Source organism: Balearica regulorum, chromosome 5 (genome assembly GCF_011004875.1).
Source record: "Balearica regulorum gibbericeps isolate bBalReg1 chromosome 5, bBalReg1.pri, whole genome shotgun sequence".
In the NCBI taxonomy this organism is placed as follows: Eukaryota; Metazoa; Chordata; class Aves; order Gruiformes; family Gruidae; genus Balearica; species Balearica regulorum.
In genome coordinates, this window is record NC_046188.1 from 31,822,099 (window position 1) to 31,966,277 (window position 144,179).

A 144,179-nucleotide genomic window follows, 5' to 3' on the forward strand; every position below is an offset into this window, starting at 1 on the left:
GTGCCTGTGTGTGTTCTGGAAATCTTTATTCACTGCTGGATAGCTACCAAAAATTAGAGGTTTGAAGGAGACAATGTCTTGCTGAATATCAGTGTTTGGGAGAATCAAATAGTTGATGTTTTCAGTCAGGAAACAAAATCTGATTATTTACAACTTTTTATGGAATTTCGTAGCATCCATTCTTTTTATTATTATTTATGGATTCTTTCTAATCTATTCTAATGAAGCAGATGTGAAGTATTGAAAAGAAAGCTACAAATAGGTATCAGGCACCAGAGATATTTGGGATTATTAAACAAAATGCATATGTGTGTTTTTTACACATATGTGTGTAAAAGAGAGAGCAGAAATAGATATTTACCATTTCTTTGTTGCATTTATCTCTCCAACTGTGTAAGCAATTCTCTGAGGAGGTTGCTGCATGAAAAGTCTGCTTCTGATTTCGTTATGTTGCTGTAACAGCAGAGGTAAAGATCTAGCAGAAATCTACTAATGTTCAAAATTATCAGACAATATTTTTTATATTTTAACACTCCCGTGTGATCAATTAATATCTTATTTAAAATCTGAGTGTGCCGGTTAATGACTGAGTCTTTGAACATTAGCGTTAACACTGCTATCCTAAACCACTACCATTAGCCTGCAATGCAGCAAATTGTTGACAGCTATAACAAAGCATCGCATCTTGCTGCCTTGTAAGCTCAGGGTTCTGAAATGCTCTCTGTTTCTGCATAGTTGAGCAAATACTATTTCTTTTTAATACTGCCACTCAAAACAATCAGAACAATCAGCTGGTCACCTGGAACTGATTTTCTCAATTTGCTTTCTTAATCAATACCTATGAAGTCTGCTTACCTGCCAAATATTTGAAGCTGTTTGTATTTAATTGGAGTCTATGATCCATGAATGTGTGAAAAAGTAGGTGATTTCTTTGCCATGTAAGTGATCTTTTGTCATGGGGTAGCAAATACTGCTAGATGACATGTTGCTGCATCCTTACCTCGTTTCAACTGCTGTTTCACATCATTGTACAGACAAAATGCAATAGTTGCTGTATATCTGCTGATTTTCAGCTCTAAATTAATGTAATCTGCAGTGCAGCATTCATTCTATGAATCCAAGGTGGCACACTCAACTGACTGGTTTTCCAACAAGAGGCTGGTTTGTTTGAGTCTTCCCTGTTTATAGCTACATAAAGTGAATCTCAGTCTTATGTGGAAGCATCACTGCTTGAAAAGTTATAACCAGTGCAGATCAAAATAGTGATTCACTCCTGCACAGCTAGTTTTCATGTCTAACAGCTACACCTGTGCAGTGGCCTGCAAAATTATTCAAATATCACATTAATACCTTTAAAAAATAGGACACTTCATTTTCCACAACATTCAATGACAGGAGATGCTAAAAGCTAGGAACAAGGCCATAAAGATTGTTGGTCCAAACTGATGGAGCACTGTCAGTTTACTTAGCTTTTTTTGTATTGGTCTAGACTTTTTTTATTGCTCCCCTCTTGTAAATACTGACCCCACCTTTGTTTTCATTAATAAACTTTGTTGTTCATTTCAGGAAAGCAGAACATCTGGCTAATACTTAATAAGTATTCATAAATAAAGGTGCATACTGTAGTCCTTTCTCAGGGAACATCAGAATTAATCAAGAGCAGAACATGAAGATTTGGTTTTGATGAAAAGAATGCAAATATGAAACACCTCAAGCTGCAGTTTCAAGTACACTGTCAGCTAGCACTGCTGCCTTAAGCAGCAGTCCTGACCTCCTTCTCTACCTGACAGCTTATTCTCACCCCGCTTTGCTTCCTCCCTTGGGCTAGCAGAAATGTTTGCACTGCTGCTCATTGAACTAGATCAGGCAGCCAATCAGCGGTAAAACTGCCTTTTTTTTTTCCCCGATTAATTTTAACTCAGATCAGATTCTCAATTTGGTTCACCACAGGATTGCGTGAGCAGGAAAGGGCTGTTGGCCTGTGGGAAAGGAAGGGTGAAATGTCAATTCATCTGGCATAAGTATTATCTTAAGCTAGAGTTCCAGAGTCATGAGGAATTTGCCTCATTCTTGCTGTTCACATACACAGAAATTTGAAACCTTCTGTTTGAACCCAACTCCTTAACTTTTGATTAGGTAAGGGGATTTTTTTGTGGTGGTTTTTCTTTTTTTTTTTTTTTTTTTTTTTGAGAATAGCCAGTGAACCTCCCCAACTATCCATGCCATCTTAACTCAACAGGTATACCTGTAAACTGCATGATTCACAGTAAAGATATAGTATAAGACACAGAGAAAGTGTGTTTAGTCTCATGACACGAGCAAGTACTTTATAAACATCCTCTCAGAAACCTAATGAGCTCCATTTTAAAAATATTTGATTTTTCTCAGCTCTTATTGCATCTTTGCTAGAGAACCTCTCTGCTCTGATGAAAGCCTTCTCCTATCTCTATGCATAAAATTATTCTATGCATTAAAAAAACATTATAGCTTGGATTTTAACCCAGGCCTTTGCAGAAATTGCTAACATTGTCTTACAGAAAAACCTGGGAAACATGTAAAGCTGAGATACCAGTATTCCTTGAGAGTGTTAAGCAACTTAAAATTGTTTCAAATTATGGTAGTGTGTTTGGTTTACGTGCCAAAATTTTGGTAGCATGGGGGCTGCAGAGGTGGGCTCTGTGAGAAGAGACTAGGGATTGTCGCTTTTTTGGGCAAAGCCAGTTCCAGCTGGCTCCAAAATGGACCCACTGCTTGCCAAAGCTGAGCCCAAGCAGAGATGCTGGTGGTGCCTCTGTGATAGCATGTGTAGGACAGGGTAAAAAGCAGCTGTGAGAGAGGGGAGAGAGAAAAAAGTGATAGAAACAAATCTGTGGACACCAAAGTCAGTGAAGAAGGAGGGGGAAGAGGTTCTCCAGGCACCGGAGCAGAGATTGCCCTGCAGCCCATGGATGAGATCACGGTGAAACAAGTTGTCCCCCCGCAGCCCATGGGGGACCACATTGGAGCAAATATCCACACTGCAACCTGTGAAGGACCTGCTGTAGCAGGTGGCTATGCCTGAAGGACGCTGCAGCACATGGAGAAGAGTCCACACAAGAGCATGTTTTCTGGCAGGAACTGTGGCCCAGGGGGGACCCATGCTAGAGCAGTCTGTTCCTGAAGGACTGTAGTCCATGGAAAGGACCCACACTGGAGCAGGGGAAAATTGTGAGGAGGAAAGAGCAGTAGGGTTGAAGTGTTCTGAACTGACCACAACCCCCATTCCCCATCTGTGATGAAATCCCTGATTTTCAAATTCTGATTTTTTCCAGAGCATTTGTCAATGATCATAGGTAAAAAACAGGCTAGCTCTCGTATGTCATCTGTTCTTGAAGGATGTATGTTCTCTGGGAAACAAATTTCATAAAAAGAGCTGCCTTTGTAAGTGTTCGGCTAAACTTTTCAATGCTTGAAACCAATTCAGGGAAAAAACTGCCCCACAAGCAGACACAAAACCAAAACCCCAGAACACCACCATCACAGGAATTTGCTTTGAATTTTAGTTGAATGTATTGAATTTGAGCATATCTCAGATAACTTTGATTTGAAACTCAGAGGTTCAAATAGTTCATATTAAAATTTTCTCTGCGGTCCATCCCTGCTTTCAGTATAATTTACCTAGTAGAAATGAGGGTCAAGGCCCTAACGACAAATTAATACAACAGGGATTAATGACCAGCAGATGTTACGAACATTATGTCTGTCATCCAGAAGTTCTAATTGGGAAAAGAGTACATTTATATCCTTTCCTTAGAATAAGCACCTTTTATAAGAGCAATCCAACTACATCATAGTGAAATTTCACCTTGAGTTTGATAAAGTCCGTATAATTTTTAATTTGGTTTGAAATTTGTAGTTCATTTAAAAGGTGTTTCATGAATATCTGAATACAAACTCAGTAATGGAAATATTTTAATAAATAAAATATTTAAGATTTTTGGAATGCTTCTGATTGATACTTCTGGGGTTTATGTCCTCAAAGGCTGGTGAAAAGACTACCCTGGAGATTTTAGTTATTTTCAAGAAGTGGAATACAATTTTGTTGTTTTGTTGTAGTGGTTTGTTTGTTTTAGAAAGAATTCATGCCTCCCAGTTCATGTCTGGGTTGCAACCTTTTCATGTTACCTCCTTGAGGCGAACTGTTGATGATAAAGCTATGATCCAAAGCCATTGCCCTTGGCTTGCCTGGATGGAACCTTTAGCTAGGAATATGTAGGGAATGAGGTGATTAGCTTTTTTTCTGTCCATTTTTATCAATATGCAATGAAATACCTGATGACAGCTTTATGAAAGTGTTAATAAATCTTGCAGCTTGAGCAGTCAGTGTATGTCATACAAACAAGGATTAAAATTAACACCCCTTGTGAAGTGAATGTGAGGAATGTTTTGTGGTGAGCTCATGAGTTGTTTTTAATAAACATCAGATTTAAATATCTAACTTCAGAGAGGGGTCCTTCTTAATTTTTGAAAATTTGGTTTTACTACTAAAACCACTTTAATTAATATAGTAATGCATGTTTTAAAAATAATAAAAAAGTCCACCATGTATTCAATTTCAAAATTGGTTACATCAGGTACAATGTATTCTTAACTACCAAAAAATCTTAACTTTTAAAAGTATGTGATTAGTGCTACTGCTAATCAGCTAAACAAGTAAGAAAAAGGTGTTATTGACTTCTCAGGGACTAATAAACTTACTTCTGTGTTCTGATAAATAGAGCCCTCATAGTTTGAATGGACTGGAGAGTAATTCAAACACAGTAAAACACTTTCTTCTCAATTTAGAGGATGAGAACAGAGCTGAAACACTAATATATTAACTCATCATCATAGATAAGACAGAGCATAGCTCTTAAGCAAAAGCTAATTCTCAATGCCCTTCATATTAGGTAGAAAAAGAAATGGTAATGTTCACACATCTTTCAGTTCTGCAAAGAAGGTGCTTATAGTCAGAACAAAAGGAACTAATCTTTTCAGTCCAGTTTAGGCTGGCAGAGTTTGAAAGGACTTAGGACTCATTCTCTGAAGTTTGAAGAAACATCTGAATAGTGAGGTAACTAGCAAAATAAGGATAAACTTCAGAGAAATTAGAACTGGGAAGAGTGGTTGTTAAATGCATGATATAGAGTATGTATTTGAAAATATACAAACAATTGTTCTTTAACCCTCAGATCATCTTATTAGTTTAACTAGTTTTGCCTTATTTTTTCATATTTGCTAATTGACATGTTTTTCCTACGAAATATTAATTTGTATTATAATATTTTATATATAGAATACATTTTACCATTCATTATATTGCAAAACACTTAATAAATATTGTTGACCCAAACTTCTTATTTGTAAATATTGGTAAAAGTTCACAGTAAAACTGAAAATTGCATGCACAGGGAATGTAATATATTTTGATTTTAAAACATCTCTTAACAAGCTAGCATTGATTTCTTTTGGATTCATGAAACCTGAAATACAGTGAAACAGTGGCATTGAAGTTTTATCCAAGACCAAGGTATTAAGACTGTTCTGCCTTAGTGAGTTTTAATGTTTTTTTTCATTATGAACTTTAATGGAATCTTTCAACTTAAATATCCTTTTGTTTTCAATAGTTCTTAATTGTCCCACTTTTAACAAACCACTTCTACATTATAATATCTGACAGATGTTTACAAGAGGGTGCTGTCCACTGTAATAGCAAGGGAGGCAGGATCTTCTCGAAAGAATTGCTAGAGGATGACTACAGACTGATGACATGAGGTGCCTTTTTGAAAACTCGAGGGAGATTAACATTTGGATGAGTTAAGAATCCTGATTGTAGATGCTGCTATTCTTCAGTGCTTCTCAGTGCATTTTTACTTTTCATAATCTTGAAAATGATCATTCTGAATAAGAGGTATGCTCACTCATTATGAATGTGTCTTTTCAATAAGTGGAATGTGTCACTGCTTCTTTTTGAGCTTCCCTTTCTCTTTTGTAGTCTTCAAGTTTGCTCACGTTCATCTGTAGGAACATCTTTGTGGTAAGACTGTATGAGACTTCTTCTCAGTTACCTCAATTTAAAGTGTTTTCCTCATGTTTATTGATATTAATATGGTGAATCTTATGAGGTGATTTCAGGATATCCTCTAAGGTTTATGTGGGCCTTCAGATATTCATTTGTAACAGCATGGGTGACTGGTTTCTGATCTCTGGAATTTATATATTAATGACATCCCTGAGTCCATGTAGATGAGTTATTTTTAGGATGTTTTCACCACTTGAAAGATTGGTATGAGTTATATGGTTATATCAGTAGAAAACTAGTCTGAGAAGGGCAATGTTAATTAAATTGCTTCAATTATTTCAATGTCTGCTGACTGTGCAGAGACCAAGATGTGGACTTATAGAAGACATACCTGTTACACAGGCTCTTGGGTCCACACTGGATCCCTTGTTCACAACAAATATTATTAAGCAGGCCTAAAAGTACAAGATCATTTTGGAAGCATGAAATATTCCATAAATATTCACTACTGGAAGAGTAAACTCATGAGCCATTTTCAAGCCCTTTTCTATTAGTTAGGATAGGAGGATAACTATAGGTAGGAATATAAGGCTAGTCTGGGCAGGTTAAGCTGTGTAGGTATAATATTTCAGCCAATAGTTAATACAGCAGTTAAGGCTGACCAAATACACTGGGGACTTGACTTTTTAAATTTATAATTTAAAAAAAAAATAAAAAATAATCTGTAACCCATCTACCAGCCTAATTTATCACATTTAAATTTTCTTTCAAAAAAGGAAGACTTCAAAATTCTCTAAAAGCCCTGAAGGAAAATATTCAAGCTCATTCCTTCAGAAGTTAGCTTTTATGATTTCTCATGCAGCAAAAAGTAAGCCTACAAGCAGTCATCCCAGTATCAGTTCTTTTCTGCATATTGTGAGCTCCTTTCTTGGGGTAATGGTGACCTCTACGCTCATCTATAAAAGGATTCTATAAGTCTTATTCACAGGTGACTGCCATAATAAGATTAAAACCAAAATAAATATATAACATAGGTTTTTATTCTCCTGTCTGTTTTTCTTGTCCAAAGGAGAGGTAATTAAAGTGACAAGTGTGCTTTTGGTTTGTAGCCTAATCTGAATGCTGAAATTAGGAGAAAGGATATATTCAGCTTTGAATGAAAACTGGTACATAACTCTTTCCATGCTGTTTACTAATAAATAAATATTCTTTCAGGGTGCAAAAGCAGACTTATTAATATCCTGCTTCACTAGAGTAATCCAGCAGAATATTTGGAAGTCACTGAAGAATTACTTGAGAAACTCTCACCTCTGTGCAACGTCATGGATCAGATCCTCCTGGAAACTATTCCAAGGCACATGGAAAATAAAGAAGTGATTGGTGAGACCCAACATGGCTACACTAAAGGCAAATCATGCCTGAAAAGTTTGATGGCCTTCTATGATGGGGTTATAATGCTGGTGGATAAAGAAAGAGCAACTGATGACATCAACCTGGATTTGTACAAAGCATTCAATACTGTCCCACACAAAAATCTTGTCTCTAACTTGGAGAGGTGTGGATCTGATAGATGGACCACTTGGTGGATAAGGAATTGGTTGGATGGTTGCACTCAAAGAATTGCAGTCAATGACTTTTGATGTCATTGGAGACCAATGACAAGTGGTGTTCCTCAGGGGTTGGTATTGGGACCGGCACTGTTTAACATCTTTGTCGGTGACATGGACAATGGGATTGAGTGCACCCTCAGCAAGTTTGCCAATGACACCAAGCTGTGTGGTGTGGTTGACACGCTGGAGGGAAGGGATGCCATCCAGAGGGACCTTGACAGGCTGGAGAGGTGGGCCCGTGCGAACCACATGAAGATCAACAAGGCCAAGTGTAAGGTCCTGCACGTGGGTCGGCGCAATCCCAAGCATAGCTACAGGCTGGGTGGAGAATGGATCAAGAGCAGCCCTGAGGAAAAGGACTTGGGGATGTTGGTGGACAAGAAGCTCAACATGGCCCAGCAGTGTGCGCTTGCAGCCCAGAAAGCCAACCGTGTCCTGGGCTGCATCAAAAGAGGTGTGACCAGCAGGTCGAGGGAGGTGATCCTGCCCCTCTACTCCACTCTCGTGACACCCCACCTGGAGTACTGTGTCCAGCTCTGGGGGCCCCAACATAAGAAGGACATGAACCTGTTGGAGTGAGTCCAGAGGAGGGCCACGAAGCTGATCAGAGGGCTGGAGCACCTCTCCTATGAGGACAGGCTGAGAGAGTTGGGATTGTTCAGCCTGGAGAAGAGAAGGCTCCAGGGAGACCTTATTGTGGCCTTCCAGTACCTAAAGGGGCCTACAGGAAAGCTGGAGAGGGACTTTTGACAGGGGCAGGTAGTGACAGGACAAGGGGAAATGGCCTTAAGCTGAAGGAGGGTTGATTCAGATTAGATATTAGGAAAAAATCTTTACTGTGAGGGTGGTGAGACACTGGAAGAGGTTGCCCAGAGAGGTTGTGGATGCCCCATCCCTGGAAGTGTTTAAGGCCAGGTTGGATGGGGCTTTGGGCAACGTGGTCTAGTGGAGGGTGTCCCTACCCATGGGCAGAGAGGTTGGAACTAGATGATCTTTAAGGTCTTTTCCAACCCAAACCATTTATGATTCTATGATTCTATGAAACTTTTGATGAATGTAAATGAAAAAGAGGACAACATGACGTATTTGTTTATTACAGAAATCTTGCTTATTTCTATACAAAATTCCAAAGAGCAAAACCAGCAGAAACTAGAAAAGAATCTAAAACAACACTGGAGAGATGATAAGTGCATAGTGAGTATTTCAAAACTGAGGAGCAGGTGAATGAATAGGGAGCTGATTGGTTTTGAAATGAGAAGCTCAGATGACATGGCTACAAATTACAAGGTATATAAAATGGAGTGCAGCTTTAAGTGTGCTGAAGACAAACATGGTAATAGCATGGAGTAAGGAATTTTGAAAGCAAATGGTAAGATTTAGCTTTCTTTGTTCTATTGCAAGAGTACAGAACAACTATTTTCAGGTGCAATAGTACAGCAAAAGCTGCCCTCTCTTCTGGCATTGTTCTACAAAATACATGGAATAGACATTTTTCTTCTTTTTGTTTTAAATACGTACAATTTTCAATTTTTATCTTTAAAAAATAAAGACAAAAGGGCACTGCTGATGTTACTAAATTTATTGTGTTCATTTTATAGACATTCTTTTTAACTCTGGGAATTTTCTGATCTTTTGGATAAAACTTATAAAATGAGTTTGCAGTCCAGGTCTGGAAATATAGAAGTTTGTAGACTGAAACAGCAACAGATAAAGTGTTACTGAAACCTTGCTTTCCAAGTGGCTATCAGACAGGTTCTGGTAATGTAGAGACAACTTAAAATAGTACTTATTTTTGGTGTATCTGTCAGCAGGATAAAGAAAAGACCTTATTTTTAAATAAAAATAATTTGTAGTTAATAAAGACAATATAAAGTAAGAGTTACTGCAAAGACCCCTTTGCCCATGAACCTACTTTTCTTCTTGCTTTGACTGGCTGATTTTTCCATGGATAGTATTTGTTCAATTTGTGTGTTCTTAGCTGTAAGTTATGGTCGGTTTAGGAGAGTAACTGCACTAGATGAAACTCTCTCAAAAGAGTTGGAGCTGCTTCTTTCCCTGGGGCCCAGCTGAGCACCCCAGAGGGTTCCAAAGACTGCAGGATCGGAGATGCAAATCTGCCTTGCAAAGACTCCATGGCTAGGAGGATATTGCTTTACATATACTTTTTGTTTTGTTTTCTTTGGTCTAGCTACTTAAAGTTTTCTCTAGTTGGTGGGTTCAGCTCTAATAAACTACTATATTTTAATTTGCTTTTTTATTTTTAAAAGACCATCTTTTCACTAGATGGAAAAGTTCTTCCACTGCAAAGATCTACAAAACTGAAGGTTTGTTCAGAAGTCTGTAACATATGCCAAAATGAAAAAAAATCTCATTTTTAAAAACATATCCTTCATACTGGTATGTCTACATGTAGAGTACAATTGCAAGATATGAAAGGCAATCCTACCACTTGGCTTAACATTGTTATGTTTGTCTTAGTTGAATTCTGCATCCATTTTTCATCCCTGTACATCAAGCAAAATTTGAATCACTGAGTTGTTTAAAAAGAGAAACAGCAGTGATTAAAGGCTTGGAAGTTTTTTAAAGAACTCTCTAGAGAAGAGTTTTGTAAAGAATGACATAGAGATAGGATAGATATTGGAGAAATGGGAGGTACTAGTTGAAGTCTGTCATCATAAAATAACTTATGCCATGACATACCACAGCTGATGTTATAAAAAAATAGGAGTATGCATACCACACGAAAAGTTATCTTTAACTAGTCAAAAATATTCAGCTCTTGCTGCATAAAAATCCTTCCCCCCACTCCTGTTTAGTGTAATTCCTTTAATATATATGAAGATCCTCCCAACCGAGAGGTTAATAAAGTCTTCACAACCTTGTCTGGACCCTCTAACATTTACAGAGATGTGGCTTATAATGTTGAAACATACAAATTGACTACTGGGTTCTGATAGTAATAATGGAAAATAATAATTAAAAAACATTTATAAAATATTAGGCCTGTCCCCGTAAAATCATAAAGTTTCCAAATTCAGTTTGCATCCTGGCTACTAAACTGGCAACATCGGTTAATGAGGTGTACCTGTTTGAATATGGTATGAGATGAAAATAGCTATGGTTTGATCTTCTTTTTAGGCCAAAGACATTAATCAATCTCTCAAACACACCTTTTAATCTCTAAACAAGTATCCTGAACTTGACAAGAGCAAATCTAGGTCTGAATTACCAAAAACATGTTAGACATAATTGTTGAGCATCTCATTGTCTAACTACACACATACATACATAAGTAGATGAGAACAGTAATATATATGCTACAGTAATATATATATGTGCATGTAAATAAATAGTATTCTTTCCAAAATGTTAGCATTTAAAATAAGATCATATAAAACTGATGAGTTTAGAATAAAAGAAAGAGGAAGATAAGAATGCAGTAGCTCTATAAAAGTATACAAGAGTCATGAAGCAGTAGACATTTAAAAATATCGGGAAGCTATGAATGATCACATAGGTGAAAGTTAGGGAAAAAATAAATTATTGTGGGAATGTGAAAGAGGCAGTAGGTGAAATGGAGGTAAATATAGAGTAAAATAGAGGTATAGAATATAGAGGTAAAAAATGGAGATAGAAAATTTGAAATCACAAAATAAAAAATATGTAATGGAAACATCATAAGTGGTTTCAGCACCATGTCCAGTATCTGCAAATCCAGAGTCCTAGTATGCCTTTCTACTACAAATGAAGTGTGATGTTCTTCAGTTATTTGCCTTATTTTGGTAGACCCACTTATATGAAGTAAGAACCTTAATTTTTTAGTAAAAATGTTTTAGGTGAGGACAATATGTTTTCTACAGTTTCACTTTTTTTCGGTGTGTGTGTGTTTGTTTGTTTTTAAACGGACTATGAAACCAATCAGGGGTTATTTCAGATACTTACAACTAAGGACATGGATTTGATCACAGCCTGTCGCCAACTTAGAGCATAATTAAACTGGTTTAGCTCTCTCACTTTTTGCCTTAGTCTCTACTGGTTATGATCACAAAACCACTCCAACTATTTTTACAGAAAAGCATGGCTCTCATTTTCCTTGGAGAAGTTTAAAGATCAACCTAACTGCCAAATCGCAGCTATTATGTCTTGAAAAAAAAATCTTCCATGGTGTTACTTTGAGTTTTATCTTATTCAGTCTAATTTAATGTTTAAATGTAATCAATATGTTATAGTAAGATTTTTTAGGCCTATAAGTAAAAAAAATAAACTGTTTCTCTGTCAAATCACATAAGTCTTAACATTGAATTGAATATTATTTGTTAGAAACAAAATAAAATGGCTGTTTCTCTAACTATTCTATGTCCTGAAAAATGTCCAGATCATTTTAACTCCCACTTGTAAACTAATTTTTGTATGTATACTATGTATAAATTGAATAATTTATTGATTATGATAATGTATAAATTGAAAAATTTATTATTATGAAATATTGAATAAAGGGTGATTTAAATAAAAGAAAACACTAATTTGAAAATTAGTGTGAATACAATTTTATTTCTTACCTATTGTGATTTCTTAATTTTGGGGGTGGAAAGGTTTAATTTTTTTTTGCTTTTCTGTAAATTTATCTGTGGTCCATGGTTAATAACAGAAAGTGTTATACTGATATGAATGAGTGCTTCTTCTTTCTAAAAGAACATAATTTTGCTGTCATCTTTCCATGTCTTTTCCAGTCCCCCTCTCTTAGCTGTAGCTTTTTTTGCTTCTTGATATTATTCCTCACTTGCTATATTCCACCTGCTGCTTGGCTATTTCCACTGCAGCAGCATGGTCCTTTGCGTCATCCTCCAATAGTCATCCTCCATTCAGCTGGCAGCCAGGCAAATTTTCTGATGGTGATGTTTGCAGACACTTGTGTGAAATTGGAGTGAAGCTCCAATGAATGAATGAATGAGTCAGCACTGCACCCTTGTAGCAAAAAATTATTTACCATGTTAATAACTAAGTATTGGAATAGATTACCCATAGAAGTGGTGGAATCTGCCTCACTAGATATCCTCAAGATTTGACTTGACAGGGACCTGGAGAACTTTATCAAAGGCCCTGCTTTCAAAACCAGATTGGACCAGATGGTCTTCTGGAGGTCCCTTTTAGTCTAGATTTTTCAGTGACTCTATAATATGAAACAGAGTAAAGGAACACCACCTTTCCCTCTGAAAATGTTAAAACGAAAATATAAAAGAATAGTTTCTTCCTGGTAAATACACCTTTTCCATTTGCACTTCTGCAGTAGTCAGTCATCCACTTAATGGTGTAAAGGATCAAGAATGTCCTTGATGATGTTTATCTGCCATCAAATGCATCATGTCATGTACAAATAGGTTTATAATTTCTTCTTAGGATATTGCATCTTCTTATTAGTGAGAAGTTTTCAGTTAATTTACCATCAGCAATTTCACTGAAAGAAGAGAAAAGCTAGGTGACCTATTCAGAAGGAAATGATTCTTTTTTTTTAACTCAGGTGTACACATAAACAGTGTATGATTTCCTACATTTTTTTGGAGGGGAGGAAGGGAGAAGCTAGCTCCTTCCTACTTTAAATCCCACTATCTTACAGGGTAAGTGTTAAAGATAGAAGGCGAGAAGCATCCAGAGAGCTGCTCATTACGCACTTAGGAGGAGGACAGGGCTCAAGGTGAATCTGTGATTGTCAGTACTAAAAAGTTCAACTAATTTATTACAGAGAAGAACCTTATATCAAAGACAAAGATCTTTAATAATGCTTTTTAGCAGCAACAAATTAAACATGCAAATACAGAAACAATCTCATATTATTTTGCCTACTGTACATTTTGAAATTGTCTTCATGGATCACTAGGTTATTTAATGGCCTTTCACCCCTGAGGCCACGCTTCAAATTAAAATTGTGTAAGCTTTGAGAAGTAACCAATATCAAATTATGTTTTGAATTTGTATTAAAATTGTATAACCTTGGAGATCTCCCTCTATGAGCTCAACAAGCTTGCAAAATGTTTAGATAAGACAACAAAGCTTTCACATGAGACCTTCTTTCCTTATTAGTACAGGCTATTCCCTATAGCAAATAAAGGATTATTCCAACAGAAACGTGAGAAATACCCCATAATATTATACTGCAAAGAATACTGGGAAAGGGGGGTGGACGGTGGGAACAGGAGCTGTGTTTTGTTAGTTAGGTCTACCTGAGAAGTCTTATTCTACTACACCATTGGAAAGAAACATGAAATGAGTTTCTGCTGCTATTTGGTAGGATTCTTTTATGCGCACAAGAAGAAACGGAGAAGCAAAACTATGTTCACTGTTTTCATCAGAATAATTTTCAAATGCACAACATTTCTCTGAGATAGTTTGCTCATCTGACAGAGTGGATTATTTCCATTTAACAACATATTTTTCCTTGACAGTGATCTATCTGAAAACCATATTTTGTTATCCAGAAATAGGAGCTTTAGAATGAAAAAAAACAAACATACTTACAAACATATACACCACTCTGTATTCTGCAGAGGGCGTGTGTTCCATTTTCTCATTCAATTGTGCTTGTTCACTGTGTCCCGTGTTGTTGTCTCTCTTTTACAATCTTACATGTAGGTGACTGAGAGCAGCCCTATGCTAGAATAGCTTTTGCTTCCAGGAAGAAAGTGGCTAAGGCTCCCTCATGATGTTTTTATAACATGAGGATTTACCATGAGATGCAATGCATCATCTCTATGTCATATCACATTACTAAACAGAACTGCAGTGGAGCTCATAAATATGCTCTGTCAGATAAATATTGCTCTGGGCAGCAATCCAGCTCCTTATTGGGAAGTTTCACTAAATATGGGTCCTTCTTTTGGCTTTCCATACCATTTAGATATTGCTCCTTGAGGTTTTCTATTCAAGGACAGGATGAGATGACAACATGCGGTGAGCATTGCCTGAAGAGCACGCCCAATGGTGCAAATAGGGCAGTAATCCCAGCTGGGCACAGCGCAAGGAGAATGGGAGGGACTGCCCTATACAGGATCTGTGAGATGTCATGAACACATCCTACTCCAGCATTCTCTCTGTGGTCACTATAAATAATAAAAAACCTGCTGATGGTGGTCATTATTAAGGCCTTGTGATTGATATTTCCTAAATAGTTCAGTGGGAGTTTTTGTTTGGTTTTGTTTTTTCTTTATTTTTTTTTTTTTTCCTGATGGCTTTCACTAGGCTACATAACTTCCTTATTAAAAAAAATTAAATAAAGTAAACCCAGCACAAAAATCACTCACTGATGATTCTTTCCTATAGTCCCAATCACATTTCTAAAATAAAATAGTAAAATGTAGCAGACAAAAACATGCAGAAAACAAAAGAGGTGAGAAGGTTGAAGAAAAAAAGTCACAGAAACAGGAAAAAAAATATAGGGCTAGAACATTAACAGCTGCAGAGGGTTTTTTTTGGAGGTTTTTTTTTTGTTGTTTTGGGTTGTTTTTTCATTAGAATAAGCATAGGCTTTCTTAATCAACTTTAAAAACTATTTAACATTCATTTTGAGAAGTCTTCTTTTCACTGGGTGTCTCCATTAACTATTTTTGCGCGCTATGTTCGCATGCCTTTCTGATGCTTTATAGTTCTTTCTTCCTAGTACAGCCTTGTTACTCAGGCTTTCTAGGGTTGTGAAAACAAACACAACCCAACAATGACTATAGATAATAAGTGTATCATTTGCAATGCTTTCCAAATTAGAGAGCACTGCTTTCACAAGTGCTTTCAAAACCAGGTTTTCTCACAGGTACCCTGTGTGTGCCTGGATATTTTTCAAAGCCAAAATCTAACTTAGATTTTAAACCCTCAACAACTAGCAATAATACAAGCGACACAAAGGCGTCAAAAGAGATAAACAAATAAGGTAAAGGTATAGATGGTGTTATTGAATCTAAGGATCCCTCCCACCACTCCAAAAAGGACAAAATTGTGGGTGAACACCAGAGAGACTAAAGACAAGAATATTTTTGCTGTAGGCTGTGGGTGATCTGATCTGTTAATCCAGCCACTGTTAATATGTGCATGTTGTGCTAATTACCTATGTAAATTATTTCATGGTTACATTAACTTTGTGACTTCTTTTATTCCGAGCTTTGACTTTCGGTATGATAAGAAAATAGCAAACTTAAAGGACTTTTCTGATTTAAAGGGCTTTGATCATGAAAGTCTCAAACACAACAGAAATGTTCTGGTCAAATACATGGAAGTTCTGCCACAACTCCAATCTCTTCTGTGGGTATAATGAACAGATGACATTCATTTTCTACACTTACATTGCTTTTTACTGCAAAAGTGCAACTTTAAATACTTTAAAATTTAGAGGCATAATTCAAGGAGTACTTTCAGCAAATGTGATTTTCATTGCCCCATTTTCTTTGGAGAAACTCAAGGCTTGAATATTAACACTACCAAAGTAATGGCAAAAATGGTTGTGATGGGAAATATTATAAGTAAACAAGAGCTGCATGTGAAAAATATTGTCATTAAAAACTATGTAGTAGTTAATTGAGTCTGATATGAAATTTGGTACTGGAAAGTTAATGACTAATGCAGCTATTTCACAGAGCTTGGTTACTGCAGGCTCTATAATGATCTCCTTTGCTTCATAGCAACAATGAAATTAACCTCGCTTTTGTCCTGCAGGTGTTGTGTTCTGATAATGCATATCCTTTACAAGTATGAGCAAATTATTTGCTTTGCATACAGATTGAGCATAAACTGAATCCATATGGAAAAGAAAATGAACACTTCTTATATTTTTGAAATAAAGAATACACACGTATATGTAAATAAAAATTCAAGAAGTTGGCAGCTTGGCTGACTTAAAATAACATTGGTACAGGTAGGAATTTAGATGATAATTATTTTCCTAGGTTTCTATCTCTATTATTCAATTGCCTTAAAACCTTACTGGACATAAACCCACCAGTTAGCAAAGCTCCTCTCTCACTTCAGCCTATGAATCAAATCCCAAAGGACACAGAATGTTAAGAAGGGTGGTCTAGAAAGCAGGGGTTTTGTGGGGGGAGGTAAAAGGAACATTTTTAACTTTTGACAATCAGGTTGTCTACTGGGTTCAAGAACACAGAAATGCATTTATAATATGGAGTGGAGGACACAAAATGGAATGGTGGAGGCTCCTGACATGGTGCAATCACCATCCTTGAAGTAACTAAAATATAAGTTAATAATCAAAAGAAAAATAAGGAAAACACAGTGGAATGAAATTAGGAATGAAATAATAGAAAATAAAACCAGTATGGGTGGAATAGGTAAGGTGTGCATCCACTGTACTCAAATAAAGATAGTTTTGATTTTGTTCATTCTAGTGATGAAATTGCTTATGCACATCTTATTGGCTGCATTACCAAGAGATATATTTGCAATAGAAATTATGAAATTTGATTATGGCTTCACTGTGAGTATGAAAGGTCAAGAAAAGTTTGAGGATGCTCCCTCTCTTCTCTGTTCCAGATTTATGGGATTCTAAAGCAATGTGACAGGGGAGATGACTGTTTAACAGGAGATTAATTGATAGATTTTGATTGTTGTAGTACTGTCCTTAATGTAGACTATTTTAACTAGTTTCTTCATCCTAACGTGAGGAGCAGTCATGAGGACAAGGTGGGAAGTGCTTACTATCATCTCCAGAACAATGATGACTCTGCAGCTGACTTAACACCAACCACTGCTACCAATTAGACTGTATAGACTGATTCAGTTTGCACATTTAGAAACTACATCAGAAAGTCAAAAGCAGCCTAATAACAATAATTTTCAGAAAGTGGCATGCTTGACTTATTTCAAGCTCAGTCTAAGCACTCAGTTTCTGCATATGCCATAAAAGTGATGCATAAACTTGGGCATAAACAAATATTGATTTTTTTTTTTTTTTTTTTTTTTTGATGGGACATAATTATCCAGGAATGACATTTTCAAAGACTAGCTTAGAGTTAGAAAATGAGTGGGAAACCATTCCTTTGTATAAGCCACCAGTTTAATAGGACAGTAATGTATATTTCTGTATGTCAGTCAGTGATATATGACTGAGGAGGAAATTAGATGTTGGGTTAAGAAGCATGCAATACTAGGAGTCTCAATCAAATTTTCTTTATTCTGAACACTGATATTTTTTTTCCCCCAGACACTTAGTAGTAAAAACTCTTACAGGAAACAATTGAACAGTTGTGCTAAAACTGTTGGTGTTGGTTTAATTTCCCAAAAATAATATGAAGGAAGTATTTGATAATAGACCTAGTAAGAATTTTAAGTCTGAAAATTGGTGGAGGAAGGAACAGGATAAAGGTAGAAAGTCAGAAAATACTTCAAAAGGAAAATGTTGAAAAGCATTTATTTTACAATGCTAATTTTTTTTTTTTTTTTTTTTTTGGAAAAATTAAAATTCTTATTTGGAGGAATACCTCCCAGCTCTCATACTCTGGTACACATGTAGGAAACCAAAATCTTGGGGCCTGCAGTTTAGTGCATACTATATCACAGTTATGTCTATTTGTCAAAACCAGGGGTTCATGAAAAGTGAAACCAAAAAAGATTACTAAAACTCACAGTAACCTTAAAAGTGCCTCAAAATTTTCAGTGATCGTATGATAGGCCTGGTTGTATAAAGAGAGAAAGTAAAATGTATCTGTGTGCATCTGTGTACCAAGGAATAAGAGAAAGAAAGAGAACATCTATGAGGCAAGTGTCCATATCTTGTTTTAATAATTCATAGATAAATTTTAATATCTGAACTATTTCACTACCTAATAACTAAGCTTTATGCAAAGCTGCATGTCAAACATCTGCTCACAGTTTTGTTAGTATACATCAGTAATGCAACAGCCTCCTCTTTTTTTTTTTTTCATCATAGAATCAGAGAATCATTAAGGTTGGAAGGGACGTCCAAAGGTCATCTTGTCCAATCCCACTGCTCAAAGGAAGATTAACTAGAGTAGATTGCTCAGGAATATGTCCAGTCGGGCTTTGACTGTCTCCAAGGATGGAGACTCCACAGCCCTCCAGGCAAGCTGTTTGAGTGTTCAATCACCTTACAGCTTTGAGCAACCTGATCTAGTAAAAGATGTCCCTGCCCATGGCAGGGGAGGTTGACTAGATGGTCTTTAAAAGGTCCCTTCCAACCCAAACTGTTCTATGAATCTACAGCAATTACACCTTTTCTTGTGTTTAAATGGAATTTTCTGTATTTCAATTTGTGCCTGCTGCCTCTTGTCTTTTTGTTCGGTACCACTGAGAAGAGTCTGGCTCCTACATCTTTATTCCCTCCCATCAAATATTGGTACATATTGATAAGATCCCCCCTGACCCTTCTCTTCTCCAGGCAAAAAGTCCCAGCTCTCTCAGTCTCTGCTAGTTCAACAGGCTCTCCAAACCTTGAATCGTCTTACTGGTCCCTCACCGGGCTTTCTTCAATACGTTCATGCCTCTTGTACTATGGAGCCCAGCACTGGGAACAGTGCTCCAGATGTGTCTCACCAGTGCTGAGTAGAGGGGAAGGATCAACTACCTAGACCTGCTTGCTGGTGGTGCTCTTCCTAATGCAGTCCAGGATGCTGTTGGCGAGGGTGCCTTGCTGGCTCTTGTTGCAGATTGTGAGAAACAAAGGGGCAGACTTAGTTTTGTAGTCTGTAAATCTGGGTCCTGATTGAGTAGTCTGATGTCTTTCTTTATTTTAAAGTCAGCAAAACGCATCAAAGTATTGATATTTAAAATGTATGCTTTATTTCTTATTCAGATTTCTAAATGCCACAACCAGCCTTTGGACACTTTATTATTATATTTTTCCCCCTTACTGAGCCATCTCCTTTTCACCCATCTGGAGTTCTAGCAGTTATGGCGTGTTTGGTTTGGTTGCTTTCAAATTTGTCATTGTGTGGCTTGAATTGTGCAATACAGAAGACACAGCAGTCCAGTGCCATATACAGATACTATATAACCTCCCTTACCCCATTTAGTGTATCCTTGTTCATATGTTCAAGCATCCAAAGATAACTCTATTGGCTGAAGTTGTTAATAGTCATTAATTAATTTAGCTTTCTTTAAATTTCCTATTGAATCTTGCATCAGTATTTCTGCTATTTAATCTGTGAAAATGGTCAAACTGAAAAAAAACTATGGTTACTTAGGCCATTGTTTTTACCCTATTAAACCAGATGCACAGTGGCAGTTTCCTATCAGTCTTTTGGAACTTCCAGAGTTGTTGAAATTGAATATTAATGGGCCAGAGGCTTAATCAGCAGAGCCTTTTCCAATTATTGTTTGTAAATTATCCATGGCTTCTGACTTGAAATGTGCAACTTTCTTAGTTGCTGTCTAAATCTTGCTTAATAGCTGCTGGGATGAAAAGCATTTTCCCTTCCATCATCACCTACTTATTTCCCAAACTTGGAACAGTAATTACGGAAACACTTGAGTCTTCTATGTTTGAACTTTTATTATTTACATCAAATAGTAATACCTAAGAAGGGACCTAAGATTCATTGACCCCTGAATTGTCCAGATGGATTTCAAGGCATTCCAAAAAGATGACAAGGGAGGAAAAGCACTTGTCAGAAGAAAGCGTATACATTTTATCTAAAAGGTGCAGGGAAGGGCATAACATACCCATAAGTAAATTTTGCAATTGTTAGGGAGGTAAGAGAACTATTTGGAAAATTAGCCTAAAAAGTCAGTTTAGAGATGTGGTAGATTTGATCTTAGACGAGGACGTGTTAATAACTGCTACCTTCTCTTTGTTTTCTGTCTGGAGTAGCAAATTGTTCTGGTCTTCAAGGCACAGCTTCTTGACCATGGATAGTGACAACGACAATTCCCTCTCCTCCACGCTTTGTGGGAGGGAGGCTACAGAGGTACAGAGGCCACTGCGGTTGGGATAGCTGGCAGGAAAGCAGCAGGAGGCAGACAACAGTACAGGGACAAACCAACACTTTCTAATCCACTTTATGTTCCAGAGCAAGCTGAGTCCCACAGGCCAGCCAAGGATTTCTGAACATGTACTAAGTACAAGGCAAATGGAATATGCAATAAAATTTTCCTATAATGAGAATTACTGTGCTAACAGTGCCAGTTAAATCTATGAAGTTAAATCTACTTTCTCTGTGTAACAGAAAATTTAGAGTTGAAAAGGAAAGTTAGAGAAAGGAAAACCAAGAAAAGTGCGGAGCTTAAATACAGTAGAATCATCTGTGGAAAGTCCCAAGGGATGGCAAGGAAGCAGTGACATTGTCTGTGTTCCCTAGGCTTTGGTATGTCAGATGTTAGCTGACACTACTGAGTGATGCTTTAGTGTTTGTAGAACTCTAACCGTTTTACAGAAGGAGAAGAATTCATTTATCTGAGGAAATTGAAATTTGGTTCGAATTCATAGGTTAGAATTAAGGAGGCTCTGGTATAATAAACATATCTCTGTGCCTCAGGTGGTATTTTCATAGAATCACAGAATCATAAATGGATTGGGTTGGAAGGGACCTTAAAGATCATCTAGTTCCACTCCCCCTGCTATGGGCAGGGACACCCTCCACTAGACCATGTTGCCCAAAGCCCCATCCAACCTGGCCTTGAACACTGCCAGGGACGGGGCATCCACAACCTCTCTGGGCAACCTGTTCCAGTGCCTCACCACTCTCACAGTAAAGAATTTCTTTCTAACATCTAATCTAAATCGACCCTCCTTCACCTTAAACCCATTACCCCTTGTCCTGTCACCACACTCCCTGATAAACAGTCCCTCACCATCTTTCCTGTAGGTCCCTTCAGGTACTGGAAAGCTGCAATAAGGTCTCCCCAAGCCTTCTTTTCTCCAGGCTGAACAATCCCAGCTCTCTCAGCCTGTCCTCATAGGAGAGGTGCTCCAGCCCTCTGATCAGCTTCGTGGCCCTCCTCTGGACTCACTCCAACTTCTCCATGTCTCTCCTGTACTGGGGCCCCCAGAGCTGGACACAGTACTGCAGGTGGGGTCTCACAAGAGTGGAGTAGAGGGGCAGGATCACCTCCTTCGACCTGCTGGTCACACCTCTTTTGATGCAGCCTTATTTCATGCAGTTATCCTGTGGATCATGTACTAGTTCTATGAAGTGCAATGTAAGCTAACTTGCTGACCTCTAAGGTGATGCAGTCATAACTATATGGATATTCAACTGGATGTCTTAGAACATGCAATTGTGTGAGCTGAAGTTGTCTCCAACAAGCTGCACTTGTTACTTTCCCTGGTGACTCAGTTTAGGGACAATCCTAGGCATACTCTGTAATGGACAACTGTACAACTTAAACAAAAAGTAGAGTGGGTTTTTTTTCAGATTCACAATGAATGATGAAATTAGAAAAAAGAATTTGTTGAGTTGCAAATTACATAGATGGAGCCCTGCAATGTCACACTTGATTCATTAATGCAGCTAGGGTATAAAAGAATGGGTAGCTAAAAATGCGCTAACTTAACAAGGGGCTATCAGTTAAAGCTATTTTATTTACTCACATTCAGGACTCTCATCCCAGTTAAGGGAATCTGAAATCTTGGTATGTGAATTTGAATTCGTGGTATGCGAACAGATAGTCCTGGGACAAGAGACTTCGTGGGGCAGTGTAATAGCACACTTTTTTTTTTTTTTCCCCAAACTATAAAAGCATCAGCTGCTCTATAAAAGCTAAACAACATATTTTAAATAGGTCCAGAAAGTATGAAATCTTTTCTTTGGTTTTAAATTCTCTGGAAATTGGATAAATATGGCAAACTCTTTCACTTACATTTTGTCAAATCTATGAAATCGTACATAAACAAAGTCATCATTATGAGCCCTCCTAATTTTAAAAAAACTATGGATCTCTGGAAAAATAGATTTACTGAATGCATGTCAAGTCATCTGTGAGACACTTCTCCATGGAAGCAATTTAACTGAAGTTTCTCAATAAAACTGCTAAGACTGTTTCAGGGAATGCTTTCCAAATGCTTTATATGCAAAGACTGCAGTAGAATGTAATTCTAGACCAAGTTCATTTTTTTAACCTGGCAACTGAAAGGTAAAGGTTGAATATGTCACATTTGAAAAGTCTGATAGGAGGACAATAGATTAAAGAGAGCCTCTCATTTTTCCCAACAAGATGGTCTTAACTTTTATATTCAAGACATTAACACTGGCAGGAAATGGAGTTATAAAACATTGACTAAAAGGGGAAAAAAAAGTAATAAAAAGAACACCTATACTGGAGAATACTGTGAAAAGAAAAGCTGATAATGTTGTATTGTTGAATTCTTCTCTGAGCTAAAAAAAGAAGTGTTTGTTTTCACTACAGAGTTTCAGGTTTACAGGTGAACCCAATGAAAGAATTTTAGCAATTAGGCATCTCATGAGAGGATAATATTCTGGCCAGTTGTCAATTTTTTTTCTTTTTCCTTTTAATAGCTGTACCTATTAACTAGAGATCCCTGAAGGTAATTAAACACTTGGAAATGTGCTGGAGCTATATAAATATGAAATTACTCCAGTAGTTGCAACAATAATTACATTTAAAATATAACCACAGTATATTAACTGGCTGGGAATAACTAATCTCTATAACTACTAAATTTATCACAGGATCATTTGATGACTGATCATCAGAATCAATACCATTTTACTGATGAGAATACATACATCATAATACTGAAGACAAACATTTGTTACTTTCAGCAAGATGATGTTGTGCGGATTTTTCTTTCATCCTTCCTCCTGCAACATTTATATTTGACCGTTTCCAAGACCAGTGTCCTGCAGCAAATGTTGCCAGCAATACTGAATACTTTCAATTAGTAGTTCTCTACTTCTCTGGTAGCTAAGCAACTGACCTGTGGTGAAGAATACATAATGATCTTCTGCATATCCACCTTAGAGCATCAGACAGAGCATAGGCTTCAAAACATGGATTTGCTCACCCATATTGATGACTTTGGCTTAGCCTTCTGTGAATTATGAAGAAGTGTGTTTACTGTGTGTCTGATGCAAATAAGTCAAACACAGAAATAAGACGCTGTATATGTATGTTGCTTTATCTTTCCTGGTTCATTGATAATTATCATGCTGTTAGCAAGCAAACATTCAGAATTCTGTAAAATCAGGGTAAATACAGATTTGATGTAATCAATATACAAAAAAATCATAATTAACTACACAATGGGATTTTTTTTTCTTTTTTAACTATTGTGAATAATATTGTCTTGTTAATAAAGCAGAGTTTATGTAATGGGGATCTGAGGAAAAAACAGCGGCTGGCATACACTTAATCCACATAAAATAGAGAGGCTGCTAGTTGTCAGGGGGATGGTAGCATAAAAAATAGCTGAAAGAATAACCTTATCCATTATGAGGCCTTCCAATACATTAAGTGAGTCTGTACCTCAGAGATGGTCTGGACTTACTGTTATAAGAATCCCAGATTCTAGCAAATGCCCAAGAAGTTATCTCCCTTCAGGTTTGTTTGGTCAGCAGACTATGCTTATTCTGGTCCAGTGAAGCTTTCACAGTCATAATCCCTCTATGTATCACCTATGGGAGACGGCACGATGTGAAGAGGATCGGGATGGTCTCACAGATAAAGCAAACTAGCAGAAACTCCTTGAACACACTGGCCAAAAAACTCACAAAGGAGCCACAAGAATCAGCATAAAAACAGCATTTTAGATTATTTGGATTACATTACAATGATCTAAATAGTTCAGATAGGAAACATGAGGACACTTTGTTCAACAGAGATAATCCATTTGCAAACACACAGAAGTTAAAGGTGAAGCTAATCATCAAAAATCAGAGTTTGGTTTAGCAGTAGATTTTGCACAGAACCAGTTTAAAGAGTGTTTGTGTTACACTGTAGTTCAGACTATTCTCCAAGATAAAGAATACATGGCAATAACTGACATGATTGGGAAGTGTCTCTGAGACACTTGTATGGGAGCAGTGAAAAGTATTTGTCTTGTATACAGTGCTTCAACAGCTCTCCTTCTTCAGTTGGCTCAAGTCCTCAGGGAGTTTTTAGGCATTGTAGTCTGCTGTAAAATTAATTTGAAGGGAAGAGAAAATGTGTGCAGTCAGAAAGACTGGAGAAACTAACATTTACCTACTGGGAATCTGTGAGTATCTGTGTAATACTTCCTGTTTTAGACAACTAGTATTTATATTTCTCTTTGAATAATTTTTTTTTTTTAATTCACAATTATCTTCCCAGTCTTTAAAATGTCCTACCAATGATAGCTATAACATAAACATTTAATTTCCTTTATTGAAACAAACACTGTGTCTGTAAAGTCTTTTTACTATATGCATTAATTGCAATTTCCTACTGACAGTGTGACATGGGGGTTTTTTTTTGACTCTTCAAGGTGTATATGTGCAGAGCTATTACACAATTTACTAGCTTTATCTATGTTTGTAAAAGCATATGGCATGTATGAAATAAAAAACCCCAAACAACCTGATTATTAATAACATTGTCTTTTTTACAAGTAAAAGATATTCAGCCCAGTAGGTGGTCCAAATTTCTAACTACATGTTAATAGCTTGTTAAGTTTTTTTAAGCCATAATATAAACTAGAAAACATCAGTGGTTTCCATGGCTTGGCTCTGAGCCAGTCTTCATAATCATTTTTGCATCATGACATCCTCACAGACTGTTAAGCACTGTACAGCTGAAATGAAATATCTGGCATCATGTCCTGTCTTTTACTAATTTTTGTAGATCTCAGAACCTACATATATGAAAAAACCCACAAAGAACTACAGTGTGACTAAGTATTCAAATTCAATCATTAAAAAAAAATCATATAAATTCAGAAGTCAGAGACTCTAAGACAGCTTTCTATGCAGAGTCAAATAAAAATACCTCAAATTGCTCCCCCCAAAAACAGTCTGGAGTTATATGGGGTTTTAAAAATAATGAATTATTAAAATAAATAATCTCAAAAAATTATTTTCTCAAGTTAGGGATTTTCTTTACATTAAAGCAGAGGATTTTGCTTGGGAACATTGATATAAAAACCTGTAACAGATAAATAGATCTGGATTCTATTCCAGTCTGGGACTGAGAGTCCCTCTGTGATATGGGGAGAATAAATCATGTGGTGTCCCTTAACAACTCTAGTTCGCTGCATTTGTCTCAGACTTTTCCAGCAGTAATGGGTATAGGATATATTAAAGAAAAAAAAAAAAAAAAAGGATTGTAAGGATACCTAGACTGCTCCTGCCTTATATAGAGAAGAATTTTGCCCTTTTGTGAAGGAAAGTGCTACCTTGTTGAAAGAATTTTGTCTGACTCCTGGAAGTCTTTGAAGTGTGATGGTGAAAGAGGAACAAAGTAGAATGAGTGCACTGAGAGAGTGAAGGACTTTCAAAAAAAAAAAAAAAAAAAAAAGCGAGAGTGAGAAAGAGAGAAAATCAGCAGCCTGGTAGGTAGTGAAGAGGAGAGAAAAAAAGCTGCTAAAAAGAAGAGTCCATATATATATAATTGCAAGCAGAATACAGTTATTTTCAATGGAAACCACTTGGCATATAAAAAAACTAATTTAAAACTATATCTCAGTTTCATAAATTTTGTCCTCATTTTTGCTTTGAGTGCTGTTAGGTTTCAGGCTCATTCTTTGTGAATTTATTTAGTGTGAAGAAAATTTCGTTGGTGCCATTCTATCAGCTGTCACAGCCACTCGGAACATTATCAGCCTGTTGCCACCGGAGTGGATGTTCAGCCACAAGTATGCGGCTGGCTGCCTTACAGCATGCAGATCACTTTGTTTCTCCAGCTGCTCTGTCCATGACAGGCTGATATCTCTCAGGGGGACTGCAGTTGCTGCTGGATAGTAAGCAATGGTAGTACTCTATGCTACATCAAGTTATAGAGCCCTACAAGAATAAAGCCATTCAGGGGACGGGAATAAAGAACTTAAAACTTTAAATTTCTTCCCAATTTGATTTGCATTTTCCCAAATTTAAACCAAATCAAAGGGAAAGTTCTGCCTCTTAGACATTGCTCAGTCATGAGGACACTGGAGTTGAACTTTTCTATTGTAAGCTCAGGATGGCCATATGTCATGGTTTAACCCCAGCCAGCAACTAAAGCACCACACAGTCGCTGGCTCAACCCACCCCCCACAAGGGGATGGGGAGGAGAATGGAAAAACACTCATGGGTTGAGAAAAAGACAGTTTAACAGGATAACAAAGGAAGATAATGATAATAGAAATAGTAATAATAATAATATCATCAATAATTAATAACAATAATAACAATAATACAAGTGATGCACAAATGCAATTGCTCACCACATGCAGAAGGAAAATAATACAATGCCCAGTCTATTTCCCAGCAGTGATCCCACCTCCCAGCTCACTTCCCCAGTTACATACGGAGCGTGACGTTCTATGGTAGGGAATCTCCCTTTGGCCACCCTGGGTCAGCTGTCCTGGCTGTGCTCTCCCAGCTTCTTGGGCACTTGCCAGGGCGTGGGAAGCTGAAAAGTCCTTGACTTAGTGTAGACACCACAACTACCTAGCAACAACTAAATACATTAATGTGTTATCAATATTATTCTCACACTAAATCCAAAACACAGCGCTATACTGGCTACTAGAAAGAAAATGAACTCTATCTCAGCTGAAACCAGGACACAATAATTTCCAGTAGGACTCATATATCAGGAGGAATCACAGAAAAGTAGTGCTAGATGGGCAGCAGCAGGAAGTGGCAGTCAGATTAAAGAGAAACTTGGGTTTAGTTTGGCGTTAGCTATTAAAACAATGTGCTTATACGTCTACAGAGCTTGAAATACAGGAATAGGTTGTAACAGACCATCACTCTACATCCATCTCCATACATCCATAAAGTTGGATGTGGTTCCAGCTCCAACAGAATAAGAAACTAATTTCTATAGAAGTCAGTATTGTGAGTTTTCAAGTATTTTCTTAAGAAGTTATGCTATTTGACAATTTATGTAGAACTTTAGAATCTCCTACTTGGTTACCGCAACAGTACCCTTCAAAGCCTTCAGCTTCACCTCCTAGTCATTATCACCTCAAAGTTTTGTTCTTGTGATGTCGCATTTTGACCGAGAGCTAGGCATGAACAAGATTCATTATTTTCAATTGCTCCTATAACAATGTTATTATTGCATATGTTTATAAGAAATGTTGATTTCAGGGTATGAAGAAATCAGGCAGGGAAGGATGAACTATTTGTTTTTAGGTAAGCACTGGAACAATGGTTTGCATATTCTGTATACAGACCAGGCTCAGGATAGCTGTGTTATATCCAAACGATAGTAGTACTTAAAAGTAAGGCATTCCACATTTCCGTAGCAGGAAGAAGATTAAAAGCTGCCTCCTGAAGAAGGGTAGCGTGAAGTCCGAATAGGGTCTCAGGAACATTCTAGTTTCAGAAAACTGCATGTATCCCCAGAAAGTGGATGCTGTTCAGAGAGCAATCCTCTGAAGGAGGGCTTTGATTTCATGAGCTTGTGCAGTATGACAACTACTTTTGCTGCATGAATCAGAAAGCAAAATCTATTGGAGTTCTAAAGCACAGGCAGAAAGATGGTGTCTCTAAATTGAATATACATATTGCTACATATTATTTATTTTCTTGTACTAAACCTTTGTCTGACTTTTTACAGAATTTTTCAGGGTATGTGATATATGAGGTGTTAATTTCCCACAGCTGTGGCAATACCTAAAATCACAGTACTAGCAGTACTGTATCCAGCCCTTCAATACAAAATTGGGCAGCTGCAGGAAGTTGCTGTGCTGTTTGTCCACTGAGATGATATGGTTAGGTTTCAGTAACACAAAATGGTGCTGTTGGGGTGGCAGCTTCTATTGAGGGCTTTTAGCGGGAAGCCTGTAGGAATGCATCATGGTATCATAGACATTGATTGAACTATTGATTGAACTAAATCCTCTATTTGCTTGCTAACAGTTTAAATTACATTATATTCTTTGAGATCTTTCTGGCAAGGTACATTACTTGAGATATTCTCTTGAAACTGAGTTTGAAGTGGTGATAGGATAAACATTTTCAAAATATGGTATCTTTGCTTTCTATGCAGTGGGCTGACAGAGATTTTGCATTTAATATATCATGTAAACTTGCTGCTGCAATATCAAGGAAAAAGCAGGAGGAGTATATTCTCTCATTCGGCTGCAGTGTGCATTTCAAGGAAATACGTATGCAGTGAGCACTGATGTTAATCATTAGATCATGCCCTATGTCCATGAAGCTGTTTCCCTTCGTTTGCCTGAGCACTGAATACTTCAGCAGTTTGAACAAGGAAAAAGGAAACATACAAGGGGAAAAGGGGCAGAGGTGATTTATGCTGTTGTTGCTGCTACAGAGACCTGAAAATGTCAAGGAGCGGTAGTTTAATGACACTAAGATAATTAGGAAAACAACAAAATCTATTTTCTTGTTAGAATATTTTCCTATAAAAGTTAACAGGATTAAGTAAATGGGATTTTCTATTTTTTTTTCCCCTTTTCTTCTTTTTTGCACAAATTACAGGTAAACTAAAAACCATTAACTCCTGCCTAAGTATAATGGGACAAAGTGGTTTTTTTAATGTAACTTAACTCTTTTCTTGACAGAAGGGAATATTTAATGAACCCGTGAAAGAAAGGAAAGATTAGAGTTTAGAGATGAATTCAAATTCATCAGCAACATTCAGTTTCATAAGAGAGAAAGAGTAAATACTAAAGAGATGAAAACCCAAATAGAAAAGTTGACACTAGTTGTGAACTAGCATTGCTGAGTGACAAAAGTGGGTATTTAGCTGTGGATTTCTTTCTTCTTGAGTATGAAATTCAATGGCGCTTTTTTTTTTTTTTCTGACAAAGAATCAACAGAACATGCTTTATGAAACCACAAGAGCTTTGAAGACCTTCTGTTTAAATGGAAGCTCTAAAACTATAATACATTACCAATGCAGCCATAAATCACAAATTTGGATTTTTCTTGTTGGTTTGGGTTTTTGGGGTTGGTTCCACCACTCCCCCCGCCCCCCCCCCCATTGCATGTTAGTAACAAAATACATCTATAAGCAAGAACAAAGCTAGGGTTTTAATCACCCTTTTGAAATCAATCTTGCTGTAATCTTTGCAGAATCTAGTTTGCTGGTTTTAGTCATTCTGAGTTTAACTTGTGATGACTACATGAAGTAGTAATATTTTGAAAGAATTACAATGAGAAGTTGTTGTCATTACTAATGAGAAAATTGCTAGAATAACAACCCATTCCTTGCTCAGAGAACAAATAACCATGACTGAGAAGACTAGGTTGGGGTCATAGTAGAATGCCATTAGTGTGTATTTAATATACCTCCTATAAATGCACTTTCCCAAAGGAATTCACAGACCTCATAAGGAAAAAAATTGTGTTATAAAGACAAAAGTCTCTTTCTAAACTCCCCAGAGTTTACTAGAGCACATTGAGAATCTGCACATCATACTACTCAGTGCTATGGTCAAATAGTTTGACGCTTGCATTATATCCTTCTTATGTGCAGATGGAGGCTGTGACCCCCAAAACAAAGAGATGGTGCAGTTAAAAGGTGAACAAGAGTTCCTACCATGTGGGACAGAAGTTATGGAAAAACTTTGCCATTGCTGGTCATCCTTTTGACAGTTTGCTAGGGGTTTTATGGCAAATATGAGGAACTTGGAGTCCTTTGATATATCCTAAGACCAGATAAGTTTGGAAACAAGCATCTGTGAACATTTAAAGAGATTCTTGTTCCTGCCCTAATTATTCCTCAGATTTATAAAAATTATTCCCACAAACACATTTCTAGCCAAGATTGTTCCTCTTTGCAAAGTGCTTTGAGATCTTCAGATAAAGGTTAACACAGACTATGACTTTTTTGTGGGGCAGTTTTGGCACATTTCATAGTTCTGGTCTCGTGACATCCAATCTGAGGACCTGCTGCAGAACTCTTTGCATCCTTTCTAGCCAACATACCTTCTTTTTCTTTCCATAGAAGAGAAAGTATCTCCAGAAATTGAGGCTATAGACCTTGCTCTCATCCCATTGTAAAATTATGTCATGGCTGTAGAAAATACTCTGATTGAGGACCGTTCCCCAGACCCTCAGGAAAAAAAGCAGTCATAGACTACCAGGTGCATGCATTCTTCCAAAGGAAGAAAAAAGAGAAGGAGAAAAACACCCAGTAATACAAAAGACCTCTAGGTGGTTTTGGTTTTGAGAATAAGGAATGTTTTCTACAGTCTTCCAGAACCTGGCACTATCAATTTTACATAGAACTTGCACTTTTTAGTGACATTTTCTTTTGACCATCAGAGAGCAATTTTACGTTAAGATCTGTGTCCAATGTTAAAAAGCCTCCTGAGAACCTTTTTCTCCACATTGTCAGCATGAAAGACGAAGTCTTCTGAAAACTGGGTCATGAAATGACATCTCCAATGATATCCATCTATTTTGGCTCTGATAAGCCCTTTGAGAGGATTTGCCTCAGAAGATCAATACAATGACAAACCACTAAAATGGACAAATCTTGCTTGCTGTTACTTGTAGAAGAGTTGTGTAGTGAACAATCATAGTACCCTGCTCCTTCATAGCAAATATTCCACATCTGATGAGGAAAGGGTATCTCATTATCAATGCCCACCTGAGCAATCACCTCAGCTAAAACTGTCTCCAGGAGGCAGTAAGTGTCAGTGACATGTTTTATTAATTTATGTGATATGTACAAAAAGATATTTTTTTCTCTTCAGCAGATTTGAGAAATTCCTAGCAAGATAATAACGAGCACCTGATTTTCAAGTTTAATAGAAATGATCATGCAGATATCTCGTTAAATAGTCAGGTATTTCATTTTGTGTTTAGATTTTAGTTATTTTTAATTTCTAATGCTAGAAGACATAAATATCTCTGTAGAGGTGAAACACACTGGACTTATTAATATTATTGTTATTATTATTTGTTACATTTTCATGTGTATCATGATATATTCAGTTATATATTACCTTGTCTGAAAGCAAACCATTTTATATGCAGATTTAAGGTAATGAGCATTCAACTTTAAAAAACGGTTCTGGTATCCTGTAGCTTCTCAATAATAATATGCTCTTACATTCCAACAGAGAAGGATGGATTATGGGTTTTTCAATTTGCATCAGGCATATTAATTGCAGAGTAGGATTTCCACATAAAATATCAATGTACTGGAACAAACTGTTAATGTACCAGAATATGAACACTTACATTCATTTCTTGAGATTTAAAAGCAATCTTCTTTTTCATACATCTGAATAGCATTTTTTTTTAAAAAAAGTTAATGAGAACAACATAACCAATGTTTTCTGAAAACCTTAATTAGCTTAAGAGTTAATAGTGCTTTCCTAGTCATTGTACTGGCAAACAATACAACAAGCCATTAGGGAAAGAAAATAATTTACAGGGTATGGAAAAGCTTTAGAGCAGCTTTTAAGAAACATGCCATGGAAGATCAACTTTATGTTGTAGTAGCAAGCAAAGAAACATTGAATTCAAGTTTCCTTCCCCCCCCCCCCCCCCCCCCCCCCCCCCCCCCCCCCCCCCCCCCCCCCCCCCCCCCCAAGGAGAAGAGATTCCTAGACTAATAAAAGTGTGCTTGGAAGTGAAGTTCAGCTGGGGATTTGCAAAGTGATTTTAATGATATAGAATAGCAAGTTTATAGTTTATGTTTTATCTGATTCGTTCAAATTACACACAGAATCCAAGAAATATGTTTTAATAGGTATTAATAGTATCAAACAATTTTACTGCATAAAGAGAAAATTTAATTCTGTAAGAGCAGGTAAGTAAATATTAGATAAAAAGTCTTTTTTTATGACTCTTAACAGTGCAAAACATGTTGTTTACAACCATTATCTTAATATTTATCTTATTAGTTATACACTTGAGCAAGTACATATCTTATAGTTCATTTTCCAAAACTAGACTATAACTGCACTAAAAATATGCTGTTGTCAAGACAAATTAATTCACTCTCTGGTTATACTGTTTTGTTTTATGATTGCTTTGTTTCAAACTACTAATCTTTAATGGGCCTTCAACTTTTTTTTCCCCCACTTTTTTTTTTCTTTTTCTTAAAAACAGCAAATGAATGAAGGTCCTTCCTTTTAAAGCCAAACAGAAAGAGAAAAATATTTGAGTTTGCATGCCACAGCTGCAGGCTGTGAATTATCACACTAGGGAAGAGTGGAAATACCACCCACATAATCCAACAACAGGCCTGATTCATTTTGTGTCTGAAGCAATCATTGTGGTCTTACAAAGCTGAAATGAGTTTCCTTTGCAGTCTTCACAGGAGGGAAAAAAAAAAATATCATCCTTACTAGTTCAAAGCAAGATTCCACTTTTTAAATTTATTTTTACTCCCATTTCTCAATTTTATTTTTCTTCTTTAGTTTCTTACTATTTTGCAACTAGCTTGACTTTACATATAACAGGGAAATTGAATTTGAGATAGGATATAAAGGAGAGCCAAGCAATATCTTTCCAGCCCTATCAATCCCAGCTGAACTTGTGACAAGTGATTTAGTTAGTGTATAAGAACCAAATCCAAGGAACTTTGCAGAGCCTGTTTTTTAGACTTCTAATCGTTCCAGGGCAATCAGGAAACCTTGCTTCCTAGCTCACGCAGAGGGGGAGTTAGTATGCCATCTGTTTAAGATCCCAGTGGAAGCACCTGCCTAGGGTCTTCTCTAAATATGCAGGTCTCTACTCAGTATGCTTAGACACTCTTTATGTAGCTTCCTACAGATCATCAATAGTGAATAATGAAGAGAGAGATATTAAATTCTGCCTTTTAGGTTCTTTACTCAAGGCTGTAGGGAGGTTTTGTCCTCTTGGGATCCTAATGCTTGAATTTTCACTTGAAGAGCTTTAAAGTGCTCAGGATCTTTCTTTCAAAAAAATGAACTGAATTAATGATTTAAAAGTTCAGCCACTGACAGATGAAATTATGACTGCAGTAAAAGTCTACTGGTTGCAGTACTTGTCCAGAAACAATCCTTGTTATTGCCTCAAAATATTCATACACTTGCTGTCCATCCCTTCATACAATGCTATAGTCAGAGGGTTGTGGTTAGGTCAGGAAAGCGGAAGGGAGGAGGGAAGAAGGAAAGGAGAAAGAAAGGTAGTTGATATGAATTCTCTTGATGAAGAAAGTGGAATTAAATATATGGGTTTTTTTTGCAGTTGGACTAGGTGATCTTTGTAGGTCCCTTCCAACTGGAACTATTCTAGTCTATGTCCCCAGTGAGTATCTTGGACGAGATTAACACTGCTGTTCTACAGGAAGTGGAAACTGCAACTATAAGTTTAATGTGTGTGAGCAGGTGCACTTTGATAACACTTTCCAGATCAAATCCCTCAGCTGAGTTGTATAGCTGCACGAAAAATTTCAGGATACTGACCAAGCTTAGGGCAGGATGATGTACTAACCTGCTCAGTTCTCTCAAGAAATTGTAAGGATGTGGAAGAGTTCATCTTTTAATCTGACTTTACAAGACTTTATCATAGAAAGTTCATAGATTTCAGATTGTTCCTAGCGAGCAAAGATTTAAATTAATCAAAGCACTTAATTTTATTGTAATTACTTTTTACTTTCAAATAGTAAAAAATGTCTAATATTTCAATACTTTATTGCTGTAATATTTCTCTACATTTAAATTGAGATTGAAACCCAACTTATATTATATATGGTTCTAAATCTTTAGTCACATCTATATGTGCCAAATTAATGTGTATTTCAAAACTAAAACCTAGATCAGTACTTATTCTAGTGACAGCAGAAATATGGCTCAGAATTCAGTGAACTCCCACAAATTTTGCTGAGATCAGTTAAGTTCTAAAGAGATATAGGTAGTATATTTAATAGCATCAGACATATGTAATGATCTTGTAGTAACCATTGTTTTAAGCTTCCATAAAGAAAAATATAAAACCAAAAAAAATAACAGCTCACCACTTTTCAGGTTACTCATAAAACATAGCCTTAGCTGCATTTTATTATGTATATTAAGGAGCTGTAATTTCTGAAAAGCGTGCCAGGCATTGCCTGTGAACTCACACTAACAGGCATCCTAAACAGAAAAGGAACCCGAATACAGTGGAAATAACTGTTCTGAGAGCTTTGGCATGGTCCTCGTTGCCAGGGAAACCTCTTCTTTGTCTCTACGTGTTCAGAATGGCTGCCTCATTAGATACTGAACCTGATCATCACTTTACACTGGGAGGAAAAAAAAAAAAAAGAAAAAGAAAGGGCAGGGGAAAAGCTAACAGGTCTACAAATCTTTAAGAAAATTCCAAGAATGAATAGGGATAATCTTAAATAAATTTATGTGTAATTATAATCATAATTATGTTCTGTTGAGAGTAAATTTGCCCAAACTGCTTCATTCCACATTTATCTGCAGGTGAAGGAATGAGCAATTCTTGATTGTTTTTCACTGAATTAAAAAAAAAAAAAGTGCAAGCTACAAAATTGGTCAATTGCATGTTTTGTCTAAAATACATCTCTTTTACTTTTAAATATTGCAAAATGTCTATTTAATAAGGTCATTCAGCTTATTTAACTGCCTGAGACATTGCTTTATCATTGCCGCAGCAGATTTTATTGATGGAGTTAGAAGCATAAAATGTCAGGGAAAAAACCTATAGAGGTACATTTATTACTCTGATCATAAAGAGGACTGGTGAAAAAATAGTAAAAAATGTGAAAATATATAGTGACAAGAGAGTTACTTTATGTTAACTACTAAGTTTTAATCAAGATACTAAAACCAGCACCACATAAACATCTGAAGTGTAGCAGAACTAGATGCAGTTTCAAGGCATTACTCATTGGTAATACAACTATGAACCCAAGGTCCCTCAGGAGCTCAGCTCCTGCCCTTGGCTGATGAGAAAAGCCCATGAAAACAGGGTCAGAGCTTAACCTCCACCCTCTGTGGCTTATAAATATCAACAAAGGGAAGGGATTTTAAAGTCATCATCCCCATGACTCTGTTCTCTGAGATGAAAAATGAAATCCAAATCACAGGTGAAACAGTTAACAAATGCATTACTTCTCTACTCATATTTATGAAGAGTGAAAGCAACCCAGCTAGATTTTTTTTCTTCTTTTTTCCAACTGTACCAGATGTGAAACTGAGTTGTTAGGTGCAAAAACAAGAGCGTGCCTGACCAAGTGGTCTGAGATTAACTTGTTGCTTTCCAAATGTATGAAGAAATGACACAGACTAGATTTACATGAACCTGCAACCATTTTCCTCCATACTCAGTGATAACCTGTGCTGAATCTCTAGCTGCTGTCTAAGGAACAGTATTTAAAATTATTATTTTTTTTTTTTTTTAAAGAATGATTTTGATATAACAAATATTTCTGCGAATTCCACCCCCCCACCCCCCCCCCACCCCCCCCCCCCCCCCCCCCCCGGTGATAGCATTATTAAAATAGAGCTTGCAGCTTACAGCTAGAAGAAAAGAGCAAAGAAATGGCTGAGTCTAATCACCTATCATCTACTACATGGCAAGAACACACACACACTTGCTCTCCTTGGAAAGTAGTTCTTTTCAGTTCCGTGGCAAAATGCTCTCAAAATGTAATGAAAGACGAGCCACTACCAAAATAAATGTTTTTTCCAAATGGAAACCTGAGGCAGAGAAAGCTATTCTGGAGGGCTCCTGTAACCATCAGAGCGTTTTGCTTTCTATATGGCACTCTCTTAAACAGTTACACATAGAGAAGAATTAGATGAAGATATTTAAAATCAGTATACAAGGCAAGAAGCAGTAGCAAGAAAGGTACTACAATATTGTTTGGAGTAGGCCTGGTATGCAAGATTTGAGGACACTGTTCTTTGTACCACTGACTTAATAACAACTTTTGGTAAATATAGGGAAAGTAAATGGTTCCTCTTGGCTTTTCTTTTGAGCAAATACACACAAGGACACCAAGGTTTGAAGAAGAAGAAGATTAAAAAAACACTGCCTGAATCTTAATGCATATATGTGTGAGTCCGGATGTCTGTGAGAAAAAGCAATTAATTAGAAGATACAGTTATAACTGGATAATAGTTATTACAAGCACTCTATTTTATTATGACAGTTTAACTGAACCAGGCGGGAAACTCTAGGACTTCAGTGTGAGCTACATTTCAAAGTCCCATTCATGTTTTGAGCTGTCAAGTACCAGATTTTTCCTTGACTTAGTCTCTACTGACATCACTTCTTGATTGCATTTCTCTACTGACATCATTTCTTGATTGCATTAACAGACCTAAAATGTAAAATCTTGTGTCTCTTCATTTTTGAAGAGTTTAGAAAGAATATTGAAGAGATTTCAGTAACTTACTGATCTCTCAATGCAGAAAGAGAAAAATGTTTAAGAAAGAAATATGTATACTTTTTGGTCTCAAATATTTTACAGAAATACAAGGGATGCTTTCTTACGCAAAAGCACAAAAAATAAAGAAGGGAAATTCAAATGCAACTTTTAATCTGGCCTAGCTTTTAAGCTCATACATTAATTTTAGCCTTCATATGAATTAGTTGCTAATATCTAATGGCTAAAAAATGCACAAGTTGTACTGCCTCTAATGCTCAGGGCCTCACTTTAAAGGAGGAAAAGCTTCTTCCTATGCACTTTGTAAAATTTCTACAAAAGCTGTATTTATCAGTGCATTGAAAATAATTTCTTTTTCAATGTACCAAACTGTACAAGGTACCAAATAGTTCACATTCCTTTCATTTACACACCCAGGGAAACAGTCTTATCAAAATTTAGGCCCATTAAATATTACACACCCAGTATGCAGGCCCTAGGGTGGAAATGGATGCGCAATCACTGTCATCATTGAATCAGAAACTTCCAGAACTAAAAATATAAGCAGTTCTAGTTGGAGATAGAAGACCATGAAGAGAAAGGGCTCTTGTACAGACTGCAAAAACCTTACAAATCTCCAGGCAAAAGTCCTTAAGTAGTCACTGAGCCCACAAACTGATGTTTGCAGGTACAAGTCATCCTTTCAAAATGAAAATCAGAAAATAAGTAAGCAAAAGGTTCGGACCTTTCAGAGTGGTTTAAGTCACAAGCAGATTGTATATTATAAATGCCTAATATCCTCACAAGATACTTGGTCCTATGATGCAGTGTGCATCTTGCTCTCTGATCTCGGCATACCTCCAAGGCCACTGCAAGAACGCAAGCAGCAGGTCAGCTTCATCTTTATCCTATTATTTTCACATGTGACAGTGTGTACCCCTTGGATAACCAACTAGAAGCACTAAATGTAGGCAATGATCCAATTCCTAGCTCTTGCACAAGGCACGTAAAGGAAAAGGAATAGCATCGTTTGTTTAAGGTATATACAGAAGCCATGCAAGAAGAAAGGCACAGGTCTCCCTCCTTGGTTGGTGTTAGGAGAACATGATGAATGCCCATGTTTCTTTCTTGTGTTTCTTTCTTCTCTTGAAAAGCCACCTTTAAAGGTGCGTGTACGTGTTCCTGCTGAGATACTGGCATTAACAGGCACAGTCAGTGAAGGGAAACTTAAAGTTTGTATTTGAGTTCAGCGAGAAAATTACAGTCTGTTGTCTCTCTCTGCTCTGCTTCTCTATTTGGGGAATATAATCAACAAAAACAGTTTCTGAAAGCTGGAAAGAGAAATCAGAAGCATAGATTAGAAACTGGGCTGTCCAATGGCGATTATCCTACCAGACCCCCAAAATTACACCTTTTATTTGGATACTTTGAATGTAACTTCACCTTTAAAAGGAAGTATTCTTATCAGTTAATTGATATTTTTAAACATTATATTGTCACTGCAAAATGAAAATCACTGACTGCTCTCACACAAATTAGGTACTGGCAGAGCTATAAAAGTATCCTCTCTAAGCATTAAGCCTTGGGACACTGTTTTTGCAGTCTAACAGCAGTTCTCGTCTCAGCATAACATACATTAAAAATCTAGAACACACTTTAAGGATGATTTTTAGGTTTTCTTTTCCTGTCTCTCCACGCTTTTGCCTTTGAAATTATCTCTAAAACGATAGTATTGCATGCATATTTGTGACTGGTATTTCAGGTATATTCAAGAATATTTGAAAGGATGCAAAAAGACACTTTCTCTTCTGGGTTCAAAATTTTAGCTATACAAGTATATATGCAAGTAAAATGCAAGCATTGATACTGCAGGTGAAAGACAAAAAAAAAAAAAAAAAAAAAAAAAAATTTTAACCTGTTGCTAGCAACCTACCACTGTCAGTCTTCCTCCCAATCACACTGAGGCAGAAAGCAGCCCTGACACTTCCGTGACTGCTCCAGCCCATTGTAAACAGGAGGTGGCAGTTCTAGTCTTTGATCCAATATGCTGCAGTGTTATAAACCGGCAGTAACTAGCTGGGGAAGACATTTCCACAATATGCAAGCTACATAGCTTTTCCAAAGCTAGCCAGAGCTGCTTCCCCTTTAATTCCTTTTTGCAGGAGGCTAAAAAGTGTTACAGAAAGAAAAAAAAGAAAAAAATTAGAGCAGCTTTCTGACAGCTCAGTATCGGCAGTGTGATAGAGACTGTGGAGCTGCCGGCACTGGATCCGAGGCTTTTTTCCTTCAATGTACAACCACATAAAAAATGTCTTTTTAGGGCTTTTGTGGAAACAAAATCCTCTTTATTCATCTTGTGCTCTGTCTCATGCATTAGTTTCACAAATCTTTCTTATCACAGAAAATGCTTTTATTCTATAATACTAAAATTCTGCTTAAAACCAAATTAATACACTCCTCCCCCAGTATGTGACAGGGTGAAAGCTAGCAGGAGTAGATCTAAAATCCAATGCATCCTATGCAACAGGCCATTATTTTTTAATTTCTGTTGCCTTTCCGAGATGGTCTTAATTTGCTAAGAAGGCATTGCTTTGTTATTAAAGTAATTTCAGGATGAAACCTTCTCTGCTGTCTCTAGATATAGAAATGAGAGCCTCAAACCACATGTTAAAAACCACTATGACAGTAAAGACCAACAGCAAAGTAGAGCCACTCTGAGTCTTTCACCACAGAGAGAAAAAGAGCAGAATAGGGGAGGTAAAAAGGTGTGAAGGACACAGTCTGAAATCTAAGAGAAATAATACAAGCAAGTGTTGTATTTACTGCTTTTTAATCCAGCTCTATGTCTGATCATGAAAAATGTCAGGAATCACAACAGAAATATATTGCACAACCATGTTGAGAGTTTTATAGAAGGTCTGAAAATTAGATGGAGGTGAGAACTACTAGAAACACCTGACATTCAGAATCATGCAGGGTAGCACACATCTGCAAGGTGCTAGTCGCCCTGAAGCTGTATAATGCAATTGCCAAACTACAGCCTTTCTTAGGAAGAGGCTTGGGATGCATCATTCTGATCAAATTTTTACCTTTCTGATATTCCATCTACATCATCCCTGTAAGTAACTTCTCTCAGAGTAGAATGACTGCTTTGTATCATGGTGTGTGAAACTAGGACATCGTGTCATGGCCACAGATAACAAAATATCCTACTCTTAGCATCCTGTCCTCCAGTGGGAACTCCTGTAGTCAGAGATTCAGCAGTGTACATTAATCTTCACAGGGTTATACAGGACATCTCTAACTGAATTCCCTTACATCCACACAACTGAGTATGTCCAATTGCAGAAATAGAAGAGTCTGTTAATCAGACAGGCACATACTCTGACATGTTTCACAGTAGGAGGAGAATCAGGATCACATCTTGTAACTGTGGAAGAGAATAAAAGTGATGAGGCTAGTACCGAACTGAGGAAGAAATCTGGCTGTAATTGTAGAAGTATTGAAGAGGCAGGAAAGTACTACAGAGGTATTGAAACATATCATTCTTCCAGGATCTTTCTGAGAGATTTAGGAAGCATTTTAAGGATTTGTATACAATGAAGTTCTCACAGCTTATTTACCATGTATCAGCTGAGCCATGGTAACAGTGTCCGAGTGCCTTTTGGCCAAAATCAAGTGCAGAACACTGCTTGCCCTTCTTTACTTTCCAACCTAGCTATGTTTAACTATGTTACATTTACTGAGCACTAGAGGAGCATAAATGAACACGTTAGTAGTTCTTCTGGCATATAGTACCTCAGGCCATGTTCATCTGACAAGTTATGTATGTTTCCTTGGATTATTTCCTAAAAAACGTGCTAGGGCAGGATAAAATCCGCACTGTGTATCCTAACTTAAGGGGGCATCTGGCCAAACCTCACGCAGAAGATCTCATGGTAAGAGGCTGTGAAAAGTCACAGATATTCTGGGTATAAAACCGAAAAAAAGAATACAAGTCAGGTTCGTAAACTTCTGTTCTAAGCAGATGCGGGTACCTTTCTGCCTACCACAAAGATCCCTCCCTTTAAGGTTTGAAAGTTCTTCCATTAAGATATTTTCATAGTCTCCCTCTATCCATGAAAACTAAGACCAACCCCCAACCGTACCACTCACAAGGAACAATATTTACTTGTCACATGGAAGAGACTTGGAGCCAAAGCTTAAATTTCTTTTCCCTGTGTATGTGCAAAACCCAGGCATCATGGTGCATACTGAGATACGTTTTTTCCAGTGACTCCACTGAAAATTGTATCACTTCTGCATAACTGTCCCGATCCAATGTCGGGGAGGTTTCAATACAATCCCGAGAGCGAGATTAAGACACAAATGAGGTCAAATGCCATATACTGGCCAGAGGGGTTTTCCCGCTTGCTTTTTTCTCAGGTTGAAAGTCTCTATGACCTGGCAATCGTCCTTATCGCACTCAGTAGACGGAGGGGTTTACCGCTTGAGCAAGCGATCTTTGAGACAAATGTTCTTACAGTCCGGTCTCTCACAATAACTATCTCAAGTTTTCTGGGACTAGAATCTCCATGAATCCCTATGTTGCATATCCCTGACAAGTGCCTTGAAGAGCAACCTGCAGAGTTAGTTGTTTTTTTCTCCTCTCTGACACACCAATATTCTTTTATGCAATAAGGACAGCTCTATATCTAAGAATCCTTCACCTTAGAAGACCAGTTAGGATTTGGGAGACCAGGGCTTAAATTCCTCTTGCTCTGTAAGCACTGAGTGCTCATCTCACACAAAGAAGTGCTCATGGTGGCCTGCAGACACCCGCACACTTCAGCTGTGTTCTGAGCAGACAAACACAATGCAGCACTCCTGCCAAGACGGGAAAGAGTTGCCTATCTGGGAATCACATTTTGAGTGTTTCGAGGAGTAGCAGTGGTTACGATAGCTATATAACCTTGTAGATATCCCCTAGGAAAGGAAGACAAATGAGACACTCAGCATGGAAACTGAGGCAGACAGAGAGCAATATGGTTGCTGAAAGGCAGTTCTGAGACTACGAACTCGATGATGTGATATCTCTGCCCCTCTGGGAAATCAGATTTATAAAGCTCTTGTTGAAGCTCAGGTATGTAAATTGTCCTGATATAGTTTCAGTGAGACTACTGAAGAATAAACTTACTTGTGTTGTTAAGTACCTCCAGCAAGAGAAGGAATACAATATATCAATTCCACTAGACTTTTAAAATGTTTGAAAAAAGCTTAGAAAGAAATTTAAAGACTCAGACACACAAACAAGTTGCTGAAGGTTAAAAAGCTTTTGCATGTCAGCTGAGGCACTCTAGCAGTTCATGTGAATTCTCTTTCACTGCAGATGTGACTAAATCAAATTATCCCAATTTTGCAAGAGTAGAAGCCCACACATTGACAGGAGAGGAGAGGGGAGGGGAGGAGACGAGATGAAAATGGAGAGGAAGAGAGAGGCAGAGGGAAGGGAAGAAGGAAACTACCTGCCATCAAGAACCAAATAATTGAGAAAAATGTCTAGTATAAAATCACAGTTTCTGGAAGCAGAGAGACAGTACTTTTAGACGTGTGAAAAACAGTAATCTAAACAAAAAATGAAAAGTGGCACAGAATTCATAGGGGTGAATTGTACATTAAAAGTTGGATAATCTCACAGAAAACAGTATGTTTTTTATTTTTCCTTTTTACCATCTCAGTGTTTGTAAAATGTAACTGGTTTTACCTGAGTTTTCCACCACAATATTAGATATGAAAATTTCTGTCTTAGTTTACTCATTTTCACTAGGTTCCTCCTAGAATTTCATACACAGTAAGCAGATTTGTCCTATATACTATCAGAAACATTTTCTTCTGCAAAAACATTTAAAAAATCTTTTTTATTTCTTCTTTTTTTTTTTTTTTTTTTTTTTCTTTTCTCCCTTTCTCTAAACCACATGTGCATATAGATGCATATTCTCCTCCACTGTCCTTCTGGTCTTGCCAGTTGCATTCTTCTCATTTTTGTCACTAGTTTTGCTTCATGACCATTAGACTGTTTCATTAGTTATGACTCATCTGAAATGCATTCTACTAAATGTCATCTACTTGCATTTAAATATAAAGTCTTTGCCTGCTGCTGAGCTATCAAATATGTTTTATTCCCTGGATATTATAATAAAAATTGAAACTGCCTTTCCTTGCTTCTGTCAAGAGGAGGAAACAAAGTTGTGGTTTTGTTTCACTTTACCTCTCAAATGTTCGTGTCATTTCTAACTATCCTAATTTCTTTCTTTATTGTGAAGGGTTTATTGTGAATTGTTTTGCTAAATAAATCAGACTGAGGTCTAAATAAAATTAGTCTAGAAATTTAATCGACATAATGATAAAATAGAAATTGTAAGCACAAGACATTCTTCATAGAAATTGTTGGGTTTTCTGTTTAAAAACAAATTTGCAGATCCCGAGTTTGTGAGAAAACAAGCAAGACTGAAACTGCAAGTAAGTTTGAATTTGCAGATTGTCATTAGCATAGATGTAGTATTGATAGTGGTGACTTATTTCCCCTTTAAAAAATCATAAGAAAAGAGAAGATATCTTTAGTGGTATATTTATTTTCTTTAGCCATTAATCACTAGCACCAAAACCTTATAAGTATGGTGACAGACACAGAGTAATTCTCATATTTCAGAAAAGGTCAATCAAAAATAGATATGGTAAAAGTCCAGTCAATAAATAATCTTATAAGGCTAAACATTGCACTCATTCTTTTCTAGTCACTCATTAGTCATCTACAGTGCCCTCAATGACATTTTTAACGTATTATTTCAAAGTCCTTTCTTTATTATTGAGAAGGGAAATATTTTTAGCTTGCAAAGCTCCATCTATATTAGAGGTCTGGTTCACCATAAATGAACGATTTCCCAGTGGACAAGAAACTACTGTGACAGGAACATTAATAATACCTCTGAATATCTACTGCCCCATTTCATTTTTCTGAAGAGACACAGTTTTATGGAGAAACACTGGAGGAACAAAAAAGAGAAGGAAAGAAGAGGTAGGAAAGGTTGTTTTGTGGCTAAAGCTGGTTGAATTATTCATTGTTTAACATTTCATCTTTTAAATGACTGCTTAAAATTACAATCCTAAGCCCATGTTTTCAGTTTCAGTAGAAGGATCTGCATCTTTACATAACAGGCTGTTCCTTTAAGGGTAAAATTTCTGATGATGGTTAAATGACTTAGGTATCTCTTTGAACTTGAAAGACACTAGATGCCTTTTGGGCATTTTCTAAAATCCCTGGAAATGGCTTAGATGCCCATGTAGTTTTTTTGAATTGCCCCCCCCCGCCCCCCTGCCGTTGATATCCAACAAGCATTAATATAATGGAAATCTAATATAAACATCTAATGTTGAAAATTTGTCCCTTATGAATGTACTGTTCAATGTGTTCCTTTTGTTCCACATTGAAATAATTCACATTGAATTTATATGGCTATTAAATGTATTGTTACAAGTTGCTGAAGAGATTTATTCTTTTTTTATAATATAAGAATTTAAAAATATTAATTTTGATAAACTTTTAAATTACTTCGGTCACAGAGTCTTATTTTCAAAAATGTCTCCATCTCTGAGTAGTCTGTCCCATTGAAAGTTACCCTTTGGCTGTAATATTATTCATAGGATGCATTTGATCTATTCACATTTTATCTATTCACACAGGAGATCTGCTCTTCAGCTGTTTGATGGCAGTTTTACAAGGACTATAATGACAAATATCCAAATATAAATGATTAATAAATCAGTTATGCAGTTTCAGAAAAATAATCTGCTCAGTGTATTAAAAAAAAAAAAAAAAGGGAAGAAACTTTTCAATTGGGAATATAGAGGCTGCCAAATACTTGTAAATAATTTGTAAAATGCAGAATGAATTTGCTAATCATTGCAACAAATAAATAAAGGGAGAAATACTGGGAATTCAGTGAAAATAAGCATGCTCAAGGGCATGAAAAAACTCATAAGTGCATGAAAAGACTGGGATTTTTTTTTTTTCTGAAAGGAAAAAAGAAAAATAAGAAATGTATATGAAATAACGAATGATCAAAAGAACATAATGAAAAAACCAAAAAGCCATTTCCTATCCCAGTTCTATGATATAAGAACAAAGAGATAATTAAATGATGGAAGGCTTGAAGTAAATAAAAGGGTATAGTTCCTCACAAAACATTAAGTCACTGAAGCAAAGAAACTGAAAAGAGTGAAACAAAGACTGGATGTGCAATTTCCAGTTCGGATCGGTGTGGCACTTTTAACCTAAACAGTCTGGGCGAAAGAGAGACCCCGACCCACCCTGGACTAGGACTAGGCAGATGAGGAGACCTCAGGCTACGTACAACGGCACAGTGGTACTTCTCATTGACGATGGATAGATTGAGCACTGTAGTAGCTTTAGAGTAGGACTGCACTGTAAGGGAAGGTTGTATCTCACAAGTTCATGGGACTTGATTTTGCTATCTGTCTAGGAGTAGGATAATCAAACTCTGACCAGGACAAAAAGAATCGCAATGTTTATTGTGTTATATTTCCCTTATGAAACTGTGTAAACCCTTGTTGTGCAACATTCGAGACCGAGGGTAAGTAAGTGGAAGAAGAAGCTATAAACATGAAAGCGTTGATATATAACACATTATGCTGATGGCAGTATTTGGGAAATATTCTTATGACCTACATTTCTAATTAACAGCAGCTCGAAAAGTTTTTTTTCTTGCAGAGTTATATGTGTGAGAAGATAGTTTTGTATCTGTCAACCATTTCTCTCTCTCTCTCGATGTTGATCTGAAAACTGATATTTACACAGTAGTACCTATTATACTTAGATGTCTGTCTGCTATTACCCAGATTTATGCTAAGAAATAAAACAGAAATAATTTTCAGTCTCTAACCATAACACGCATACCTGCATGCTTTGTAAAGTTATGCAAGAAGGTCTAAAAACTTGTTTAATTCCAATGTGAATCTTCTTTACAAGGCAGATATTGTTGAGAACTTTTTACAAGATCCATTAACATCTGCTCACTGAATCTTCATAAACTCAGTCCAGAGAGAGAATAAAAGCATTTCTGCATGATTGGATTTAGAGCAGCAGCAACTGGGCCTGACTGGGTATATGCAGCATAAAAAAATTATTTAGCTGTCAGCTCAGCCATGATAATCATCTACGTACATCTGCTGAGTCCATGCCAGTTGTGGAGTGGATCTCTTTCTCTGAAATTTAGGGACACTACCACAGACAATTAATTCATTATCGTGAACTGACTTCACAACAGTTTAATTAAGATTGCAGATCAGCCTCAGGGCTGACTATTATTTTGGCATAGATGATAATTTAAAAGTTGAATAGCACTGATCTGGACATGCTAGATTAGTCACTTGGAAACAGTGTTTTCACATATATTAAAAAGCTTCATTTTTATCATAATATTTGAAAATCTCTTGCCTGATTTCCTGGCATCATGCATGCAGCAAAGGCTTTTTGTATATATGTTAGCAATGAACAGTCTTTGGAGAGAGGCTTTGAACAGCAGAGATCTGTAAACATAACTTTCACTGCTCAATAACTAAATAATAGACCAACAACTTAAGGAAACACAGAAGGTGCAGGATCATGATGGTTAGCCATGGTGGCCCCGTTAGGAGAGTGCCCGTTACTCAATCTTCTCATCCTAAAGTTAAAACTGCCAACTTGTGAACCACGTGAAAGAATGATTAAGGCATGTTCATCTTAGAATATGGGTTTGAATCAGCCAAAAACGGAAAACAATAGGACGCAGAATGAAAATGTCTCTTTCGTTATAACCATTACTAAGCCTGAATGAATATTAATAAGAGCAGAGAATCAGAGTAACAGTTATATTCCAGTCCCTGTGCCTACCTGAGAGTCTGAATGGGAAATGCCCTTTCCCCACTAGATGATTGAAAATAGCGAGTGATGAGACAAGGGTTTGCTGTGAAAGAGCAATAAAACATAAACCTACAATAAAATATAAACTTACAGAGAAAGTGAGCTGTTCCGTTTCCACTTGTTCTGTTGTTTTCATTTGTTTCTGAAGCTTGATTACTTGGGTACAGAAAAGAAACAATTCCCATGAGCTACTTTCTCATTTTGAGAACAGAAAGGAATAATATCAAGTGGTGCAAGGAAGCAACAGGGGCTAAGGCTGGGAGTTGTGGGGCTTAACATTTCTTGGAGCCCTCCAAGGGTCAGTTCCCTTCTGAAGACCCTTACTCAGGCATTCAGAATCTATCTATTGCTTTTAGCAAGAAAGCTTTCAGTAGATTTATTTGATTTAAAGAAGACTATAGAAGAATGGTTTATGCTGTTCTGCCTCCCACATCATCAAGCAATTTAGAAGCCAAATTCCAGTTACAGAAACTTCATTACTGGTGATACTTGAGTAAGGATTAAAAAAAGCCAAAAAACATGAAGTAAAACCAAACCAAACCTTCTTGGATTTTGGGTCATAAGTTGAGCTGGGCTGGCAGTTAGAATAAACTGTCCTTTCACTTTTACACAAAACAGATATTATCTGCAAATGACTGAGATAAAGAAAGCTGAACCCCATAATGCTGTTTTAGAAAGCTGTGCTCTAGAGTAGAGTAGGACTTTAAGCAAAGATTGTTCATGTTCTGGGTATCTTTTTTCTACAAAAGAACTTTAACTTTTTTCCCCCTTCTTGCACAGAAGAAGTGGTGAATCTGCACATTTATAAGATCCATTAAATATTAAATAGCAATCCAAACATTGTTTAATTTCCCAGAAAAGAAACCTTACTTTATGTACTGCTGGAAAATTAGAAACTTTACATGCTATTACTTAACCATATGTTAGTCAATGTGAATGGTGAAGGAAAGACTATGTGAAAGGTTACATAACACCAAAAAAGGATTATTTAAGAAAAAAAGAGTTTAGTACTGTTTTGTTTATGCTATTGTTTACTAATTCATTAAAAATTTGAACATGCCAAGGAATAGGATTTAATTAGCTTGAGGTGTGAAGAACACATGCATATTTAAATTTTGACCTGTACTTGCATGTTTGAAAACCCATAGGCACACGAGACTGGTCACATTATCCGTGTACTTGTAATATAAAAATCACTTTGTAGACTATTAAGCATCTGCCCTTAATTTCATAGGGATTACACTCCAAGGACATTCAACCAATAATCTGTATATAAAGCTTTGATCCTCTCCCTGATCAGGCTAGCTTTACTATTGATTTCTTATTATAATTTATTTAACATAAAAGCTGTTACATAAGGTGGTTAAAGTTGCTTAATGAGCTAACCGATTAGGGAGAAATGAATTTGAGATCGCTTTGAACCCACTCTAATTTACCCAAAGAACCAAAATTTATGAGGTTGGGGGTCCTGGAGGAAAAGAGCAGAGCACAGTTCTTTAATTAATAAGATATTTGGGTAGAAAAGATATTCGCTACTGAACAACTTTGATTTTTTCGTGGAACTGGAACATAAAATGAGCCCATTCTCTTCCTTTAGTTATGCCCTTGACACTGAGCAGAATTTGCCCCATGGCAGACTGAAAGCCCCTCACACTAACACAGACTAAACTTCAATTGTTAGTTATTTTTAGTATAAGATCAGAATAGAACTACTTAATCAAACAAAGTTATGGAGCAGAGGACAGAACAGAGAAGCTGTGCTTGAAAGTAGAAAAGAAAAGTTTGCTTATGGCAGTCTGAATCACATCCGTTTCTGTATCACATTTCTAAACCAATTGGACCTGATTAGATTTCAGAACCCTTTTGCACCTGAATACATTCCTGTGCATGATTTTTGATGGCTAACAAAATAAATGAGGTCACAGCTGAAAACTTTGCAATAGAATGATAGGCAAAGTTAGTAGGGAAAAATGTTTAGAAATAAACTCATCATAAAATGGCTTTCAAATTTTGCAGTTGTCAGCTTCATTCGAGTGGCCTAGATTTTGTTTTGTTATTTATTTTTCAATAAAGGTATAATAAAGGCTTCAATAAGGATCTTTACCCCTGTTTTCCACACTATCGGATTACAAACAGTCTGTGTCTCTGCCATCTTAACTTGTACTATATGCAAGTGTAACAGCTGAGGATCCAGCCAATTAAGACAAATTCAGGATGAAAAATAACTTAAAATGGAAATATTCCTAATATTCAGTACCTTGATGCTTGACAAGACAGTAGCAAGCTTTTATTTTCATATGCAAAACACCAAATTAATCAGAGGGGATATGCTTGCAACTTTGTTACTGTGGCACAAAGCTACAGAAAATAGCCCTTGTTTAGTTTTAAGTGCCATTATCATTAATAGGACATGATGTAGACATTAGGAAAAAAATAGAAATAAAAGCTAGGTTGAAAATCAACTGTATGTTTTAATATTCTCATCCCTTAGGAAGCCCTTCTTCACTGATAATTTATGAGAAAAGTTAATTAGGTTAACTTTTTTATTTTTCTTTACACTCCTATCACAAGAGTACGGATGAGGTTGTGGAGGCTCCATGCCTGGAAGTGTTCAAGGCCAGGTTGGATGGGGCTTTGGGCAACGTGGTCTAGTGGAGGGTGTCCCTGCCCATGGCGGGGGGGGGGGGGTTGGAACTAGGTGATCTTTGAGGTCCCTTCCAACCCAAACCGTTCTGTGATTCTATGATTCTATGATCCACATTTGAAAAAAAATTTTTTTTCTTTATTTCTAATGCTTGCTTTTAAATATTTTTTTCAATCTTTAAAAATAGTTTGACTAAAATGGAATATATAGAAGTTGCAATGGAATTATAATTATCACTGTCTGAGATTAAAAAAAAAAAAAAAAAAAAAAGCCTGAGAGCAGTTTCAATGCCATTTAAGAGACAATGCAGACCAGAACCTCCACATGCCTTTTTACCACTGAAAATCACTCTGACAAAACCCTTGAATTTCAAGTGAAAAAATATATCTTTAAGGCAATATTTCTCAGTGTGGTCAGTTGTTTGCACTCCGCTCCTTGAAAAGAAATATCTTAATTCTCCACTGATGCACCACTTGCCTTGCCCAGCTTTTGCAATTTAGAACAATTCAACATAAAGCCTCAATTATTTAATTATGTTGTATGACATTCAAATGAGGGATTTTAATTCTTAATGAAATCCTATCTTTTTTTCCTGCAGGAAATAAGAATAATTTCAGCTTTGAGCCAGCTTCCTAAGTTCATCCTCCTAAGGTATCAATTCAAGCTACTAAACTGGAGTTCAGTTCACATTGCAGACAGACTGCCATGTGTTTTTTTCTTTTTAAATTGCCTCCATAATTTCTAAACAGTTAGGAGACCGCTGTCTTTCTGCTTCCCAAGTGCCCAGCCTTGCCTTTTCTAGTCATTACATTTCAGCTATGACAAACTAATGAAGTAATTTGCTTGTTTCTGTATGAGCTTATTCTGTGTTGATGGTGGCTTTCCCTTCCTAATTATCACAAAGAATTCAGTCTGTGGTCACCATGTCGCAGAAGGGCAATCCAAATACAGTGACTGTTAACACCTGTGCTATCTCAGAATAGGCACATAACTAACAGCCAATACACAGAGAACAAACTTGCCAAAGGTTAAGAACAGTAAACAAAATCAGAAAGTACCTCATCCCCTAAATACTGGTTCATAGTTTTACAGATAAAGTGATGGAAACTTTCTTGAGCAGCACTCTTCAAAGTGTCTGCTTGACATCACACGTATCTGCACTCAAGAGCAAAGCCTGATTTTGGCAGAGTTTTTCTCAGGAATTTTAGTACTTTTTGGTTTTATACTGGGTTTATGCAGGACTCTTGAGCTATTTTTGGAGAGAGACAAGAAAATGTTAACAGAAAATGTTGGGAGAAGGATATAATGTTGGCAAAAGTCCCCCTGAATTTTGTATGCCAATCAGGCACTCCCTCAGCTGTACTGAATCTGTTGATGTATTAGTTCTGTCAGACTTTTCTAACCTGCTAACACTTCTCATGGGATTCGTCATCTCCAAATCTAGCCCTTTCTGTTAGAGGAATATTTCATCCCATCAAAAAATTGTCTGATGGCATTGTTAAGGTTAATGGGAACTTCAAGTATAATGCCCAAAAGGAGACGTAAAATAGGAGCTTTTTATTTTTTCCTTCCGATAAATACATTATTCAATTTTTATTGAAGTTTTAATGCATTAGACAGCAATAAAAGTTGTCCTGCAAAATTATTTTAATTTTTCTTGCATCCTGTTTTGAAATGAAACTTCCAGTGTTAATTAAGGTGATGATGATCTAGCCAATGATTTTGGAGAAGATGAAAGTGATATCTCTGGCACAATGGTTTGTATCAATGAATGTAACCTAAAAGAGAATACTGACAAAAATTGAATTCTCAACTGCTTGAATTAATTTTACCCAGGAGCAGCTTTTGCCTAATGTCAATGAAAACAAGATAATAGGAACCACTGGTTTAAAAGAGAGATCTCTACTCAATCAGACTAGATTACCCACTGCATTGCTAAAGTTGAGGGTGGTGTTGTGCTGTAATTGCATTAGTTCGATAAAATCCTGTAGAAAAGAACAGGGGGGAAAAAAAAAAAAGGTTCAATATTGCTATTGGTAATGGGGAAGACTAAGGTTTAAATAATTGTTGAATAATAAGTCATAAATTCAGCAGCCCACATTTTAATTTGCTCTGAGGATAACAGCTTCAGACACATGCTGGACATGAACTCTATTTTAGATGAAAACTAGGATCACTTTGTTCAAAGAAGCTTTTTAGTTTGTTATCAGTGATACCAAGTGCCACAGAGACAGTCTTCCTAAAAATTTAATTTAACTTTGAATGAAAAATCTATTAAAACCTATATTTAATTTATTAACAACTATTGCACTTAAAAGCAAACTTCTAATATAATTATATATATACTAGCAAGACAATTTCTAAGTGATCTTTAAGTACAAAGAATTATGGTGTTGTAATGCAGGTTTTGAAAACTCTACCTGGATTTATCAAAAAGTATAATGAGTAAAATCTTATTTCTGCTGAAGCAAGTAGGAAAAAATCCAACCCGCTATTACTGAATTGGATCTATGTTTTCCTACATAATAACAGACATTTGGAGAGAGCTGAAACATGAATTATATATTTAACAATGATGCATGGGCTAGATGACACTTGGGTATCATCTTCAGAAGCATAATTTTGGTGCCATTAACAACTATAGTTTCTAAAACTTCCTACTTTTACACTGCATTTCATTGAATAGAGGTACTTGAAGGGGAAATAAGGATCTGGGACGTGTTAGTGGTCATTTGATACAGACACTGAGGGAAACCTGAAAATAATTTTAAATAGTTTTCATACCTGTATGAAGGTATGAAGGACTAGTTAGAAAGTGTACTCTGCTGCAGTCTGATATAGACTTAGCATAGTAAGTGGGGGCAAAGTGGCATGAGAAATTGTCTTAATTTAAAGAATCAGGCCTATCACTACACAAAAATTTGAAGTTTTTTTTTTTCCTGTCTCTGCAGCATCTGTGAATGTAGGAAACGCACCCATAGCAGCACAATCACTCAAAAAGTTCAGGCAAGCTGGGTGGACAACCAGCACAGCAAGGCATTTCAAATCATGTAGAGTGTCTAAGTTGCCCTACTCTATGTCTCACAGCAGGAGAAATTTTGTTTCTTCAGACTCCCAACTGGATGAATCAACCCTGGGATAAATCTTTTATACATTTCTTCAGCATTCATTTGTGAGCATAATAATGAGTGATCCCCTGCAATAGAGCACTGCTGTCTTGATGAACACACTTATAAATATTATAGAAAGCATGCCTTAAAAATATAAAACTCATGTCAAGCTGATATTCAAATACTTAAGTTATTCACTGGTGTCTTCTGAAGAAGAGCATAACACAACAGGAGACAGTAGCATTCAGAAGAAGCGAATACCTAAAAGAAAATTCAAGTGCATCTGACATTCTGTAAAAGTAAACAGATACAAGTTGTTTCTAATAACGAGAGCTGAATTCCTGCCGTGCACATTTTGGGACTTTTCAGGATCACAAAGGCATGTGGAAGAGCTGAAATTTCTAAAGGGTTTCATAAATATTTGACTTAATTTATAAGGTGGAATCTTGGCCTTGTGAAAGCCTGTGGGAAAACTCCCTTTGATTACAAAGACGCTGGGTTCCCAGTAACCATGATCGTTTCAGAACCTGGCAGGTCTGTACAGAAAATGAGAGAGTGCAAGTCTTTCAGATACAGGGAATTTTAGTACTGTTACCAGAAGCTTATTCAGTGGTGATTTCATATCGATCCATTTTTTCAAACAGTAGCTATTGTGGAAATCAAAGCATAGAGAAGGAAAATGTATTTTTGCTTCTGATATATTTAAAGTAAGATAAAAGGATAAACACATGTTCTTACTTTCCTAAAATCCTTCTCTGTGCTATCAGTGATGTAGCCAACGCAGATTGCAGGACTGAATGAATGTTGAGAAATGATGAAATATCTTTTAATACCTTTTTTTTTTTTTAATAAACATTTCCCAAAATTTTTTGTTTGTTTTCAGGCTTCTGTATTTTCATTTTACCTTAATTTGTCTAAAACCATTAAAGAAAATAATTTTAAAACGTTAAGTTAAAAAAAAAAAAAAAAAGAAAGCAACAATTCTTCCACCCCACCCAATGGAGGCCTCTTACCCAAACTCAGATGAACAACTCTGAATTTAGAACATTTATTTAAAAGGACATACATCTTCCTCTTTCTTTTTCTTCTTAAATGCTGTAGCATCCTCTGTTGAAAGTGCTGTATTTTTACTTACATAAGATCTTTTGTCATGAAACATAACCTTGTCAGGCCAGACTGGATAGAAACAGAATGAGAAAATGCTTAAGGGAAAATCTTAAATATGCAGTCAACTAGCCACAAAAGATGATAGGATTTAAGATTCGGCACATACCTTTTATTTACATGATCAGACTGACTTAATCTAAAAGCAATTGTGTTGAATGGTTTAAAAATTAAACAACGAAATATAACTTGTTCTTCTGTATTACAAAAAAATCAAATGTGTTTAGTGAATTGTTCAGTTAACATTGTGAATAGAGACTTAAAAAATGTTTGACTGTTCCTAAACAAACTCCCAACAATATACATTTTTATTTCCTTTAACATAGATATTTTTTATGTAGTTTGACTTTAGTTTGATCATTAAAATTTTATTCTTGAGAAATTGTTGGGTTTTTTTTCTGAAATAGTGGTTTTCTTTTCCTCATCTTCTTTTGCCTTTCTTGGCATTTAGGTTGGGTCTTATCCACTCATTTTGTGATGAAAATCCCGCACCATTGCATGATTTTCATGTAAGCATGCAGATCTCAATTTTCTGAAAAATAATGAAACAGTTTAAATATTAAATGGATTTTAAATGAGCCAATTTAAGATAATTAAATAATTTAAACTAATTTCTGGAGTCAAAGCATGAGTCTTTTTCTTCAGGAGTGTAGAGGCTTAAATGTGGGCAGAAGGTGGTGTAAGATAATGGACAGAAGACAGTAATAGGTTATAAAAGGCTAAATGACTCAGGCTGCTCTCTTCAAAAGGATGCTCAATTCACTGGCGCAATGTATTCTTTACCTGTAGTTGTCTTAATATTCTAGGTTTATTAGGAACTTCAGCTGAATCAGGGAACAGTTTAATGTATACTGGCACATTTTGGATATTTTGATTTCCTATATTATTTAGTTTGAATCATCATGAAAGGCAGGCACATAAATGTTCTTGCAGTCAGACTTCAAATGAGCAGAAAAAAAATTGTTTCCCATTTCTCAGAAAACTTGTATAAACCCTCCAAGATTTTTTTCCTTTCAGCTGTTTTTGCTGTACGTACACATTTCTATCATTATTGTCATAACATTTCTGTTTCATGGTATTTTTGAAGTTGGTCACCAGCTGCAGGGTCACAGGAACTTTTGGAGTCTCATGAAAGCCAACATAAAATATACATATGAAAATATAATTTAACTCAAGATAAGACTTTCTTTCCTGATATTTTCCATTTAGCTTTTTTGGTGGGGACCTATGGATATAAGAATTTGATTTCAACTGACTTTGGAGGCCTATTGCATGTTTACCTTTATGCATAAGTTAAACATTTTGGTGGACTGAGAATTAGTGCTTAGCATCTTGAAGAAACTTAGTCCTCTGTTCAGCAAATACAGTTTAGACTGCTCTGAAATTTTCATCATGCATTCTATAGCAAAAGAGAACAAAGTACTTAGGAATGAAGTGTGACCAGCAGGTCGAGGGAGGTGATCCTGCCCCTCTACTCCGCTCTCGTGAGACCCCACCTGGAGCACTGCATCCAGCTCTGCAGACCCCAGCATAAGAAGGACATGGACCTGTTGGAGAGAGTCCAGAGGAGGGCCACGAAGATGATCAGAGGGCTGGAGCACCTCTCCTATGAGGACAGGCTGAGAGAGTAGGGGTTGTTCAGCCTGCAGAAGAGAAGGTTCTGGGGAGACCTTATTGAAGCCTTCCAGTACCTAAAGGGGCCTACAGGAAAGCTGGAGAGGGGCTGTTTATAAGGGTATGTAGCGATAGAACAAGGTGTAATGGGTTTAAGCTGAACGATAGTAGATCTAGATTAGATGTTAGGAAGAAACTCTTCACTGTGAGGGTGGTGAGGCACTGGAACAGGTTGCCCAGAGAAGCTGTGGATGCCCCATCCCTGGCAGTGTTCAAGGCCAGGTTGGATGGGGCTTTGGGCAACCTGGTCTAGTGGAGGGTGTCCCTGCCCATGGCAGGGGGGTTGGAACTAGATGATCTTTAAGGTCCTTTCCAACCCAAACCATTCTATGATTCTGTGATAATCTACCCTGTCAGTTGTTAAGAAGAAAAGTTTGGGCTAAAGTTTACCAATGTATGGAAATTCCTTTCCTGATAAAAGAAAGGAAATTATTTGACATCCTTGACTATAGATTCTTGCAAGTTTTAGGTATTCTTAAAGAAATGGACCTAAACCAATTGTTATAAAAGTCAAAGTAATAATGTATAAATATTTTCCTACAAAAACATTTTTCCTTTAGAATAAAATATGCTATTGTCTTTTCCTGTCCTTGCCTAATTCTGTTATAGTTAGTTTAATTTATACAGGAATATTATATTGCCGATTTCTGTCACTGTGCTAACAAAGATAAGTGGAAGCAGGAATTTCAATAAAACTTTGCAAACAATTCCATTATAGCTTGTCCAATTCGCACAGAATCTCAGCTTTAAGTTGTTTCATTTACATGTCAGTTTTTTCAACATCACTGACTAAAAGTATGGACCCTTACATTCAATCTCTGCACAAAAGAATAAATTGACAATTCAAGTATGAAGCTTTTAACTATGTTTTTAGCTCTGACATTTCTTGCTGCCATATAAGATTTTACCAAAAAAAAAAAAAAAAAAGAATTTCTGGAAAAATCTGAAGGCAAATTTATGTTATATGAATATTAATAAAGTATTCTAACAGAGTAGAGCAGAAAACTTGCATAATTTTGTTTCTCCTTTTTACATTATTCTCATGCAAGTTGCAGCAGGCAAATAATTTAAAATATATCAACTCTAATTTATAGATTGTTTCTACTATCTGTTCATGATGCTATTGTGTTAACAACTTACAACTATTTAAAAATAGTGTTTTTTCTGTTTGTGGGAACTGAGCTATAAGGTCTTGGTTTTCACATCTTTATGACCACTGTGCTCAAGTTCATAGGTGCATAGGGTATTCTCGTTTCATAATTCACTAGTCTACACAGGAAGTGGTGTCATAAGAGGTACAAGGAAACATGCAGCCTAGTGTCACAGATAGCATGGCAAAACCCTGGCATTCCTTTCACTCCTGTCTTTTTACTTGGGAATCAGTTTGTGGGTTTCAGAAAGAGAATCAATTACTTGATGAGGCAAAAGAATGTACTTAAGTAACTTCTTAAGACTGCCAGTATAAGTTACTAATTTCTCATTTAGTCTGCTTTTAAATCTTTGCAGATTTTATAAAAACCTATAAAACAAAATCCAAACAAGGAAGCCAGGCACCATAAATCCAAACCATTGTCATTTATTAATCCAAGAAATTGGATATTATAATTAGAAAATCAAGCTCAGATTTGGGACAGAGTTAAATCACAGACCATCGAATTAATACATTCAGCAATCAAATCATTAAGTTAATAGAGGATGCAGTCAATTCTTACCACAATTTAGGTTGTTCAGTTCCTTATCCCCAGTAGAAGTAATCTTCAAAATTTGCTTTAATATAAAAATCCAAATTCATGTCACATTCAGTCCTCAGGTCAAATTGAGATTTTTTTTCCTGAAAATGCCTCACGTACAGGACATGTCCCTCCTGCCCCCTGCTTCTTTTTATTCCCATTCAGTCTGCATTCTGCAATCCTGAATTTGTAAGAGTCAACTGATCATATATGTTTTCTTACAGAGGTAAACTAGATTCTCTGACAGTTCACGCAAATATTTAAAGGGAAAGCACTACTGTGGTTTACTAAATAGAAATCCTTTAGCTTCCTAGAGCTAGGAAATTATTCTCAGTGCATTCCCAAGCAATGGGGATTATTTCTTACATGAAGGAAAGCTGAATAAATACGCATATATGTATATTAAAGAAAGTGTCAAATATAATACATAAAAATATGAGAAAGCCAGAAGCAAGGTCTAAAGTCTTTATGCTCTGTGGCATTTCAAGGCACATGGTATTAGAATCTGTGTTGTAGTTCAGGGTTGAAGGTAAGAATTTGCTTTTTTTCCCCCCTTTGATGATAAAGGGTGTGTGATATTTACTGAGAATCTTTCCTGTTCCTGCCTTAGACAGCAGAAGAACATGCTTCTGTGGGTAAACTAATCAATCACTAAAAAAATAAGACTATTTGGCAATGACTGATATTGGCCTCAATAAGATGGTTAATTCCATTTTTGGAGGAATATGTAAGAAATTTTGGAGATTAAAAGTATTTTAATGGAATACAGTAAATCTAAAAAGTTTAACAAATATAAAATAAACTTCATTTGGGATCTTTTTGATTTTAGCATATTCACTTCTTCACTAATTTAAGCCTTGTTGGTGTGATACAGACTGTAACACCAGTTGGGTAATGGGATGCTGAGTAAGCTGCAGTGGAAATATTCTGCCCTTATAAGAACTAAATCTAAAATGGGTGCTTATAATGTAGGCCCATTTTTTCTATTTAAAACTTTATATGATAATTTTTTTATTGCTAATGGATAACAGCCAATCAATGTCTTATATTATTTAGTTAATTATGTTGAGAACAATCTACATAATTATCTCTCTGTAATTGGTGTTTCTATTATTCTGTTGTTTTATTTCTTTTATAAACCGTTAGCTTTATTAGCACTACAATTTTCATGCCAATAAACATACTAGAATATCTACATGTCTTCCTTGTAGTTAAATACTCATAAGTTTAAGTCATTGCTTATTCAAAATCACATGATATCAGCTAATTACAAACATTCTATGGCAGAATATAATTTACTAAGAATAATTGTTTCTCTTTCATCTTCTGCAGCTATTATTATGATGGGAAAATAGTACTCTTCTAATAAGCCAAATTCCTACCTACCGAGTTGCACTTCTTGTTTCCTGCATTTGTTGAAGAAAACTAGAGAAAGTGTTGCTTCCATGTTTTGTTATCCAAACAACACAGTCTCCTGTGTTAGAAGCTGGGCTTCTGGAGAGTGCATTGGGCACCTTTTTTGCAGACGAGCTACACTTTCTTTATCACACGAACAGATGCAACCTCACCGAGTCTTACAGACCAAACAACAGGAGGCTGCATCACTATGCTGCCCAGTCTGTTAGAAATCAAAGCTGAGAGATGGGCTCTATGACATTAACATTTAGTGTGCTGACATGGGCACAGGGCTCCAAGTGAGGTCTGTGCGTGGTCAGTAAGTTTTCCTGCACGTGCAAAGGGCCCATAGATAACAATGTGTTTACAATTCTGCCTTTATGACTTCTCACAAAGGCAAGATGGCTATACCAGTTTAAACAGTATTAGACCATGTGTTTTGGTTGTGGAAATAGGAAGGCTTAAAGTACAGGCAGTCTGAAAAATCCCCTTTCTGGAAGCTCTTTACAGTATCAGACAGAGCAACTACTGTAATCTGGTTCTGAAAATATTAAGAATAAGACAAACAGGTCCTTTTCTCTCTTTAAAGAATATGTTACAGAATTTTAGCTGCAAATATTTTAAATCCCATGATTTGAATTAGAAATAGCAATAATAAATAAATCTGTACTTACTACCAGACACAACTATAAATAAATGTTACCAAATACTCATGAATAATTGTGATTATAAAGCCACTAGCGTAAATTTTTTCCCCAGAAAGCATGTCTAAATAGAAATAAATTCAAGGAATGTGTGATCTGCTTGTGGATAAGCCTTGAACAGAAGGAGAGGTTAACATTTTTAGCTAAGTTATGCATTGCAAATAGCTCACTCAGTTTTGTTTCATTTGCATAAGTGGCCCTGGTTCAAAAACTCACTGATTGCAATGGAAACAATTTCACTGTTTTTTTTTTTTTTTTTTTTTAAACCATTATACATAAGGCTCAATACTATAGGATAGGGTTAAAAACAGCACAAAATGCCCTTTTAAAGACCACCTTCCTATGCTTAATTAACATGGGGACATAATTGCTTTTGTAAATTAAGTTCCATAGCTGACCATCTGGAATAAAGTTAGAATTTTACTGAAAATGGAAGATAAACAATTTGAAGTTGCAGACAGAAATCCTCACTACTAAGACCTGATGCTTTATCCCCTTAAGCTATGTTTTATAAGAAGGAGAATTTCTCTGACTAGCTGTCTTTGGATAACTTTATATTTCAAGAATGTTGAAGCAGAAAAAAACATATGCTGTTGGCTTGGTGACTTTGCTTCTGTTTAGGGAAGTGATAATGAGCTGCCCAGAGGTTTGCAGCAATGGGTTCTGAGGCACGGAAGGAGGAAAGAAAGGACTACTAAGTCAATTTTTGTGATTTTCCCAGCTTATTTTTAAAACATGCATCTTTCAGCAGCATTACTTAATCACTATTGTTTTGAAACTGTTAATATTATCTATATTAGTCTGATGTAAAGCATCAGCCACTGAACTACAAAACTCACCAAAACAGAAAGTGCTAGGTAATGTAACATGTATATATATATAAAAAAGTCAGTCAGCAACTCAGATGTCTATTATTTCTCAATCAGTCAAATAATTCAGGAAATGCTATGGCATGACCTAAGAAATAAACTGCAGAGCTTCGTCTTTATTTCATTAGCGGACTACAACATCAGCAACAAAAATCCAATTCATAATTTTCATCTATTTAGGAGCTGTGAATGGGATTTTTCCTATTAATTAATATTTAAAACTGACACTTTCATAGGGCTGTTTTGAAGTGCAGAGCTCTACGAAGATATGTCCTAAAGATATTTACTTTTATTTTCGCTTCTGTCTTTGCACCATACATTGAGTTGTTGCATAGTCATCTGCTGGTCGTGATGGATAACTTTGCTGTCAATATGGTCACAGTTAATGAAAATATGAGTACATTTACAAGGCTTATCAAGATTTATGAACCAGTAAGGAGCCTAGAGTGTGGGGTTTAAAAAAAGGAAAGACCTAGCTAGCATGCTAATCCTATCAAAGAATTATTCAATATGGAGTAGTTACTATCTCTGATATACATTCTCTGCAGAAACATTGCTTGAAATATCAACTTGGGATTTTCAACTTGGCAAATGCATTTTTTTTCTTTGTATTATCCTTATTTAATGAAATTCTTTAGTTTTCTAGTTTTTTGGGACTTACTGTAATTACTTAATAAGTAAAGTCCTGATAGATGGGTGTAGTTCCTTTATATTCAAGAAAGAAAGACTCTTTGGTATAGTTTTAGATTTCAAAAGATTTTCAGTTCTGGCTGAGAAATGTGAACTTGCAAGGAACTTCACATTTGTATATAGGAACAAAGTTGAGCCATTTGCATATGCCTTGCTTCCCAGATTTGGCACAAAGTCAGCCAAAGCAACTGAACTTCTGTGACTAAAACTGAAACCTTGATCTAATTTAGATATTTTTACTAGAAGAATAATGACCAAGTATCCTTGAGGAAATACTGCAGTGTAATTGAACTCTGCCACATTATTTTAACCTGAAGTGAGATCTGGTTATAATTTACAACTGAAAATGAACTGTAGGTTTGAGTCAGAACACTTACTACACTAGAAAAACATACTTCTTGAAGATAAGAAGGAATTTTTTCTTTTTTATCCACATTTATAAATGAGCAAAAGGGTATTTTTACAGGTTAGAAGAATAATCTAGGGTTTAGGAGTCTCACATTGTGCTTTTGTCCATGGAGGCTTTTTAGATAAACTTGAGCAAATCACTGACATCTTTCATGTATCACTGATTTAATCCCATAAAATCATCACTTTGTTTTCTGAAAAGGGTTTTGGCAAGATTAATGTATTAAAAATGTTAACTAATATAGTTAATATAACAGGAATAGGTGTCTTAGAACTACTGGAGGCAGATATATTCAGAAAAACAGAGTGTTTAAACTTTAACTAAATGCATTAAAAAGACATTGTGATCATTCACTTAATGTTACCATAACTTAGGCATTAAGTCGATTATATTGATTGCAACTGTGACAGTGTAAGGATATAAATAAGGTAAAGCTTGTAGGAAGATATAATATTTTTTTTAGATCAATTGGTATAGCTTGAGAAAAGAGGCAGGCTTTTGGATCCATAAGCTCTTCTACTATCAGAAACTGAAGAAGCAATCTTCAAAGCTACGTACAAGTTTTAGAACAAATGCTGTGAATGTAACAAGACACGTTAATCAGACGGTCTGAAAGAAAAGAGTTGATAACAAAATTCTATTAAAGGCGAAAGATGAGATGAATTACCATGATCCATGAAACTGTTATCTCTTGAGTTGATGATTTGGTAGAGCTGATGATGTTATTTTATTTTCCAGCCTAATCTTTTGAAGGCTGTTTGTTTTCATATATATATATATATATAAATAAATTTAGATTTCTCTTACGAACAAATACTGATATGACAGAGGGGTTTTTTTGGAGATGTTCTCTTAGTGATGATTAGCTGAAAACTAAGAGACAATTAGCATATTTTCTATGCAAGATTATTCTGGTGTGTGGAGATCTTTTAATTGAATTTCCATTTTTATATCAATTGACATATTTGCATACGTTGCTCAGCTATAGTCAGTTTTGATTAGGTGCCTGATCTTGGAAATTTTGTTTCTGAGGACAGGTTCAGTTCTGAAGCTGAGACCTGCTGAAGATCAGTTTCTGGGAAGATTTTATTCCAGGTAGGATCTTTGTTTTATATAACTCTTAATTAGCCAGTGATACTAGATTCCAAAATGAGTGAATACCTTAGGAAATGTGAGTTCAACAAATGTGAGTAAGTGAGTTCAACACCTGTTTTTCTCTGTATTCTGAAGTCACTCTCTACAAGATATTTGGACTTTTCTCCACAAAAGTCTGCTTGCCGGATAAAACTTACCTATATTGTTGAGATGGAAATCACAACTAAGTTCCCCAGAGCACGCAGGTGTTTTCCTGAGGTCCTCTTAATAATATTATAATTATATATTAACAAGACAGTGTCACAGAGTTATTGCATGTGCAATATACATTAAAGACAGAGCATTTTCCTATATGTTGTGATAAATGTGATAAAGTCAGTAAGAAAAAAAGGCAACAAAACTCCCTCCACATACGAGTACTGTGCTTGTTCGCACAGAAGACCTCTGGAGAGATTAGACGTTCAACTCAGTCAACATTTCGCGAAGCGCAGTGGAAGGCCACAGGCAGATTTATCCCAGCATTCCCTAACCCATAGATAGTGCAGGCTATACACACTGCTACTAAACAAAACATTAATGCATTTCAATCAGATTTTCCCCTGACCTCCTAGCTCTGTTTAGCTTAGAACACTGCACTGCTAGGGCAGTTTCATATTCTGTGAAGTTATTGAAACTAAAATTTAATTTTGTTTTCATTTACAAACACATGAACAACCCCATACTCTCTATGCCACAATTTTTGTTTCAAGAACAGCTAAAGCAACAGCTAAAAGACATTTCATGAAAACTTACCTGAAGAGTTATTGCACTCAGATGTCATTAATTTGAAATGAAGACTAAATTACCATCTGAACAAAAGCTGTTGCAGGAAGATTTGGGGCTATGCTCCCTGATAAAAATCATGAAAAGCACTGGCAGAAGAATGATTACCTGAAACCACAGGAAGCTCCATTTATTTTGTTTTGCTTCTCCCCTCCCCTCCCGCTTTGTATTCCTCTCTCTTTAAGTGCATTTATTTATGGAACACCTGATTCCCTTCTATTTTCAGCATAATTGGGCATATATGTAAGAAGGCTTAGGCTTAAATCTTACTACTTAAATCGTACTCTTGCTAAACAATCAGCAATATATATTTTAAAATGCAAATTGTTTTTTTGCTCAGCGGGGTACCTATTTTATATATGATGCTTGTCAGGTGTGTTCTTCATGCTATTTCCTACTTAATTTTAGAAGAAAATTTTGGAGGAAATATTTCACTCTGATTTTAAAGCCAGAACTGCTGGAAGCTCAATAGTCATTGTCATGAGATGACAATGAAAATAACACTAAACTTTCATTTAATCAGTCAGTTACACGAGATTAATTTCCAGATGGAAATCACAGACTAACATGGATAGAAGATCTGCAATGTATTACTGAATTTGTTGTTCTGTTCTGGGTAAGACTAAGGGTACCTGCACAGCTGAAAGAGTACTTGGACTACTAAAGATGTTTGCTTAAAGGCATATGTTAAAAAACAAAACCAAAAACCACACAGAACCAAAACCAAACAAACCTCTCTTAAATGGAATTTCACAAGCACTGACTCTAAGCTGGTTCCATAGCTTTATCTTTATTATCTGTATCATTGAAGTCTGTGTGGTTGCAAACCACTTTATTTTTTTTTTTTTTTTATTCTTCATGTATTTTTTGAACAACTAGAGATATGTTCAGGTGTCCAAATTAGACACCTGTGTCATTTCAGATCCTCTAAAGCATTTAGAATTTCTTTACAAAGTTGACAGATACGACACTGAACCTACAGGGACACGTGTCCTTTTGAGACAGCTGCTAGAAGCTAAGCAGATCACGTGGGCTGCTTAAATTGGCTCTAAACATCAGATGTTTAAACATCACCATAGATTTTTAATTACTACAAACGTTATATTTTCTTAATAAAATTTGTATTTTATTATCTCATTGTTCAAACACCTTCCCCTTCTCCTTTAGACTTCCTTCAGTATGACGAACTCTTCTGAAAATGTGGCATCCCAAAATATTCCAGCTGAGACCTATCAATGCTAAGTAGAATATCTATTTGTCAAATATATATTACCTCATTTCAGAAGTATTCTTATCTTTTTGTGTGAACCTCTTTAAAGATTCACATTGTTGCCTGACTTCACGGGTCTTTTTAACTTTCCAAAGTCAAAGTATTTTCTCAAATACAAACTATTCTGTATTTAGAATGTGATCTATTCCAAGAGAACTTGCTACCTCTACTATTGCAGTGTCACAAGTATGATTTAGTAAGTATCTAGTCCATTACCTAGGTTGTAAGACTCAAACCCAGGAGACATGATGGTAGACCTCATTCTAGTATTCTCTCCTTTTCAATTCAGCTAAGGACCCAGTCAACCATGGTTTCATCTCTATCATTTTTCTTTATTTTGCCTATGAGAATGTTATACAAGACTATACAAAAGACTTTTTGAAAAAAATATAACACACGTACTACCTTGCTACCAGAGCAGACACCTTATCAGTAAAAGAAATTCAGGCTTATTACAAGCACCTTCCTTGATGTCAGGCTTTGTGTATGTTTCAACATCATCTCTCAGGTTGATCATTTACCTGTTTCTTAGAAGGGATTTTCCTGTCTCCCACTTCCTCCAAAACAGGCTGATTAGTAAATAATTTTGCATTCTCATTTTTTTTTCCATTGGCTGAAATCTTAAGAACAAACATACCTATGAGATCTGAATCACCTCAGACCAGGAAAAACCCATCTGTTTCAGGGCCCCAAGCACCTCCCCTTTTCCCCCCATCCTGCCAATCTGGCTGCCAGGCCTCAGGTGGAGGTGGCTCCCGGCTTTATACTAGGTCACCTGCTGCGCTCTAAAAACCTGTCCCTCTTCATTTGGGAGCTGCTGCAACTTTGCATTGTTATTGCTAGTAAGAGGCAACAAGCTTTGTACGAATTTGCCAGGCCTCCAGACTGCAACTTGTTAGTTCTGCTCGGTCTTAATATTTCTTGACCTGTATCTTTGTTATACTTGGTTTAGCTACAACAGTAATTTCTCTAATTGACCAAGTGTCTATGTCTAATTTGTTTTAACTTTATTTATCTCTGTGTGGTATAACTATAGTTTTATATAGATAGCAGAAACAAGTGCTTCGAGGCAGAATGAGATATGACCCTTGCAGAAAGATGTACTGTAGAAATACAGGCTGGGTATAATAGCAGAGGTCTTGAGAAATGGAGACATGGGATGTGGTGTTGAGGACCACAGGCATGGGATGATAAGAGATGGGGCAGAGGCTTGGTATGGGCAAACCCACAACAATAAATTGCTCACTAATGGTCAGTTTAAAAAAAAAAAAAAAAAAAAAGACTACCTGGAGATCCTCAAAACTGGTTTAGGGGTAATGAAGAAATAGTATCTAATATACATAAAAAGCACCAAATATAATAACTCTGGGTGTAATCTGGAGTGACAGACCAATGAAAACAGAGAAAAATGTAAATGCTTGTTCACAAACTGTGTGTGTGTGTGTATGCATTAGGGGAAAAAAGAGGAGAGGAAGAAGAAAGCATCAGGGACACCATATTCTTCCAAGGGAAGGATTCCAAATGCTGAAAACTTGCCATAACACCCCCCACCACCACCCTCCTGAGCTAGGACGAGAGTGAAAACACTAACCTTAGGACCCAGAGGAGTAGTGGAAGGATGAGTGTAACATGAAGAAAAGTGATAGAAACTAAGAGTGTATGTTACATTAATAGCAGTAAAACAATTAAAATTGTATACAAGTACTCTAACCGCATTGCTATTATTTGCTTTTCTTTAATAATGTTTGTTTCAGTTGTAAAATTATGTCTACATTAGTGATGACCTTTGAATTAGATTGTTAAGATTTCCATTACACTAACAATAAATGCTTGGCTTTGCATGTGTATATATGTGTGTGTGTGTGTGATGTGCTTCCCTTGATTCTGAGCATAATATTCTTTCTGAGCTGAGCTCTCACACTTGGCTCCCAACTAAGGCTGTCCTGCAGCACCGTTGCAGCCATACCAGTGCTGGTCAAGTACGCCCCGACCTTGTCGCAGCCCCACAGGCTGCCTTCATCCCAGATCTGTTGCATTACTATGGACTTCCACTGGACTTAGTCACAACTTGCTGCTTGTAGTTTGGATCTGATCCTAACTTGACCTCCCTCATTGGCTCTGGAGGCATCTCATTGCTGTGGGCTTGCCTGGCAAGCTGGACTCCTGGCTGCCCCGGCAGATCCCCAGCCTGCCCCGCTCCCTGCTTGGGGTTCCTGGGTGAGGGCCTACCAGCCCCCGGGAGTATTCTTCGCAACTCCCAGCTCCCTGACCCAGGGAACGGTGCCTGCCGAGAGCAAAATTTCCATGTCGGCTTTGAGCAAAAGCTGATGTCATAGCACTGACTTTGGCGTTTATTTACATATAGGTTTGTATCTGAATAAATGAGACAAAGTGATGTGAACATGGGATTCTGGTAGGGTTTTCGTCTTTTTTTTTTTAACAGCAGGTGCTCATAAAGTTTAAAAGGAAATACAGTGAGTAAAAGTAGATAATTAGCTCATTCAGCTACACAAAGAAAAATCTAGATTAAAGCTTTTTCTTTCTATTTTCTCAATTAAAGCTGAGTGACCTAGCCAAAAGTTGTGTTCTGTGATGTTCTGTTTCTTGTTTGGAACACTTTATACAGATTATTAATTGCACACTCTTTTAGAAAAAGTAAATGCTCCTTAGTTATAAGCTATTTATATTTTGCAATTTTTCTTCCTTTGGTTTTAATTAGGAAGTTAAGATAGGCCAGAGATTCAGCTAGCAATGAAAGTTTGGTTAAAAATGGGTTTATTTGTCCTAGAAAAATATAGATTTTAGTATTTTCCTCCTTTAAAAATCAGTAACAGAGACTTAATCAGAAGAGTCTTGATTGGCCTTAGTACATGTGAATTTCAACAGATAAAGGCAGAGAACACATTCTAATATATAAATTTTTTAGAAAAGTAATCATTAGCTGTAAACATAGCAAGGAATGTTAAACAGTCCTACAAGGGGGAAAAAAAGTAGCTGGAACCTGAATAGTCTTACCTCTTATGGACTTAGGTTAAGCCTAAAACAACAGTTATTAGGGGGGAAAAAAATGGCTTATCAGAACTGTTCTAAAAGACTAGTCATTACTATGACTGCAATCTTAATGGGATTTTGGCATTTATTTTTTTAACAGTTTCTTTAGAATAAGTACCTTGTATTTTGTTAATATCACATTTCTTACTTTTAAAATTTAATTGTCCATTATTTATAACTCTCTTGAATCCATCATTCATTAAATGCAAAATGTTAAGATAATGGAAATTTCTTACAAGATAAGAAAGTAAGCCAACTCCTTGGAAAAAAAAGCAGTGGCTTCCCTACAGTATCTAGATTCTGGTTTAATTATGCCCTAGAATTCTGTCTTATGAATAACACTCATTAGATGGCTTGATAAATCAAATACATTTATTCTTAAAACTTTGAATATAATTGTACCACTACTACTATATATTCTGCTTTATTAAGACAAGCCTTGCACATGCCTACCATCCTGAATACAAGATATGCCACAGTCTGAGACATAAAACTTGCTTACACATTAGTTTCATCTACAATATTTGTTAAAGCTAGAGTCTTATTTTGTTTTACTCCTCCTCTGGACATTAATCTTCTTTGCTATAATTTTAAAGTATCTGTAAAACAGACTAAATATTTATTCCCAAATCTATCTTTTGGATCTCATTAAAGAATTCATTACTTGACAGATTTTTGCCATTATTTATTATGCATCTTTATAAACAATCCGTATTTTATTAAATTAATCTTCAGCGAGTTCTAGAAACCAGTGACAGGAGACAAAAAATATATAGTATCTCCAAAATCCATAGTTTACTTGAAAATGTGTAATAAAAAGACTTAAATTATCTTCTCTACTCAAAATCCAGGACAAAGCACAGGTCCTGCAGAGGCAGCTGACACAAATACTTTGTTGTTGACACTTTCAAAAGTGGAGATTGTACCTTGGTTAGATTAGGAATAAGTATATACAAAAGAACAGAAACAAACAAGACTGTGTAACACATTTCCTTTCTTATTTTCTCTTACCTTTCTGCGAAGTTATAACAACTTTTTTTTTTTTTCTCCAGTAGCAAGATGACTGTATAGTTTAATAATTTTTTATGTGTAAAATGGAAGTGTTAAGTTCTGTTAAATCATCTCTTTTGAGTGGGTGGGGAGGACTTGTGGATTTAGTTTTATCTCCTAGTTTGGTTTCTGACTCTGACACTGTGAAGTCAACAGAGTTTCACATCTGGCAGCTGGAGCCTAATCGTAGTGATGCATACATTTCTTGCTGTTAAACTTCTCCAAATATCTATATTAAATGTTTCTCACAATCAGCATGACCATTCTAATTCTAAGAAGTTTCTCTGGATGTCAAGCAAATATTTTGCTTGTATATATCTTCCTTGTGTTTTGAAGTTGTGCTCTGCCTCACAGAGTGCAAAAAGTTAATGTGGAGAGAAGAATACCTTCCTACTCATTAATTTAATACTGTAAATTTCCTTGGGGAAATCAATGGCATCCCTTATTGCTATGATCTGAAGAAGGAATTTGGCTTTTCTGTCTTGAAGTGGAAACTTACTTCTATTGCATAGAAGTATGGTATCCTGTTGGACAAGACTCTCAGCTGCCTCTGTTTAAAAATGCTCAATGTTGTATGAAATGCTCACAAACTCAAGGGAGAAATTAAATGCAGCTTAGTGCTTAGAGCATTTATTTAGGGAGTACAACTCCTACGCTGGAATCTCTTTTCCAAACAGGAAGTAGATGAAGGATTTTAAAATGAGTTGTCATTTCCTTTCCAGTTGTCATCCTAACCACTGGATATTGGGTAAAAAACAATACTAGGAAGTTATTTTCTATTGTTCTGTGCTAAATGGATGACCGTGCTTAAGGACCTTCTTCACACATACGAAGCAAGCCTAGGCAGAGTAAGCCTTTTGAGCTTCCAAGACCTTGAAGACCAGCTTAGATAATTCTCCATTCAGATTCTTGGCTTCTGTAGGTTTTCTCTATATTGTATGGAGAAACCTGAAATTCTCCTTTGGGGCTGCAGACACTATGAAGTGTTAGGATATCTAAACCAGAGGTACGCTAATGCCTGAATCACCTGGTGCATTTAGTAGCTACACTTTAGTCTTATGAGTCACAACTGACTAATTATAACCCATGAATTTGAAGTATAGTCTGTCATTACTACATTTCATCATGTCTAATTATTGTGGTAAAGACATCCAACTTGGTTCTTCCCAAGAGAAATCTGTAGCTAGAAATACTGGAAAACCCTCTTAAAGATGCTTATGATGGTGTCACATGGATACAATTTCCTTCTGTTGTCCCTAAACAAAATAAAAGAATCTCTGCCTCTTTGGAGCAAGATCATGCCACTTGCTATAATGTTTGTAAAACCTGGCTGGTAAATCTCTACTGAATTTGAAGAACCTAGTATAAGATACTGCTGTCCATTGTGCATTGGTGAAAAGTCTTTTTTGATTTCACTACTCCTTGAAAAGTGAGATAGAGTAGCTGCAAAAAGCCCATTGATTCCTTTGCTCATTTGCTCCTTCTTTTCTACAATATGCTTGAAGATCTTTCCAAACAGGACATTTGGAACAAGAATAGCCATGAACTATAAACTAAGGAAAAACAACAAAATCAGTAACAGTGAATACACCTAATCAGTACAATTTGTTGCTTGTGAATCCAAAACATGCTTTTTCTTTCAGAGTAAATACAGTAGTTCTGAGTCCAAAACTAGTCCAAATCCTTAAGTTAAAATGGGTGAAAATGGTTGAATATTACCTAGAGATAGAGCAGTCTCTGTTCACATCTATAAAAGGGAAAGTTGACTTAGTATGTTTATAGTTATAAATAAAATAAATAAGTAAATAAATAAATATGTTTCCAGTGTAAATACTAGTTAGAAATTTGGTATTATTCAGCGACTTGAAAACAAAAATGGGTATGACTTCTACTTCATAGGCAGTGTCTAACACCATTAATCTCATGAAAGAAAAATATTTCTAGCAAAGTTTCAGAAGAATTTTGTATAATCCTCATCAGTTAGGAACTGAGAATTCTATGAATTGACTGACTTGACTTATTCAACAGAGTTCCTTCTGAACCTTCCCCTTCAAAAAACTGCAAGTAACTTGAAAATTTTTTTCTCTTTGTTTTCTTGTGTGCAAATCCAGAAAATCTGTATCACTTCCACGCTGTTCTTTGAACTTTTTCTATACACTTGCCACTGAGCAATTATGCTATAAAAACCTGTGAAGGGTGATGACTCACCACTTTCAAATTTCAGGCACATAGTAAAATCCTCACCTCCTGCACAGTGAGGGTGGCTATGCTCCCTGCAGGCAAAACTACTTAAAAGAAACCCACTGAGGATAAAGCAACTCCATCAGAAGCATATGCTACAAAGGTAGATAGCTCAGCTTACATACAAGATGCCTCACACATTGTTCTGACATGTCAGTAGCATTTCTAGCAGTTGTTACATAGAAAGGTAAGTCTCCTACACATATCAAACTCTTTTTTCTTAATATTTTTATTTTTCCTTAATTAATAAAAAAAAATCCACCATCGTAGTGACTATATGTTCTGAATATCTATATGAATTTTTGTGATTAGTTTAAGGAACTGTTTTTCCATCACTTTGATATTCTATAGTACACATCAAAATGGAAAACTTTGAAAATTATGGTTTTTACTACATATTTTCAAAAAGTTAAAATGTATATCTCACCCCTCTCATGTTCCGTTATGAAACTATGCAAAAGAGCTGATACGAGAGACATCTATTTGTAGGTTTTGGTATGTCTCCAATGCAGATGAAAGTGTTAATTCAGATTTTTCTTCTGACTTTACCTGTAGGTTACATTATGCTTTTCATTCAACTGGATCTTTGCCTATTCAAGACTCAATTTAATTGAATAAAATGATTTTTTTTTTTTTTTATAATCTATGTGAATTTCAAAAAACCTAAAAAGTACACAAGAATGATAACTGCCCAGAATGTTTCAAATGTTTAATGATGGCCCTGGATTTTGCTTTACAAAATATGTCACTGTCAATGAATGGTGTTGTACAGATATTTTCATTTCAACCTAAATATGTGACAATACAACTCCTGCCTGGGACAATCTTTTATTTCCATGTAATAGGTCATTTCAGATACAAAGCTTAAGTTCAAAGAACATAAATCTGTCATGATCAGTGTAATTTCAGACCTGCATATAATAAATTATTTTCTTTTCCATTTAAAAATATAACAAGTAGTGTCTGGATCATTTCAGAGGCAGAGAACAAAAATGCTTTGAAATTATTTCAGAGAACAATTCATTAAATCTTATGATATTCCAAGCAAACTTCACACTCAGAAATTTGATTCATTCAGGCTTCAAAACAATCTAAATGAAAGGTTATGGCTATCACACGCTCCAGTTGTAAAATATTTTAATACTAAAAACTTTATACGTATTTTCCTTGCTTTTTTTTTTCCTTGGCTAACATGAATATCATCAAATCATTCAATTTTATGATTTACAAATAACTAAATTATCAAAATTAACACCTGAGGCCTGATTTATAACAAAGAGACTAACAAACATTCTTCTGCGCCCTTAATTCTTGATATACTTTTTGGAGTCTCTGTACAGCGGCTTCATTTCCAGTAGTACTCAGGACTCATCGTTCCCCTGCATACCGAGCACTTGAAAATCTGGCCTCTTCATTTGGCTCATAAGTGAAAACTGAATTGTTTTGAAAATCTGGCCCTTGTGGGCCAAATTCTTGAAGTGCTTGCTTAAGAAAAAGCCCTGGTCATGCTGTGACTTGAATTTTAAGAAGTTTACAACAGAAGAATCAGAATTAGGAATCACTGAGACAAATGCTTTTATTTAATTTTTTTCACTGGGTCGAATGTATGTGAACTCCCTCAGGATTACAGTAGGCTCACAGTTTATGTATTTGGATTATTTTTTTAACACATTTAATCCACCTTTCCTTAATTAATGCAACTAAGCCAAAAAAGCATATCTGATGTTAAGAACAGCCAGTATTGAATGAGGGCAGGTGGTGCAAACATACGTGGTGCTTTCATCGAAGCAGTATGTACGTTGCCTTCATTATGGTATTTAAAAGTAACCCCACGGAGGAGGAAGAACTCTGTCCTGCCTCATTCCTCTGAGTGTCTGCTTGTCCCATTTGGTACACCTGCAGCTGGTGCATATCCCAGTTAGTACTTTTTAAACACATCATCTGCCAAGGGAAGAAGGGGAGGGCAGGAATAGCTCAGCAAGCAGCTGCTGGCAGAGAATGAAAGCTTTCATGCAGTGTGAATCAAGGATTATATTGTGAGGTTGGCAGCTGATACAAAGTTTGGAAGCAAGAATCTGTTATTTTAAACCATGAATTCTGAGAGTTGTTTGTATCAACGTAGAAAGTGAATTCTAGTCATGTAGTCAGGTCAGATATTACACAGATTTATATAAAAAAAAAAAAAAGAAAAAGAAAAGCAGGTTTTTATGCTCAAAGCAAAAGGAGGATCACTGTTGTTAACATTATTTTGGTTTAAAAAGACATTGCAGAGGCGCATGGAATCAGCAGGTATGAAATTTGCCTTATGTGAGAAAAAGTGTTATATTCTGTTTGGTGCTTATATGCTATTGCTATTAAACTATTATGGACTGAACTCAGACCATCAAGCTTGTTTCAGTTTACCAGCTTCATGTCATTAGATGTCCCAGAGAAAATGGCAACACTTTGATCTACTCTTACCATATCACCCATACAATTTCCTTGTATTGATCTGTATAATTTGTCTATTTTTCTTTTTTAACACATTATCTCTCAGCTCAAATTCAGAACATTAGAGAATAATTGAATTCAAATTAAGGTAAACCAAATTCTTAAATAATAATAGCACAGGCCATTTGAATCTGCTCTCATAACAACAAATCCTTTTAAGGTCCCCAAAGCAAAATTAGTGCCATCTAGTATGCGCGGGGGGGCAGAGGAGGGGTAGAGACTAATTCAAAGCGAATTAATCTGCAGTTCATTAGCAAACACTAATGTTGCTTTTGGGAATGAGGAAATTAGCAGGATTATAATTATAAGCAACAAGTGTCTTCATAAACATCTAATTGCTTGTCAAGGATGCACAATATACTATGTAAGGCCATTAGATAGGGTTGTTGCATGACATAAATCAAGTTTTCAGTTGTGTTTATAATGTAACGCCGTTTCTGAAGACACGTAACAGTGACCAAAGCAATTTCAGAGGTGTCAGCAGGCCTGGTGAATTGTAATAAGAAATGAATTAAAGCACAATTTCTTTCTTTATTTTTGCAGATTTGGCATCCTACTCTACAGCTATAGCCAGACGCCACTATGAGCTGAGTCCTCCAGTAAAGACAATAAACCAGCATAAGACACTGAAGAAAAGGGTTCAAAGAGATAAGATCTCGTGCATCAGGCTGGCTGGTCTCTCTCAGGGTTTGTGTGTGTCCATGCAAATGCAAGCAGTGATGTGAAAGAAGAAGAGAGACAAGCCAGCTGCCAGTTAAGTCCCTGTCTTTAGTCATAGCAAAGAGATTGGCTGCCAAGGGAATCAACCTAGATATTGACTCCTAGGGGGGCTTGTTAGGTTATGTAGCAGACATCTTGGAAAACCCTTGAATAACAAACAAGCCTGGCAGGTAGAAATCATTATGATTCCTGTGGCTGCTCTAACCAGTCTCTTCTAGCAGGGTCACTTGATGGGATACTATAAAGAGCATGAAAGGGATTTAGGAGAGCTACGTTGCCTAGAAACTGACTGAGCCTTTTTACGGGGGAAAAATTTCTACACTCAAAACTCATCAAAGCCTTTTCTGCTTTTAGTATGTTACAGACTGTATTTTGGATTCTGATTCCAAACAGTGCTGTGGATGCTACAGGAGATCAGTTGTTTGTAAAACTTGCTAGATACAAATTTCATGAATGTAAAATCCATTGATTCCATAAACCCTTACATGAAAGGCTTGAAAGAGAAACATTTCTACATGCATTTTATGCCCGTTCTAAATTTGATTTGCACTTTCTGCCTCATTTTTATCGTTTGTCAGTTTAAAGGCCTGCATCGACGATTCAGCCATTTGCAGGGTGACAGGAGTGACACTCAAATACACAAATAGATTAAAGTTTCTGCAGCTGCATAGATCTAGATTAATGACTGCTGTGTTTCTTATAAATGTCCTCTTGACAAGATTCTCAGACAACAGCAAATATAAAATATGCTGGTTTTAAAAACCATAGAAACATAAAGAAGAACACATTGAAATTACGTCTAAAATTTAAATTTTTAGATATTTTTTTCTGCTTTTTTAAAAACTATATCCATACAGACTACAGACGATAGGGACACAAAAATAGCAAAGGTGAACTACCTTCTCCTGGCTTAGCTTCCAGTGCTATTGAGCCAGTTCCTGAAGTATTCTCACGCAAAGTTCCCCTAGACTTCAACATTGTTTCACCTGACTAAGGGCTGAGCAGGGACTGAGAGCTTTCTGTTTCAGTGAACTGAGCTGAAGTGGGAAGCAGAGGCTGCTCAGAATGATAAATTCTTTCTAAATGTGAAGTATGTAAGTAGATGTTACAAAAGGGGAATTAAGCCAATCCCAGTGAAAGAGCACTGTTTTCTCCAGTACCCTGCAAAATCATGCACTTAAACATAGGTATTCTATGTTGACTAAAGGGAAATTTGCCTATGGCAGCTGGGATGTTCTCATATATCTTACCCAAAACATATAAACATAAAAAGTTCTTTCTGATTCCCTTTTCTTCTAAGGAAAAAATTTGCAAGGTCTGACAAGATATTTAGACTATGAAGGTAAGTTACATAGATGAAGCAAAGACTTGTGTATTGCAATAAAAATATATAGATATAATAATATCTGCCAAGATATATTGTTAAATAACAGCATTTCATAAAATTCCCCTGCTTATATAGAGCATTGTGGTACTGTCAGGTTCAAAATCCTCTGGATTCATTAAGGGTGAGAGGACCTTAAAGTAGGCCTTCTTGGGGAGGTATTTTATTTTATTGGCATTTGTAACTGAATCACCTTAAGACTATCTGGAGATTTTGTTATTTAAAGAAAGTTCTCACTTTGTTTATAGCTTTAATATACTTTACGTGTCGTCACTGTTTTCCTCTGGATTAATCTTGTTTGAACCAGATACTACGAATTTTGCAAGAGCATCCAAGTTGTTGTAGATACTTTCACCAGAATATGCAGCTTGAGGTTGATTCCAGAAGTCGTTCCTAAGCAATCAAAACTTGTTCCCTTCACCAAAATTTTGTGTCATAGCTCTCTATGTTTAGATTTTGAATAATAGGATTTCTCTCTTTTTAGCTCAGCAAAATAGAATACTTTGCTGGCATATCTGGCTTATGCGTGACTGAGAGAAAAATACATCCGATGCTTTGTAAATAACAGAAATAAGGTTCATTTATAAGATTGAGAGAACTTGCAATTTCCAACTTATCTCTCAGGGTTGCCTGACACATTCCTTTTTAGTTGCCTGGAATATTAGTTTGATGAGACAAAACGTTTCACTACTTTAGAATGTAATTGTGTTTTTCTTTAAGAATAGAGAATGAATGATCTCAATAATAATTCAGTTCAAAAAATAATTGCCAAAGAAGATACTTAAATATTTGCTCTTTGATCAAGTACACACTCAGTTTTTGCCCTCTTTGTCTGAAAATAAAGATAGCAAATTACACAACTAATCTGGATTCCCAGTTTGATACTAAATGTATAGAACATGGTGAAAACTGCAGTACGTTAAAATTTTTGAAAACTTCAGCCCTTCGTATCACATGGTCTGTTAATGTTGCTTCAAATGCAAGTATTTATTTTAAAAAAATATGATATAGAAATCATATCCCACAGGCTAATATGTTAAAAAGAGATATAAATTATAAATATTACTGGCAAGATTTTAATATACAACTGAACATGAAAAAGCATGCCTGGTTTATACTTGCATGTACTATGATTATGCATGAAATTTGGGTAATTGTGCATGCAAATGACAAGAGGGAAAACCTACCTATACATGTTATAAGTCAACAGACATGAAGTTAGGCACATTTTTCATGAAATACTATACAATACTCAAGTTTAAAAATTGGAGGGTTGTTTTTAGTTTTGATAATGATTTGATATTTTTATTTCCCATGAGAAAAAATAGCATCTATGACTTGTTTCTTTTCATTCATGATTTGTATTACTACAATGTTAGATAGTTTTCAAAAAGAAATATTAATATAACCAATTTGTGTTTTGCTTGCAGAATCCAAAATATGTTATTAGTTGTTAATAATTTTGTAAAAAAATGAAATTGCAATTTTCAGTTTGAGTTTAGAACACCCAACAATTGTTGGGAAAAACCCAGAAATTTGCCCAATGGCAAGTTCAGGGACATCAGGAAGACTTTCTGTAAGACCTTTCAGTCTGTCTAGAAAAACAGCCTCAATAAATTATAGTGTAAAAGGAAAAGAGCAGAAATGATGACACACTTAGCTGCACCAGAAGTGTTTTAGGTATATTGCACTGCTTATCAAGTTGTGTTAATACCAAGTAAGTATGATGAGCTGAAAGTAGCCCATCTTCTATGTCTAGGTTAAGAGATTCCCTAAACACAATGGACAACTGTAATTCAAATGTGTGTAAATGCACCAAGTCATAGAAATGGAAATAGCACTCTAGAACAGAAGACATTTAAAAATCGGCATTAGAATGCTGAAATGTCAGGGCCCACTGATTTCAAAATGGCCTTTCCTTGAAACCGTCTGAATTGCTTACTTCTCAAATACTGAGTTATAGAGGTATTCCTGTTGCCCACATTCACCTATAACCTCAGAGTATTATAACCTTAGGTATTTTTGCAGGTGCTTCAGCTCTGTTCCATTTAACGTTCATCATATTACTAAATATTTCTGCCATGCTCTCCAGGTGGGATAAACTACTTTGACTCCAGGGTATTTTTACCCTGTGACAGACTGAAAGATGTTCACCTTTCCCAGTTTCAAGCATGTGTGAAAATTCTCTAATATCATACTGCTCTAGACTTGTTCTGCTTGACCAAGGGAGCACTGCAGAGGAGAAAAAATACGAAGATTAAGACTAGAAAAGTAGAACATGTAGCAGTCTTCGTATCAAGTAGTCTCTGTGGCTAATAACATTGCTATTAGATACAGGTCACTTGCTCAGAGGGAATAAGGAACCCTTTCATTCAGGCAGTCAGCTGAATCAGACTGCAACTTTAGGTGAAAAAGAACTGCAAGCTTGGCTTTAAATCAGCTTCATTTTCCAATAGCCTTTGAAATGCCTCATTCTAGAAATAGCTTTAATAATCAATATATGGATATGAAAATTAAGTATACAGATTTATAATGTAAATCTATAGTTCATTTATGTTTTTGCTTTGTTTTCATTTTTGTTGGCCCTGATAGCCAACATGTTACAAAAATATGTGGCTAACTAAACATTCAAGACATTGCGAGCTTGTGTGTGAGAACCTTAATTTCAAAACACTATCACTCTTTTTTCTCTAGAAATTCTGTGATCTTTTTTTCAGTTTAAGACTCTAGGATTTCTAAACAATCAGAACTGAACTGTTCATCTTCAAACACTGTCAAGTTATAGGTTTCTTAAGATCCTCAGCTCATGCCCAAGCTCAAGAAGATTTGTGATACTCTCTGGTTTCATTGACCAATGTTTTATAAATCTTAAAGATTAATTATTCCATATTCCTCTCATGTTGTATGACAAAGCTTGAATAGCTATGAACCTTAGCAGTCCTCCAGAATCCTTCACTCTCTGATCATACCACACTTGTGTTGAGTGTTAACCTGACCTGGCCTCTTATAAACCTTAAATAATTTAGATTCAATCTTCCTTTGACTTGTCTATCATATGAGTCTGGAAGAAAATACACTCTCTAAAGTTTTTGATATGGTGGCAGTTTTTATAGAGAAGATTATCTTTGAAAAGGTGACGTTTACTAACTCACGTTGATTGCCAGGCTTCACCTTAGGGAAAAGCCAAAGCGTATCAGTAGTGACTTCTTATATTCCTGCCCCATAAAATATTGGCAAAATTAAATTTCTCATAATGAAGGTATGAGTGAAAGGATATTTTGCAGTGCAAATATTTCATTTATATTCTTTCAATTTTTTACTGAATTTCTATTTTCAAATATCAAATAAATGTCTTTATTTCAATTTCATAATTTTTCAACATTTCATTTTGAGTTTACTTAAAAGTTATTTTTTTCTTATCTTGTCCTTTTTTATAAAACCCCAAATGCAGTAGATTGAGAATTATGATTGATATGGAATCGGCTCATTGCAATTTGAAGACAATTATATCCACCATCTTAAAATATCCCATCTTCAGTGATAGGTGTTGCCACTGTGCAGAAAGGTCTTACTATGTTTTTTTGAGGAGTGGCTACTTTATTTCTAGATGACTGCCAATTAATTTATCAGCCAGGAACTGTCTGCAACATTCACCAGAGAACAATAAAAATTCTTTTTTTTTCTTTGTTGTTCTGGAGTCCATCCCTGCCATCTTCCATCCATTTTCCTATAGATTACTCAGGAAGGGAAATTTTGAAAAGAATGCATGTAAGTTCTTTTGGACCACATATGTTCCCTTTGCTATCAAGATTTTGCTTTCCTGTTAAGCAAATGCTTACAATGCCCTCCTTCCCGCCCCCCGTCCCCCTTAGTGAATTGATCTGGATAGGCCAGTACTTGTGCTCAGGTCAATGTGAGACTGTAACGTCATGATTTTTTGATTCATTAATGTTTAACAAGATGCTTTTCATCAGTGTTGATTATAAAGAACCAGTACAGGGAAGTAAAGTTTCTAACAACCACAGACTCCTTGCTATACAAACAGGACTGAAAAACTGATTCCACGTTTACTATTTGAAAGGCATTTTATTTTGTGGGATGGAGGAGAGGTAAGCAATAATTCTTCTCTGAGAACTCAAATCCTTTTGCAGTATAAAATCTAGAGGAATGACTGTGGCTGTGGTTTCTGTCTTTCTGATTTTCTTCTGCTTGTAAATGCTTATCCACTCAAGTTTAAGAAAATGGCTTCTCAATGACTTTTTAGCTGGCCAGTTTTTATTTTACTTTCTTCACCACAAGGAAGTATTTCCAGTTAGTGTTTCCCAGTTTGCCCATCACATAATCACTTTGTCTTAGCTTTCATTCCAGGGATATTGTAGGTGGGCTTTCCGGTCTGCTTGAATACTTGGCAGCTGTTGTTCAAATACATACATGTTATTCATTATTTACTTCTCAGATTTGAGAAGCACACAGATTTTTCTTAATGAAATTCAGTGTGTCCCTGCCCCTCCTCTTTGTATTTTTGCAGGAAATTTTACCACTATATTCTTACTGAGGTCTTTTATTTTTCCAGACCTTACCTACTCTTACTATTCTTTCTCTCAACTGAGCTGTTTCTGCACTGTGTGGTGTACTTGCATTCATCTACCAGATTCCAATACAAGTTATTATCTCAAATTGTCTACATTCTTGATCAATCTTGTTAGCTTCTCTTATGGGTCAGGGACGTGAGTAACATGGTTTTATGTATATATATAGAGAGATATAAAGGTGTATATACAGGCGAAATGATGTACATAGGGTAAATCAAACCATTTCACTGAGGTTTATCAAAACATATAACCATGCCTTTTTATTTCGAAATGCAGAAGACATGCAATCAAATCCTTTTTAAAAAGGCATTATTGTTTTCTAATAAATGATACCTACCTCAAGCTTATCTTACCTATCTTAAACAAGGCAACTGTGTCTTTCTTTGGTCCTACTTTCTTAATTTGCTTTCCTTGTGACCATTGTCTCTTGATTTCCAGTCCAAGATTTCAAATTAAAGATTCTTAACAACTATTTTATGAAGAACACAGACAGACATAAAAGTGCATATCTCCAAACATTACATATAAAACCCCACCTATAATGTGTTAAACAAGACAGAAGTAAAAAACCCCTGCATTCCAAAATCTGACTTAACACGTGTAGGTAGGAAATATGACGTTATCGTCACTGATATTTGTGGGCTTGTCACCTCAGCAGAAGATTGATCTTCTAAGAATTTCTTAAATTAGTTTGACTATAATGTGTAATTAAATATAAAACTAAAATCTCAGCATGCAAAGCATCCTATTACTCATGCATGAGATGCATGTCAAATATGAAAATTATCTACTAAAAATTCAGTAAAAGTAAAGCAAAATTTCATTAAACTTTTAAAAATTAAATACTTTTTTGCATCATTATTGAATATTATGCCCAACATGCATGTCAAAAATTCACCTCAGGACAGAATGGAAGTTTTGTTCTTTGGTTAGTTGCCTAACTACTGTAATTCATGTATGTCCCACTATAGTTAACTGCTTCTTGAGTTTACGACATTTCCATACAACCTGCTATTTTGATGCTGATATAAATTACCCAACAACTACTGAGTGTTCTAGCTGTGTTACATCAACTACTTCAATATCGAAAGTTTTGAATAGTTTAGACCGGAAAATAGTTTTCATATTGGTTTGAAATATTTGTGTCTCCTGCAAATTAATAGAGGGACAAGTTGAACACACACTCGAGGCACTATGACTAAAGAAATTCAGAAGAAAAGAGTATCAAGTAACTATCTGGGTCAGTAAATATTTGATTTCTAATCAACAATGACATGCATTTCTACATGCTTTTCCACAATTAAAGACTTTTACTTTAAAAAAGATATTGCTCATCGCTAAGTGGACTGTTGCTAGGATCCCAGAATTAGCCAAATGCAACCAGCATTCATGAAAGTCATATAAAAGAGGTTCTATTAGCACTTAGCACAAGATGAATGGAGGATAATCAAATAGTCTCAGCCCACATAAAACAGAAGAAGAAAAAAACAAGAAAAGTCACATTTCACTTTAATGTTGTTGACAAATAATAAACATTCTTTGGTACTGTGAATAATAGAGTGGAAAAATAATTGCAGTTTTAACTCTGACATGTACAGTCCATAACAATCTTGAAACTAAAAATTGATACTTCTCAAAATTATTTTTATTTTTAGAAATATTATCTGGAAATTCTAGCTATAAAGCTTCCTAAAGGTACATGTACTTTGTGTTAGATATTCACAGTGTTTCTGTCATCAGCAAGGAATGAGCTTTTACAGGAATGATTATTAAGTTCCAGCCTAGTAATGTTGTCCTGTTTGGTTTTAATTTTTGTTTAGTAAACCAGGAATTTTTAACGGCTAAATCCATAATAGAGTGTCTGAGCAATTAAAAGTGTAATTGGTGTGTTCCTTTTCTTGTATTTTTGTCTCTATTCTAATTAATGAGGCAATAAATCTAAAAATTATAGATTTGACTGCTTACCTACCTTTTCCTCCTTTGTAGATTCTGTGGTCATTATTTGGTGTATAATTTTAAAGTAACTTTTGTTTGAAAGACTCTTTGAGAAATACATTTGGACCAAACTTTGGCGAGCATGAAGTGTAAGGATGATTACACATAGTTGAAGTCTTCATAGAACAACTGAAAATTGAGACTGTGTACTGAAGACTTTGATTAGACACAGTGTATTTTCTTCTGGCTGTATGAGTGAACTAGTTTGTAGTCTTTTTCTGTTGTGGGCTGTTCAGTGTTTTTAATTAAATGCAGGAGCATCTCACTTGGTAGGCCTTTACTTCGGCATTGCCCTTGATAGAACATGAAACCATTTTGCAATTTGCCACTGTTTTGCATGTTAGTAGTTAGAATTCAAGGGAATAATTAAGCTGGACCATTCTTGATCGATATTAGGGAATATAACAATTAAAATACTAGAGAATCGTAACGTATATTCTTCCAAGGTTTTAAACTGCTGGGCTTCTAGAGCATTACCAGTTCCTGATGTTTATCATCATGTTACATTTTAGAATGCTTCACTGGCAAACTGGCACCATGAAGGTGATAAGACCAGAATTACAGCGTGTGTACATAGCTGTCATAGAAGTATTCTTCTTTCACAAATTCATCCGGTCATCTTCTAAATCCATGTAATTGTTACTACAACACACTGCAGTAAGATGTTCTGCAGCTTCTTTATTCCTGTGGAATGACCAACTGTTTTAGAACTGCTCCTTCAACTTTAATTTCATGCATTTCCCCATGTCCTCATACCGGGAGGAGATAGATAACAAACAGTAAATCCACATGCAGTGTCTCTGTGCCACTTATTACTCTATAAAACTCTACCATATTCTTTCCTTACTCATCTTTTTTTTTCTATACGGAAAATTCCTGTTTCAATATCCCTTACATAGAAACCTTGATTATCCATATCCATCTTCTCTATTTTTTTTTTGTTTGTTTTTTTTTTTTTTTTTTTATTCTGTTGTTTCCTTTGAGACAGAGAGCTCTGAACTGCACACAGAATTCTAGAAGTGGCTGTGAAGAATGTATGCAGTGGCATAAAGTTTTCTTTATTCCTTTCTTAGTAAATATGAAATATTTAGTAATATGAGTATTTTAGTAAATATGAGTATTTTTACAGTAAGTAAAGATTCTTCTCAGTCAGATCTGAAATTTTCAAGTCAATTCTGCTGCTAATGCAACTCATGTCAAATGCATGAATTTCACTACCAGAGTGAAACCACATCTAATATTGTATTTAAAAAAATAGGAAAGAGGAATGTTAAAAGGAAGCAAAATGCCAGAGATATTTCCTGAATAAGTTTAGTATTCATACTTCACTAATCTCCACAACTTTATTTTGTCAGTAAGCTAGAAAAGTTACTATAGGGTGCACACAATATATAGAGTAAATATTTTCTTGAAAAAATAATCAAGGGTTATGAGGTTCAAAATTGTAGTTTAGTAGGCATTTATGATACTTAAAACTAAGATATTTTATTAATTAACATTGAACAAGAGATTAGTTTTTTATTATTTTATAAGTTTGTCTGTTGATATCGTTTGAATGATAGTTGAAAGACTGAAAAGGATACTAATACTAAAAAGAGGTATATATACATTTAGCTCTCATCATACACATAGTAAATAAGTCCATAAAATATATTTTTCCTCACAAATTTCAGAGCATTGTTATGCCTATTTTACAGCTAGGGAATCAAACTGCAGGAATATATAGATTGTCAGACATCTGTACAAGCTCCTTAGCCATAAGGCTTATTCACCTGTCAACCTCCTAGAAATAATTTCATTGGATATGGAGGTATACTAACACAAAGACAGATAGTTATATAAGGCTAGATAGATATGCATACACACAGGTATATAAATGATTTTTTTTAGTCTGAAATACAGGTGAAATAACTCATTCTGTCTTTGGTGTATGATTTACAGGTTATTGTGATTCCATGAACCTTTATGCAGCAACATTCTCTGATAGGTAATGTCCTCATGGCTTCATAATTTGATTTTCTTTTTTTTTTCTTTTAGCAGAAACATTGTTCTCTGCTAAAATCTTTTTATGTGTGTGTATGTGTGGGCTGTGGATAAATATTAGCAAACATGATAGAGGGGCAATAGTACGGTCAACCACTAGCTGCTATGCAAGTTCTTGTCCTGTCAATCCATCTCAGTCACCATTTAAATTAAATTTAATGAGATTTAATTTGAATAGGAATAAATGAGATTTTATTTAAATGAAAAACAAATGACATGACTGTCATGACACTGAGAGATAGTCAGAGAGCAGGGCAGGATAGATTCTAAGCAGATCAAAAGGGAAAATATTTTCTCAGTTAAAAGATTCTTTTGTCTTTTCTGCTTTTGGTGTTCTTGTTGATGGAGGTTGCTTTTCATCATCCACCAGTAAGGAGATTATGAAGTTACATGCTCTGATCACATTTTTTATTTACATCATCAAAGAATAAGACCTGTTCTGTTTTGCTCTAACTGCAGTGTGAAAACAAAAATTCTTTAGTAACAGAAATGGACAGTACGATGAAGAGGGAATTTTATGTCAAAAAGAAGTGTCTTTGTTCGTTTGATAATGTTTCTCTCCTGTTTTACTCATGCCAGAGATCCTGAAAATGCTAAGTAAATTCAGGTGTCACTCAAACTTGTGCTCTTTCATGCCCTTTCTCCTGAAACTAATCTATGCATGTACTACTCTTTGTAGCTGTTTGTTTTTTTTTTTTTTTTTTAAATACACAGCAAATGCACATTTTGTATTCAAAGATTTATGTCAAACTGCTAGTTTGCGTAGGAGATATCACTTCCCTCTCCATCTGAAAACCTACTTTCACTCAGTGGCAAAAAGCAACTTTTGTCTACTAAGCCAAATTTTTCCCCTTTCTGATCTGTAAGATTTATACTATGTATTCATAAAAGTCTGGAGAGGAACAGCATTATGATCATTTCAAGCAATACTTTGGCTACTTATGCTTTGCTATCTTGGTTTCGCTTTCTTACATCTGAATATGCCAGTCTTCACATACAAGGGCAAGTCTTACATTTCTCAACCCTACCCATGGGATCCAAGGAAGAAGGATTAGCTGAAAGTAACCTAAATCTAAGGAATATTCAAATAGATCTGTGGTGCTACAATTGAGAGAGATTAGGATGCTCCCAATATCAATGAATAACCAATACGTATATTCATATCAGTGAAGTCAGAATTACAAATTATGTTTACACAAATGAACTTAATTATCATGAGGCATTCTTATTCTCAATATTTGTCTTTGGTTTTAAAAGCATTTGTTTACGGACCAACACTCTTTTTTACTGCTGTTTCACTCTTCCATGAAATATCTCTGCCACTTTTCTTCACAATTCCTGAATATGTAGAGGAATATCATTGGAAAGGAGTTCCATAGAGGAATCTTTTTGACCCTTCTGGTTCCTTCCTAGCTGAATGCCTGAATGCACTATTAAGCTGTTCATAAACAAAGTCTAAATGACACTGGTATAACACTTCTTTCTTGTCCCATCACACATCACTATTGGATGCACTGCTGCTTTGATGCTAAGAGGATATCTTTGGAATTGCACTTTTTTGTGTTACATTGTCTGACTAACACAACAACTTATATTTATCGTTCACTATGTAAACACTGTAAGCAAGTTTGTAATGAAGTAGACACTCCAGTGTACAGATGTGGTTAGAAGAGGTGTGACATCTGTAAAGAGAGGTCATATTTTTAAAAGAGCAGGTGGTATAGTTAGAAAATGGAATGAAACTTTTAGATAAATTGCTTTTTCTCCAGGTCTGAGAAAGTAACAGTAAATTTCAAGGTAAAACCAGAATGTGGTAATTTCTCTTAGTGTAAAAATAGATGAATTTGTATATTCCTAATGATGTTTTCCCAAATCTGTTTGTTCCTGTCTTACATACAGCTTTTTATCTGTTTCCCTCCCTGATTTCTGAAATATCTACACTATTCCAGGAGAGTTATCTATCTGCCTTTGAAGGATAATTAATGTTCACATAAGCATTGATAATTTTATATTTTTCTCATATTGACTTTAAAATTTGCCCTCATGTGAAGTGGTTTTCACAAATTTCAACACAGGATACTTTGTGGGTTTAAAAAGATTGTGCTTTATGCATTTCTCCCCTGCCATACCTAACATAATAACTATTTTAATCTGGATCAAAATTTGCCTGTGAATTAGGCCTGAAGTCCTTTATTTAATGATATAAAGAAAAAAGGCACAGATGTTGTTACATTTTGCAATGGAAATATTTCTTTTCCTTACCCATTAGAGTGAATTTAATTTACAGTTGAGCTAGAACTTGATACATATACCTTCAGTACCTGCATACATTACCTTCCTCGTATCATAAAACTGCATTGCATCGTTTCAGGAAAAGCTACCCTAGAGGGTGATAATACAGTGAGTGCTTCTTAGTATCAGCTATTCATTTTCTCTCTGATTCAGATTAAAAATTTTGGAGCACTATCTTCAGGATGGCATAACTGTAGGAGTCTAATAAAAGTAAAGATACTCGGAAAGAGTATGTTTTACTGCAGTTTAGTGTACTAAAGGGATAGCTAACCTGAGGTACTGTAACTCCTGTCAGAAAGGACTGCAGCGAGCACTCTCTCATCAGAATCTGTACGGTGGAGTGACACAGTTGCAGCTTCACTCCCCCAGAATACCAACAGAAAACAATACTACAGCACAATACACGGAAGAGTTCCAGAGAAAATCCTGGGGAGTTTACAATCTGCATCAGACCATTAAGGCTGAGAGAACTATTCCACAAGAATTTAAATCTTTTGTAGATAGAATTCTGTAACAAAATTTGTAATATATATCTAAGAATAGAGGTGCTTCACTCTCTTCCCAATCAAGTGACCAGCCATTAGAACAGACCAAACGACAGATTATGCTTTTACACTCAGCTACATGCATCTGATGCAGCTAACAGACATACAGCTCAGAGAAAAAAGAGAAAACACTGCTGAAGTGTATCCTGTCTTTAGTCTTTGCACTGTATCTTAAGATCATCATCAAAAAGAGGCAAGAACAGTTTGAAAATTGCATATTCCTTCTTCAGTGCTCAAAAGGGAGCTTGCAAAATACCTGCACTGACATAAAAACAAGTTCTGACACCTTTCTTTGTGTTTCATAATTTTTGTTGGCTTCATTTTCTTCCTACCTCTTTTGTCCCCTTTTGCTTAGTAAATAAACTTTTTTTAAAATTTTTTTTTGAAGGAAAGAAAGGAAGAGTTCATGTGGGAAAAAGGATGTAGGTAGAAATGAAAACTTAAATCTTGAGCCTAAAACTGAAGGTAAAAATAAAACTTGTGACACTTTTCATTATTATAAAAGCTGAAAAATCCACTGAAATACTTTACTCCTGTTTACAATTTTCCCTCCAAAGATTATTTTTTTTAGCTCACTTGAATGATAACTTTAAGAGTTGTATGCTTCCTAATCAAGTCCATTGCCTCTTTTTATTTAAAGAAGAAGAGGAATTGCAAAAGCTAAAATTTGCCTACATTTTTCTACTCAAATGTAGTCACTTCCTAGTTTCCTTTTTGCTTCCTGTCCTCTTCAATAACAGAACCATAGCTGACAATTTCTCATTGTTTACTTACACTTGCAAGTTTGGTTTGGTTTTTGCTTCTCCAGATAGCTGTACTACCAAATGATTTGCCTTTTTAAATAGTCGTTATTTCCACTTGGTATTCTTTCCATCATAGCTTAATGTGCAGTATCTTCTTGACCATGAACTTGCACATAAGTTACTACACTGTAATGCAGAGATATAGTATCATTGAGGGCAGATTCATTCTAAGTACCCAAGATATTCTTTAATAAAGCTAAGTTAGTTCAATAAAACTATAGCCACTTAAGCTTCAGAAGAAGCCTTACAAGCCTACTTAAGATCTTGGTTACTGCTGGCTGTCTGTAGAAATTATTTTTTTTAAAAAGTACCACATTTTTTTGATACTCAATATATGAGGCCTGTCTATATTTACAGCTATAGAAACTGAGATGGATAGATAAAGTTAGTTCTAAAACCTGCAGAGATTTGTTACACTGCTTTTTGCACTGTCGACATATCCAAACTACAATTTTGGCAGGCAGGTAAGGCTGAGATTGCTTACTTGAAGGGATAGTTATAGGAGGAATAAAACCTTCTGAGACTGTACATTTTGGATTAATCCTAGATGTACTCGTTTGACTGTTTTCTTTGCAGAAGATAAAATGCGCATTCTCATTCCACAGACATTTCTTTACTGTATCCCATTGTATTGTGGAGAGTGGAAGAAGAAAGCTATAGAGAAAGGGAAGGCAGAGCAATGGAGACAGAAATTCTCCTTTAATTTGGTTAAGATATTTATAATTTCCCCCTGCAATATCCATCTAAGTCTGCTCAGAGTATTTATGATAATACCCTCACTTGAAGCTGACTGTCTCTGGTTTTGATACCAAAAAAAAGAAACACTTAAATCTGCTAGGATGTACTGACATGTCTTCCAGATCCAGGTATCTTTTGCATTGCCCTAAGTGGCAAATTTCTTCATTGTCACACATAAAACTTTGTAGAATAATCCAGTTACATTTTTTTCTGAAGTCTTTTTCTTTTCCCTTCAATGCTATAATCTTAGCATTATTATTTAGATAGGAAATTATGTTAGTAGAATATGAACTCCATCATCAAAACTAATAGAGCAGGTAAAGCGCTGGAGTAAGTGTTCCTATTTAGGTTTTTTCCATCCTGATTTTTAGGAAAATGACTTCTCTGTACCTTTAATCTAGTCTAATGAGATTGGCAACTGTTGAAATTTGTAGTGGTGACACCTAATACCACTGCGCAAGGGTTAGGCTGATAGTATTGTGAAATGACATGGTGATACCAACCAATCTCCAAAGGAAGATGAACTAACCCGAAGTTAAGCAGCTAACTCCCTACTCATTTGTAAGCTGTTCAGCACCCTTATCACAATCCCTTGTTTCTTTTTGAAGCCACTAGTGATGTGGGTGGGTGTTGATCTCTTTTCCTAAGTAAACAAGTGATAAGACAAGAGGAAAAGTTGTACCAGGGGAGGTTTAGATTGGATATTAGGAAAAATTTCATCACTGAAAGGGTTGTCAAGCGCTGGAACAGGCTGCCCAGGGAAGTGGTTGAGTCACCATCCCTGGAGGTATTTAAAAGACGTGTAGATGTGGTGCTTAGGGATGTGATTTAGTGGCGGACTTAGCAATGTTAGGTTTACAGTTGGAGTCAATGATCTTCAAGGTCTTTTCCAACCTAAATGATTCTACGATTCTATAATTCTATGAATAAATGCTAAAATTGAATATATATATATTGTCTAACACAAAATCCTAATGATCTTTGGATTTCTATTTGGCTGTTTAATTGCCATTCATTTTTTAGTAGCTAGACAGAGTCTTTAATCCAGCAAATCTAAATTGTTGTTGCTCAGCTCTACATATTTGTATGCAGAGATGTGTGATTTATATGAAGCAATTAAGTGATTTAATGTTAGCTTCTTTACTGCCACTGAGGTTGGACTTCTGATTTGATACCCTCAAAGCTGTCAGGTTGAGTTACTCTGATAGTTTAAGTTTAATATTCAGAAGTTTTTTGCTTTTTATTACAACTATTAAAATGACACTCAGTATTTTATAGTAAAATACGTATATTCTGTTTCATATACTCATAATATTCATGAATTTACAGTAGCTAGTCATGATTTCTACAGAAAGGTCTTAAGATGACATAACTATGTTTCTACTGAATAAGGGTTCTAAACATTATAAGAATATAACAAACTTATGTTAAAATATAGCAGTGATACAGAAAATGGTATTTTGTCCCCAATCCTTTTTGTGTCAGTCAATGACACTTACCCAATACAGTAGAAAATGTCTGTAACACGGAGCTCTGCAAGGCTTCACAGGCAGAGTCCTGTGACAAGAATTCTTTGTGGTCAGACCTGGAAGGGCAGACGTTATGTCATTCCTGATCCTTCTTTAGTCCATAGGAGGCCTATCATCTTATTCTTCTCAGTGTCACAAATTTTATACTTTACCTTCTATGCATAGAACTGCAACAACAGCTCCATAGCCATTAAAGTAACCAGCCCTTTATTTCCTGAGCTACTTGTTACTACTATCCGTACAAAACTGTGGGTGCACCATGAAATGATAAGGGAAAGCAAAACAGAACAAAAATTGTGGTTATAGCTAAACCAAACCCATATAAAGCTACAGGCAGGCCTGTACAAGTTCAGAAATAGTAAACCTAACAACGCTCAGAGCTGAGGCCTTGCAAACTCAAGGCAAAACCTCTTGGCTGCTGTTAAAAATGGCAATACTGTAGTGTGGGACTACAGGGCTACATGAATGAACAAAATATTTCACTCACTCTCCACCAACCCTTCTGTCAGAGAAAATCCTGCACCTTCATCATCACTGTAAAAATACTTACATAAGATTGTTTATTTATATATTTTAGGAAGAGGAGACTGCTCTTCATTATTATTAGTGATTCCTGCAAAACATTGAGGGCTTTTTATAACTGAAGGAGAACCTATCTTGGCAATCTTACGCATTATCAGAGCTGCAAGCCAATGGAGTGGCTATGTTCACGTAATTTAGCCTCATAACTTCATACATTTGGGTCTTTACATTTTAATGTAAATTGTTCTAAAGCTGCTATGAGTCTTTTTTATCAAATTCAGTAAAGTTCATACTCCATACGAAGCCTTAGGACAAGGTGTCAGTCAACTCCAGGTTTGATGTAGCTCTGCTCAACATTAATTTTGTAAGATTTCCCATTTGAAGTTATCAGGGAAAAGATCTCAATAGATGAGCAAATAGGTTCTTTGAAATTGAGGAAAGCTTACCAGCTGGTGTAAATTAGGAAATCTCCAGAGTGGATCCATGACTTGCAATACAGTTTTATTAACAACTTTGTTTTCTTCATGCGTTTGAGAACAATTTCTCAACAGTTTTTAACGATCTATACTAATTTGAGAATGTCTCTAGGAGAATTCTGAAAAAAGTGGTTAGCAAAATAGAAACAATTGAACTCAATTTCACAGAAGTTTGTTTTGTTTTGTTTTGTTTTGTTTTGTTTTGTTTTGTTTTTCAGTTGGGGAAACGTAGGATACTGATGGATAATCTGATATGCAGTCCATAGTATATGGTAATTACAGAGGTAGAACCATTTTATTCTGAGGCATCTATTTCACAAGAAAAGGAAGTTATCACAAATGCACACACTTTATACCACAAAGTATTTTTCAAGATTTATTTACTATTTCTTTTTCTGGCCAAAATTCTTGTCAGGAAATAGTTTTTGGCAAAGACACTAAGGGAAAGGACTTTTTCTTTTGCTTTTATAAGAAACTCACTGATATTTGTAACCTAAAAAAATAATAATAGTAAAAAATCCAAAGGTGGACTAAGTCTTGCAGTTTTTTTTCACCCCAATTAGACCTAACAAGATAAAATCCTTTGTAAATCTGAGTCCAGCTGCCCTGCCTGTTCCTCTGGTTCATAGGTGATTGCTCTGCCATATAATCCCATCTACTGCATCTGCCAGTTTGGCAATGCCTTCTTCAAACTGTAAATACCCTGGCTGTTCTGAAATGTTGTGCATGTAAGTAGGAGTTTTTATTGGAGAGGCCAGCAAAACATTATGTAATGAAAACTGTTACTACAAAGGCTTCTAAATAGGGGAAATCCCCAAATAAGCTATCAGAGGAGGATTTTTTGCCTCCATATTAAAATTTTCTTTCATGTGGTTAGTTTACATAAAGTGGCTACCTAGGGATATTCTTTACAATTAGTTGACATATTGTTTGTGTTCTTGTTGCTACCCTGTACATATAATGATCTGAAATCAGATGAAAGAAGTTTTTCGCCCCCCCAATACCTGAGAGACTGCAACCCCCCTCCAAGTTTGTCATTTAAATCCCAACTGCGCTGTTGCCTTTAACTGTGCAAGACAGCAAGATAGCACATTTTGTAGATTAAACCAATAAACTAGCAAACATAAAAGAAACAAATCTCATAATTGTGGATTTCAATTAAAGAAAGGAGGATCAAAGTAAACATTCTGCTTGAAATTGCACAGCTGTTATCTACACGAAATGAGAAAAAAACCACCCTTCTCCAGCTAGCCATAATTTTTGGGGTGGAGGAAGGAGGAGGGAGAGCTCAAACCCTGCAGTAGGACAGATTGCTTATGCTTCTCACGTCCCAATCAGTAATACAGAAATATTGAGTAATAAATTCCCTGCCTCTCCCGATCTGAGAAGCTCCCACCATCTGTGAAAGACAATTTGTAACAGCTTTCGTATTAAGATTCAGTAAACAGACAATCACAAGCATTGTGCCAAACAGTGCCTACATTTGGAGAAAAAACATAAAGCAAAAGCATGAGTAACACCACGACCCTTGTATTGCAAAATTATCCAGCGACCAAAACAGTTTCCCTTGCAGAGGGTTTCTTTCTTTTTTCTTTTTTTTTTTTTTTCCTTTCTCCAGTCAGAAAGGAGTGCTGGAGTCTGCACACAATTCAGCTACATCTGTGGGCTGTGTATGTAGGCCTTATCCTAATGTGTTGAATTATTATTGATGGCTGAGGCAGTTCTGCTCTGCTGGTGAACCAATAATGTCAAGGCAGTACCTGCAAGATTAATTATAGGAGAGAATGGTCTCTGGTTTCCAGGGACTGAGACATTAATAGAGACTGAGCATTAGTTTCAGGGGATTCAACAGACAGCTGAACAAATGCCTCAGACAATGTTATACATGCTAAATCCTGGCACTTACCTCTTAACAGTACTGGGAAAAAAAAAAAAAAGTTTAGAACAATTGTGTTTAAACTGGGAAAAACAGAAGGTTCTATAAACCAAATGAAAAGGCAACAAAACAATACTGAGGTTGCTAAAGCAAGTTAGGCTCTTGTACGAGATCATATTGCCCTCTGCAATATACTGAAAAGAAAGGAGACAGTAACTAATTTCCGTAGCATTAGCAGAAAAAGAAACTGCTTTTTGGTGATTGACAGTACCTAGGTTTTCAAAATACATATGACATTCATTGAACATGGAAATAAAAGTTGCATCAAAAAGCAGAATATTTTATGCTGTTTCTCTTGCACCACTGCAGTGGAAATTTGTAGTCCATGAAGCATTTTAGCTGTAGAGAGCTGAGAATATGCAGTGGATGAAGCTGCAGCCATAGCAACAGCTACATAAATTTTCAGGCAATGACAAAGCACATGGTACAAAATTTAAGCAGTATAACTCCTACACTGGATTCCGAAAAAAAACACCAACCAAATACCAAACCAAAAACCAAAAGGAAAAAAAAGTGGAGAAGAGGATGTTGAATGCTGTTTACTACAAAGTAATGGTGCCTTCTACCTTATCGAGATGCTGCACTTCCTGCATTTTGCTTGTGTTATCAGAGGTGCAGCTGAGAGATTAGCTGTAACTCTATCTCGTCCTTTAGATTTGGCAGGTGATATCCCTCTTTCTCTCTTCATTATCTCCTAGGTCCAATATTTTTGAAAGACCTTTGGGAACTTTGAGGCCAAATCTTCAATATATTGTCCAACTACCCATCCTTGGTGCCTTTTTCTAGTTGTGCAATACTTTTGACAAAATAATCCCCAAATTAATAAACCCCAGAGGCTACTGTGGCTCAACACACCAACCTATAGGCTTATGAAACTGATCTCAAAAGGGAATGAAAAAACTTCACAGTTCACTGATTTTCCAGTTTCACAATCACTAAGTGCATCGCTGCTTTTCTTCAAGCTTGAAACAGCAGCAGGAGAACGATTAAGCAGTTGCACTTGAGGTTGAAAGATACACAGAAGAAGGATATATTCAAGCTTCCATCTTTACTTTGTGTCCTTAGCTTCTGGGTGATTTCTTTCACAATGTCCTGTGAAACTCCACCACCGATTTTTCATTGTCCGCAGATACAGGATAGGAGACCCTGAGGAACTTTGCACATCTCAGACTATCTGGGAGCTTTGCAAGCCTAAACAGAGGTGAAAATAAAGCTGACAAAAGGGATTCAAATCCTACTCTGAAATGAAACAATGAGGCCCCCAAACATGTTTTTACTCCGTGCTGGAAAGACTACCAATCTTTAAAATATGTTTTCAAAACAAAACCATGTTAAAATACATCATTTCAGCTGGAACGCACAAATTTATTTATTTTTAGGTCTGCGTTTTAGTTACTGAGTCCATGACAAACCTTAGCGATGTTCTGTTGAAAGACACACAGCTTCACAAAGCCTTGCTGTTCTGACAAAGTGGAGAATACCAGTGAAATTATATTGATCTGAAAAGAATATGACCAACTTGAATCACAAACCTAATTTCTCCCTCATAAGTTCAATTCATTTTGACCAAGAGGATTTAGTTCATATTAAATGAAGTACAAAATCTACGTCCAGCACCTGAGTGTAGGAAAGCATCTCCTGCTACACTGTTCCTAGATGAGTCCTGGGAAGGAACGAAGTCCTGAAGCTAAATCTTATTGAGCTGGACTACAAAAAAAGACAGTTTGGAATTGTTCAGTTTGTCCCCATATCTTTTCCATGCTGATTTCGATTTAAGCTGCTCAGCAGTCACACAGATAATGCTCAGTTTCCTGTCATATGCCATAAAGAACTCACAAGATGTTAGAAGCGTGACTGACAGTAGCGTATGTTACTATGTTGTTACCATCCTGAAGGTGATCTCTTGCAAGAGTTATTAGCTAGCTAAAATGTCACATTATTCCCAACTATATTTGAAGAAAGTGAGATGTCACGACTTCACCGTGTCTTTATCAAATGGTAGTTTGTGGAGGTGTAAAGAAACATGATGAAACTCTGTTATGTGACAGCACCATTCTTCTTGAAGTTCTATTTGATCTTGTAGTCAAAGGCTGTCATGTTTCTGTCCAACCATCAGCTGGTGTTTTCCTTACTGATGATCTGAGTTTTGGAATGAAAGGCATGCTGAACCCAAAAGTCCAAGTCTGGACTTCTTTTCCCCAAACCCTAAAAAGTTTTAAAATAAGATATAAAAAGTCTTAAATGATATAAAAACGTCATCTTAATTTTGTGTAGATACTTCAGAAGTATTTAAACTGGATTAAATTTGTAGTCATTATAAAATCTAAGCTCCCATGAAGAGAAAACAACTTGCCTCAAAGAATCTGGTTCAAAGAGAAGACAGGTAGGCCAAATACATTCAGTCCAGAGCAAATCATAGGTAGGGTGGGCTATTTTAAAGCAATTAGGCCTTTTAACAATCAGATTTAGCATACTGAGGATTTCCCTCAAATGGTACAGTGTAACACTGAATGCCGTTGGCATGCAAAATCACCAGAACTTACCAAGAAACAGATTTACATCAAAACTCCAGAGCAAAAACTCTAAATGTTTATAATATCACTTTTTGAAGGCACAGATTTTTTATCACCTTATTGTGACCAAACTCTCGGAAAATTGCTTCTCTCGCTCACAGTGGAAAATAAGTGGTACAAATGTATCAGACACATCTTTGATCAGTTGATAGGCATCTGGAAACAGTAAGAAAAAGGCAAAGTCTAGATACTTTCTCCTGAGGTGTGGAAGGTGTTATGCGCGTGTTATGGCCTGATCAATTTGCACTGCAGAGCAGTGCATCGTGCTAAAATGATATCCTGTCTGAGTTTTCGTATCCTGAAACTCAGTTCAGAAGGTGAGTAGCATTTGAACAACATTAGCCAAGGTAACTTACATAGGGAAGCAGTTACCTAAGGAGGTAAGGAATTACAGAACAGAATAGTCATGCCTAAATGAGAACATACATCAAACTAGGAATTAATTATTTAGTGCCGTGGACATTATTACCAGCTCCTCAGAACTGAAACTAGAAGCTCTGTAAAAAACACATCTGTGATAAAAGAAAGAAAAAATCTGAGAAAAAGTGATGGTTCTTCCTTTGGGTAGCAATTAAAATTGAACTTGTTTGGGTTATTCCCATGCCCAGACTTACTACAAACCCATCTTTGTGTGTTATTTTCTTGTCGATGCTGGTAGTTCATCCCTTCTATCAGGAAAAACAGATAACAAAGGAAGAAGAAAAGTTACAGATTGTTAAATATTTATGTTAGTGGTAGAAGAAAATTATAGTTTTGTCTTCCAAGAATTAGTGCTAGTATACTTCAATTCATAAAGAAATACATTACTTTTTTTTACAGAGTTTGTAATCCAATGTCTTGGTTACTGTCTTACTATTAAAATAAGAAAAAATAGGAAAGCTTTATAACAACACTAGAGCTTCCTAGAGGAAAAAGGGAAAAAGAAAAAAGAGTTGAAGTTTTATTTTGTATTCATATTCTGAAGTTTTTTGAGGTGTTCGACAATCCTAATATAAGCTTCTATTCAATACTAGCACTCTGTGTATTAGCACATTCTAAATTATCTATGTACCTAAATTTTTGCACTTTTGAAAAGGCAGCTTTGTTTCTTAAAATATGTTGAACATAAAATACAATGCACAAATGCATTGGAAACATTCCAGGTAAGTTCTTCCTTTAAACATTTGTTAAGAGTTCCTATAATTTCTAGGGAAGAAAAAAAAAAAAACAAAACAACTAGTGTTCAAAACTAGGATTGAAGTGCCTTTTAAGTGTTTAGTGAATAAGCTGTATCACTTTGACCTATTATATTAATGTAGCTGCTTTGCCTCAGCACTGATACTGACACCTACATTTCTTGTGCTGCATGGAAAAGCTATTGAAGTCAGAGTTTAAAAGTGATTCCTATTTTTTCTGAACATTAACTAAGTGAAGTACAGTACATTAAGTTATTTGAATCCGTGATCCAAAGAAGCATATTTTCCTAAGACAAAGTTGATTTCTGGCAAAAGATGTGGTAGAAATTTACAGCACAAAAAACATGAACAGAATAAAATAGCTTTTAATCTCTACCCATTTTTCCTTCCTTCAGAGAATAATTAGAGTCCCATGAGCACAACTGGCACACCAACTATCATACTCTGTCCCAACTTCTGAGTGGATATTCACTATTTTTTAACTGATGATAAGAACAAATTATTTCTCTTCTGTGTGTGAACTTCTAGGGAAAAATTGCATTTGTATGCAATTTTTTTACACAGATGTTTAGTGGGGAGCTCAATGAGTGATTTCACAGCTTTATAAATGTATTCATAAAGTTCAGCTAATGAAAAATGAAGGAAATTTGAAAGTTTTTATGTCTATACTTGCTGTAGTCAAGTGTTATAACTCAGGGTAGATTAATCTAGATAAGCAGGAAGCTGTCCGCTAAATACAAGTGAAATAACTACCTTCAGTAACGCATGATGCCTTTGTTTGTGGCTCTGCTCCACGGAGCCCAGTGCCAGCATTTTAGCCCAGAGGGCTGTAGGGATGAAGGCTGGGTGGCTGCAGTCTTCCCTGACAAAGACGGTTGCAGCAGTAGGTGACTCTGTGTGTACGTGTATGTGTGTGTGTGTGACAGAGAGAGAGAGAAGGCAAGGGACTAGGATTGTTTTCTCCCACCATCCTTTTTTTCCAGTAACACTGTTTTTTTTCTGAAAGTCATATACACAGCATTAATGGGAGTCAGAGACAGAAGACAAGTAAGTGTGTGCAGGCAACTGGGCTGCAACTATCTGTTATCAGTATTAGGAACGTGTTCAGTTTTAGTATTTTGAGCCAGGAAGGGAAATGGTACCTGGAGGAATTCTTCTGGCTCTTCCACAAGGCTGAATTAACTTTGTCATTATCCTTGGGGTGGTAAGATTCAATTTTGCTTACAGTACTTAGAAGCTTTGAGCTTCAACAAAAAGGAAGGATACTTTATTTTGGCAGAAATGTCCTTCTGTAACACAGAAGTCCTAGATTTTCTCCCTAGATCTAGGTAAAGCTTCTCATGAAGTCATAAACAATTTTTCCATGTTTAGAAGTGACCAATAAAGAGCAATAAGACACCAGAGCAAGCCAGGAAAGAAACGAAATATTTTGATACCATTTCCAGTGAAAATCTATTTTTGATAAACAATCAGAAATTACATTTTATTTCCTTTTAAAATGGAAACAGATTTGAGGAAATATGAGACCTTCCAATACATTTTCTGATTTTACAGAAGATACTTTTTATTACAAAGATTTTATTTGAGTTAGTCTCATAGAAGTACAAATGACTGTGAAGCTGCCTTCTCAAGGAATTCCTTTCCTTGCAGTTTCCTATTTCTAGACCAAATGAGATTGAATTTTATGATTTTACAAAAGGTACTCTCTTCTAAATAGATTTTATTCAGAAATTCATGATCTGTTTTATCTGAGTTCTTCTTTTAGCAATTCACATGCTCTTCTCATAGCAGGGCAGATGACTGCGAAACTGCCTTCTCAAGAAATTTCTGTTCCTGCAGAGTGTCATGGTTTTGTCCCAGCCGGCAGCGAAGCACCACACAGATGCTTGCTCTCCCCTCCCCCTTCAAGGGGATGGGGAGGACAATGAAAAAAAACCACAAACTCATGGATTGAGATACAAATAGTTTAGTAGGATAACAAAGGGAGAGAATAATAACAACAACAGTAATAACAGTAATAATAATAATAATAATACCAGAGATGTACAAATGTAATTGTTCACCACATGCAGAAGGAAAAAACCCAACCCCATACCCAGTCTGTTTCCCAGCAGTGATCCCACCTCCCAACTAGCTTCCCCAGTTACATACGGAGCGTGACGTTCTATGGTAGGGAATCTCCCTTTGGCCGCCCTGGGTCAGCTGTCCTGGCTGTGCTCTCCCAGCTTCTTCGGCACCTGGCAGGGCTTTGGAAGCTGAAAAGTCCTTGACTTAGTGTAGGCACTACAACTACCTAGCAACAACTAAATACATCAGTGTGTTATCAACATTATTCTCATCCTAAATCCAAAACACAGCACTATACCGGCTACTAGAAAGAAAATTAACTCTGTTTCAGCTGAAACCGGGACACAGTTTCTTATTCCTGGATCAAATGAGATTAAAAAAAACCCAACCAACCAAACAAAAAACACCCCAAAACCCAAAACAATTTTTGATTTGCTTCTCCAAGCAATCAAAAAGTTTGTAGTTAACATGTCACTGATTATACTAGGTTATCTCATAACTGTGATGAATGTGTTCTTTGCATTCATTTCTCTCTTTAGGGCAGTCAGTAAGCACAATGAATCTAAGATCTTTAAATAGCAGAGGGACTCAATTCATGGTAAAACAGACAGTACATCAAATTCAAATACCTAAAATGAAGACATCAGTTATAATCTTTTTTTAAAAAAATATGAATCAAACTAATTTTAAATTAAAATAACAAAATTTACAGCTGTTTGACAGCATCAGGTTCATAGACAAATAAGGAAGTAGGACTACTTTTTTCAGTAGCAGAAGAAAATACATTATTTTGGTCTTAATATTACGTACTCTGGTATAATTATTAGGGAACAGATTCATCCAATATAAACTGCCATAATTACACTAGGAAGTTATGACATGTTACACCATCTGAGAATCTGCTTTGAATGTCATATTCATTTGCACCTAATTTCAGCTGCTACTTTTTTGTATATATGAGGATTTTTAGATAACTACAGAATAATAATAAAAAATCTCTTTGAGCTTTGCAAAGACAACTTTTGAAACCTATTATGATGTACAGAGTATATGCTACCAATCATGTCAACAGAGTTTATTTTCTTTGATTTCACACTATACCTCTAGGCATCTGCTACAGCAGATAGAAGTAGCTTTTGATAGCTCACTGAAGCTATCATAGCACCAAAGGACTTGAAAAAAGGGCTAACAGATTTTGTAAAAACTAAAAGAGGGGAGGAAAGTAATAGCAAAAGAGAAACAGTAAGCTGGCTTGTGCCAAAACAAAACACAAAGCGAGACCTGCAACACTGTCTTCAACAGCAAGGAGATCACTGATGTATATTGTCCAGTACTCTTAATCTTGTCATGTGAAGTAGTGCGCAGTGGCAGAGAATGCTAGAACCGATTTCTAATTGGAATGATAAGACCAGTTTATCAGCATGTTCCTGTCTTTCCAAAATAAGCTTTGCTATTACTGCATATAAACTAGGTGCTGTCAAAACAGTTGTAAATTCTGCTGGTGTAATTGGAAATTATTTTGATTTGCCTTAGGAAATGGGATTGTGATTGATTTCTTCTGTTTGGTGTCTGAATTTCATAAACTGTCCATAGTATCAAGCTCTGACTTCCCTCACTATTTAAAGAACCTAGTTCCATAGCACTTATTGCTCTAAAGAGAGAAGCAAACGAAAAGCACTCATTTATCATACTTACAGTGCAACTTTGTCTGATCTACTGACATGTTAACCACAAAATCCGTGTGTTTTTAGAGATATTCTATACTACAGGTTTCAGACTGTAAAAGACGATGAGGACAAAAGGGCAAACCAAAACTCAATAGATTAAAATGTTATTGTGAAAATGGATTAGATCTGGAATTTCCACACTGCCTAGAGAGAGGGGAGGTGGCAATGGTAGGACTTTCCTTCCATTGATCTATATCCACACATCTACCAAAGGCTCAACTGAACTGACATCGTCCATAAGTGAGTTCATTTACATTCTGCTTTCACTTGTTCTACATATTCCAGGAAGCAGCAGGGAAACAGTTTGTTCGGTGTGTTTTGAAGTCAATGATACGATTCACATATTTTTACTGGGAACATGCTTTGGTGAGAAGTAGATCATGTTTAAGAAACTTTCTCTCCAAATTTGTGTTTACATGAAGAAGAGTCATGATTTGGTAGGTCAGAAAAATTCCATTTGCCAACAGACTTGCATTTAATAGGTTGCCCTAATGTAAACTGTGGCACTATATTAAATACATGAAAAATAGAACTTTGCAACTAACACTGACAGCTGTGAAGAGACACAAGGTTGTCTGTTCCAGAGGCTCTGCAAACTACACTTAAAACCCAAGCAGTTGGAAGTAGCTTGGCTCAAATATCCTGCCGTTGTTTTTTAGAGGGGGGTGGGGATGGTGTGATTCTGAACAGCTTCTCGGTACAGCTGTCACTACTGTCAGTATTACTTGAGCCACCACTGTGATAACTCGAACTCCCACCACCACTGCATGATTCACTATGCTGTTTGATCCTAGGAAACCCTGATGCTGTGCTGTGACTTCAAAGCTGCTGCTGTAGCTGCATGTGTGGAAGGGTATCATCTTCTGTATCTAACATGAAAGTACTGAAAGTTATTAACCCTCCTGTGACAGACCAAGTTTCTATTTCTTAGAACTACATCCTGAATCAACGTGCTTTTAAGCTATTAAATAAGCCCAGCATACACTCTGGTCCTGGTCTCACTCTCTGGGACTACACTTTCAGTTTGGTATTCATTATTGGAAATTCCATTTTGCCATAATACCAGTCTGTTTTCTGGAGTCTCCAAACTAGTATTTCCTGCCCATATGTTAACTACAAGCTGCAAGACTAATTCCACCGCTACCCAAACCCTAGATATCCCTTTGAAACACCTTCTCATTTGGAACTCTTCTCACTAAGACTTCAAGATTAGAAAGTATTTCTAAAAATAGTCCCTTAAAAAAACAACAAAACTCAAAGAAATATAACATAACTATATGAAGGTATGTACTCACCCATATGTGATTCATGTGTGTGTGTCCCCTGCCACCTCCTGTGTAGAAGAGCCTTTGGGTTGAGGCCAATGACATGACTTCTCATGACATGACTTCTCATAGAAGTGCTGGAAAATTGCAGCTCTGAGTATTGCTCTATAATGTGAATGGCAAGGATTGCAAAATACTGGAATACCTCATCATGTAATAGGCACGCTTCTGACCACAAGAGAGAAATATTTGCACGTTGCTCATGTAACTGTCATATATATAAACATATGACTCATATACAAACATAATGGATTACCCTTTATATTTACAACCTCTCTTTACAGAGAAGTGATACAGTAATCATCAAAAAGTGCGCTTCTCTGATTCATGGAATTAAAAAAATGTGTTAGGAGTTCTGCTGGTGCAATGCCTGCAGGGCTCAGTGATGTGTCAGAGATATACCCTAAATAGTGTGGATGACACAGATGCCAGATCAGAAGATTGCTGGAGTTACAGGACTGGGCTGCTATTGTGTTAAATGTTGGAAGAGCCATCAGCCATCGTTTTGTTCAACAACTGCATGTGCCCTGTACACATCACTTACCTGAGTCTCTCACAGAAAGTGAAGAAAGAAAAGTAGGTAAAGAAAAATAAGAAAGTACTTGTGACATAAAAATGGACCTGCTACTGAATGTCAAAGGGAAGACATAATAATGGTTTAATCAAATAACTGTTTAACATCATATGCCAGCTCTTATGTACTTCTGGCAAGATCATGTTACCATAACTATTTCCATTTATCTGTTTAGGAATGGAAAGTCATTCAGTAATGTGGATTTTATGCCATTTACAAGATATTGAGGAAGAAAAAAAATTACTGGAGATTTTTACACTCTAAAAAAATGAGACAGGCATTTTTCTGTCCAGACTTTCTTGGCATTAACAGGATAACAAAACCAGCATGAGTTAACATGAAGTTATCAGTAGGTGGAGGCTGATCTGGATATCCCAAAGTTGCAGAGCTGTGGGATATATGGCAATCACTTCTTGTTTCGGTCTGAGTTTCAAAAAGTCATTGTAATAGCTCATAAAATTTTACTGATACATCGAATTACCAGTTTATATGACACACACATGCAGGAGAAGAGTAGCTTAGAACTTCCTCAGAGTAATTTTCTGTTTGCTAAACCTCAAGTCAGGAATCACACTTTGAGCATTTTTGGACATGCAGAACAAAACTTACAGAATCTTGCATTTACACAATGACTTTGAGTTTCCAATATCTTGTCGTCCCCCCCCCCCCCCCCCCCCCCCCCCCCCAAATCCCAAACTGTAGGAAAAGGAAATATTCCATCGAGATGGAACAGAATAAATTTCATAAGATTCTGATCAAAGGAATTTTAAACATTTGAAATTTAGTTTAAGAAGTCATTGTTATGTTTTAACCCAGACAAGAAAAAAACCACTTGCCTGCTATTTGTTAACAATAGTGTATATACTAGGACAAATGTATTTAATTATTGATTCTTGATTATATGAGCAGGATACATACTAAAGGGTTAAACAAATGATTTCTGAAATCAATTGTATTTATGAATGGACTTTAGAATTGAGGCTTTAATCATAAGTACTGATATACGATCTAAGAACCTTTTTTCCTTGGTATTGGAGGGTAAGTTACTTTTTTAATAAAAGAGCCATCTAAGTAATTTAATTTTATTTAATCTTAGCTGCATCAGAAATTTTAATGTAGTTCTAAAGCAACATTTACCTTGTCAAAAATACAATGTCAGAGTATTTTAAAACATACAGTGAGGTGCAAACACCTTAGAAGCCCCTACAAATGGTCAAACCAACAAACAAGGAGGAAGTTGATTTGATGATTTCTGGAGCTGAGCCTGTGCTTCTACATACCTTCAGAGTGTTCTGCAGTTCAAGAAAAAAAATGATACTTTGGGATTTAGTCTTAACACTAAATCAGGGAAAAATTCCAATATTATTCAGTAAAGTGGAGGAGACAATTCTAACATTTTTATGGATTAAGCAGTCTCTAAGATATTTCAGGGAAACATATTTCTGTCAATATACATTAGCCGTTTCCCTTATTCAAAGACCACTGAACTCAACAAGGATTTTGTGAGGAGCCTAAAAGATTTAAAAGTTTCCATTTCTATTGACTTCCATTTAAAAAGAGTGTGAGAACAACCCTGATCTCTCTCAGACTGTCCGGGTAGTCAGTTGCAACTAGGCTTTGAAATGTGCACAGGTAAGAGAACAAGTCTTCAGTGATCCACGGAAATGAGAGAAATTGCACCTGAAGAGTCACAGTCCTTCTCAAAGTTACTCACGGAAATGCTCACTGAGATGCTCACTCAGCACATTGTCCATTACAGTGACACAGACTCTTCCTACAGCGCTCTGCTGGAGCTGAGCAGGCAAGTGTCAGTGGGGGGACAGGCACTTTAGTCCTCTTTCTTATTTATATGTGCTGTCATTCCAGACAAAAAACCCCAAACAAATAAACAAATAAAACAAAAGCACCACCTTCAGAAGGTTCAGAGACTTCGAGTTTAATCAGTGTTTTCAGAAATTGCAAGAGGGAGGGAAGATTTTCCCCTTTTTTTCTTTCTTCCCAAGAGTTAGTTATTGACTTGCCCTGAAATCAGTATAAATCCCTAGAAATGCTCCCTGTGCAGAACTCAGATGAAATATTTATCTCATCAGATGTGATCTAGACACCCTCTACTCTCTGAGTTTCCCTTACTCATAAGACTTCTAGAGCCTGTTATTAGGGACCACTCTAAGACCGACAAGCTGTTCTCTTCTTTCCACAGCTGAATCCTGGCTTTTCTCTCAAGCCAGGAAGATTAAATCAAAACACAGAGTAGACTGCTTGAGGAGATGAAGGAGTTGCAGAATGGTCCTTTCAGATCAAATTGGTAAAGTTCTATGTTAAAAATTAATTAAAGAACAAACCTAGAATAAAATTATGCTGAATTGCACTTCCAACAATTCAGTTTTTATATACGCTGTTGGGTGATTAAGAATGTTATCATATGAAGTTTCTCGAGAGTTAAAAATTGTTTTCTTGTTGTGGTGGGTTGACCCTGGCTGGAGGCCAGGTGCCCACCAGAGCTGCTCTCTCACTGCCCTCATTCACTAGACAGGGGAGAAAAGGTGTAACGAAAGGCCGGTGGGTTGGGATAAGGACAGGGAGAGATCCCTTGCCAGTTATCGTCACGGGCAAACCAGGCTGAACTGAGAGAGGAAATTAATCTAATTTATTACCAAGCAAAACAGAGTAGAGGAATGGGAAATAAAATCAAATCTTAAAACACCTCCCCCCACCCCTCCCATCTCCCCAGGCTCAACTTCACTCCCGGCTTCAACCTCCACCCCCCTCAGCGGCACAGGGGGACAGGGAGTGGGGGTTACGGTCAGTTCATCACACGGTGTTTCTGCCGCTTCTTCATCCTCAGGGGGAGGACTCCTCTCATCGTTCCCCTGCTCCAACATAGAGTCCCTCTCACGGGAGACAGTCCTTCACGAACTGCTCCAGTGTGGGTCTCTCCCACGGGGTGCAGACCTTCAGGGACAGCCTCCTCCAGCATGGGGTCCCCCACAGGGTCACAAGTCCTGCCAGCAAACCTGCTCTGGCGTCGGCTCCTCTCTCCACAGGGCCACAGGTCCTGCCAGGAGCTTGCTCCAGTGTGGGCTTCCCACGGGGCCACAGCCTCCTTCAGGTGTCTCCACCTGCTCTGGCGTGGGGTCCTCCATGGGCTGCAGGTGGAATCTCTACACCCCCTCATCCTCCCTCCATGGGCTGCAGGGGGACAGCCTGCTTCACCATGGTCTTCACCAGGGGCTGCAGGGGGATCTCTGCTCTGGTGCCTGGAGCACCTCCTGCCACTCTTGCTGCACTGACCTTGGTGTCTGCAGAGTTTCTTACATCTTCTCCCTCCTCTCTCTGGCTGCAAAAGCGCTTTCTAACTGTTTTTTTTTCCTTTCTTAAATATGTATCACAGAGGCGCTGATGGGCTTGGCCTTGGCCAATGGCAAGTCCGTCTTGGAGCCGGCTGGCATTGGCTCTATCAGACACAGGGGAAGCTTCTAGCAGCTTCTCACAGAAGCCACCCCTGTAGCTCCCCCCCCCCCGCTACCAAAACCTTGCCATGCAAACCCAACACACATGTTCAAATAAGGAAGAAGCAATTTAAGCAATCATCTACTACATTTCAAAATACACGTCCAAGAAAGATGAGACTAAGAACAGAATGAAACAGAACAAAAGTCCTGAAAGTAAGCTAGAGAGGGATATTTTTAGTTGCCCACTCATAAGATGTCCACCAGTGTCCTTCATCTCAATCTTTTGAGGTCTGTTCTGTTATTTTTAACCCATTCTGCTGTCTTTCAGATTTATTAGTCAATAATCTAAGAACAGGGTTGCATACCGCAGGAGAAATAGCGTAGAAAACGTGGGGACACATTTGTCTTAGGACAGTAGTTCAACAACTTCATGTTAATTATCAGGAAACCAATCCCATCTATCTCATTTCCTGTCATGGGTACTGAGACGTTTTTCTCCCAGTTTGCTTTTTCTACAGCTTCTTTAAAGATCGCCTAAGATTGACCAACCTGTGAATTACTTAGCTGTCATTAATCTTGCAAGGGAAAAGTGTCATCAGCAAATAAATAATACTACTGGTAGTAGTACTGACCCCAAGAAGCCAAGATAGCGATCAGTGCTACTGATGACTCAAGTCTACTCAAAAGAGACTCTCTGTGCCATGGAGAGAATAAGCTCTACAACGTTTATTTGTAAAAGAGAAACCAACCAGCAGACCAACCTGTTGAGCTTCATGTCCATAAATGTTTCATGATAATAAAAGTCTAGCTCAAGACAAAAAGATAAACTAATTTATCCTGTTTTATCCACTTGCTAAAACTTAGACGATAGTCTCAAAAAATGAATTCTTGACTCTTGTCATTCAGATAACATGTATATGAAAAGTCTGCATCAACCTAAGGGGAGACTGGACACATTCACTGAAGATGAGACTGTTGAGGGTCATAAATACACAGAAACTACTGCCAGCACAGGAAACCTCTGAGCCAAAAACAATTGGAGACTGAGAGAGTACTCAACAGAAGTGTCACTTATGCTTGCCCATACTTGTCTCCCTAGGCTTTTAATTTAGCTTCAATTCAGAACGGAATAAAGGGCTTGCTGGACCTTTAGCTGCATCCGGTACTGCTTCTCTTATGTTTGTATGTCCTACCAGCGAATACTATTATTTCACAGCCCTCTGGAAAACTATATATATAAAATTAATTTGACTTTTCAAAGCAAATTCCAGGTTGGCAGTGTGTTCCTGTTTTAAATCCATGGGTCACCATTAATTAAACACAGAGAGAGAGAGAGAGAGAGATTGAAAATCAGCAAGTAAAGAAACACGAAGGGATCCCAAATCATGATGTCTTCACAACAGGTTAGTTAGGTATCTCTCAGAGAATATAGATTTAATGGCTTCAGGACAGATGGTTAGACAAGGTACTTCAAATGTTTGTCCTCTTGCCTTTCAGTGATACAGGGCTTTTTAAAAAAAATCTAGACTTTAAAGCTCAATTTTAGAGTTAATAACTTCAGTAACTAACTTCAGTTTCAACTTTATTTATTAGATTCAATGATTCTGCAGAATGTAAAAAAGTAAACAGTATACTCATAACTACAAGACCAGAAATGTGGATTCTTTTATTCTCAAATCTCTGTTTTATTAATAGATCTATTTTTGCCCTTTAAACAGAACAACAAACAAACCCAACAGTAACCCCCCTGTCTGGACAACATAGCCTCCTAGATGAACTAATATAGCAGATGATTGTCATAATTATTCCTCAGATATACCTTTTTGTTAAGAACAGTTTCTTCCTTAGTTTCATAAGTTATAAATCAATAGGCATTGATTATTGGATTTATCAGGTATCTTTGATACTGATGTAGGTCCATTATCTCACTTTTTCCAGTTTTTTATTCTCTCAGCCCTCTGTTTATGGGGCAATACCTGTTCCCATTGTAGTGAGACAGTCTTAGATGTGATCTCTAACCTTCAAGCTGTGTTGGTTTTGCGTGGCAAGGTTTTGGTAGCGGGGGGGCTACAGGGGTGGCTTCTGTGAGAAGCTGCTAGAAGCTTCCCCTGTGTCTGATAGAGCCAATGCCAGCCGGCTCCAAGACGGACCCGCCGCTGGCCAAGGCCAAGCCAATCAGCGCCTCTGTGATAACATATTTAAGAAAGAGAGAAAAACAGTTAGAGAGTGCTTTTGCAGCCAGAGAGAGGAGGGAGAAGATGTAAGAACATCTGCAGACACCAAGGTCAGTGAAGAAGGAGGGGGAGGAGGTGCTCCAGGCGCGGAGCAAGATTCCCCTGCAGCCCGTGGTGAAGGACCATGGTGAAGCAGGCTGTCCCCCTGCAGCCCATGGAAGGGGAGGATGAGGGGGTGTAGCGACTCCACCTGCAGCCCGTGGAGGACCCCACGCCGGAGCAGGTGGAGACACCTGAAGGAGGCTGTGGCCCCGTAGGGAAGCCCGCGCTGGAGCAAGCTCCTGGCAGGACCTGTGGATCCGTGGAGAGAGGAGCCCACGCCAGAGCAGGTTTTGGCTGACAGGACTTGTGACCCCGTGGGGGACCCACGCTGGAGCAGTTTGCTCCTGAAGGTCTGCACCCGTGGAGGAGACCTCACGTTGGAGAAGGCTCGTGAAGGACTGTCTCCCCGTGAGAGGGACCCCACGCTGGAGCGGGGGAACAATGAGTCCTCCCCCTGAGGATGAAGAAGCGGCAGAAACACCGCGTGAGGAACTGACCGTAACCCCCACTCCCCGTCCCCCTGTGCCGCTGGGGGGGGCGGAGGTTGAAGCCGGGAGTGAAGTTGAGCCCGGGAAGATGGGAGGGGTGGGGGAGGTGTTTTTAAGATTTGGCTTTATTTCTCATTCCTCTACTCTGTTTTGCTTAGTAATAAATAAGATGAATTCCCTCTCTAAGTTCGGTCTGGTTTGCTCGTGATGATAATTAGAGAATGATCTCTCCCTGTCCTTATCTCGACCCGTAAGGTTTTTTTTTTCATTGTACCTTTTCTCCCCTGTCTAATGAAAGAGGGGAGTGATAGAGCGGCTCTGGTGGGCACCTGGCCCTCAGCCAGGGTCAACCCCCCCACAAGCCCAAACCTGGCATAAAACTTAAAGCTGTACAGTGTCCTGATTGCACATATGCAAAATGGTTTAAGCATGGTCTTGAGTGCAGCAAAGACAGACTAAACCTACTCAGTCTCTTGGCACCAGCTCAAGACCATGCGTGGCTAGATAAAATGTGGACAGGATAGACACACTTGGCTTAAGGCTACCCAACCATGTTTTGCCCTGGTGTCATGGGGCTGACACAGCCAGGGAAGTCAAACCTGAGATCCTTCCTAGAAGCTCCTAGTGTAGCACATAAGAAAGAACAATGGTACGGTCTGGCTGACTTTTGATCTATTGAAAAAGGTGTGGATGAGTTGCCCTAGGACCAGCGTCATGTGGACAGACACAGGTCAGAAAGCAGTCACTGTTTTGGCCGACCACAGGGACAACTACCTTCTGAGCAGTGCAGATGCAAAAAATAAATCAGAATGCATACTCAGGCAATTACAACTGTAACTACTATTTTTTTGTATGACACTTGCACACAATAGGAAACAAAAGTGATCTGATAACATTCTGCATTTGAAATCTTAAAATGTTAGACAGTTAAATGGCTATGAATAAACTGTTCCACAGCATCCACTCTGCAGGATTTTGGAGTATGATAAGCCTTAAATAAAATAAAGCTTCAGCCTGTGCTTTCTAACTACTTAAATCTCTTAATCTTTAATATAAATATCTTCCCCACTAAAACCACAGAAGTACAGCATCAGCAATTGTCAGGGGGGAATTCTAGTACCCAGCAAGCCAAACAGGTCATTCTCTGGAGAGCAAGCCAGTGTACTGGGCTATGACACTTCAACAGTGTTAACATTAGCAGAGCATTGCCAGAAGTGTGTCTGCATATTTTTGTTGGATGATACTACAAGTAGCAGTATGTAAAAAGCTGACAAAGGGAGAAAAGATGAAAGCAAAAAACTGGGATAGAACTAATGATAATAAAACCTTGGCAAGTCAAATTACTGAGAGTCTCATATCAAAAGCAACTTTGACAATAATGGGATTCCAGAGTCCATAAAATTAGTCATGATTCAAAGATAAAAACATCAACAATTTGCATAAAAGCTTTACTTTAAAGATTTAGCACTGTGTACCAAACGAAGAAGAAAAAGCACCACCATAAAAGTAACACTTTAATATAGGTATCCATTATCTAATGCTTATATAATGGAAGCCAAATGAGCTCATTATTATCAGTGCTATTATACTGAATACCAAATGAACTCATCATGGAAACACACTTGCTTTAAAAACTATTACCGCACCATCAGTGACAAGGAAAAAAAAAATTGCATACAAACTTCCTGAGATGACTAATTTGATTTCAGTGTTAACTTCTAATGCATTATTAATCAACAGTTCATTATACTTTTAGATAGCACTTAGTTTATTTGTGGTTTATTTGTACACAATTCATTTCTGTAATCTTTTACTATATTGCACTTTATTCCTATGTAAACAATGCTGGTTTGGGCTGATACAGATTTACAGAAATGAAGCATGATACGTTTGTGTGTGATTCAAATTTCTTCTCTTTTACAAAACCAGAAGTGCAAAAAGGGTGATGCAATCCAAAGTAAACAATAAGCTAATACGATGAGAAAAAACTGTGAAAATTAGAATTTTTTTAATGGACTGCATAAATTTATTGCCAAAAGATGTAAGAATACTGAAGAATATATAACATATAAAATAATATATAACGTGCATGTATAATAACATATCATAGATTAAAAATAGGTACTCATGCTTAAAAAATGTGATCTCAAGGAATGTGACAATTCATATGTACTATTCATTGTTATATGTGACTATTTATATATAGATGTGTAATGTACCAAAGTCATGTATATAAAACATACTATGTTACTTAAAGCCTGCAAGTGTTGTGATTTATTTTTTTTTTCTATCAACACAAAATGCAATATTTTCATGATGGAAAATCAATATTACTTCCGTCCAGACCTGGACAAGCTATGACTTACAGTATAAGCAGCATTTCAGACTAACTTCTGAACTCTTGACTTGATTTTCTGGTAACAGTTTATGAGCAACAGAATAATAGAGAAGTTAGGAGGCAGAAGCCCCTCTTCTCTTCAGGACTGTTTTTAGCACTTATATAGAAACTACTGAAAAGCTCCTTTTCCCTCGTGTTTCACAAAAAAAACCCAAAACAAACTGTATTTTTTCTTTTACTCTTTTTTTTATGTTTTCATTTACATTCACAATAAAAATTCAACCATAGTCCAAAAAAAATCATGTAGTTTTAAACTACATGAATTGAAAATTAAAAGGAAAAGGAAAAATATTTTTTCAAAGATATAATTTCAAAATATTTAAGTAATTCTTCTAAAATGAGTTTTATAACAATGATTTTGGAAGCAAATTGGAAACACTAGTTGTCCTGCCACAAATTTTTCAGTGAGATGTTGGGTAAGACAATCTATCTCCGATGATATCCTATTTGCAGAGGAAGAACACTAATAATTTTTTGCTTCCTACTAATACTGAGAGGATAGAGTGAGTAATATATAGGAAATCTTTAAAAAAATTGAAGCTGGGTGCCATAGGACAAGAAAAGGAACAGTCCCGAGAAAATATTTTTGCTCTGTTATTAAATGGTATAGTGTCCTTAACTTACAGGTTGATTCACAGAATAAACCAATGCCTTCATCTTTTTTATGAAAGACTTCAGATATTCTCAAAAGGAAATGAGCTGAAAAAGAATTCCTATGTGATCTTACACATACAGATTTTGAAGAAATCTCTCTGGGAGTATTTCAAATGACAGTATCATCTTTCCTTTTATGCCTTGTTTCTCTGTTGTGAGAGAATTCTTTGAATCCTACATTCTGTTTCTATAGGGTAATTAAATGATATATATGCAAATCCTCTCGTATAATTTTATTCTTTGTGGTGACATAGGCATAATTTTCATATGGTACACACATTGACAGAAATTCGAAAAACTTCAATCAGATGAACTTTTGATTTAATGGGAAATATGGAAAAAGTTCTACTCAGGTCAACTGGAAAAAACATGTTTAATATTTGAATTTTTTTTTTTTAGTGTTTAATATTTTATTATTATTTTGATAATACAAACAAAGAAACAAAAAAAAAAAAATCAGAAGCATGCTGATCAACCTGAGATTAAATGTTTTGTTTATTTCTCTGCTTACTTTATCTGTTTGCTTAATTTATTTTTTTTTTTTTTGAGAGGAAATATTCAACAAAATGTCTTTCTGAAAAGTTTATAGAAACTATAAAGGAAATATTTTGATAGCTTTGAAATGTGAATAGTTTCAGTCTGTCTAAAGCACAGAATTTCAGTAAGTGAATTCAAATTCATCAAAAGAAGAAAAATTGTGCCCCGCTGTAAATTCTAACAATTGAATTGGCTAAAGTAGTGATTGTCCTATTTATACATTCTAGTAAGTAAAATAGCTGTATATTTATTTTTTCTGAAGAAACATAGAGGCTTTATTTTCTCTTCGCACTCCAGGATCAGAATGCCAGAGACCAGTATGGCACAATGGCCTTAAAGCTTTTAGACAATAAGCACTTAGTGCAAACATACTATAAACAAAACCCACTGAGTTAGTGACAAAATTTGCAAGTTGCATAGTCTTAGACTAAACACCAAATCAATTCAGGAACTTTATTCCATCTGAAATGTTTTTATTCTCTAGACTGCAATTAGCTGCATCTAAATATGGCACATAGAGATTGTTTAGCCTTCAAATTTGATATATTCCCATAATTTATATGGAGAATCCAGAAATGTAATTTTCAGTTGACTGTTTTTTTTTTTTTTTTCCTGAATTCTACCTAAGTTTAATTAGTATAATAAAAATGTAAATTCTCTGAATAAGAACATTTCCAGGAAAAAGAAACATGATCAACATGCCATAAAATCATGGTGGATTTTTCTCCATCTTGTATTTGTTGATGGTTCTGGATTGAGCTAGTGAATCAACAATATAGATGATCTGCACCTTTTACTTTTAAAGGGCCACAAATTTCTTCTTTTTATTTAGGAAAGATCATTTGCTTCTGTTGTGCTATGCATTTTTTAATGACCACCATGTGCTTAGTGAAGAAATCCAAGGTTCGAGGCAACAAGTTATCATGTTAAAATAAACAAGGTAGATACATGTTCCCCCTAAAAGTGAATATCCTTTCCTTCCTTCTTTCCAGATGAAGTCCTTTTTTTCTAATTTATTTCAGTACTTTTGCCAACACATGTTTTTCAGAACACAAGCTTTCATATATGATTCAGCATCATCAAAGAGGTATCTAATTCTGGAGCTGTCTAACACTTCATATGTATGCTCTTTGAAGTGTAAAGTTATATTGGCTTAAACCTGGAATAACTCTGATGCTCCTTCTCAAAAGTGATTCTGAACTTATGTAAATAGAATGCTCAGCTAAATCTCTTGTGCATTCATTGCTTCAAGTTCCTGACCATACACCAAATTCCATGTTCAGCTTAGTTATTCTTAGATAATTCTGTAAACATAATTAGTGAAGTCATATTTACATCCCACAATGCCTTGACATAGTGCATAGATATGTGTATATGAAATGTGGTTGGAAACTGGGCAAGTTCATTCCCTACCCTGTTAGAATCCTTCTGGCCTCAACAATTCACAATCAGCTGGTTTGTTTGATGCATAAGAGACAGAAAGAAAGATTTCCTGGGTGGCAGAGAATGTCCAACACTTGACCTTAGACTGGATTTCATCTTTATTTACTTTACTTGTCTAAAGGTTGGGCACAGTCACTAAGCTAGTCAACTAGAGACAGAGATGAGCCCTTCCAGAGGGTGTTTCATCATATTTATCTTTCACACCTTTATTAGAGGAAGATGAATTGCTATTTAAAGGGATCTGTATTTCTTCACTGACAACAGAGGTATCCCAGAAAATTAGCTGGCTTAATTTTTTGATTGGTGAAGTTGGGTAAGATAAATCTGGTCTTTGATTTTGGAACCTAAAATATATTCTTTGCCAGCATTTTTATTGATTAAATTTATTTTCCTGAATATGAGTTTTTATATAGGCATCTAAACACATCTCACCACTTGCATCCATAGAGCATCCTGATTAAAGTCATTGTAGTAACCTCCACTCCCTACATTTTGTTAGGATAGTCATTAGTAAGATATTGATCTTTTTGGTCATCCCATGTTCTATTTAGCAAACATTTTGGAAAAGATTTGGAAAAACCCTCAGCATGGCAGTATTTGAACCCTTATTATTTTTCTGGATTAAATTCAAACCCCACAATCACAAATCAACAGCTGTTCAGAAACAACCTCACATTTTTGATGTTAAAAAACCACCAGATGGCGACCTTACAATTTCATAAATAAAACACAAACCAAATTGAATGTGATTGGGTTTTCCTTGGTTTATATTTAGTGTGGGGTTTTTTTTTTGTCTTTTTAAAAAAACACACCAAAACCCAAAACCAAAAAAAAAAAACCCAAACCAAACCAAAACCCTTGAATAGCATAAACTGTCTCCAGATATTTTAATTGGCTTCAGCTTTTATTAGAGAAGCAAATGCCTTAAATTCTTCACTTTTTCTTTCTCCACTGTAGTAAAGCCACCACAGTTCTATTCTCCTTACTAAATCTCTAATTACTGACACAGAAAACACTAGCACAGTGGTGACTCCAACAAAATATGCAGTGCTACATTTATCAATGAACTTATGGCCAGTATGTCATTGCTTCCCATTTTGTATAGCAGTACAGCCTTTTTAAAGACTTTCAGTTTGCATAGCCAGGCTCACAAATTGATCTGTCTGTCAAACTGATGCAGGTGCCAGACTGATGCAAGTGCCAGACACATACTAAGAGCCTTATCCAAAGTCTGAAGCCTCAGCTGGGAGGCTTTCCACCGCTTCCAGTAATCTTTGGGCCAATCTCCTCTTTTCAGTCTCTGTCTGATATATATCTAGGAAAGATTTGATGTAGAAAGCAATTTCCTGTAAAAACTATGTCGATAAAATACACTATTCTCCATCAATTTAAAATAGAAAAGTTGAGTAGTTAAAAATAATTTTGGCAATGTATACTAGCAACCTGACAATCTTTCAATGTTTGATTATGCTAATTTAAAAGAATAAAATGACTAAGAGTTTACAGACCAGACAGACTAACTTTGATACTCAAAAAGATAGTACAACAAATTACTAAACAATCAATTTATAAAAACCTAGAGGATAACAAGATGATGAGAAATAACCAACATGTATTTGTCAGGAACAAATCATGTCAAGCCAGCCAAATTTCCTTTCCTGGCAGGGTGACTGGCCTAGTAGATAAGGCAGAAGGCAATAGATGTGATATATTTTGATGTTGGAATGAAAAATTCCATTTACCATTTCTGCAAGCAAATGTTGTGATGAAATCACCACATGGGTACAAAAACAGTTAAAAATCATGCTCAGAGATTAATTAGCACTAGTTCATTTTCTGACTATAAAGTCTGTTCTGAATTCTGTTCTGGTCAGCACTTTCATCACTAGCTTGAATGATGAAATAAAACAAATTCACATGAACTGCAGACACCTAAGTTGGGACAGCTGACACACTACTGAAAAGAGGACTGGAATTCAAAGTAATTTTGGTAGACTGGTGAAATAATATAAAATCAAGAAAATGGAATTGAGTTAGACGAGAACAAAGTACTGCTCTTAGAAAAGTGAAAGCAGAGGCACAGATCCAAGATGGGAAGTAAGTAGCTGGAAAGAGGAAATAATTCTAGAAAGATAAACTCCTTGTGTAACACAGAGAGATTCACTCAATGTGTGTAATGATTTTGATGCATACAAATCATACTTCCGCTTTATTTGACATTGATAAGGTCTCATGGAGCATTTTGACTGGTTTTGGGAATAATGTTTTCAGGTGCAGACTAACTGCAGTCAGTCCTGAGGAAGATGATTAGTAGGGCAAGGTATTTATAAAATGTGACTGGCAGAAAGATTGGCAGAACTAATTTTTCAGGTTAGAGAAGACTTCAGAGACATAAGAGTTCTGCAGTATGAAACAAAAATTTTTTTAAAAGACAACAGTACTCTTTATGCCACTGGATAGGGCAAGAAATAATGATTTTAGTTTACAGAAAGGAGGATTTCGACATTAGATAGTAAAAAAGGCTTTTTTACTATAAGGATAGTTAAATATACAAACTTGTCAGCAAAGCTGTGAAATCTCTCTTCTTGCAGGTATATAAAAACAAATTAAACAAACTTATCAGGGAGGCTATTCAATCAAACCTTTGAGGTAAAAAAACCCAACAAACAATGCAGGGGTTTTTTTGTTTGTTTGTTTGTTTTTTTTTTTTTCAAACAAACTTTTGAAAAGGCTTAAGTTAAACAGCCATTTTTACAGCTATTTTCACCAGAGGTAAAATCCACAAAGCAGCTCATCCATCACTCCCCTTCAAAATGGTTACCATTTCCTCTTATTTCAATGAGATTCAGTGAAGGTGCTGTGCTCTTTCAAAAATCTGATTGTTTCCAGAGAGAAAAGCCGACAGACATCTTAAGAACAAATTGAAAGCAATGGGGGGCAGATAACCATCTCAGAATAATCACCTGAAAGGTGGCAAGCTTTGAAAGAAGACAGTGCTGTATGCAAGTTTTTGCAGTAAAATAGTATTTGTCAGCCCCTGTGGAAGAACCAGCTTCAGGAATGAGACTATGAGAGGAAAATCCTTTCATCCTATGTGACATGAAATACAGGTTGTACCAAAGAATCCTACATGATTTATCCGAGGAAGATAGAAAACCCTTATAACTTTCATCCTGAGGATAACTGAAGACAACGGAGCAATATATGTTAAGCCCAAGTGACTTGTGATCAATATTTTAAATTCATCCATGAAAGCTTGCTTTGAAATTTTCAGAACAAAACAGGAAGAATATAAGTTTGTTACAAAATAAGGTAATTGGATGTTTGTTTTCCATACAAAACTTAGATCAGTCTTAACTCTGGAACTGCAAGCAGTGCTTCTGTACCATATATTAAGATATTTGTATATAGAACAGAGAAAAAAGTATTTTCTGATTGTATCTTCCAATGAAGCTAAGAAGGAAGGAAAAAAAAAAAGAAGAAACTAATGAAAAATGTTAAGAATCTGTAAAAATAGGAATGGTTTAGATAACCATTTTAAATTTTCATAGTGTGCCATGTTGTAGGAGAAAGACACCCACAGTCTTGGAATTTGCAATTCATAGCACTTTCTTCATTTTATGATCATAAAGAGTGGAAATAAGAGACTACATAAGGCTGTGTAGGCCTTGACTAAAGCATTTACTTCATTATGAGAAATGTTTTATCAAACTGGCAAACTTGGCATAGAATGAAGATTACAAAGTCAGCAATGCAGTGGAATATCTTTCAAACACCCTCACTGTCCTTCAGTAGTATGGATACATCTTGTTCGTGCCCAAATGAAGCCACTTGAGGATATGCAGGGCTTTTATTTCCTCTCTGAACAATTATACTTTCTATTTTTGCCATAAGTTTTGTTATATACTTATCACTAAAGACCACATAAATATAAATTTCCAAATCCAGTAAAACTGTTGAGTATGGAAATCACAGAAGTAACTTTCATCTTTTTAACTTCTTTCATTCCCAGGAAGGGGCAGGGAGCGGGGGTTATCAATGGAAGAACCCAAGTGCTATGGGCCGAAAGCTTCGTATAGCTTTGAAAATGAGTCAGACTGTGGGAATGTCCTGTTGCATGTTTTCATTTCGAAACATTCACTACTTATTAATTTTTCACAACTTATGTTATACTCAGCTGGTAATTTTCAGTTTTGACTAATAAGATAAGTAAAAAACTCAAAAGATTCTGTGCAATTTTGTAAGGAGCCACTGCTTGCTTTTTTTAATTGCTTTACCATCTGCAGCATTGTCATGGAAAGTGATTGAGGGCTACCAGCCCTTCCCAAATCAATGATCCTGGTATCTCTGGATGAATTTGTAAATTTGAAGGTAAAATTTCTGTCTGTTAGAGAGGAAAATATCTACTTTCTAAACAGTTGAATAGATTTCCCTCAATGCATTGATTAACACCAACTCTTTTTTGGTTCAATTTCAGCTTCACTGTTCCCCTGGCATTTGAATTGTTTGCCCAGCTATATATAGTTCAAACAGAATTCAGTTGAGAACTTCGCTATAAATAATGTTCTCGCCATACAGAAAAGTGACTATTATATAGGTAATATTTTAACCAAACTAGAGGAACTCGAACTCTGCAGTAACTGCCGTTCTGTGCCGCAGTGTTAACACTGGGGATGATGCTAAGTTTTAGCATGCAGCTGGAGGGAATGCAATCTTGAACTCTAGGCAAAATTTTACTATCTATCTTGTTTAACCATTGTCACCACATACTTTTGAAGAATGAGAAGTGAAAAATACAAATGGAAAAATTTCAATACAGTTTTAAAACCGCATACTATTTTTCTCTCTTGCAACTAGAAAATTAAGTTCTTAATTCCAGTGGATTGGTCAACTGACCAATTATGATTGGCATTTTGTAAGGTCATTAGGTGATCTTCATTCATCTGTGAATGTTTGTCTGTCTTTCACTTTTTTGTATGTTTAGAACTTACAAAAAGAGAGAATCGGAAAGAAATTTTTCCAAATTCCACCGTTCATTTCTAGAAGCAGCCGAATTATGGCATCTACCCTGGAGGGTATCAGGAGGGCAATGCAGTATGGAGATCAAGGATGGTGTAAGCCATCACAGCACTATGACTAGGTTTCTGTGTACGTGCTTTACATAGGTTAGGAGGGTTACTGGTGCAGTACAGGTTGATTTGTTGTGCAGAGAACATTAGAGAATATCCAAGCACTGCTGGATTGGAAAAGCTGGGGTGAAAAAACTAATGTGCTGTTAAACAGAAACAGGAATTGCTATAGATATACACAAGGAATTTTAACAATTCCTGGCACTCAACGAATGCTGTCTGAGCATCTGGTAAATTTTTTTAAGGCACCGTGTTAAAAATATGATAGCTCTAATGCAGAATAACATTCCAAACTAGATAGGAAGTGAATTTTGTATTTTTATCTTTTCCTGGTAAAAGTACTTAGATGAGACTTTTCCAAAGGGAAAACTATGTTAATATCTGCATATGTACGTATGTCTATGTACAGATATGTGTTCTGCTCAAAAACGGCATCTGCTGGAACTCTGCTAAAATGCCTTGTTTGGAAATAGTGTGGCTCTGACAATCTCATCTCTTCTGGATGAAGTGAAAAGATATCTAAGGCAAATAAATAAAATAATATAGGCATTCTTAGACTAAATATTTATAATTGTCAAGGACCATGGCTGTAGGTCAGATAAACTGGGGAAAAAAACCCACAAAACAAGGAAAGCTCAGCCTGGCTGGAACTACTTGACGTTGCCTAAAGCAATTTAATACTGCCTGTAACAAGTTACCATAGTCTTATTTAAAATAGCAGGAGACTAGTTTAGCTAACTATATTGCCAAGGTGTATGGAACATTTCATTGAAATCTAGCTGTAGCAATTGGAAAAACAGAGTTGTTATAATAATGTGAAAATAGTCTGTCAGTTAAATTGAACTTCGGCATGTGCAATGTATACATTACATAATCACTGTGTACATAAACTTGCAAATGAGCAAGTGCAAACAAAGCACTTGAAATCCCAATAAAAAGCGCTCACATAAAGACTATTGATTAAAGCCCCATCTATCTGCACCTTAGAAAGTGAATCACTACTCAGTTCTACTCTGCCTGCCATAGGTATATTGTGCACCTAAAATTAAAGTACTTACAAATTACCCTAGAAATAATTTAATAAAGTTTTAAAATTAATTAAGCTTTAAAAGTTGTGTTAAACTCTGTTTTCATGCAATAATTGTGGGCCCTGAAAATATTCTGTGGGAATAAAACCAGGAAAAGTGTTCCCATCTTTTCCATCCTTTCCATCCCAGAAGTATCCCACTGTTAATTCTCCTGCATACTTTTAAGACTAGATACATATTAGCAAGCAGTATGATGCAATAGCAGTGGAACAGTAGAACAAAACAGTTGGGATTGAAGAGTCAGGAAACAATATTATCTGGTATGAAAAGTTCCTTTGGACTATCTATAGTATCATCCCGTGGACTAAATAAACATTACCAAGCAGATTATATGTGGTTCTGAAACCCATCTTCTGGTTTACTTCCCAAAACCAAATTGGACTAAGGAAGTCTAATTTTTCTAATATGAAGCTCCTCTTCAATGAGAACCAAAGCAGGGAACTATCACAAGACTTCTTACGAGGAGGTGATGAAAGTGCACCTCGAGTCAATGAAGTCTGATTTTATTTTAGCCTCAGGTAAGAACAGCAGCCTTTGGTGCCACTAACTGTAGAATGGTTGGGCTCTTAATTGGCATCCAAACTGTCATGATCACAGTTTGTCACTGTGATCACTCTAAGACTATTTTGCAGACAGGTTTATAATAGTGTAGTTTTCTTTCTGGGCTATTACTTGACCAGATTTATGTGTCTGCAACAAAATGAAGCTGTAAAAGCACCAGAGAAAACATGGCATTTGTAGGGAATAATTTTAACAGCTCATTTTAAATAGGGAACAATTGTTCGTGCAACACCTTCTATGAAAGTACTTTAGGACCTATCCAATTTTTTTTGCACAGAGGAGAAACTTTAGGCCCATGTAGGCCTACAGAGTTGAAGGTTTCCACATTCTACCATAATAAACAAGAAAAAAAGGTATTAACAGATTAGTGGGTGAAATAAAATACTTAAATACTTAGAGATGAAAGCCCGTTTTTTAAACTTTTAACTGTACATGAAATGGTTCAAGGTGAAAAGAATACAAGCTACCAAGCAGCACAGAGATCAATTCTCCTTATACCTATCAGTAAGATATAAATTTCTTTTTGCAATAGCCTTGTAGCAATTAAGGAGACTAAGTATTTTTATGTCCATTGTTCTACATAATTCTTTGTCCATTTTGTAGCAGACATTCTTTAAAATGGTCCTTTCTAACCTTTCACAATTCAAATAACTATGTCAGCCTTCAGGTACCTTGATAGCAGAAGAAGATATATTGGCTGGAGGCAATCAGAAGAACAAAGCAAAAAAGATTATTGGCAGGAAAAGTTGATTTATGAAAAAAGATTTAAATTTTTATATACAATTTCTTTGCTTGATTATTTCCTTCATCTAGATGATTTCACTAATCTAATTTATAATGCGTAATCTCAAACAGTGGTATCAACACAACTGACAGGATAGTCAATTGCTGTGGGAGGGGAGAGGCAAGCAGACAAGAAACAGAGATTGGAAACCTCTCAAACTAGCTTTGCAATATAGAATTGTACCCATGGCATAAATCAATCAAACTGAGGAAAATTTAACGGACGACTTATCTCATGGATGAATTGAATGAATTCTTAACAGCAAAATGTATTTTAGTATATGCTGATACAACAACACAGTTGTGGAGGTCCCAATTAAGTGATTCTAAAATAATCTACAGAAAAGACTGAAAGTCCTACCAAGGCTCCACATAGCCCTGGAGCAGAAGATGGAAGATAAGCTTATTGAGACTACGTATCTACAAATGAGTGGAACATAGTTGGGTTCTGGTATAAGTGAACTGATGTTGCAGTGGGAGAGAACACGTAGATGAAGCTTTAGATACAAGGCTGTAGCTTGAGGAGACATGCCTGAATACACAGAGGTGGAAGGAAACCATGGTGTGGGGCCTGGGCACGGAGGCTTAGTTGAGATGATAAAAATATGCTGCGAGAAGGTGTGGAAGCTGTGGAGGCTTCAGTGGAGAACAACGTTTTCAGTAAGGTTGTGGCATCATAGTAGGTGGGAAAATGACAGTTGTAAAGTAAGAGAGCCATCAACATGTTTATGTGTACATCAGTATAGGTAGAGGAGATACTTCTGCCTCTATTATTGCTAACATCATCAATGGTGCTTGAAGGAATTCAACTGGGGCTTTGATGGTGTTCCCAGGGAACAAGTCTGAATTAAGGAGGATAAAATTGATCTCATCACCTGTCCTTTCTTTACAACAGACACTCTTCTTAGAACTTGTAATAGTATCTTTCTAGAAAGTGTTATATTTTATGAAAATCTTAAATGTTTATAATTTAGAATATAACCCTGTATTTAATATGCATAATTAAATTTTCTGTTATGAACTGAGTCTGTTCTTTGCTTCCATTTTATGATTACTGTCTTAATTTTCCTCTTCTTTCCGCAACACATCTAGGCTACAGCAGAGAAAATGAAACTTCTAAAAGAAAGTTATTTTGCTCATTCTGAGGTCAGTTTTCAGAAGGCTATTAGGAATGTTGTGCTCATGGGAAAATACACTTCTATTATTGCGTAACCAACCCCTTTACAATTTCATAGATTATTCTACAAGTTTTTACATATGCAGTAGAAGTTAGATACCATACTGCTTCAGAGAGAAAAAAAAAAAAGTTGATGGTAGATTTTTTTTATCTCTCAATTCCCAAGGGGCTTTTAAAAATGCATCGGCCAAATCTTGAAGGATTTTGCTTTAGAAAATTAGACCAGCCCTGCATTTAATTTTAAATATCATTATTTCAAAGAGGTCCCAAGAAAGGTAGAGCTGCAAAGAATGAATAGAACAAAATCTTCTTTTCCTTTTTCTTAGAACAATATTGCATTTGCAATAAAATAATAAAAGTTGAAAAGAAATGCAAACCATATGAAATCCATTTTTATACTATGCCCCTGGGCTGCCACTGTCTTTCAAATTGCAGAGGACTGGTCCAACAGAAAATCAAGGTTACTGAACTAGAGTGTATAATCTATCAAACATCTTTAGTTGAATTTGTGAATGAGAAGTTTGTTATAAGTGGAAAAAATGAAAATTGTATTACTTACAATTAATTTGCTTCTTGTGTAGGAATACAAAAGTTTAAATATATCTCAAACATAGTGTAAGAATTCAGAATGAAGCACATTTTAAGGTAAATCTATGAGTGTTTTCTACTTTTTCTTTTGTACATTGTGTTAATCCAAAGGCTGTATAATAGAATTACTGCAGTTCATGAAAAATAAATTTCTAGTATTTTTCATTACAGAATCATTTCTAAGTATCTACCAGCAAAGTTCTCTTCTGCCCCAGTGTATTCACCTCCATCAAGCTAATCAAAATCACATATGACAGTCTTTGCCAGTTTCCCAAATTTGTTTTTTGATATCTCAGAATCAGAACTTTATCCTGCATGCTTTGTTTACATCACTCATTTTAATGAAAATGAAAAGGACTTTAGTGAAAAAGTTTAAATCATGATATGAAGCCCTTTCTCATTTAACAGTGTTCTTTGATTTTCTTCAAAAATATTTAAATGTTAGTATATGCACAAACAGGAATGTAAAGAGATTTTTGGTCAATCAACCTGAAAGAACTTCCGTCATTTTTCTTTCTTTTTTTTTTTTTTTTCCTCCTGATGGGTCTCACAGGAATAAAAGATTTTCATATAATTTCACTTTGGATATCTAACTTGGATGTGAACAGTCTCTTTTTCCTGTCTAACTCATGGAATTTATACAAGACTGTATGAGACACTATGCAATATTCTACAAAAAACCCAAAGATAGGTTGATAAGGCAGTATGACTAGCTTCCTTGCAAAGATGTGATGATTTACCAAACTACTACTCAGACTAAAAATTCCAACTGTACAGCTCTCAGTCCAAACCACCTCTCCGGAAAGCTCAATGAACTCCTTGAGCAATACTGCCATAGGGAAATTTGAAGAGGAAATATCAGGGGACATTTCATAACTTTTTTTTATACCTACAACAACAGAAACTTGAATGGTGAATAAGTAAATCCAAAATGGACAAACCCAACAAATAGAAAATAATTGCAATATTGGAGAGCTTTATGCAAATGAAAGTGAGAAGCAAACAGCACCGAAATTAAATGAGCCCCATTTCATTAGGTGAAGTAAGTTGAAGTAAGTATTGGCTGTTGACATGGTAAATAGCATCAGAGGCTTTTGTTTTCCCTCTTATTAGCTGTACAACATGAGGTCATTGACTCAGTTTGCACAGTGAAAGCTCAGGAGAGGATGAGGAATAAAAGATTTAATTCTGAAAAGTGTAGTGTTTCTTTGTATTCAGCACAGAATGAAGAAATGACCTATTAAAAATAACTTGCTGAAAAACTCCACTTGAATTGATAAAGATTTGTTATAGACAGAAGTATTCTAATTAGAGGAGGATTTTTACCAAATTTGTCACCTCTTATATCAGATTTATCACATATTAGGTGTGTATTTCTCACATCTTATGTAAGACCTTTATGTAAAGATTAAAATAAAGAATTGGTTAAAGGCATAGGTTGCATAGATTAAATATAATTAATGGACATAATTTTGAAACTTTCATCTAAAAATTGTAGGTTGGTGAGGTTTGCTTGTTTGTGTAGAGGGTTGCAATTATTTAGTTTTGCTAAGGTTGTTGTAGAAGTGAGTGAAGTGATGAAGTGTCAGGTTCTTCCTGTGACATCAGTCATCGGGGTTGCCAGAGGGTGTTTTTCTGCAGGTTAATTTCTCCAAACTACAAAACAGTATTTATTTTCAATTTTCATGCACATCTTTTTAATCATACACTCTCAGCTAGTCTTAGCTGTCTATCCAAACCTTGTCATTTCAAGTAAGGCAGCATTTTCCTCCATTCTACCTGATGTAACAGAACTAAGAACATCAAAAAATGCTCTAACACCAGAACACGCTCAGTAGAAATGAAGTGTTAAGTGAATTTACCTGGTAAACTCTAATAGGTTTCTACAAGACATATCAAATAGGGGTCTTCATAGACTTCCATCTTAGTGATATGTCTCCAATCATTAGAAAAAGTATAGGTCATAACTCTGCCAGTGAGGGTATGTGTTTTGATACATTTCAAATTCCTATTCTAAGCTGTGGGGCTGCTACAGCCTCTTGTTTAGACTATTCTAACATTCCCTTTTAGTGGGAGATTGAAAAAAGAAAAGTTTTCATTAATTTATTTTCAGAAGTGGTTGGAGTAGGTCTGCTGAAACTTTCAGAAGCAGCACTCTGAACATTGAAGCAGCTTTCTGAGAAAGTCTTGTAGTGGAAGCTGTGAGGCAGCTGAACTGTTATTATTTAGCTCTGCTTCTGACGTCATATTAAAAGTAATTTCTTGTATTTTCATGGATAAAAACATTAATCTCCCAGGGGTTTGTAGAAATGAATGGATGAAGGAAAGGCTGTGGATGTTATCTACCTGGACTTCAGTAAAGCCTTCAACATGGTCTCCCACAGCCTTCTCCTAGAGAAGCTGGTGGCTCATAGCTTAGACGGGTACACTCTTCACTGGGTAAAAAACTGGCTGGAAGGCTGAGCCCAGAGAGTAGTGGTGAACAGAGTTAAATGCAGTTGGTGGCCAGTCACAAGTGGTGTCCCCCAGTGCTCAGTCTTGGGGCCGGTCTTTTTTAATGTCTTTATCAATGATCTGGATGAGAGGATTAAGTGTGTCCTCAGTAAGTTTGCAGATGACACCAAACTGGGCAGGAGTGTTGATCTGCTCGATGGTAGGAAGGCTCTGAAGAAGGATCTGGACAGGCTGGATCGATGGGCCAAGGCCAACTGTATGGGGTTTAACAAGGCCTAGTGCCGGGTCCTGCGCTTGGGTCACAACAACCCCATGCAACGCTCCAGGCTTGGGGAAGAGTGGCTGGAAAGTTGCCTCGAGGAAAAGGCCCTGGGGGTGCTGGTTGATAGCTGTCTGAACATGAGCCAGCAGTGTGCCCAGGTGGCCAAGAAGGCCATCAGCATCCTGGCTTGTATCAGGAGTAGCGTGGCCAGCAGGAATAGGGAAGTGATTGTCCCCCTGTACTCAACTCTGGTGGGGCCGCACCTCAAGTATTGCGTTCAGTTTTGGGCCCCTCACTACAAGGACAGTGAGGTGCTGGAGCTTGTCCAGAGAAAGGCAACAAAGCTGGTCAAGGTACTGGAGCACAAATCTTATGAGGAGCGGCTGAGGGAACTGGGGTTGTTTAGCCTGGAGAAGAGGAGGCTGAGAGACCTTATCACTCTCTACAACTACCTGAAAGGAGGTTGTAGTGAGGTGGATGTTGGTCTCTTCTCCCAAGCAACAAGTGATAGGACAAGAGGAAACGGCCTCAAATTGCTCCAGGGAAGGTTTAGGTTGGATATTAGGAAAAATTTCTTCACTGAAAGGGTGGTCAGACATTGGAACAGGCTGCCCAGAGAGGCAGTGGAGTCATCGTCCCTGGAGGTGTTCAAAAAGCATGTAGACATGACACTTCGGGACATGGTCTAGTAGACATGGTGGTGTTGGGTGGTGATAGTTGGACTTGATGATCCTAGAGGTCTTTTCCAACCTTAAAGATTCTATGATTCTGTGAAAATTATTCCATCAATATAAGAAAGTGACAGGGCTATAATACTGTCAGAATTAGGAATTGCATGTACAATGCTGTGATTCCCCCAGAACAGGTTCAAATGGTCTTGAAGACTGACTTTACAAAAAAAAAGTCCTTAAAAAGTCAGATTTCTAAAAAAAAAAAGCTGTTTTACATTGCCATTCCACATAATTTCCTAGGTGAAAAACCTCTTACTTTTTCAAGGAGAGCTTGTGCTAATGACTGTTCTAATCCAGTCCCTGTGCATTTACAGAGTGGGAACAAAAAGTTAGAAAGCTATCCTCTCTCCCCTGTGTAGTACATGACTTCAGGAACTAGAATCTGCCAGATAGGCACTTAACAAATTACTGTTCCAGAAAGCCACTTTTACCTCATTCTTTTGACAAGCTTAGATTATTTGAACTAGGCAATAAGCCAACTTTCATGGTAGCATGAGATGAATAAAACAGCACAATGACATTATATCAATTAAGTGGATGTGATACTGTACTTGTGAGAGCAAAATGTGCAGAGCCATTGGGTTCTAGCAGAAGCAGTGCTCCTCAGAGCAATTGGTCCTTATGAATATGGATGACAGTTGTTAGAGAAAATGAATCTACATGTGGCTCTAGTTAAGGCTGGATGTTTTTTTAAGACACTACGGTTGAGTGAGAGGAAGAAATCGGCGGACCAAGAGGATGCAGCATGTCACCTGTTACAACTCCCTCATACCCAGAATCTTTTCTTACTTGTGCATGCAAAGCTGCTACATTTGCTTCTTTATTGTTATTTTTAATTATTCAGGGCCTAAACTTTCTTCAAAGCAGCTTTCTTAGGATCAGATCCTAGATCATCACACCTTCAAAAAATCTTTACACTGTGGAAACTTAGTTGGACATTTGCAAAAAATACCTAGTTTTACTGAATGATTTTAACTAAAGAACAAAACACTGGTTGGAATCAACATAATTATGCAAGTGCTTAGCTTCACGGTTTGTACATTGACCTTTTTCTCTCCCTTTTCCTTCCTGTTTTCTCCTATATATACCTCCCTACTACTGTGATTTATAATAAAAAAAAAGTTTTTCACAGTGTTTATATAGTACCATTTACAATAAGTCCTAAATTTGTAGTATGAATTTTTGACCTCATTCCAATCTAATAATAATTATTCATGTTCAGCGAACACTTTAAGGTATAAAACAGTTCAAAACCCAAGCTAAACCAAAACCTCTGCAAGATTCTGCTTATCTGTCACTGTTACTTTCTCTATTGTGACACCTGAAGACTTGACTACAGCTGGAGAAGAGCCTCTTAGCTTTTTGATATTTTCAGGATGAGCACTGGTTTGTGCCATCAGACACAATTTCTTCTGAGAAAATTGTTGTATCTTGTTAGGAAACAGTCTGCAGTTCCTGAGTCCGCTAAGCATATCTGAGATTTCTTATTTCTTAACATTGCTTTATTTGGATTTGCAATCTCCAAGCATAATAAGCACTGTAAATTTTCATCCTGATTCATATTCTACCTGAAATATCTGTCATGCTTAATCATACAATGAAGTAAAGTTTTATTCAATTGGACTTCAGGCTTCTAACTACAATACTGACAGAAATTTTTACAAACGAAATGAGTGTAGTACTGCAGTCTTGACTCCATGCTTAACAACTGAAAGTTGATTTACTTATTAGCCTCTGTTATGTATGAGTCCCCATTATAGTCCTTAGAGTCATGGGTTCAGAGTTCATAGCAATATATTCTCTTGTATACTCCAGTTATGATTCTGTTCTTTCTATTTCTGTTATGTATAAGTTCCAAGAATCAAGGCTTTTGTTTTTACAGCACAGCCCCTCAATACTAAACATTTATATATAAGTATATTAAATATACAAAGCTATTAGCTTAACTGTTTCCTGAATTAGGGCTTGGAAAGGACTTTACCTGGAGACAAGTTCCTTTATACTTGAAAATAATTACTTCAGCTCCTGTGTAACCAGTCAAGGCATCTGTGGTCTGTGCCAGTGCAGATGAGGGATTCTTGGGTCCTTAACAACTCTTATCACCCTGTTTTTAAGTTCATTTTCTTCACCCCTTTTGTATTTGATCTGTGTACAAGACTCAGCTGAACCTTCTAGTTTATATTACTTACATTTACATTCTCATACATTTGTGACATTTGGTCAGGAACTAGCTTTCTATAAAAAACAAAACAAAACAAAACAAAACAAACCTCATTACAAACAGATGAATGACTTAGTTTCTGAACACACTTTTGAGATCAAGATCTCTTTTCTTACTTTCAAGAACATCAAGATTTTGACTATCTGTAGTCCATAATTATCCAGCTGGATGACTGAATTAACACATAGAAGTGTAAATGGTGTGTATCATGAACAACCCAAACTACTCCAACACTTCTAGCCTACAAATAAAGTTTGTAATGTGAAAAAATCTCCAGGACTTCTGTTCCCAAGCTTCATAAAAATGGCCATGAAAACAAAAAATCAAAATGTTTCCTAAAACATCTCAGCTCCTGAAAAAGGGTTACTTCAAAAATATATAGTCAGCTAGGAGGAATCAGGTGCATGCTACCCTTTCTGTGCTAACTTACAAGTCTCTACATCAAATTTCTTTGTCATGAATACAGCCAAATGGTTAATTACTGTTAAAAGTGAGAAAAAAGGTATAATATATTTATCATAATCTGTGGTGGGTTGACCCTGGCTGGGGCTTAGGTGCCCACCAGAGCTGCTCTATCACTGCCCTCATTCACTAGACAGGGGAGAAAGTGTAACAAAAAGCTCGTGGGTCGAGATAAGGACAGGGAGAGATCATTCACTAATTATCGTCACGAGCAAAACAGACTGAACTGAGAGAGGGAATTCATCTAATTTATTACCAAGCAAAACAGAGTAGAGGAATGAGAAATAAAATCAAATCTTAAAACACCTCCCCCCACCCCTCCCATCTCCCCAGGCTCAACTTCACTCCTGGCTTCAACCTCCGCCCCCCTCAGCGGCACAGAGGGACGGGGAATGGGGGTTGCGGTCAGTTCATCACGCGGTGTTTCTGCCGCTCCTTCATCCTCAGGGGGAGGACTCCTCTCATCGTTCCCCTGCTCCAACATAGAGTCCCTCTCACGGGAGACAGTCCTTCACGAACTGCTCCAGCGTGGGTCTCTCCCACGGGGTGCAGACCTTCAGGGACAGCCTCCTCCAGCATGGGGTCCCCCACGGGGTCACAAGTCCTGCCAGCAAACCTGCTCTGGCGTCGGCTCCTCTCTCCACAGGGCCACAGGTCCTGCCAGGAGCTTGCTCCAGTGTGGGCTTCCCACGGGGTCACAGCCTCCTTCAGGTGCCTCCACCTGCTCTGGCGTGGGGTCCTCCACGGGCTGCAGGTGGAATCTCTACAGCCCCTCATCCTCCCACCATGGTCTTCACCAGGGGCTGCAGGGGGATCTCTGCTCCGGCGCCTGGAGCACCTCCTGCCCCTCCTTCTGCACTGACCTTGGTGTCTGCAGAGTTTCTTACATCTTCTCACTCCTCTCTCTGGCTGGAAAAGCTCTCTCTGTATTTTTTTCCCCTTCTTAAATATGTTATCACAGAGGCGCTGATGGGCTCGGCCTTGGCCAACGGCAAGTCCATCTTGGAGCCAGCTGGCATTGGCTCTATCAGACACAGGGGAAGCTTCTAGCAGCTTCTCACAGAAGCCACCCCTGTAGCTCCCCCCGCCGCTACCAAAACCTTGCCACACTGTCGTGGTTTTACCCCAGCCGGCAGCTGAGTACCACGCAGCCGCTCGTTCACTCCCCCCCCATCGGGATGGGAAAGAGAATTGGAAGAGTTAAAGTGAGAAAACTCGTGGGTTGAGATAAAGACAGTTTAACAGGTAAAGCAAAAGCCGCGCGCACAAGCAAAGCAAAGCAAGGAATTCATTCACCACTTCCCATGGGCAGGCAGGTGTTCAGCCATCTCCAGGAAAGCAGGGCTCTATCACGCGTAATGGTTACTTGGGAAGACAAACGCCATTGCTCCGAAGGCCGCCGCCCCCCCTCTCTCTTCCCCCAAGCTCCTTATAAACTGAGCATGATGTCATATAGTATGGAATATCCCTTTGGTCAGTTTGGGTCACCTGTCCTGTCTGTGTCTCCTCCCAACTTCTTGTGCACCCCCAGCCATCCCGCTGGCAGGGCAGTGCAAGAAGCAGAAAAGGCCTTGGCCCTGTGTAAACACTGCTCAACAATAAGTCCATAGAACAAAAACATCTCTATATTATCAATGCTGTCTCCAGCACAAATCCAAAACATATCCCCACACTAGCTACCATGAAGAAAATCAATCCTCTCAGCTGAAACCAGGACACACACAAACCCAACACATAATCATTAAGGGCAAATCCTCCAAATTCAAGAAGAGCTCCCAGATTCCGTTCCAGGAGAGACATTTTGAAAAAGAGGACAAAAATCATTTAAGCTAGCAACATTCTCTGCATGTTGCTCTTCCCTCAAGTCTGTGCTTAGAGTTAAGGGCAGGAAGACATAGCTTGAAGGAATTCCTGGCCATAGCTTTTTGGACAGAAAGAGCAGACTAATTATTTCAGGACTACTATGTTATCATGTGTCTCAACGAGAAAAATTCTTTTCTTAACAACAGAATACCTCAATGTCTTGATCAGCTCTTATGGTTTGAGAGAGACCACACTGTGTTGCTTTCAAAAAAACGCTACATGATTTATCTGTTGGTTGGTTGATTTTGGTGGGGGGAAGGGGGAGAAGCAATGTTCTGTGATGTGAATGTGGAACACAAACAGCAAAGAAAACATCAGGTATTCACATCGAGCAGCTACAAGCAAGGTAAGCTATTTGGACAGGCACTTTCTCTGTCTCTAACTGCATCCAGCAAGGACTTGTGACCATAGACCCTATTGTGAAGTAATGGGAGGGCAATTCAACCAATTTTAATTGCCCCAAGTAATGACTACCTGCTGATTTTGAACTTGCTGGAAGCATGTACTGATCCAAGAGGCTAAGGGTTTGTCATACATTTGAACTTAGTATTTCAAGATTGAAATCATATCCTGATAGTTTTAAAGCTGCTGTGGTAGGCATGGCAGCTGGTATCCAGTATTCAAATTATCTGTGAATTTTCACGAAGCAAAGTTCATGCTCTGTCACTCTATGTTTTATGTCATGTTTTGTTGTGTTGCTTGACAGTAAAGTTCTGCCTCTAGCATGCCTGCCTACTAGTTTCTTCTTAAAAAAAAGAGAGAACAAAGACGAAAAAAGCCTTTATAATAAGAGAGGGGAGAGTTAAATCTGTCTGGTGTTTTAATTTCATTTTCACTGAACCCAAAACTGAAGTTGATGATCTTCAGTAACAATCTCGTCTATTACCTGACACAGTGCAGAGGAAGGACGTCAGGGTGCATCTGGATGAGATCTGCTTCACATGCTGTGCCTCTTCTCTTTATTGCTGGTTGTTCAGGCATGAAGCAAAACCACTTCCAAAGAGCACATTCACACATTGATGGAACATAAACTTTATCACACTGTTTAGCAGTATGAACATTCAGGCTGCAAGTCAACCCGAGGGCACCTTGGCTAGCCTTTAATGTTTTTTAAAAAGTTTTTGCAAGAACATGTCCTGCTGCTGAACATCACATAGCATTGAAGGATGAGCCAGCAGCACATAGAATGAAAATTACACATGGTTTATTTCATTTTACACATGGTCAGAAAGTGCAGGCTAGAATTTAAGGAAATGAAATTAGGGACATCCCAGTTTATTTGTTGTTGGTTAATAATGCCTACCTTCTAGGAATTAAAAGTTCAAGTAAATTTTGCATCCTATTCAATAAATAAAACTTCGATGACCAAACACAATGAAGTTAGAGTGTAAATTTCTCCAAACTATCTCCATTCTATTAAAGTATTAGATGGGAGAGACATAAACAAAGGAGTAGATCACTTTTATCATATCTGGTTCTGGCTTTTTCCTTTGAGTCTGCAAAAAAAACCCCCAGAAAACCTGAAAAAAACCAACTCATGCCTCCCTTAACCCAAAAGCCAAGCATACTTTGTAGTATTGAAACTGAGTGAGCCATCTAAGGATCTTTGAGGACAGGGTCCTAAGTCCCTGCTGTAAAATATATGTCAGTTATTGATCCTAAAGAATATGAGACATTTGACAAAGATATGATGCTAGTTTTACGAAGCAAATAGTTGTCCACAAAAGCCCAGAATAACTGTAACATACATTTCTTAAGAACTTAACTAAGTACTGTTTCATTTAGCATAACCCTGTAATTTAAAGTGAATGCTCAAATGACTTCACATAGGCTATTGCCAGCTGAACAACTAGTGAAATATATGTGCTCTTCACAGATTTGGGACACACTCCAAGCCTTATCACTGCTTCACTTGCTGCTAGATTCTAGCACACAAAATATCTGATGAGAGCTGTCGCTCTAATGAAGATGCATTAGTTATACTGTAGATTACAGCCAACATAGAGAATTGCAAGTGATGCCTCTCTGTCATTTTCCAGAGGAAAACAGGAACAGATATGGGCATTATTTGAAAAACAGAGCTCTTTAGATCCCCACTGGTAACATCAAAACATTTGTACAAATATAATCCCATATCCTTTTGCACAGCTGCCAGAGATTGGATGGTTGGAAACTGCCCAGCAATAACGTTGTTTTTTTTTTTTTTTTTTTTTAAGAACTACTAGTAGATCAAATCAAACCTCAATGCAGGAGGGTGAAGAAAGAAAGCGAGGTGGAGAAAGCGTAGCAAAAAAATGTCTTTTTTTAAACTAGAAGCATATATAAGGAACTGAAATCTGGATCTGTGGCAGAGACTAGTTTTCATAACAGATTTATTAGACAGTTATTACAGAGATTTTGGCATGCACTTAAATGCCATTTACGTGTACATCAAGACCTTTTCACATTCAGAGCTGAGAAGGAAACAGGAGCATAAGTCAGATCTGAGTTATAAGTTGAAAGCATGATGGTAGGAAAGCTAAAAGAAATCTAAGCAATCTGAAACAGTGCAAGCAGAATAAAGCACTGATCTCAAGGAAAATGTTCATGACCTCCCAGTTTGACAGCAGAAAGGAAAGTGTAAATAGGTTTGGTGAATGGTGGGGAGTTGTTCTCAAAGCCTGTGGTAGTAAAAATTATAAATTAACTTCAGGAGAAAAATTTCATCCCTTCCAGTACTTTGGTCCCAGTATATCAAAGGTCACTGTGTGATAAAGCAGTACCCTACTCTGAATAAGTGCCTAACTACAGAATAGCACAAAAGCCTTGATTTCCATTTTTACTTTACCCCATTCACTGAAATATTAGATTGCATTATGTGACCCTTCAAGAGCTGGATTTGTGTTGTGCTTAGAAATTAAAACCTCAGGCTGAAGAAGAAATTAATGTTTTCTTGAAAAATTAATTTTAGTAGAGATGTTTTATTAAGATGAACTTCAGGAGTGTCGTCGTCTTGGTTCCTTGAGAAGTTCCTCGACTTCCTTTTTTGAAAACTGGTTGTATTGGGGTTATGTGGCAAGGTTTTAGTAGGAGGGAGGGCTGCAGAGGTGGTCTCTGTGAAAGGAGAGCTTCTCTTGGGCATAGCGAGTTCCACCTGGTTCCAAATTGGACCCACCGCTAGCCAGGGCTGAGCTCATCAATGAGGCTGGTGGTACCTCTGTGAAAACATATTTGAGAAAGGGTAAAAATCACTTTGTAGCAGCTGAGAGAGGAGTGAGAAAAAATGAGAGAAACAACCCCACAAACACTAAGGTCAGTGAGGGAGGAGGGGGAGGAAGTGCTTCAGGCACTGGAGCAGACATTCCCCTGGAGCTTGTTCATGGTCATCTGCCTGCAGCCCATGGAGCATCATGTCAGAGCAGACATTCACACTGCAGCCTGTGGAGGACCCCACGCTGCAGCGGGTGGATGTGCCCTAAAAGAAGCTGCAGACCATGGCGAGCCCACTCTGGAGCAGGCTTCTGGCAGAACCTGCAGGCTATGGAGAGAAACCCATGCAGGATCATGTTTTCTGGCAGGAACTGTGGCCCATGGGGGACCCATGCTGGAGCAGTCATCTTGAAGGACTGTGCCCCCTGGAAAGGACCTATGATGGAGCCATTCTTGAAAAATGACAGCCTGTGGGAAGGACCCATGTTGGAGTGGGATGGACTGTACCCTGTGGGAGGGGCCCCAGGCTGGAACAGGGGAAAAGCGTGAGGAAGAAGGAGCAGCAGAGATGTGGTGTTAGGAACTGACTGCAGTCCCTTTTCTCCATCCCTCTGCACTGCTCAAGGTGGAGACGAGGTAGAAGAGTTGGGAATGAAAGAGTAAACTTGAGTTTGGGAAGAAGTTGGGGGTGGGAGGAAAGTGGTTTTAGTTTTGTCTTTATTTCTGACTATCCTATTGTATTTTTAATTGCCAAAAAATTAAATTAATATTCCCCAAGTTGAATCTGTTTTGCCAGTGACAGTAACTAGTAAGTGATCTCCTTGTCTTTATCTTGACACATAAGTTTTTTCCATTTTATTTCCTCTCTGTTGAGGAGAGGTGTCACATAAAGGGTATGAGTCCGATGTGTTTCTGAGGGAGGCCCCCCCGTTGAGTCAGGAGGTTCAGAAAGGACCCCTTGCTTTCTAAACTCCTCAGAGAGGAGACTAGGTGCAGCTAGGTCCAGTCTTAGTCCCAGACTCGGTCAACGGTTTATGTCTAAAGGATTACGTGTAGCCACATATCAGAGTAAACGTTTGCCTGTCAGAGCCCCCTAAAGGACTTTTGCTGAGACAGTTTTGCAAAGTTGAATCAGATAGAAAACTTATTAAAGTGACAGATATAAAGAGTTCAGAATTGCTGTTGATAAATGCACTTACTACAATAGTGCTAATATATGATTATAATGCCAGCAAAATGCTATTCTGGGTATTCTTCACCAAACAGTGAAGTCGCAATGCTTACCAAGAAGGTGTCCCTATCATGGGTGGAGGAGAAGCACAGCCCATCAACTGCCTCTTTGGGGTCTTCGATCTCTTCTCTCCCACCAGGGTAACTTCCTCCATATCCTTTATACCCCAGCTGTAGATTTTTCCCTCCCTGGGTTGATGTTTAACATGGTTTGGGTGCAGAGTTGAGTACTATTTTTATATATGTTTAGTATACATACTGTTCAAAAGAGGTTATGCAGGATTAATGGAAAATTGATTTATTAAATTTTAACTGTAGGAGGCACTGCTAGGTGCTTTTAAAGAAGTGTCCTATATGCTCAGTATTTAATTAGTCATCATATTGTTGGAGCTCTGATGGCATAAGGACTTAGGTAATAAAAGTTTTTATGTTGCATTAATACCTTCAGCTATTCAAGTCTTTGTTGGTGAAAAATAGTTAAATGCAAGTTAGAAGCAATTATTCAGCCAGCTATCATTTAAACTTTAATATTGGTTATATTTATGGATATTTAGGCATGTACCATGTTGTGGCAGGTTGACCCTAGCTGGAGGCCAGGTGCCCACCAGAGCTGCTCTCTCACTGCCCTCCTTAACTAGACAGGGGAGAAAAGGTGTAACGAAAGGCTGATGGGTCGGGATAAGGACAGGGAGAGATCCCTTGCCAGTTATCGTCACGGGCAAACCAGACTGAACTGAGAGAGGAAATTAATCTAATTTATTACCAAGCAAAACAGAGTAGAGGAATGGGAAATAAAATCAAATCTTAAAACACCTCCCCCCACCCCTCCCATCTCCCCGGGCTCAACTTCACTCCCGGCTTCAACCTCCGCCCCCCTCAGTGGCACAGGGGGACGGGGAATGGGGGTTACGGTCAGTTCATCACATCAGGGGGAGGACTCCTCACACTCTTCCTCTGCTCCAATGTGGGGTCCATCTCATGGGAGACAGTCCTCCATGAACTTCTTCAATGCGAGTCCTTCCCATGGGCTGCAGACCTTCAAGGACAGACTGCTCCAGCGTGGGCTCCTCTCTCCACAGGGCCACAGGTCCTGCCAGGAGCAGCCTGCTCCAGTGTGGGCTTCCCACAGGGTCACAGCCTCCTTCAGGTGTCTCCACCTGCTCTGGCATGGGGTCCTCCATGGGCTGCAGGTGGATCTCTGCTCCACCATCATCCTCCATGGGCTGCTGGGGGGCAGCCTGCCTCAGCATGGTCGTCTCCAGGGGCTGCAGGGGAATCTCTGCTCTGGTGCCTGGAGCACTCTTGCTGCACTGGCCTCGGTGTCTGCAGAGTTTCTCACATCTTCTCACTCCTCTCTCTGGCTGCAAAAGCTCCCCTCATAGGTGGGTTTTTTTTTCCCTTCTTCAATATGTTATCCCCGAGGCACTACCACTGTCGCTGGTGGGCTCGGCCTTGGCCAGCGGTGGGTCCCTCTTGGAGCAGGCTGGTGTTGGCTCTATCAGACACAGGGGAAGCTTCTATCAGCTTCTTGCAGCAGCCACCCCTGTAGCCCTCTGCTACCAAAACTTTGCCACACAAACCTGATACACACGTATTTATTATTTTTCTATTTATCTAACACATCTACGTAAAAAAGATCTGCATCATTTAAATCATCTCAGAAAGGTAGCTGATGCCCAGAGAACAGAAGGGAGGTTATAAAAGAAGAGAAGGCAATATTGCAGAAAGGACAGAGGAAGGTAATGTATGTTCTTATATATTATTACTTTGCCCAAATGTTAAGGTACACTGTAACTGTTAACAGACACACAGCAAAAACTTATGAGATAATATGGCTATCCTCATGATTTCACAGTCTGCGAAAAGGAGGTTGATGTTCATATGTTAATTTATTAGGTTAATAAACCTATTCCTTAAGAAGTTTCCCTTCCTGCAGAATTGAGATTAGGTCTAGCTTTCCTGGCTCTTCATTGTACCCAGTATTTGCAGAAGACCAGTCATATTTAGAGTCAAATTCACAAAATTTTCAAATGGTCAGTTGCCTCACTACAGAACAGAAATTTCAATTCATAGCTTCTATTTTGTGCAAACCTATTTTCTGTTCTTAATTAAAGGACATGTAAACTACTGTGAGCATGAATGACCTATTACATTATATTGGTATCTGACATTAATACAGCATACATGAACATTTAATTAGGATGACTGAGATAATAACAGTCTTATGCTTAGATGGGATAAATAACACTTCCTGCAATCCTTATTCTTATCTTCCAAGGCATGTCAGTCTGTCTTTGATCAGCTGCATAGGAACTACATTGACCTAGATAGTATGCAACCATAGAGCATGCAGCAATCTTTCTGGTAAAACAAGACATACTGTGATCTTATAAAAACATGCCAGAACAATTTAATTCATGTGACACATCCAACTGCTTAGTTATGATAGATGTGCCAATGCCCCATATATAGGAAGAAATCATAAGAGTTCAAAAGGTGAAAAAAGGTGAAAAGACCTCACGAGTGAGGAACAGTTTATCATATCGATAAATAGACAGATCTGCAGATATAGCTTGAATGTGGCAACAACATATGAACCCAGAATCCTAGAAAAGGTTCTCCATGTAAGGTACCACCTATCCTTTGTGACTGTCCCTTACGTTATTCACAAAAACCATATTGTGTTTTGTTTTTTAAAAATAATTTACTGTGCTCAACAGAAACACCTGCTGTGCCTTTCTATTGCAAGTTCCTTGGGTCAAGAACACATACTACCTGTTTTAAAGATTTTATATACTGTGGTATTTTTTAGCAGTGATATCAAACAGGTCTCTCTGCTCTAAAGCAGTCTGACATCATAGTCGTTGAGATAATGACAAAAATGGAAGACTACCTTTCTTAGTCTGGCTCATCCTTGTAATTCTTTATTATTACTGTCCAGGCTTAACCTTGATTAGCTTGTCAGATCTGATAGAATCAGAGCACAAATGAGTGTTATTGCCTTTCAAGGCACCTTGCACCACATTTCTATACTACTTAACAAGTTTTTGAACTCCTTGCAGACTGGACATTTTTAAAATGCGGGAAGCGGTCAGAGATCAAGGAAGCTAGAACTGGTAGCTGAGTCTCAGCACAGACTAGATATGATGCTTGGTACTTAAGATCAACACAGTGAAATCCAGCTGTGGCTGGATCTTAAAAGTGGAATTCAGATATTATTTTAAACTGCAATATGAGAAAAAGGCAATCCATTTTTTTTTCTTTATAGCTGCATAGAACGTGTTATCAGAAAAATAAAAAGGGTTTGTATTAATTTTTTTGAGCCACAACAAATGAATAATGTAGCTATTGTTGCAGTTGTCTGGCAATAACAAAAAACGTCCTCTTTGCTAAGGTGACATATGATGATGTCTTTCCAATGGACTATCACACACAATGTTAGGAAAGAGAGTGTAATAGCTGAAATGTTTCTAAAATTTTGAAAGAACTTCCTTATTAAAATTGAAACAATTTGATACGTGATCACTGCTCCTATCAAAACAGCATAAACAGGGTATTAATTGTAAAATTTCTATCAGTATGAGTTGATTAGCTTTAGTATCTCCTGCCTATTCAAATGCATAGTTCAGAGGGAGCATTGCTGTATCTAATTTGATTTCCCCCAGAGCAGTACATGACGTGTTATTTGATGCCCTTCAAAGGACACTATTAGCCAAGCTATAAAGTGTCTGATTTTATTAGCTTTGCTGGGTTTTATCAGTTTGTAAATGTGTTATTTTCTCCATTTATTGTGCCTATGGGATCCAGAGATAGAGTAAGCTTCAACTTAATATGTTGTTGGAAGGTAGCAGTGGCCTTACTTTAGCACTCTGCACTGTGATGCGATGACATTGAAGGTAGAGTCATGAAAACGCTAATGTCAGGGCCATTTATCAAGGCAGTTCCTCACTGCTATAAAACTCTGCTGTGACATTGAATTCAACAGTAGGTTTTTGTCTTAAATAGAGCAGAGTGTTCCTGTGCTGTATAACTACCAATCCCCAGTAACAGAATAGGATGTAGTTAATAATAAGAAAGTAGGTCACACAGATGTTCGACAAAGGAGAGAAAGCACGTTCTTAGCATGGAATTCTGGGAGGTAGGAGCTTTTGGAAAGGTTTAGCTGTCATCACCTTTATTTAAGTTTTGGGGGGGTAATATGGTGCAGTGGAATTCAGTTTTCTTTGGAACTCTTATAAATAGCATAAGCACTTGCTGGGATGATCAGCAGGAAACATGTTTTTTGCAATGGATTACTAATGACAATAAACAATGTGGTGGTATAAATGGCCCACCTAGTACCTTTTAATGGCATGCCTAGTATTTTCTCAAAGCCCTTTTAAAGTAGTTACCAGATGCAAATATATGTTTGTACCACATATTTCCTGCTGTACAGTCCTATTTTCACATCGGGATGTCTTCTGACTGTATTCTGATTGTTGTATGAGTCATATTTTTAAAGCTTTTTGCATTTATTCAAGATTTTATCTGAAAATTAAGATAGATACCGCATGAACAATATCTCTACAAAAATGAAAAGCCCAGAACTATGAAGTACATTCACAAGTTTTGATTAGAAATTGTTTTCTTCATAACAATATAAAAATGTTCACAAATGAAACTAGAACAAATATACAAGGAAAAGAAGACGGCTTTAAGTTATTACATAAAGCAAATACAGTAGGTGGAGGTTCTTTTAATGTGCTTGCATATATATAATACATTATATATTTTAATGCTTTGTTAAGCTCAGTAAGTGTAGCTCTCAATGTCAGTAATTTCCTTTATTTAAGTATGTCTTTTCAGATGCTTACATTTACTCATGTGTCTAAATACAGGAATAAAATTCAGAAATAGGAGTATTGATGCAATATTAAGACATATGTGAAAGATGAACTATGAGAGTGAATAATTTAATACGATGAAGTTAATGGTCTTAGAATGGACATTTTAAACACAAAAGTCTCAAAAAGAGAAATGGTTGCATAACACTTGAATAGATTTAGAAAAATTCCTAGAACCAAAAGGAAACCATGAATATAAAAATTATTTAAGGTCTGAAAGAACATATACTGAGTTTTTGTTACATTCATCAGTGTGTGAAGCAAAAAATGTAAATTGATGACTCCAGTTAGGAATTATAAGTGTTATTAATTTCTCATTCTAGAGACAGTTTTTTGTTTTTTGTTTTTTTTTTTTTTTTTTAAAGCAATGTCAAAGTCCTAAAACCAGGAGAATATCTATTTACTCTCCCTAAAAAAAGTTCTCCAAGCTTGTTGCTATACTAGCATAATCTTGGAGATCGCAAGACTACTTCACCAACCCAAAAGAGATGGATAGTATTAAGAGGCAAGGACATTCACTGTCAGAAATAAAGAAGTGAGGTAGAGGCTTAGATTCTCTAATCATTCTCAGATATCATAGTTCAGGTGTGAACGCACTTAGGAGCTCTCTCAGTCTCTACTGGATCATTTCAGAAATGACGTATCTGTAACTGCCTGGTGGCATCCTCTGTTCAACCTGGTTTTACACCAAAATGGCACAGAATAACCTCCAATTTTTAAGCCTTGATAGAGGCCTTCAAGCCTCACAGATTTGGCACCTGCTCTGAAATCTGTTTTGGCATCTATGACCAAGTCAAAAAAAGAAAAGGACAAAACATGTTTTTGAAAATAGGTTTTCATTTAACTAGCTATAGAGATATTACAAACTGACTGTATGAGGTTAAAGATGACAGGGATGTGTCTACATATGTATGGGGCCGAACAATATAGGCTACTTCTCATAAGTGTAGTATTCAGACAATCTAACCTTTCCAGCAAGGCAGTTCAGCTCAGGTCACAAGCTCACTGTTACTCATTACTAAATTCCTTTGCTTAAAAGTTTCAGCTTGGTCTTTTACCCTCTGTCTTTTGTGTACCTTGCAAAGGAGTAGCATGTAGAGTGTATGAGAAAACGAGGTTAAATTTGAATCACTTTTTAATTTTCTCATAGAGATTCATAGGCATTGAACAGGGAGAACTGATCAAAAAAGAGTCACAGTGACCATCAAACTACTAGAGATGGTGAAAATTAAACGTTGTGCTAGAGTTCTGGAAAGACAGACTGGTCGCTAAGAGTGGAGCAGGATCTAGTTCTGAGACAACCTGTTCCAGCAGCAACACTTATCACCTCCATTCCTACTCCAAGCTTTCCCATGTTTCTCTCCTCCTTTGCTCCATCTAATGGGAATAACAGGAAATTAAATCTTCAGAACTCTCTGCCATGCGCAACTCTATTTTGGCTTTATTCTTACCGTGTTCAAGATAGGGACTGTACCCCCATTCTTAGGAAAGCAAAATGTGCTTTTTCTCTCATCTCTGGCAAACCTTGAGCTGTCTTTCTGAGTATCCCAGTTTTGTTATAGTCAGACAAGCCCAAAGTTGCACAACATTCTTCGTACCATCAACTTCCTGGTTCTTTTTATAAATGTCTGTTCTTTTAATAGAGAGTCTACAGCTACGCAGAAATTTGGTGTCACCCTTGCTGATGAGGACAAACAAGAAATCTGATTATTTTCACTCCTCAGTAGAAAGACATTTCCTAAGAAATTGCATTAAAACACTTCTTTAAGTACCATCAAATTATATACGATTTTTTTTTCTGTTTTAGAGAAGTCTCACCTACTATACTATAATAATATGCCACTGTTTAGAAAAGAGGAGACATAGACGAGATTGTAAGAAAAAAGGAAATCAGATTTGTGTTAGTTGAAGAAAATGAAAATATTTCAGGAAGATTTCTTGAACAACATTATGCAAAATTTTATAATACTTTTTAAAGTAATGAGACTTTATGTATTTTTTACTGATTAACATAATGCTTAAAAAATATCTTACCAGTATGTTCAAAGCACTAGGAATTGTTAGTGCATTATTTTCTGTATACAGGCTGATGAATATGCCTAGTCACTGGAAAATACATTCTTACAACTGTTCCCTTTGGATTTTCTCTTTACCTAATCTTGGAATCAAAGTAAATCCTCTTGTCAGTGACAATTATCCACTAGTTAAAAATGAAATGTAAAGAAAAACATTCATTTTTGCTGGACGGGAGAAATTTCAAGGACCCAGGACTGTACTGTCCAAGTAAATCGGTGGCATGAGTATCTTCTTTACAGAATCCAGCTTGTCCATAAAAAAATCTATAATCTTTTCTGACGTTTTGGATTTCCCCTCAGTTTAATGTATCGTATAATTCAGCCAAATTTTATGATTGAGAAGGGAGGAGTCTGTATCTTCAGATTATGCTTACACGTCAAACACAAAAGATTTGGAGGAAAAAAATCATATCTTTCAACAGCAGGAGGATACCAAAGACTGTAAAACTCAAAATGAGTGTTTTGGGAAATGCAAAAATGCTAGAAGCATCTTGTGAAAGGTGTTATGAAGAAACTGTGTAGTTTATGTTTTCCTGTTACTTAGGAAAATAACATACTTTTCTCCATTCCTAAAATTTCAATTAAATGGATGGATGGATGGATGGATGGATGGATGGATGGATGGATGGATGAATGAATGAATATTTTTTAATGTTCTGTTGAAAGGCAATGGATTTAGTACAAATATGGGAGTATAATACATTTAAAAAATATTTTGGTTTTGAGATTTAGTTCTTTTTGGTATTCTGGTTAATGCAATAACAGATGTTCAAGCAAAATTGTTTATTTAGAAACCTGATGTAAGACACTGTGAAACAAAAATGTGGAAAAAAGAATGAACAAGGAAGCAGCACTAAGTTTAAGAGAAAATGGTGACACTTGTTGAGGGCTCGAATGAATAGGAAAAAGTTTCATTCAAAAAAAGGGTAATATTTACAATAAATAAAAAACCCAATTAAGCATACCATTTTTTAGCATTTTAAAAGTTTACTCTACCATTCTCTAACAAGTAAGTGGAAATTTCACTTTCTTTAATCAGTCATGGTACTGCTCAATCCATAATCTTCTCTTGTAGGACCTGGATAGAATTCTAGTCATTGAGGTGCTTTCATCTGTGACACATTATTGACCCCTACGCAGTGACAGAGGTATTACTGAAAGCATAATTTATTTCAAAATGAGTAAGAAACAAAATAGTATATATTTTTACTCTAGGCTGAATTTCATATTTTTCTGCTTTTGCCATGAACCAGATTCAGACTTCTGTCTTGAAACTGCATTCAATCTGAGCAACTTTATTTGTTATTATTGTATATCTTGCTTCTCACAGAGCTGGCATTTTAAAGCAATGAAAGACTATCAAGCCTAGCAAAATCCACAAAAATAGAATGTTCATCTTGGAAATTGATTATCAACAAGAATAGAATTTTTGTGTTGGAAATTGAGTGATATATTCTTAAGAGTCTCGAAAATTCAGATAATTTTAAGAAGCTTAGAAAATCAGTTTCCAGTCTCCAAATCAGAATGCTTGAATTTACTCAGATTTGTAGATGCACATTATAAGGACTTCTACTCTAAGTTATTTTCTAATTCCTCATGCTGTAAAGAAGAATGAATTTGGGTTGTATGAATTTTTTATCATCCTTTATGTCCTACATACCTTTATAAATAATAATAATAAACCCTTGTTGTTACTGTTGCTGTTGTTGTATCTTTTGATAGCAGAGATACCTTTCTTTTGAGAGTAATCCTTTCTAATCTGTTTATCTCAGGAAAAGAGATCAGGGAATTCTGGAAATCACA